The sequence below is a fragment of the Coregonus lavaretus genome (genome assembly GCF_964263955.1).
Source record: "Coregonus lavaretus genome assembly, chromosome: 26".
In the NCBI taxonomy this organism is placed as follows: Eukaryota; Metazoa; Chordata; class Actinopteri; order Salmoniformes; family Salmonidae; genus Coregonus; species Coregonus lavaretus.
The window spans coordinates 27,868,021-28,009,627 of NC_140013.1; the positions used below are offsets into that span (position 1 = coordinate 27,868,021).

Below are 141,607 nucleotides of genomic sequence, written 5' to 3' on the forward strand. Positions count from 1 at the left end.
CAAGGCTGAATGAACTGTTTCGCTGCCAGACATGGCTCCGCTAATAGCCAGATGTAGCAGTGGTAAGGTGTTGGGACTGCTGTTGGGACTCTGCTGTTGAGACAGATTTATGTAGGCCCTAACAGTTTGTGGGCACCGTTTGTCACCATTATAGTGCAATTAATGTATTGTTTAGTGTTGTGTTATGTTGTGTAGCGGCTTTGCTGGCATGCATAAAAAATAAGTTTTGGGAGTTTTTTGGGGGGGGGGGGGGATTACTTTATACTATTCCAGGTATTCCTTAAAGAGGTAGGGTTTCAAGTGTCTCCGGAAGGTGGTCAGTGACTCCGCTGTCCTGGCGTCGTGGGGGAGCTTGTTCCACCATTGGGGTGCCAGAGCAGCAAATAGCTTTGACTGGGCTAAGTGGGAACTGTGCTTTCGTAGAGGTAGGGGAGCTAGCAGGCCAGAGGTGGATGAACGTAGTGCCCTCGTTTGGGTGTAGGGTCTGATCAGAGCCTGAACGTAAGGAGGTGCCGTTCCCCTCACAGCTCCGTAGGCAAGCACCATGGTCTTGTAGTAGATGCGAGCCTCAACTGGAAGCCAGTGGAGTGTGCAGAGGAGCGGGGTGACATGAGAGAACTTGGGAAGGTCATACACCAGACGGGCTGCGGCGTTCTGGATAAGTTGTAGGGGTTTAATGGCACAGGCAGGGAGCCCAGCCAACAGCGAGTTGCAGTAATCCAGACGGGAGATGACAAGTGCCTGGATTAGGACCTGTGACGCTTTCTGTGTAAGGTAGGGTCGTACTCTGCGAATGTTGTAGAGCATGAACCTGCAGGATCGGGTCACCGCTTTGATGTTAGCGGAGAACAACAGGGTGTTGTCCAGGGTCACGCCAAGGTTCTTTGCACTCTGGGAGGAGGACACAATGGAGTTGTCAACCATGATGGCGAGATCATGGAGCGGGCAGTCCTTCCCCGGGAGGAAGAGCAGCTCCGTCTTGTCGAGGTTCAGCTTGAGGTGGTGATCCGACATCCACACTGATATGTCTGCCAGACATGCAGAGATGCTATTCGCCACCTGGTTATCAGAAGGGGGAAAGGAGAAAATTAATTGTGTGTCGTCTGCGTAGCAATGATAGGAGAGACCATGTGAGGATATGACAGAGCCAAGTGACTTGGTGTATAGAGAGAATAGGAGAGGGCCTAGAACTGAGCCCTGGGGGACACCAGTGGTGAGAGCATGTGGTGCGGAGACAGATTCTCGCCACGCCACCTGGGAGGAGCGACCTGTCAGGTAGGACGCAATCCAAGAGTGAGTAGCGCCGGAGATGCCCAACTCGGAGAGGGTGGAGAGGAGGATCTGATGGTTCACAGTAACAAAGGCAGCGGATAGGTCTAGAAGGATAAGAGCAGAGGAGAGAGAGCTAGCTTTAGCAGTGCGGAGAGCCTCCATGACACAGAGAAGAGCAGTCTCAGTTGAATGACCAGTCTTGAAACCTGACTGGTTTGGATCAAGAAGGTCATTCTGAGAGAGATAGCAGGAGAGTTGGCTAGAGATGGCACGCTCAAGAGTTTTGGAGAGAAAGGAAAGAAGGGATACTGGTCTGTAGTTGTTGACATCGGAGGGATCGAGTGTAGGTTTTTTGAGGAGGGGTGCAACTCTCGCTCTCTTGAAGATGGAAGGGACATGGCCAGCGGTCAAGGATGAGTTGATGAGCGAGGTGAGGTAAGGGAGAAGGTCTCCGGAAATGGTCTGGAGAAGAGAGGAGGGGATAGGGTCAAGCGGGCAGGTTGTTGGGCGGCTGGCCGTCACAAGTCGCAAGATTTCATCTGGAGAGAGAGGGGAGAAAGAAGTCAAAGCATAGGGTAGGGCAGTGTGAGCAGGACCAGCAGTGTCATTTGACTTAATAAATGAGGATCAGATGTCGTCAACCTTCTTTTCAAAATGGTTGACGAAGTCATCCACAGAGAGGGAGGAGGGAGGGTGAGGAGGAGGAGGATTCAGCAGGGAGGAGAAGGTGGCAAAGAGCTTCCTAGGGTTAGAGGCAGAGGCTTGACATTTAGAGTGGTAGAAAGTGGCTTTAGCAGCGGAAACAGAGGAAGAGAATGTAGAGAGGAGGGAGTGAAAAGATGACAGGTCCGCAGGGAGTCTAGTTTTCCTCCATTTCCGCTCGGCTGCCTGGAGCCCTCTTCTGTGAGCTCGCAATGAGTCGTCAAGCCACGGAGCAGGAGGGGAGGACCGAGCCGGCCGGGAGGATAGGGGACATAGAGAGTCAAAAGATGCAGAAAGGGAGGAGAGGAGGGTTGAGGAGGCAGAATCAGGAGATCGGAGGGAGAAGGACTCAGCAGAGGGAAGAGATGATAGGATGGAAGAGGAGAGAGTAGTGGGAGAGAGAGAGCGAAGGTTGCGACGGCACATTACCATCTGAGTAGGGGCAAAGTGAGTAGTGTTGGAGGAGAGCGAGAGAGAAAAGAATACAAAGTAGTGGTCGAAGACTTGGAGGGGAGTTGCAGTGAGATTAGTAGAAGAACAGCATCTAGTAAAGATGAGGTCAAGCGTATTGCCTGCCTTGTGAGTAGGGGGGGACGGTGAGAGGGTGAGGTCAAAAGAGGAAAGGAGTGGAAAGAAGGAGGCAGAGAGAAATTAGTCAAAGGCAGACGTAGGGAGGTTAAAGTCACCCAGAACTGTGAGGGGTGAGCCATCCTCAGGAAAGGAACTTATCAAGGCATCAAGCTCATTGATTAACTCTCCAAGGGAACCTGGAGGGCGATAAATGACAAGGATGTTAAACTTGAATGGGCTAGTAACTGTGACAGCATGGAATTCAAATGAGGAGATAGACAGATGGGTCAGGGGAAAAAGAGAGAATGTCCACTTGGGAGAGATGAGGATTCCTGTGCCACCGCCGCGCTGACCAGATGCTCTCGGGGTATGCGAGAACACATGGTTAGACGAGGAAAGAGCAGTAGGAGTAGCAGTGTGTATGGCCTGTGCAGAGAGGAGAGAACAGGGATAGACAGACACATAGTTGACAGGCTACAGAAAAAGGCTACAATAATGCAAAGGAGATCGGAATGAAATTAACTAAACATCTGGGAAAGCGAGAGAGCGGGGCCTCCCTCACTTACGTTTCACAGAAACACTCAAATATAACTCTCCCAACTTCCACTTTAGAGAAATTATAATTGTTGTAAACTACAGCGGTTCAATGTTTCTAGGAATAGACAAACTAGCTAGCAACTTGGTACAGTATTCTTCCGTAAAAAACGTCCAGGGCACCGAATCCTATGACGCCAAAGCCAACTAGCATGCCAGCCTCCAATAACATGGTTTAGCACCAATACTCGGTTACAACAAACCACCAGTGTGTTAACACGCCAAGCAGATCATTCGTGTCCGTGTCTAACGTTGTGTAAAGTTTTGGGTTAGTTTTGACAGTTTGAGTGAGTACGTCGTCAACTTATTCAGCCAGCTAGAATAGTTAGCATACTAGCTAGCCATTGCTCTCTACCAACGAGCTAACCCCTCCTCCCACGGCACGAACACACAGCGAGCCAAGCTAACGTTAACTAGTCACCCATGTCCCGAATTCCCATGAAACGACTCTGGTTACCAGTATGTAAAAACAAAACATAAATAAATGTAGGTTATAACTTACCCTTAGTAGCTACTGTTAGCCAGTTACGTGCAAAGCTTGCCACTGAATCGATTCAGCCAGTTCGCGTCTGTCCCAACGGAGAGAACGCGTCTCAAATATTAAAGCTAGGTCGTTCCAGCTATTGTTTAACATTTACATTTTAGTCATTTTGCAGACGCTCTTATCCAGAGTGACTTACAGTTAGTGAGTGCATACATCATTTTTTATACTGGCCGCCCATGGGAAACGAACCCACAACCCTGGCGTTGCAAACGCCATGCTCTACCAACTGAGCTACATCCCTGCCGGCCATTCCCTCCCCTAGGCCAATTGTGCGCCGCCCCATGGGTCTCCCGGTCGCGGCCGGCTACGACAGAGCCTGGATACGAACCAGGATCTCTAGTGGCACAGCTAGCACTGCGATGCAGTGCCTTAGACCACTGCACCACTTGGGAGACAATTAGATATCCAGGTAGCTACATTTCGAGTACAGTAGCTACTAACTACCTAACGTTAATGCTTCAGATAATGAGGTTAGAAAAACAGCTGAATGGTAGGTAGCTAGCTGGCATAATTACAGGTACTCTTAAGCGTGAAATAACATTGGAAACAACTATCCACAGTTGCTAATAGTTACCAGTAGCTACCCGCTAGCTAGATAGCTTTATTGGTCCAGGTAGTGAGTTAGCTAGCCTCGTGCTAGCCTCGTGCTTCACCGGGCTCAGCCGAATACAATACTTACCTACAATAATTACCTACAATAACCTACAATAACTACCTAGATAAACTACCTACAATACCTAACTACAATACCTACCTACAATCTAAATACATGGTTTAAGCTTTAGTCGATACCATCATGGCCATCACTGCTAATTTGATTTGTAAGGGTTACTGTTTTATCTATAAGCTCCTTTTTATGTTTTAGTCAGTTTTTTAGGCTGCTCCGATGAGGGACAATCAGCATGTCATTTTGGACATTGAATCAATATTTAGTTCTGCCTCTTGTAGGAGAATGACTGAATATCTGAGCGAGAGCGAAAGAGTGCTGGTGCTCCACTTGGAACAATGACAACCATAAGGAAATTGTCTGCCATGGCAACAGATTGTCATTGCAATTGTCACATGCAGGTCACTTTGCTTCTTTAGTGGAACCTAGTGATGTTGACAACAGTAAGACGGTCTGTCCAAGACAATATTACTGGTAGAAGTAGACAGCTAAAGTACAATCGATGATGATCGGCTATGAAAAGCCAACTGAGATTTATTCCTGATTATTATTTGACCATGCTTGTCACTTATGAACATTTTTGAACATCTTGGCATGGTTCTGTTATAATCTCCACCCGGCACAGCCAGAAGAGGACTGGCCACCCCTCATAGCCTGGTTCCTCTCTAGGTTTCTTCCTAGGTTTTGTCACGGTTCAGACAGACGACCAGAGGACCACAATTGCGTCACACCAGAAAGTTTATTAAACTTAAGGGAAAAGGGGAGTAGGGAGTGAATGAAGGCTCCAGGGGTAACAGGGGTCCCGTCCAATGCGCTGGGTCTGTGCCCCCCCCAGTGGCAGCGATGCGTCCTATGAAGCCGGTGGTGGGTGGTCCAGAAGTCCTGGGGGGGGGAGACACAGACACAACAGGGCGGAATGAAACCAGGCAGCAGTACAGTTCAAGGGAAATCCAGAACACGTAGTAGCAAGGCAGAAGGCTGGTCAGAGTTACCGGGATTGAAGAGTAGTCAGGAGTCGTAATGGCAGAAGCAGGTCTGGATCTCCTGAGGCAGAAGAGTATCCAAAAAACAGGCAGGTCCGGGGTCACAAAACCAGGGTGAGCCAGAAGCGCGAGCAAACAGGTTCCGGGTGTGAGCTTTGCAGACGATCTGACACCGGAGAGCTGAAAGACAGGGCCTTAAATACTGGGAGAGGTAGTGGGTAATGCAGCGCAGCTGGCAGAGTAATTAGAGCAGAGCAGAGCAGGGACAGGTGGAGCTAGTTAGGCTGAGTAGAGAGAGTGGTGAGCAGAGTGGAAGAAAACTAAGGTGGTAACCCGGTGGAGTGAGAGGCCCATGACAGAACCCCCCCCCCAAGGGACGGCCCCAGAAGTCCCAAGAGCAACACCACGCCGGGCGGGAGGAGGGGAGCCGGAGGAGGGCTAGAACTCCTCCGAACGGTCCGAGTGAACGTCCTCATCCTCGGAGGAAGCCGGAGGGCCGTGGTCGGGAGATGGGACAGGTCCCGAGACAGGATCAGGCCCAGGACAGGAAGCCGAGCGGGCCGGACGGTTAGGGACCCCTCTGGGGCGGCCCCTACGGATTGCAGGTTGATCAGGATGCCGTTGGTGGAAAGCGGTGATGAGAGTCCTATCCACAATCCGACTAGCTGGCACCCAGGTCCTCTCCTCAGGTCCATAGCCCTCCCAGTCAATGAGGTACTGGAGACCCCTACCCCTCCGTCTGGACCGAAGCAGGCGGCGGACGGTGTAAACCAGACCACCATCGACGAGCCGTGGAGGAGGAGGACCAGGCGCAGCAGGGACCAGCGGACTCTCATGGATGGGCTTAATCTTAGACACATGGAAAGTGGGGTGCACCCTCAGGGAATTAGGCAGTTGGAGCCGGACAGCAGTTGGGCTAATCACTCTTATGATAGGGAATGGGCCAATGAACCGAGGTGCCAGCTTCTGCGACTCCACCCTGAGTGGCAGGTTCTTCGATGACAACCACACCCTTTGACCAACATGGTAGGTGGGAGCAGGAATTCTCCGACGGTTGGCCCCGGTAGTGTAGCTGGCAACGGATCTGAGGAGTGTGGCTCGGGCTTGTGACCAGGTGCGGCGACATCGACGGGCAAAAGCAAGTGCAGATGGGCAAGTAACCTCCTCTTCCTGGCTGGCAAATAGAGGAGGCTGGTATCCATAAACACATTGGAAAGGGGACATACCGATGGCAGAGCAGGTCAGAGAATTGTGTGCGTACTCCACCCATGTCAATTGCTGCGACCAGGAGTGGGGGTTGCGTGAAGTCATGCATCGCAGTGCCTTCTCGAGCTCCTGATTAGCCCGCTCTGACTGCCCATTGGATTGGGGATGGAATCCGGAAGTCAGACTGACTGTGGCTCCCAGCAGGTGACAGAACTCCTTCCAAAAAGCGGAGGAGAATTGTGGACCACGGTCAGAAACTACATCCTTTGGCAGTCCGTGGATCCGGAAGACGTGTTCCAGGACCACCTGGGCGGTCTCCTTGGCGGTTGGGAGCTTGGGGAGGGGAATGAAGTGTGCCATCTTGCTGAAACGGTCAACGATGGTGAGAATGACGGTCATGCCACTTGAAGGGGGCAGCCCCGTGACAAAGTCAAGGGCGATGTGAGACCAGGGACGTCTGGGCACAGGCAGGGGCTGCAGCAATCCGGCTGGGGGCTGGCAGGACGACTTGTGTTGGTTGCAGATGGGGCAGGCTTGGACGAATTCCCGTACATCCTTCCTCAGAGAGGGCCACCAGAACCTCTGGGCGAGCAGGTTGTAAGTGCGGGTGGAGCCAGGGTGACAAGCTAGGCGGGAGTCATGTCCCCACTGAACGACCTGGGACCTCAGGTCTTCGGGGACAAAAAGGCGGTCAGCTGGGCAAGTGCTGGGACCTGGCTGGTTACGGAGAGCCTCCAGCACCTGTTCCTCAACAGCCCAGGTCAGAGCTGCAACGATGCAGGGACTTGGCAGAATCGACACAGGGTCCTTGGAGGGGGTGTCATCCTTCTGGAATTGACGGGAGAGGGCGTCTGGCTTGGTGTTGCGTGATCCAGGCCGGTATGACAGAGTGAAATTAAACCTGGTGAAGAACAGGGCCCAGCGGGACTGCCTGGAGTTCAACCGTTTGGCCGTGCGGATGTACTCCAAGTTCTTATGATCGGTCCAAACGAGAAATGGAATGGTGGACCCCTCCAGCCAGTGACGCCACTCCTCCAAGGCAAGCTTCACAGCCAGCAGCTCACGGTTCCCTATGTCGTAATTGCACTCAGAGGGGGACAACCGACGTGAGAAAAAGGCACAGGGATGGAGCTTCCTATCCTCCGCAGCCCACTGAGAAATCACAGCACCAACTCCCACATCCGAGGCGTCCACCTCCACAATGAATTGCCGGTCCACATCAGGCATCTGGAGGATGGGAGCGGAGGTGAACCTCACCTTGAGGGTACTGAAGGCTTTGTCGGCTGCTGGGGTCCAGGTGAAGGGTTGCTTGGTGCTGGTTAGAGCAGTGAGAGGGGCAGCAACGGTACTGTAGTTCCGGATAAACTTCCTATAGAAGTTAGCAAACCCCAGAAACTGTTGCAGCTTCTTTCTGTTCTCCGGAACTGGCCATGAAGTGACTGCTGATACTTTGGCAGGATCCATTTGGATACTTCCCTCTGCCACTATGTACCCCAGGAAGGCCACTGTCTTGACGTGAAACTCACATTTCTCTGCCTTGGCGTAGAGGGAATTCTCCAGAAGACGATGAAGGACTTGCTGGACATGGCGGGTGTGTTCAGACAGGTTTCTGGAGTAGATTAAGATGTCATCCAGGTAAACGAAGACAAACTTGTTTAACATGTCCCGCAGTACATCATTCACTAGAGCCTGGAACACAGCAGGAGCATTGGTGAGGCCAAAAGGCATAACCAGATACTCGTAGTGGCCTGTTGGTGTATTGAATGCGGTTTTCCATTCATCTCCCTCCCGGATCCGCACTAGGTGGTAAGCGTTTCTGAGATCCAACTTGGTAAAAACAGTGGCTCCCTGGAGCAACTCAAAAGCAGAGGTGAGCAGAGGCAGAGGGTAACGGTTTTTCACTGTGATGTCGTTGAGTCCCCTGTAGTCGATGCAGGGGCGAAGAGATCCGTCCTTCTTCCCCACAAAGAAGAAGCCAGCACCAGCAGGAGATGAAGATGAACGGATTAATCCTGCGGACAGAGAGCCATTGATGTAGTCCTCCATGGACTTTCTTTCAGGAGCAGACAACGAATAAAGACGACCCTTTGGAGGAGCTGTTCCAGGGAGGAGGTCGATGGCACAGTCGTACGGTCGGTGAGGGGGCAGAGATGTGGCTCTTGCTTTGTTAAACACCTCTCTGAGACCATGGTAGCATTCTGGGACATTGGAGAGGTCAGGAGCGGAGTTAGTAGGTACTGGCCGAGGGGGTAGTGCGGCAGCAAGCAGGCAGGTTCGGTGGCAGTCCTCTCCCCACTCCCTGATCACCCCGGTCACCCAGTCGAGCTGAGGGTTGTGCCGGCGGAGCCATGGGTAACCCAGGATGAGGGGTTGGCCTGGAGAGGGGAGCAGGTGAAACTGGATAGTTTCTTGATGGTTTCCGGACAGACCCATCGAGACCGGGGCCGTGACATGAGTGACCGATCCGAGTAAGTGTCCGTCCAGTGCCCGGGCAGGAATAGGAGGTGTCAAACGGAGGTTCTCCAGTCCCAGTTGGCGTGCCAGCTTGATGTCCATTATGTTGGCTTCGGCGCCAGAATCCACCAGAGCAGCCAGGGTGTGAGTTGAGTCAGAGAGGCGGAGGTGAACTTGCAGCAGGGGTTTGCGGTCGGAGGACTGGATGGTCATTGAACTCAACCGGACTCCCCCAATGCCCGGTGAGCTTCGGCCCTTTAAAGGGCAGGTTACCACACGATGTCCCTCACCTCCACAATAGAGGCAGAGGTTTGAGGTGAAGCGGCGCTGGCGCTCTGCAGGAGTGAGGGAGGCTCGCCCAATCTCCATAGGCTCAGACTGATCAAGCTGACCTGGGTGAGTGGCAGTAGATGACAGGAGCCCAGTCGGATCTCTCCGAATGCCGGTAGTAGGTGGACCTTGGCGCCCCCTCTCACGACGACGGGTCTGTATCCTTCTGTCGATCCTGACCGTCAGTGCGATGGCTTCATCAAGAGTGGAAGGCAGTTCATGGGAGACCAACTCGTCCTTGATATAGTCAGCCAAACTATGGAAGAACGCGTCCACCAACGATGGTGTGTTCCAAGAACTTCGTCTAGCCAGGGTTCGGAAGTCGATGGAATGGTCTGCGACTGTACGTCTGCCTTGTCGAATACTGAACAGTTCACGAGACGCCTCTGCGGTGGGTGAATCCAGGTCAAACACCTTCAGCATCTCCTCAGCAAACAGGTCGAAGGTTGCACATGCGGGGGTTTGACGTTCGAACTCTGCTGTTCCCCAGAGTCGAGCTCGGCCCGTCAGGTGAGTGATGGCATACCCAACTTTAGCCCCCTCCGTGGCGAAGGTCCTTGGCTGCAAGGAGAACTGAAGTCGGCAGCTAGTCAGGAATGGCCGGACCTGGGTTGAATCGCCGTTGAACCGCTCGGGGTTTCCAATCTTGGGTTCCGGAGCAGCGGCTGCAATGACCGGGGCAGGTAACTCGGGGGCTGGGCTGGTGGGCAGACTGGCTGGGGTAAGGTTGGTGAGGAGTTGAATGATCATGGCGAGTTGTTGTTGCTGCTGCTGGAACTGCTGCTCATGCTCATCGGTTTCCATGTCGGGGAAAGTGTGCGCTGAGTCCATAATGGTCAGATCGTACTGTCACGGTTCAGACAGACGACCAGAGGACCACAATTGCGTCACACCAGAAAGTTTATTAAACTTAAGGGAAAAGGGGAGTAGGGAGTGAATGAAGGCTCCAGGGGTAACAGGGGTCCCGTCCAATGCGCTGGGTCTGTGCCCCCCCCAGTGGCAGCGATGCGTCCTATGAAGCCGGTGGTGGGTGGTCCAGAAGTCCTGGGGGGGGGAGACACAGACACAACAGGGCGGAATGAAACCAGGCAGCAGTACAGTTCAAGGGAAATCCAGAACACGTAGTAGCAAGGCAGAAGGCTGGTCAGAGTTACCGGGATTGAAGAGTAGTCAGGAGTCGTAATGGCAGAAGCAGGTCTGGATCTCCTGAGGCAGAAGAGTATCCAAAAAACAGGCAGGTCCGGGGTCACAAAACCAGGGTGAGCCAGAAGCGCGAGCAAACAGGTTCCGGGTGTGAGCTTTGCAGACGATCTGACACCGGAGAGCTGAAAGACAGGGCCTTAAATACTGGGAGAGGTAGTGGGTAATGCAGCGCAGCTGGCAGAGTAATTAGAGCAGAGCAGAGCAGGGACAGGTGGAGCTAGTTAGGCTGAGTAGAGAGAGTGGTGAGCAGAGTGGAAGAAAACTAAGGTGGTAACCCGGTGGAGTGAGAGGCCCATGACAGGTTTTGCCTTTCTAGGGAGTTTTTCCTAGCCACCGTGCTTCTACACCTGCATTACTAGCTGTTTGGGGTTTTAGGCTGGGTTTCTGTACAGCACTTCGAGATATTAGCTGATGTAAGAAGGGCTATATAAAATAAAATTGATTGATTGAATCGATTCATTGTTTGTGAGCTGTGGAATTAATTCCTCAAACAAACAATACAATGACATTGGATTTAGCCAATGTATCAGCATCCAATCTACACAGGTCTGCATACACAAAATAACATAGTTAGCTAGATAAGTCAATATGGTCCATCCATATTGCAAGGCAATATGATTATGCATGTACGTAGCTACAGTAAATCTCCAAATGGGATTGGGAGGTAGGGGAGCCAGGTGTATTGATCATGTATGGATTTTTAAATAGAGATCTTTCACAGTCTCCATTAGCGAACCTGGATAATGTTTCACTTGACAGATATGAGCCGTAGTGGAAATGCCAGGCAGAGATGTCGTGTGGCCTCTGCGGTCTCACTGCTCCTCACAAGGGGCTGTCAAGGGGGTGGGAGGGGTGGTTTAAGGGTACCTCTCAATTCATTTCAGTCAGTCAGTCAGTCAGTCTCCTCTCTCTCTCTCTCACTGCCCCTCTTTGTTTTGGCTTAATGAGCTCCTTGTATCTACTCTTAAAAGGACAGCCCAGGTCCTTTGTGCCTGAGGGCAGCCATTAAGTCTAATAGTGTTGCTGACTAATATCTGGACCGGAGCTAGCAGAGTGGCCTTTTCAATGGGGGTGCGCTATGCCCCCTCTCGCTCCCTTATACATAACATCCATGTGTTAATGGTGAACATTTAAAGTGGGTATTCATCTATCTATGTACTTAATATCTTAGCTTGAAACTTATTACGTTCTGCAAATAGGCCAAGTTGAATATAAACTTTTGTTTAATGTTTTGAGAGCTCCACAGACACATGTAAGCGCAGGCAGACTAAAGTTTAGAGGGGATGTACCCATTTTCCATTTGGTTGATACACTCTGGTTTTCATTCAGTATCATCTTTCTGACCTGCTAACCTCATGTCCATGAGCGCTACAACAGAGGGAATAAGAGCTGGGTCTCCCTTTACTAAAACCAACGCTTCAAAGAGAGAATCTGAGAGGAAATCTTAAAATAAATAAAACATTATTATTACAAAAGCCAGGTACAGATGTAGGATCTTAATTTGCAGGAGTGCAATTCAGGAAATGTACAACTTGTAGTGTATTTGAGGTTTAAAAAGGCTTTTGAAGTTTGTAATTTGAAATTTACGGAAAATGTATCAACCCCTACAAAAATGTCCATTATTTGTAATCCACATACTAATTCACATTTCCTGTTGCTGCAGGATAGCAAACTGGCTCAAATTAAGATCCTACATCTGTAAGAACTAGGGCTATTGTTGTTTACCCAAACATACAGTTTCCTGGATACTACCATGTCAAATAAGTTAGTCACTGGTCACTGTACTGTAATGTATACATTGTACAGTTACAAGAAGAACGGTTATTTATGGGAATGAAAAAGCCTGTATATGTCATTGTAAGTGTAAGTGACAGCCCTCCCATGAGACCGAGTAGCACCACCATCATCTCCCACAGATCAGGCAACATGTGCACTTGGGTTTCAATGCTTGCTTCTTCACCTGGCATATGCTGTTGCCATGGTTTTGACAGTTAGGGGTTCATGCAATAGCATTGCAGTTTAGCAGCCATAGTTAAAGCAAAGCTGCTCCTCAGGCACATCTCTTATGGCTGGCTGCCTCTCCTTAATCCAGACATATAACTGGTGTACCTGCTGCTGCCAGGGTTTAACTGACAGCTAGCTAGCTGAAAGGACCTGCTGCTGCTACCAGGGGTTAACTGACAGCTAGCTATCTGAAAGGACCTGCTGCTGCTACCAGGGGTTAACTGGCAGCTAGCTAGCTGAAAGGACCTGATGCTGCTACCAGGGGTTAACTGACAGCTAGCTATCTGAAAGGACCTGCTCTGCTACCAGGGGTTAACTGACAGCTAGCTAGCTGAAAGGGCCTGCTGCTGCTACCAGGGGTTAACTGACACTAGCTATCTGAAAGGACCTGCTGTTGCTACCAGGGTTTAACTGACAGCTAGCTAACTGAAATGACCTGCTGCTGCTACCAGGGGTTAAATGACAGCTAGCTAGCTGAAAGGACATGCTGCTGCTACCAGGGGTTAACTGACAGCTAGCTAGTTGGAAGGACCTGCTGCTGCCATCTGGGGTTAACTGACAGCTAGCTAGCTAGCTGAAAGGACCTGCTGCTGCTACCAGGGTTTAACTGACAGCTAGCTAGCTGAAAGGACCTGCTGCTGCTACCAGGGTTTAACTGACAGCTAGCTAGCTGAAAGGACCTACTGCTGCTACCAGGGGTTAAATGACAGCTAGCTAACTGAAATGACCTGCTGCTGCTACCAGGGGTTAAATGACAGATAGCTATCTGAAAGGTTAACATATGACCTACAGTATATACTGGGGATTGAAGCTCACCTTCTTTTGACATGTTTGTCTTTTTGCTATAATATGAAACCCAGACACCAGGGTTTGGAGGTAGCAGAGAACCGTTTCGAAATGGACAATCTTACCACCAGCCAATTGGTATGGCATGACTGGATTGGCCTCCCTGTGCTTAGACACCACTTAGCGTGTAATTGATCAGTCACTCATTCACACACACACACACACACACACACACACCACACATACACTCACACACACTAACGAGACAGTGGGATCCTTGTGGGCCATTGTCTCTTAGCCGTCTGGGGATGCCACAGGCTGGATGCGGTCCTGCTGAGATCACAGGCCTCTAGTAGGGACAGGACCACAGGCTGTCTGTGTGTCTCTGTGTGTGTGTGTGTGTTTGAGTGAGTATGCAGGGGGTGGTTCTGGGCCTCCCTGAACAAAAGTTCAGCTCTTTCTGATCAATTAGCTTAGCTAAAAAAGACGTCTCTTCCTCCAACACGTGCCCCCCATCACTCCATTGTGCAAATAATTCAATCCCCCCCGGAGTCTCTGAGCCTCCCAGGCCTCCCTCCTTCTCTCCATCCCTCCCTCATTATTTTTCACAGAGCAAGAGAGCTCACTGATAAAGCTCCACCACCCCCCGCAGCTAAAGGAAAGCCCCTCGTCTCCCCAGCTAGACCACAGCCTGTTTATTATAATATGGTCTTCATTATAATATAGTGCTAACATCACTAGATGGATTCATTGGTTGACTATAAAAGCTCACACTATACCAAATGTGATATGATTATGATACCATTACCCGTTATCCACACTGACACATTGTTCAGTCCTGACACACTCATAAGGGTATAATGACAGTAGGTATTACTAAGCCACATAATAGCATTTTTACAATAGAGATATTTTCTTGGATCATAACCACATGTTCCACCTTTCCAATGAGCTGACATTAGTTGCATCACCGCTCCCAGTGATGTTACTGTATGTCCTTGAAGACTGAATGTTCTGTATATGTGGTCACTCGTTAGTCACCGTGGAGGAACTGACCCCACTTACCCTTCCCAGAGCTGGTCTATGCAGCTATGTACAGAGGCTCTCTAGAGAACAATTTTTACATATGCCTAATGGCTGTGCCATCCCCGGACCCAATGCCAGCTTTTCAGCTATCACTACAAACAAAGCCAACGTTACTACTACAACCATTCGCAAAAGCATAGCCTAGCGAAGTGGGGCTGCGCTGCGACCCTCTGCTTCAGAGTTGTCTCTCTTTTTTCTGTTCTCTCCTCATTTTGTTTTATTGTTGGGGGAAGTGTGCTCCGGCCTGATTAGCATCACTGTTTCCTCCTTTCCCATAACCTCCAGACCCCCGCAGGCTGCTTGTTTACTCTTAGAAAAAATAAATGGGCCTGCGCCCGTGAGGACGTGCCCCTCATCAGAGGCGACGCACCCCCCACCCCACCCCACCCCACCCTCCCTCCCTCCCTCCCACCTACCACCCCCAGCCCTGGCCCTGTGACTTCATCCCCCTTCATCACATAAAACAAAACCCAGGCCAATGGTCCCTGGGTCCATATAACAGCTGTGTGTTCTAAATGGGAGTGGATGTTTAAATGTACAGTGAGATCATGAGTGCCTGGGAGTGGATGTGTGTGGAAGTGGGCTTTTAACTGAATGGGAGGATACAGTAATACAATACATGCCAGAGAACTGGTGTGAATTTAATGAATGAATATGTGGGGTGTAAGCGACTACCGGAAGTAAAGTGTGTGTGTGTGTGTGTGTGTGTGTATTTCTGGGTTTCAGTGAGACTGTGCAGCACACACACCATGGATCTCTAAGTGGGTGTTTATGATCAGACCCAGCAGTGTGAGAGTGGCTACGTTTCTGTGAGAGGAGAGGAGAGGAGTGGAGAAGAGCGGAGCAGAGAGGAATGGAAAGGAGATGGGTGGAAAAGAGAGGAGAGTGGGCGGGGGGTTATTGTAAACAGTGCCACGGCATGGCGGATGTCAGGAAGCTGTGTGTGACAGTGGGCTCAGGGCCAAACATGTAAAGGCCCTTTAACATACAACATCCCTTCGCCACATCAGCTCTCAGCTCTCTGTCACAGTTACTGTAACAACAAGCTATAAATCCACAAAGTCCAACATAGTCATCTCATGTAAACTAAAAGGGTGTACCACCTAAGAAAAAGAAGGAAAAAAAACGTTCAAAAACTAAATAAATAAAAAACTAAAAGGGTGTTACAGTACTGTGTTAGGAACTCAGTCTTTCAAACTTTAAGTTGTGTTCCTCTATAAAAAGTAGAGAACATTTTCATTACTGGCCCCAGTACTCAGTGCACCTGTGCTGATATTATAGCTATAATTTCTGTGAAAGGGAACCAGGTCAGTTTGTATTGGCCATACACATAGTGAAACACAGTGCAGTGGTTTGCTTGATCACCATCATGAGCGAGAGGAGGTCAACTGGAGGTCGTTTTTTTCTCCATTTGATCATGTTTATGTCAATGGTTTAGCGCTAGAACCACTGGAGGCTCCAAAGGATTGTGTCTCCAGCAACAAACATCAGCAAATCTCATCAGACCCAGCCCCGACCTAATCCCCCCGAGGGGAACATTTACATTTACATTTACATCATTTAGCAGACGCTCTTATCCAGAGCGACTTACAAATTGGTGCATTCAACTTATGATAGCCATTGGGACAACCACTTTTTATTTTATTTTATTTTGTACGGGGGGTGGGGGAAGAAGGATTACTTTTATACTATTCCAGGTATTCCTTAAAGAGGTAAGGTTTCAAGTGTCTCCGGAAGGTGGTCAGTGACTCGAGAGGCTTGAGAAAAAGACGGCCGCCCTTTGGTCCTCCTTTCCCCTGTGCCCCTGCATCCAGCCTGGGAGGAGACGGAAGAAAGCTGGTGCCCGGCCTAAGCACCCACTCCCATCCCCCTCCCCCCATGGCGTGTGTCCCAGTCCCCTGAATAAATCACTTGTAAGAACGAGGGAGGCCAGAGTCAAACAGAGGCAATGCACTGGGAGGAATGTTCCAGTTTAAAATAAACTGCAGAAAAAAACAGAGTGCAGGCAGAAAAATGCGGGGCATGTGGAGGTCCCCAGAGGAGGAGAGGAGGAGGCATCTGGTAAAGGCATCGGCCCTGGGGTCAACGTCACCATGGTCCCCAGGGAGGAGGAGACCCACAGGGGGCCCCGGGGCCGCTCAGCCGGCCGCTCTGTATACAGCACTCTGGAGCAAGATGGACTGTCTTGACTGGTGTGTGTGTGTGTGTGTGTGTGTGTGTGTGTGTGTGTGTGTGTGTGTGTGTGTGTGTGTGTGTGTGTGTGTGTGTGTGTGTGTGTGTGTGTGTGTGTGTGTGTGTGTGTGTGTGTGTGTGTCCATGTACGATGTGGAGATGGGGGGTGTGTGTGCCTGTGTGTGAGTTACAGTTAATTTGCCAAACCCCTTCAGACAAAGTCATTTGTTTGCAGTGAAAACGTACACTACCAGTCAAAAGTTTGGACACACCTATTTTTTACATTGTAGAATAATAGTGAAGACATCAAAACTATGAAATAACACATGGAATCATGTAGTAACCAAAAAAGCGTTAAGTAAATCAAAGTATATTTTATATTTGAGATTCTTCAAATAACTCTTGGCATTCTCTCAACCAGCTTCATGAGGTAGTCACCTGGAATGCATTTCAATTAACAGGTGTACCTTCTTAAAAGTTAATTTGTGGAATTTCTTTCCTTCTTAATGAGTTTGAGCCAATCAGTTGTTTTGTGACAAGGCAGGGGGGGTATACAGATGATAGCCCTATTTGGTAAAAGACCAAGTCCATATTATGGAAAGAACAGCTCAAATAAGCAAAGAGAAATGACAGTCCATCATTACTTTAAGATATGAAGGTCAGTCAATACGGAACATTTCAAGAACGTTTCTTCAAGTGCAGTCGCAAAAACCATCAAGCGCTGTGATGAAACTGGCTCTCATGAGGACCACCACAGGAATGGAATACCCAGAGTTACCTCTGCTGCAGAGGATAAGTTCATTAGAGTTACCAGTCTCAGAAATTGCAGCCCAAATAAATGCTTCAATGAGTTGAAGTCACAGACACATCTCAACATCAACTGTTCAGAGGGAACTGTGTGAATCAGGCCTTCATGGTCGAATTGCTGCAAAGAAACCACTACTAAAGGACACCAATAAGAAGAAGAGACCTGCTTGGGCCAAGAAACATGAGCAATGGACATTAGACTGGTGGAAATGTGTCCTTTGGTCTGGAGTCCACATTTGAGATTTTTGGTTCCAACCGCCGTGTCTTTGTGAGACGCGGTGTTGGTGAACAGATGATCTCCGCATGTGTGGTTCCCACCGTAAAGCATGGAGGAGGAGGGGTTATGGTGTGGGGGTGCATTGCTGGTGACACATTCTGTGATTTATTTTGAATTCAAGGCACACTTAACCAGCATGTCTACCACAGCATTCTGCAGTGATACGCCATCCCATCTGGTTTAGTGGGACTATCATTTGTTTTTCAACAGGACAGTGACCCAACACACCTCCAGGCTGTGTAAGGGCAATTTGACCAAGAAGGAGAGTGATGGAGTGCTGCATCAGATGACCTTGCCTCCACAATCCCCCGACCTCAACCCAACTCAGATGGTTTGAGATGAGTCGGACCGCAGAGTGAAGGAAAAACAGCCAACAAGTGCTCAGCATATGTAGGAACTCCTTCAAGACTGTTTGAAAAGCATTCCAGGTGAAGCTGGTTGAGAGAATGCCAAGAGTGTGCAAAGCTGTCATCAAGGCAAAGGGTGGCTATTTGAAGAATCTCTAAAATAAAATATATTTTGATTTGTTTAATACTTTTTTGGTTAATACATGATTCCATATGTGTTATTTCATAGTTTTGATGTCTTCACTATTATTCTACAATGTAGAAAATAGTAAAAATAAAGAAAAACCCTTGAATGAGTAGCTATCTCCAAACTTTTGACTGGTACTGTAATTCACAATGAACAATCGCTTTCACCCCCAATCTCAGTTCCGTTTTACCCAAATCTAGATTCTGTTTATATGAGGCAATACATGTGTTCTTTTGAGAAATTTAAAAGGCATATTTTACTTCGCTTGGTTAATTCACTGTATTAAGTGCAGTGACATGAAAAAACAGGCAAAAAACAGTGTTCTGTAGGATTTGTTCTTAGTCAGAGGCTTACTTTGGCTCCTACCTGTGGGTATGAGGTCGTGTCCGTTGGGGACCTCCTGCAAGGTGATGTCCTGGGGGTAGAGGGGTCTGGATGGGGGGTAGTGCTGCTGCTGCTGGGGGTGAACCACCATGCCAGGGAGTTGGGTCAGTGGTCCCATAGCCACCCCTCCACTCTGCCTCTGTAAAGGCAACACACAGCAGGGGGTTAACTCACTGGGCCTGAACATGGTCTAAGGCTGGGTGATATGGCCCAAAATATCATATCACAATATGTTTCTTATTTTTGATGGTATGGTGATATTTGGTGGTATTTTATGTTTCTGAATAATATGTTTTAAATGTTTTATGAGTAGTGGATGGCAACAAATGAATTCTAAGTGGTTTTAATGGGCTTTCTCCATTCTAATTGTTTTATACTCAACCAAACTAGGACAAAACTGACAGTGAAGTAATCCAATTTGTAGAACTTTTCATTTATTTAACACTGTATTAAATTACCTTTATATATGGTATTGTAAAAATCCATACCGGCATGTGGATTCATACCTTAAAAGATTATCTATCGCCCAACCCTAACCTGGCTCCTACTGCACAGCTACAGCAAGGCACAGATGCAGTATAACTCAACCTCACGTCTTGTTTACTTTTAAACTGTGTTTGCTTACTGTACATGTGAGTAAACAGTTTACTGACTTACTGTAAGAATTTCAATTAGCTCAATTGTAAGGGGGGAAGAGACCACGCTAGTTTTAAAAATACTATTTTGGAGTGGAGCTGGTTTTGTTTTATTTACATTTACATTTTTTAATTTTTATGCTTTCAGTACAGATAAAACAAAGGCTAAATTTGACTCAATAGGTTTATCTATGTTTCATCCTGTTGATCACAGCAACGTTCACATGTGAGATTGGACTGAGTGGAAGTCCAAAGTGAATGAGTAGTTGGGAGGAGGACCATATATTAATACTGTACGTAAGTGGATATAATTGGATACAAGAAATAGCAGGAGTAGATAACCGGTCAGGAATATTCTGAGAACATTTTCCATTGACTCAAAATCGCACTTAGCAAGCACATGGAACATGATACAGTTCTGATGCAGTTTTGATGCACTACTTCAAGAAATGGGTGATCATACTCTGGTGATACTCTAGAAGTGACATTTTATGCATACCTAGCAGGGATGTGCAGACCCGTAGCAAGAAGCATAGGAGACTCTACAGTAGCAGTTTCCATCTATCAGCTCTAACAGCTCACCATAGGGACAATAGTGGTGGCTCCTGTAACCTCACCACTTAACTGACTACCGCCTTGTCGATCTTCACTACAGGCCTGGCTAGGAGCAGAGACCTCAGATCAGAGTACCTGACTGACTGCCCATCTGATAAGGAGTCTTGTTAAAGCGATGCCGGGTTCATCAGTAGGCTGTCAGCTTTACAGCCAGCTAATAGTGAGAGGGGACTGTGGAGTCTAATCTAGGGAAGTCTCTAGGGGGTACGTGGCCCGATGACGGCACTATCAGTCCAGTCTGGCAGGGAGAGGGGAGTGATAGCCAGGGGAAGCGGGGCAGTCGTATCGGCACTGTAAAGCACAGGAGGTTGGTGGCACCTTAATTGGGCAGGACGGGCTCGTGATAATGGCTGGAGCGGAATCAGTGGAATGGAGCGGAATAGTCCCCTGTAGCTCAGTTGGTAGAGCATGGCACTTACAACGCCAGGGTTGTTGGTTCGTTTCCCATGGGGGACCAGTATGAAAATGTATGCACTCACTAACTGTAAGTCGCTCTGGATAAGAGCGTCTGCTAAAATGTAAATGTAAAAATGTCTCAAATATGGTTTCTATTTGTTTGACGCCATTCCATTTGCTCTGTTGCAGCCATTTTTATGAGCCGTCCTCCCCTCAGCAGCCTCCACTGCTGTAAAGTGATATTGGAGGTCCAGCAAAAGTAGGTTGCCGGGAGTCCTCCATCCCTTGTGTGGATGAACCTTTGAGGCCACACATCTGATATGTGAAAGTAGGAGAGTCAGGGGCAATTCAACTACAGCCTCTTCCACAGTCTCACTTTACAGGACATGGTCACAAAACATGGAAACCTTGGACATTTCTTTCACATAAACAACCTCTTTACGTCCAGAATAACATGGAAAATCACCAAGGAAGAGGGTTGGGAAATCAGAGGACCTTTCTCTACCAATACATGTCAATTCATAGGAAAAGCAGTGGCAACCCGGGTTCACCTTTTGACCACGTCTGGCCTCGGGTACAGTAATCTCAATTTCAAAGGCAAGCAGAACCACCTGAGCCAATTAGGGGCGAGGGAGCTTTATCCCTCCATGTTTTGTACCAGAGCCAGGTTGGGTTGATATTTGCATGTGAACTCATCCTCTTTGTCTAACGGGGCTGCATTCTGCATACAAATGGGAACATTTCTGCCAGCGCTTCTCAGCCTTCACCTTTCAGAGCTCACCTGACAGGAATCCTAATGTCCCTGATTCCTGTGATCTGACAGGCTGTATTCATATGGTCCTTTCATTTGGATGGCGTTAAAAAGACTGTGTTTACAAATAGCCTAAATATCCTCCTCTATAGCACATCAAGATGGTATTACGTGGTAAAGTGTTGTGTTGTTTTGTAGGGGTGCTCTGCATGGCTCCAAATAGACTCAGTGATGGTTGGGCCCCACACTTCTAAGTATTTACTGCCGACATGGTTAAGGGGTAATAATTGTTTTGCAGAGAAGGTTGTGCAATCCAGAGGTGATTGAAACTATTGGTTTCAGACCTTGGTCTTTGTCAAGGTTTATGTTGTCCATCTCTTATTCCACCTCATCATCCCAAGACAATGTCTACCTTATATTCACCTCTGGTCCATAGTGGTCTAGAATGAAGAACTGATAGTAGCAATTTTTTACGACAAATGAAGTGCCGATTTTTTATAGTAACCCTAACAACGCCTCAGTTTTGCGGTAGGTTGATGGAATCCAGAGGTGCCTTGCTAACACACTCTTGCATACTCCTCCTACACCGTGGCGTGTGGTAGGTAGCTAGCCCGTCCACAGGCTGTAACAGCAGTGTGATTTATGGTGGTCGGGTCTTACCATCGTGCCCAGACGGTCACAGGGGTGAAGGGTCGAGTAGGAGGAAACTGGATCCATGTAGTAACTCATCCTGGGGTCTGGATGGAGCAGCAGGCCTGTGGAAGGGATCAGCATACAAACAGCCGAGGCGGGGCCCCTATCAATCACATACTGTTTACACTGTGTGTTTGTGTGACTACAATAACCTGCCACCACAGTTCCACATAGAATAGCACCACCCAACACTGCCCTGTGTAACATCTAATGCAGACATCCCAAACAACATTTTTAGAATTCTTCCATTTTGCAATGTTGCCTTTAAATTACATAATCACTTGATGGAAATGGGTTTAGAAATAGAGGATCTTTAATGAATAACAACTTAATAATTTCCTTGTCTTTGCCATGGGCAGAAAAACAACAATAAATTAGCATGGACAACAATGCAATAACAGATACTAAATTCTAGCCTACAACATTCCAGTCAAAATTATAATGAACTCACTTGCTATTTGTGTCTACATATTTGGACATTTACAGTGCCTTCGGAAAGTATTCAGACCACCTTGACTTTTTCCAACTTTTGTTAGGTTACAGCCTTATTCTAAAATTTACGGGACCGAGTGGCACAGCAGTCTAAGGCACTGCATCGCAGTGCTAGAGGTGTCAATACAGACCCGGGTTCGATCCCGGGCTGTATCACAACTGGCCATCATCGGGAGTCCCATAGGGCTGCGCACAATTGGCCTAGCGTCTTCCGGGTGAGGGGAGGGTTTGGCCAGGGTAGGCCATTATTGTAAATAAGAATTGGTTCTTAACTGACTTGCCTAGTTAAATAAAAAAATGATTAAATCGTTTTTTCCCCCTCATCAATCTACACACAATACCCCATAATGACAAAGCAAAAAACAGTTTTTTTGACATTTTTGCTAATTTATGAAAAATGAAAAACTTAAATATCACATTTACATAAGTATTCAGACCCTTTACTCAGTACTTTGTTGAAGCACCTTTGACAATGATTACAGCCTTGAGTCTTCTTGGGTATGACGCTACAAGCTTGGCACACCTGTATTTGGGGAGATTATCCCATTATTCTCTACAGATCCTCTCAAGCTCTGTCAAGTTGGATGGGGAGCGTTGCTGCACAGCTATTTTCAGGTCTCTCCAGAGATTTTTGATCGGGTTCAAGTCCGGGCTCTGGCTGGGCCACTCAAGAACATTCAGAGACTTGTCCTGAAGCCACTCCTGCGTTGTCTTGGCTGTGTGCTTAGGGTCGTTGTCCTGTTGGAAAGTGAACCTTCGCCTCAGTCTGAGGTCCTGAGCACTCTGGAGCAGGTTCTCATCTCTTTACTTTGCTCTGTTCATCTTTGCCTCAATCCTGACTAATCTCCCAGTCCCTGCCGCTGAAAAACATCCCCACAGCATGATGCTGCCACCACCATGCTTCACCGTAGGGATGGTGCCAGGTTTCCTCCAGACGTGACGCTTGGCATTCAGGCCGAAGAGTGTCCATCGGGTTCTTGGTCACCTCCCTGACCAAGACCCTTCTCCCCCGATTGTTCAGTTTGGCCAGGCGGCCAGCTCTAGGAAGGATCCTGGTTGTTCCAAACTTCTTCCATTTAAGAATGATGGAGGCCACTGTGTTTTTGGGGACCTTCAATGCTGCAGACATTTTTTGGTACCCTTCCCCAGATTTGTGCCTTGACATAATCCTGTCTCGGAGCTCTACGGACAATTCCTTCAACCTCATGGCTTGGTGTTTGCTCTGACATGCACTGTCAACTGTGGAACTTTACATAGAGAGGTGTGTACCTTTCCAAATCATGTCCAATCAATTGAATTTACCACAGGTTGGACTCCAATCAAGTTGTAGAAACATCTCAAGGATGATCAATGGAAACAGGATGCACCTGAGCTGAATTTCAAGTCTTATAGCAAAAGGTCTGAATACTTATGTAAATAAGGTATTTCTGTTTTTTCTTTTAATACATTTGCAAACATTTCTAAAAAACTGTTTTCACTTTGTCATTATGTGGTATTGTGTGTAGATTGCTGAGGATTTTTATTTATTGAATCCATTTTAGAATAAGGTTGTAACGTAATAAAATGTGGAAAAAGTCAAGGGGTCTGAATACTTTCCGAAGGCACTGTATATGAGGCAGCGTTTTTCAATAATCAGGGCTGAACATGTTTAGTCACAGTATCTCCAGTGTTGATAGGTAATCCTTTGCCTGATGTTCCACCCCCCCCCCCCCCCCCCCCCATCCCTTCTTATCTCCCTACCGCGTTCCTCCTCCTCCTCTGTCCCTCCCTCCCACTCTCCTTGCTTCCCTCCCACTCACTTTGGGCATCTCATTATCATGTGTTTACTAGCATAAACATCAACAGACAGGGGGAACAGGAACGCGTTTCCAGGGGAACTGACTGACTACGTGGGCAGGGACAAGTAGCCTAGCATGTATACCTTATTTAGCACACATCACAAACACTTTATCATTGTGAAGTGAAAACTAGTGTAATTGACTACAGAGAAAAATATGTAATCTGTCTATCATAAATGTATGCAGCCAAAGTCACAAAATTACATTACAACACCAATACTTTGCATTCAATTCACATAAGGTTAATTGTGAGGTAAAACATTTAAAAAATATATTTGTTTTATATTACAACAGTTTTTGGCTTTACAACTGTTTTTGAAAATATAAACACGTTTTCCAAATGACTGGGTCAGTGGCCAATGGCACAGCAGAGAATCCAAACAGAGACACACGTGATAATGCTATTGCATATAATTGCACATATACCACAAATATTATTAAGCTGTAATCAACATTTTTTCAAAACTATTTTGATGTATGTTTGATTAAAAAAAACGTGGTCTTCTCCATTATCCAAATGCACCAGATTGCACAGTCAATTCACTCTCCAACAGCATTCCTCACAGGAAGCGCTACTGCACTTCAAAGCGAGCTTTACAACCTGACACATCAAATTCCTATCGTTTATCCTATTTGTATGTAAACAGCATTATTTTCTACCAACATATATCTACTGGATTTGTAAAATTGGTAAGAGTATAAACTTACCGTGTGTTGTGAGTGAAACTTCCTGCAGGTTGGTTGAGTGGTGCGCTCTGTAGGCTACTTGGCTGTGACAGTTCAGCGGTAGACAGACTCAATGCACTGATGCTGTACCTGGGCTTGCAGTGAGTCCAAGGAGGAAGGAATATGCATTTGTCGGATTTAAGTCCCACCCTCGAATCATACCGAGACCCACTCAAAATCCCTTTGGGGTTTTCCATACATTCGCTGGGTAACCGAACTGTTGTTATCCAAATAGAAAAACGTGTAATTGTTTAGTGACGTATCTAGGGGTTCACCAACAATCCTATGCAGGTTTGTCTATCATGTGTACTTTTTTCAGCGTCAACTTGTATTCTTACTATCAAGCCAATGATATGATCATCTCGCTTGGTTTTGCAGGTGTAGTTGGAACTTGGTGACAATGGATAGGCTTCCTGAGTGGCCTGGAAAAAGTCCCCAGTTATGTGCACACAGGCCACACAGCATCACATCAGTGAAGAGTCAGGAAAGGGTGAGGCTTCTCAACAGCTTCTACCCCCAAGCCATAAGACTCCTGAACAACTAATCATGGCTACCCGGACTATTTGCACCCCATCTTTTTACGCTGCTGCTACTCTGTTAATTATTTATGCATAGTCACTTTAACCCCGCACATTGACTCTGCACCGGTACCCCCCTGTATATAGCCTCCCTACTGTTATTTTATTTTACTTCTGCTCTTTTTTTCTCAACACTTTTTTGTTGTTGTTGTTTTATTTTACTTTTTTATTAAGAAATAAATGCATTGTTGGTTAAGGGCTGTAAGTAAGCATTTCACGGTAATGTCTACACCTGTTGTATTCGGCACATGTGGCAAATACAATTTGATTTGATTTGATTTGAGTTTAGTTGTGGCTCTTAGCTGCCTCCGATTCTATAAAGGATACCCTTGAGAGGCATCTGGTTCCTGAATATTTGTCATCTATTTGCCCCTCCAGAGCTCTCCGGTGGCTGGTGCCTCAGCTCCATTCAGCCCCCTCCAAGGCCATGCATGTATGACGCTGATTAGAGCCCTGACAGAAACCTCAGCCACTCGTCTGCGAAATGAGAAGAGGTGATTCCATGCGCCGGGAAGTCTACAAGCCCTCTGTGTCTGATAGGATGCTGTGATACACAGGTAACAACATGAGATGTATCTATTAATTTGGTTATTAACTGCACTATAAGTATATAAAGTATATAAAAAAGCATTCTACTGGAAAACATAATTGTGAGATGGGAAAAGCAGGGTTTTATCAGCTCAACACTTGCGACTCATCTGAAACACCTTTTGACTCTGTGATGTTCTCCTGACCCTGGTACAACATTTGTTTCAATTAGAAAGTGCACGGTCCAAGCCCATGGCAGTGGCTGCCTCTTAACTGTAGACGCGGTGCCCAGAGGCAAGCTGGGCTGTGGCGCGCAGCCTGCGCTTTCTCAGCGCCCCGTTTGAAGCCCTGATGCGGGCCCCTCGCCCCCGGCCCCCCCCCCCCCCGTTCTCCCCTGGTCCCCTCAGGGCACACATGGGCAATATGTCGGGGGCAAAAGGGGAGGGGATGAGTTATTGCCATGCGAAGAGAGGAGATCGCGCTTGCACCTCTGATGAGCTAAATTGAATAAAGGGGGAGGAATGCGATCCAGATATCTTCTGAAGCCCCCTCAATGCTGTTTCAATTATCGGCATTGGGAGTTCAAAGGGGAGGCCCCGATACACTTCTGCTCCACATGAAGCAGCTCTCATCACTTGGCTTCATGCCTTTCACCTCCCCATTATTGTGCCACCTTTTTCCGCTCAGTCACTCTCTCTCACTCTTTCCTTCTCTCTCTGGCTCAACTGCAGTCATGCTTTACATTAAACAGATAGTTAACAACATGCCATCACCACCAGTAAACCCCATCATTCACAGAGTAGGAACTTTTTTATTGCCAACTGCACCTTTCACCAAAGTCATGGTGTTACTTGACATTCATGGTTTCCCTCCAGTTTTTTGTCTTAGTGAAACTACAGTTATATGTACTCTTGTTATTTATTTCACAATGTTTTACTTCGAGATGGCTGTTTGCTTTTTCGCTTTCCGTTTAGCTATGTCTTCTTCTGCATGAAGCCCAAGTCTACCCTTCTGGGGATTAAAGGAATAGTTCATCCAAAGTTTGCCAGACATTTTCATACCTCAAACGTGGTTTGAGGTCAATCTGAACCCATTTCCACACCATCTGTTGTCTATAGGCATCAGGAGAGTTCTGCAGGTCTCAGGCTTCAATGAACGGTCACAGCATGGTATAGTTGGAACACTATTGAAGTATAAAAACTGTACCAGTCAAAAGTTTGGGCACAACTATTCATTCAAGGGTTTTTATTTATTTTGACAATTTTCTACACTGTAGAATAATAGTGAAGACAACAAAACGATGAAATAACACATATGGAATCATGTAGTAACCAAAAAAAAGTGTTAAACAAAATCAAATCAAATCAAAATATATTTTATATTTGAGATTCTTCAAAATAGCCACCCTTTGCCTTGATGACAGCTTTGCACACTCTTGGCATTCTCTCAACCAGCTTCATGAGTTAGTCACCTGGAATGCATTTCAATTAACAGGTGTGCCTTCTTAAAAGTTAATTTGTGGAATTTCTTTCCTTCTTAATGCGCTTGAGCCAGTCAGTTGTGTTGTGACAAGGTAGGGGGGTATACAGAAGATAGCCCTATTTGGGAAAAAAACAAGTCAATATTATGGCAAGAACAGCTCAAATAAGCAAAGAGAAACGACAGTCCATCATTACTTTAAGACATGAAGGTCAGTCAGTTTGGAACATTTCAAGAACTTTGAAAGTTTCTTCAAGTGCAGTCGCAAAAACTATCAAGCACTATGATGAAACTGGATCTCATGAGGACTGCCACAGGAATGGAAGACCCACTGTATATGAGGCAGAGGATAAGTTCCTGCAGAGGATAAGTTCATTAGAGTTACCAGCCTCAGAAATTGCAGGCCAAATAAATGCTTCACAGAGTTCAAGTAACAGACACATCTCAAAATAAACTGTTCAGAGGAGACCTTCATGGTCAAATTACTGCATAGAAACCACTACTAAAGGACACCATTAAGAAGAAGAGACTTGCTTGGGCCAAGAAACATGAGCAATGGACATTAGACCGGTGGAAATTTGTCCTTTGGTCTGGAGTGCAAATGTGAGATTTTTGGTGATGATCTCTGCATGTGTTTTTCCCACCGTAAAGCGTGGAGGAGGAGGTGTTATGGTGTGGGGGTGCTTTACTGGTGACACTGTCTGTGATTTATTTAGAATTCAAGGCACACTTAACCAGCATTGCTACCACAGCATTCTGCAGCGATACACCACCCCATCTGGTTTGGGCTTAGTGGGACTATCATTTGTTTTCAACAGGACAATGACCCAACACACCTCCAGGCTGTATAAGTGTCACGCCCTGACCTTTAAATGCCTGTTGTTTCTCGTTGGTTTGGTCAGGGTGTGAATTTCTATGTGTACATACTATGATATTGTAGATCTATGTTGGCCGGGTGTGGTTCCCAATCAGAGGCAGCTGTCGATCGTTGTCTCTGATTGGGGATCATACTTAGGTAGCCATTTTGCCTACCTATGTTGTGGTCCTCTGTAGCTCAATTGGTAGAGCATGGCGCTTGTAACGCCAGGGTAGTGGGTTTGATCCCCGGGACCACCCATATGTAAAAATGTATGCACACATGACTGTCAGTCGCTTTGGATAAAAGCGTCTGCTAAATGGCATATTATTATTATTATTATCTTGACTCTTGTTTGGCTTGTTTGTGTGTAGCCATTGTGAGCTTCACGTTACGTTGCTTTTGTTGTTTTGTCGTGTGTTTACTTAGTTAATAAACATGTATGCATTCCACGCTGCACCTTGGTCCAATCCTGTACTCAACGAACGTGACAGTAAGGGCTATTTGACCAAAAGGAGAGTGATGGAGTGCTGCATCAGATGACCTGGCCTCCTCAATACCCTGACCTCAACCCAATTGCAATGGTTTGGGATGAGTCGGACCGCAGAGTGAAGGAAAAGCAGCCAACAAGTGCTCAGCATATGTGGGAACTCCTTCAAGACTGTTAATCATTCAAGGTGAAAACCCTTGAATGAGTAGGTGTGTCCAAACTTTTGACTGGTACTTTATTTATTTACAAAACAAATATATGGGGGATTGGAAATAATGCACACAATTACATTGCTGGAAACTACAATCTATCTGCAATATTAAATCTGATCTACCCTCTAAAAAATAAAATAAATAAATAAAAGAATATCATTAAGAAGATCTCTCAGTCCTGTGTGTTGTACTTGTCTCGGCTCATTGACAATATGCCTTTGTTATCCCAATTCCCAAAATTGTTTTAATCAACACCCTCCCCCTCTCCCCAACGGTGTGCTGTGGTGTGTTGAGTGGGTGCAGACCTTGAAGCCTTTGTCTCACTTTCTTATTTTTGGATCTTCTAAAGATAGCGCTGACAGGTGATATTAATGGTCTTTTATTAGCAGTGTTCTGATTGCTGTAGGTTCGCCTGCCTGAGCTGCGTTTGTCTCTTTCAGGGGAGAGAATGAGATTGGGGAGTTCTCCTCCCACTCCCCTCACACAGGAGATGGCCACTTTCTTTGATATGACGCCCGAATCCTTTCCCCCCCCCGAAGAAACTGCCCTGCAGATGTTGCTACGCCGACTACAAAGAAGGAGCTCTTTATGAGGAGAACGTCTATTTTGGTCCTTGTGTGTTTCTGTTTCCGAGATGTGGTGCTTCGAGAGGTTGAGGCCTAATCTTTCTGCTCAAGACTTGTTTTATTCCTTGCCGAGATATTTTTAGATTAAAGCCCCAATTCAAATGACAAAAGTGAGGATGTAATATTTTATGACAGTATCAATGTGCGATCACTATGGTATAGTTTTAGGTCGTTGAAAAAGCTGAGAAGCTATATTGGCATTGGGAAAAATAAAGAAACACTGGAGTACTAAACTCAATAAACACTCAAGTCATGGAAAGGCTCTCTGTATTGGTTTGAGTGGGTTTATACAGAAGTGGCAGTGGTTAGGTAGGTTAGGTCTCACTCTGACCCAAAGAACTGTGACTTTGTTGTAGTCTGACTATGAAACAGAGGTCTTGGGAGAGATATTATCTTTAATTAAGGCACCAATCCCTTTGGCAAGTTGTCTAAACAGGCCTAAATAGGCCTACTAAGTCAGACTAACATCCTCAGTATTTGATGGTTTGTGAGCATGCACTCGCTCCAGATGGTTCATGTTTCTGGAGTGTTTCATGAGGGATCGCCCAGGACAGGGATCTTCTGTTTAAGCGTTGCCTTGACAGACCCGGTTCCACAGAATCACAAGCTGAGTCTCTCTCTCTCTCTCCCCCCATTGTTCCCTGCATCTGACCTGGGATCAGAGGATTTTAGTGACTGTGGCTCAGCTCAGCTCACAAGTTGTTGTTTTGAAATATCTACAGGGTCATGACACTGTCACAGTACCATTAAAACAAATGCTTCCCACTTCACCTCTTGAGTAAAGGGCCAGAAAGTAAAAGTAAAACCTTTTAGAAGAGCAATGCAAATGTATGGACTTGACTTGCCATTTTTGGAGATGGTGTCACATGTACAGAGTTCGATTTTGACACAATAGAATGTTTGTTCTCAGAATTTGAATTCAAGATCATCAAATGTACCACGTGACCTCAAGTTGCAACACAGGGATTAAAATCATCCCCTCCATATGTCTCTTCTCAAATACTACAATGTGATGAAACATTTCAGTGAGTTAACTAACTGCAATAAATGTAGTTTTAGCTCAAGAAGCAGAAAAGAAAGATGAGAGAAGGGGGAGACAGAGGGTAGAAGGAGTAAAGAGGAGGGAGAACAAGATGCTCAGTCCAGTGTGCCCTTGATAAACTGCTGGCAGAGCTCCAAAACAAACACCCACTCAGCCCCCCCTTCCCCTCCTCTGTCCAGCCCCAGCCTGGGCCCCGGTCACAGCGCCAGCACTAACTATTCCTCTTCATTAGCCACCCAGAACTGCTTGTCATGTAATTAGAAAATGAGTTTTCTGAATGCTTGTGAAACACACTCTCATTAGAGACGTGTGAGAAAGCTGGTGAAGAGAGAAGAGGGCTAGAGAGGAGGATGAGAGAGAGAGGGGTCAGCTGGAGTGCCTTGCTTGCTTTGTAAAGACGGAGATGACAGTGTAAAACAGCCTCCCAGGTGACTCTCTCTTCGGTGTGTTTTGGACAATCAGTAACTCCATCCTAGTCCAGTTGTGTTAGCGCTGATAGCAACATAAGTGACATAAGCAGATCTGTCAGGCTCACTCAGCTCATCTACGCTGTGATCTGTGAAGGTGCAGCGAGGCTTATCAACGGCAGGGCGATGAGAGGGAAGACGTTGCTGCTTGTCAGTGAGTGATTTTCACCAGGGTCTGGGTAGTGTCCAATCCAGAGTCTGTGCTGTCTTCCTGTCTGCCCAGGGAAATACATCGCTCCTGCCACCCCTCACTCATATTCTCCCTTATTATTACCAGGCCTTGGTTTCATTAACATATCTGAATGGATGTGAACTTAGCTCTACAACCCCTCACAATACTGCATGTACTCCAGCTGCTACAGCAGAGTTCAAGACAAGACACACTTTCCCAACAATGGAGGCCTGCTAATGCTCACTCTAAGAACAGCAGAAGCCCCTAACCCCTGGTTCCCTCTTCCCTTCCCTTCCCTCCACTCCCTCCCCTCCGCTCCCTCCACTCCCTCCCTCCCCTCCGCTCCCTCCACTCCCTCCCTCCCCTCCACTCCCTCCCCTCCGCTCTCTCCACTCCCTCCCTCCTCTCCACTCCCTCCCCTCCACCAGGCCAGGCTGAGAGAAGTGTTTATAGAGCCAGAGCCTATAATTAATGACAGGATAGTTCATTTGAGTCCTGGTTCTGTTCTGTGGAGGTAGATAGATACAGCCAGGGGGTTAGATTACAACTACATAAATAATGCCCCCCCCCCCCCCCCCCCCCTCCCATCCCATCCCCTCTCCATCTCACCCCTTCTCACTCACACTCAGTCTTATCCCAACACAACCGTCCTCCGGAGTAGTATTTCTCACTAGATTTCCTCCTGACTATCCCACTTGGCTCCCCTTCCCCTGCCCATTCCCCCCTAACCCCCCACCCCATTTCCACCCCGTCCTCTTACTGTGCAGCGCCGGGGATATTTTTAGCCCAGATTTGATGTTTTAAGGATGTATAGTCCATCCTGTGCCGTGAAAGGGGCTGCTCTCTGTCTTCCCCCCTTCTTCTTTCCCTCCTTCCCTGCCTCCCCTCACATTCTCTCTCCCTACACCCCTCTCTTTGCTTAGCTCCACCCTCTCTCTCGCTCTGTGTCTCTCTCTCAATTTAATTCAAAGGGGCTTTTTTGGCATGGGAAACATATGTTTACATTGCCAAAGCAAGTGAAATAAACAATAAACAAAGTGAGAAGAAACACGAAACAACATCAACAAATTTTTTTTTTTTTTAATTTACAGTATTGCACTCATAAAGGTTTCAAAAGGATAAAGACATTTCAAATGTTATTTTATCATCTACAGAATGTACAGTGTTTTTAACAATATGCAAATACTTGTAGTATGAATAATAAGGGAAGATAAGTAAACAGATACATATTGGTTGTATTTACAATGTTGTTTCATGGCAACGAGTCACAAATCTTGCTGCTGTGATTGCACATTGCGGGATTTCGCCTAACAGGTATGGGAGTTTATCAATGTTAGATTTGTTTTCAAATTCTTTGTGGGTATGTGTGATCTGTGGGAAATATGTGTCTCTAATATGGTCATACCTTTGGCAGGAGGTAAGAAAGTGCAGCTCAGTTTCCACCTAATTTTGTGGGCAGTGTGCACATAGCCTTTCTTCTTTCGAGAGCCACGTCGGCCTACGGCGGCCTCGCTCAATAGCAAGGCTATGCTCATTGAGTCTGTACATAGTCAAGGATTTTCTTAAGTTTGGGTCAGTCACAGTGGTTAGGTATTCTGCTACTGTGTATTCTCTGTTTAGGGCCAGATAACATTCCAGTTTGTTCCGTTTTTTTGTTGATTCTTTCCAGTGTATCAAATAGTTATCTTTTTGTTTTCTCATAATTTGGTTGGGTTTAATTGTGTTGCTATCCTGAGGCTCTGTGAGGTTGGTTTGTGTTTGTGAACAGAGCCATAGAACCAGCTGGCTGAGGGGACTCTTCTCTAGGTTCATCTTTGTAGTAGAGGTCTTTGTGGTGGAATGTGTGGGCATCGCTTTTCTGGATTTTCTGGATTTTGATAATAAGTGGGTATAGACTTAATTTTGTTCTGCATGCATTGTTTGGGGTTTTACATTGTACATGAAGGATATTTTTTGCACAATTCTGCATGCAGTCTCAATTGGGTGTTTGTCCCATTTTGTGAATTCTTGGTTGGTGAGTGGACCCTAGACCTCACAACCATAGAGAGCAATGGGTTTTACCAGTCCCACGTAGCTCAGTTGGTAGAGCATGGCGTTTGCAATGCCAGGGTTGTGGGTTCGATTCCCACGGGGGGCCAGTATGAAAAATGTATGCACTCACTAACTGTAAGTCGCTCTGGATAAGAGCGTCTGCTAAATGACTAAAATGTAAAAAGTAAATGTTTTATAACTGATTGAAGTACTTTTAGCCAGATGCTAATTCGATGTCAAGTTTCATGTTCCTTTTGATGGCATAGAAAGCCCTACTTGCCTTGTCTCTTACATTGTTCACAGCCTTGTGGAAGTTAACTGTGGTGTTGATGTTTAGGCCAAGGTAGGTATAATTCTTTGTGTGCTTTAGAACAGCGGTCTAGATTTAAAAAATGTGTTTGTTGTCCTGGCAACTGGACCTTTTTTGGAACACCATTATTTTGTCATACTGAGATTTACCATCTGGGCCCAAGTCTGGTAGAATCTGTGCGCTGTTGTAGACCCTCCTTGGTTGGGGACAGAAAGGGAAACTGAATGCATTCAACCGAAATGTGTCTTCCGCATTTAACCCAACCCCTCTTAATCAGAGAGGTGAGGGGGACTGCCTTAATCTACAATCCATGTCATCGGCGCCCAGGGAGCAGTTGTTGTTGGAGGTTAACTGCCTTGCTCAAGGGCAGAATGGCAGATTTTTCCACCTTACCGGCTCAGGGATTTCGAACCAGCAACCTTTCGGTTACTGGTCCAATGCTCTTAACCACTAGGCTACCTGCTGTCCACAGAATTACCAGATCATCTGCAAACAATACATATTTGACTTCAGAGTCTAGTAGGGTGAGGCGTGGTGCTGCAGAATGTTCTAGTGCTCTTGTCAATTCATTGATATACTGTATATGTTGAAAAGGGTGGGGCTCAAGCTGCATCCCTGTCTCACCCCATCACTCTGAGGAAAGAAATCTGTGTGTTTATTGCCAATTTTAACTGCACATTTGTTGTTTGTGCACATTGATTTTATAATATTGTGTATTTTCCACCCAACACCACTATCCATCAATTTTTGTATAGCAGACCCTCATTCCAAATCGAGTCAAAGGACTTTGCTTTTGTTTTGTTTTGTGTGTTTGTCAATTAGGGTGTGCAAGGTGTATACCTGGTCTGTCATATGATATTTTGGTAAAAAAGCCAATTTGACATTTGCTCAGAACATTGTTTTCACTGAGGAAATGTTCCTGTAGTCCAAATGATTGTGGACTACAGGAAAAAGAAGAGGACCGAGCATGCCCCCATTCTCATCGATGGGGCTATAGTGGAGCATGTTGAGAGCTTCAAGTTCGTTGGTGTCCACATCAACAACAAACTAACATGGTCCAAGCACACCAAGACAGTCGTGAAGAGGGCACGACAAAACCTATTCCTCCTCAGGAGACTGAAAAGATGTGGCATGTGTCCTCAGATCCTCAAAAGGTTCTACAGCTGCACAATCGAGAGCACTGACTGGTTGCATCACTGCCTGGTATGGCAACTGCTCTGCCTCCGACCGCATGGCACTACAGAGGGTAGTGCATACGGCCCAGTACATCACTGGGGCCAAGCTTCCTGCCATCCGGGACCTCTGTACCAGGCGTGTCAGAGGAAAGCCCTAGAAATTGTCAAAGACTCCAGCCACCCTAGTCATAGACTGTTCTCTCTGCTACCGCACGGCAAGTGGTACCAGAGTGCCAAGTCTAGGTCCAAGAGGCTTCTAAACAGCTTCTATGCCCAAGCCATAAGACTCCTGAACATCTAATCAAATGGCTACCCAGACTATTTGCAATGCCCCCCCCCCCCCCCCCCCCCCCTTTAACGCTGCTGCTACTCTCTGTTTATTATCTATGCATTGTCACTTTAATAACTCTACCTACATGTACACATTACCTCAATTACCTAAACTAACCGGTGCCCCCGCACATTGACTCTGTGCCGGTACCCCCTGTATGTAGCCTCGCTATTGTTGTTTTACTATTGTTATTTTACTGCTGCTCTTTAATTATTTGTTACTTTTGTTTTTGTAAAAAAATATTAGGGTATGCTTTCTTAAAACTGTGTCACGGTTTCGGCCGAGGCTGCTCCTCCTCCTTGCTCGGGCAGGCTTCGGCGGTCGTCGTCCCCGGAGTACTAGCTGCCACCGTTGTATGTTATCGATGTTTGTTTGGTTTTGTCTTCCTTGTTCCGCCTGTCCGTAGGTGCTGGTATTTTGCTCTATTGTGTTTTAGAGTCCAGACGCACTTTTGCGTATTGCTTGTGCATTGGAGTGTTTTTGCGCATTGTTGCGTAATCGCTCGCCTCCTTGTTTTGTTGAGGCCCTTTTCTTTGTATTTCGTGTCCTCCAGTAAAGTCTGTTGGAAGTAGCTTCTGTGTCCTGCGCCTGACTCCTACACCACATCCACATCAGCCATTGACAAACTGCATAACTGCATTGTTGGTTAAGGGCTTGTAAGTAAGCATTTCAATGTAAGGTCTACACGTGTTGTATTCGGCGCATGTGACAAATAAAATGTGATTTGATTTGTGTCTGCTGTTGATGATACTGCAGATGATTTTTCAGAGGTTCCTGTTGATAGAGATTCCACTGTAATTATTGGGGTTACATTTGTCTCCACTTTGGTGGATTGGGATGATCAGACCTTGGTTACAAATATTGGGGAATATGCCAGAGCTGAGGATCATGTTGAAGAGTTTAAGAATAGCCAATTTGAATTTGTGGTCTGCATATTTTATCATTTTGTTTAGTAAACCATCAACACCACAGGCCTTTTTGGGTTGGAAGGTTTGTATCCAGTGGGTTCTGGTAGTCTTTAATAGCTGATTCTAAGTTTTGCAAATGATAATGTATATGTATTTGCTCTTCATTCTTTGTTATATGGCCGAAAAGGTTGGAGAAGTGGTTTATCCATACATCTTCATTTTGGATAGATAACTCTTCGTGTTGTTGTTTGTTTAGTGTGTTCCAATTTTCCCAGAAGTGACTTGATTCTATGGATTCTTCCGTCACATTGAGCTGTTTTCTGACATGCTGTTCCTTCTTTTTTCTTAGTGTATTTCTGTACTGTTTTAGTGTTTCCCCATAGTGAAGGCATAGGTTCTGTTTTTTTGGGTCTCTGTGTTTTTGGTTGGATAGGTTTCTGAATTTCTTTCTTAGATTTTTGCATTCTTCATCAAATCATTTCTCATTGTTAGTTTTCTTAGGTTTTCTGCTTGAAATTGTTTTATTTGATATGTTAGCTGATAGGTAAAATATACTGTTCAGGCTTTCTACTGCTAAGTTTACACCTTCACTATTGCAGGGAAATATTTTGTCCAGGAAGTTCCTGTTGGCCAATTGTTTTTTGGTAGGTTGTCTACACGACCCTCCTTCCATCTATAGCATTTTTTATAACATGCAGTTTGTTCGGCTTCAATACCTCATGGTATTGATCTGTTCAAGTAGATTGTGATTTTGCTGTGGTCTGATAGGGGTGTTAGTTGGCTGAATGTGAATGCTCTGATAGACTCTAGGTTGAGGTCAGTGATAAAGTAATCTACAGTATTACTGCCAAGGGATGAGCTGTAGGTGTACCTACCGTAAGATTCCACTCAAAGCCTACCATTGACTATGTACTGACCCAGCGTGCAACAGAGCTGCAAGAGTTGTGACCCATTTTTGTTGATTGTTTTGTCGTAGTTGTGTCTAGCGGGGCAAATTCGGGAGGGAATGTTGTCACCTCCAGGTAGGTGCTTGTCTGAAGGTGCTGAAGGTGTCAGGTTCTTGTCCAGTTCTGGTGTTTAGGTGACCACAGACTAGTACATGTCCCTGGGCCTGGAAAAGGTTGAGCTCCCCCTCTAGGATGGAGAAGCTATCTTCATTAAAGTAAGGGGATTATAGTGGGGGGATTTACAGTGGATTGCGAAAGTATTCACCCCCCCCTCCCTTGGCATTTTTCCTATTTTGTTGCCTTACAACCTGGAATTAAAATAGATTTTTGGGGGGTTCTTGTCATTTGAACTTCTCCACCTCCTTCAAGTTGGATGGGTTCCGCTGGTGTACAGCAATCTTTAAGTCATACCACAGAATCTCAATTGGATTGAGTTCTGGGCTTTGACTAGGCCATTCCAAGACATTTAAATGTTTCCCCTTAAACCACTCAAGTGTTGCTTTAGCAGTATGCTTAGGGTCATTGTCCTGCTGGAAGGTGAACTTCCATCCCAGTCTCAAATCTCTGGAAGACTGAAACAGGTTTCCCTCAAGGATTTCCCTGTATTTAGTGCCATCCATCATTCCTTCAATTCTGACCAGTCTCCCAGTCCCTGCCGATGAAAAACATCCCCACAGCATGATGCTGCCACCACCATGCTTCACTGTGGGGATGGTGTTCTCGGGGTGATGAGAGGTGTTGGGTTTGCGCCAGACATAGCGTTTTCCTTGATGGCCAAAAAGCTCAATTTTAGTCTCATCTGGGGAGTCTCCCACATGCCTTTTGGCGAACACCAAATGTGTTCGCTTATTTTTTTCTTCAAGCAATGGCTTTTTTCTGGCCATTCTTCCGTAAATCACAGCTCTGTGGAGTGTACGGCTTAAAGTGGTCATATGGACAGATACTCCAATCTCCACTGTGGAGCTTTGCAGCTCCTTCAGGGTTATCTTTGGTCTCTTTGTTGCCTCTCTGATTAATGCCCTCCTTGCCTGGTCCGTGAGTTTTGGTGGGCGGCCCTCTCTTGGCAGGTTTGTTGTGGTGCCATATTCGTTCCATTTTTTAATAATGGATGTTCAAAGTTTAGGATATTGTTTTATAACCCAACCCTGATCTGTACTTCTCCACAACTTCGTCCCTGACCTGTTTGAAGAGCTCCTTGGTCTTCATGGTGCCGCTTGCTTGGTGGTGCCCCTTGCTTAGTGGTGTTGCAGACTCTGGGGCCTTTCAGAACAGGTGTATATATACTGAGATCATGTGACACTTAGATTGCACACAGGTGGACTTTATTTAACTAATTATGTGACCTCTGAAGGTAATTGGTTGCACCAGATCTTATTTAGGGGCTTCATAGCAAAGGGGGTGAATACATATGCACGCACCACTTTTCCGTTATTTATTTTTTGCATTTTGTGAAACAAGTTATGTTTTTCATTTCACTTCACCAATTTGGACTATTTTGTGTATGTCCATTACATGAAATCCAAATAAAAATCCATTTAAATTACAGGTTGTAATGCAACAAAATGCCATGGGGGATGAATACTTTTGCAAGGCACTGTAGGTAATACACAGAAGGACATTTTTCTCTGTTGAGATTATTTCCTTTCTAATTTCTAGCCAAATGTAAAATGTTCCAGTTTTGATTAATTTAATGGAATGGGTTATGTCTGATCTATACCAAGTTAGCATACCCCCTGAGTCTCATCCCTGTGTAACACCTGGTAGTTTGGTGGATGGGACTACCAGCTCTCTGTAACCTAGTGGGCAACGAGTGGGTCCATCTCCTCTGGTTTCTTGCAGGATGACAATGTCTGTATTTCTGATTTCTTTGTTGAAGTCTGGGTTCCTGCTTTTTAGGCCAAAGGCAGATGACCTCAGACCTTATAGATTCCAGGATGAGATAATAAAATATTTGTGTTCCATAGTGTCCTGTGTAGTTTTTTTGTGGTTTAGCCATGGGCCATTACTTTCTCTCTCTCCTGCCCTGTTGCTGATTGTGAAGAGTGTTGTTATCAGTGTTGGTGTCATCGTGGTTTGTTCTCTGTCTATGTTTAATCTAGGTCTCTCATCATTCTGCCTGCTCACCCTCACCACCAGAACCGTATGTGGGGGCCAAGGGGGCCAAGCAGTTACTATCAACAAACCACTAGGTACATCATGTACCTTTATTCTAAACATGTTAATTGTTTTGTGTTTGTGAACATACAGGTAACTGCCAAAATAAAGGAAACACCAGCATAAAGTGTCTTAATAGGGCTTTGGGCCACCACGAGCCAGAACAGCTTTAATGCACCTTGGCATAGATTCTACACGTCTGAAACTCTATCGAAGGGATGCGACACCATTCTTTCAAGAGAAACTCCACCATTTGGTGTTTTGTTGATGGTGGTGTAAAAGCGCTGTCTCAGGCGCCACTCCAGAATCTCCCATAAGTGTTCAATTGGGTTACGATCTGGTGACTGAGACGGCAATTGCAAATGGTTTACATCATTTTCATGCTCATCAAACCATTCAGTGACCACTCTTGCCCTGTAGATGGGGGTATTGTCATCCTATGGGGGCATAGCCATTGTAGCCAAATTAATGGCCTGCCCAGCATTTTTTTACATGACCCTAAGCATGATGGGATGTGAATTGCTTAATTAACTCAGGAACCACACTTGTGTGGGAGCACCTGCTTTCAGTATACTTTGAATCCCTCATTTACTCAAGTGTTTCCAGTATTTTGGCAGTTACCTGTATATTGTAGGTAATTACCTTGTCGAGTCTTACTTAGTCTTCTAAATGCTATATTCGCAACTGCATGTATATTCAGGAGGTCTCCATTTCCCTACAGTATGTCATAACACTGACTATCAAGAACACCTGTGACCAAACTCTGAACTCTGATCTCTGGGCATGTTTGGTCCTCAACTCTAACCCAATGTCTCTGCTATTGGTATCTGAACAGACCCAGTAAAATTGGATTATTCTCTCCTGTCAATCATATCAGTTGTCACCCTGCAGAAATTATTCAAAGACTAAATGTTTGGAAGTTGCTGTGTATTGAACAAGTTTTATGTTTGTTCCAATTAATTGCAGTCAATTTCTGTATTACTTATAATGGTCCTCTGGTTACTAGCTTACATTAGGTTTTCAGTTTGTTCCAAAGCTCAACTGTGCCCTCTGTCAGTGGAACGCCACACTAAGGCCATTTCTCAGCTGGTCAGTAGCATGACAAAGTGAAGAAGTGCAGTACTGTTTCAAGTGGCAGATTACATTTGGATAAACATGTTTTTCAAAAGACCTGCTCAAGCTGAGATAATGACTTTGATTCAGGCATGTCTACGTTTGAGTCTATTTATCTTTCCCAAAAACAATTTAATATAGGCTTCTTTTTGTAATCTTTTTTTTTTTTTACACCAAATGACTAAAGTGGCTATATGATCAAGCACAGTCCTGAATACATTGTCTTTATGTACACAAAGCCCATTGTCAGAACTAGTATGGCCACCTACTGGCTTCAACTTGTCTTGTAGTCAGATGCAGAGAACAGCACCATATGTTAACACTTTATTTACCAGATACATATGATGACACTGACACTGTCTCTTTAAGAGACAGGCATGAACACAGTGGCACTGCCCTCACAATTGCACACAAACACAACCCCTCTCTCTCTCTATCTCTATCTCTATCTCTCTCGCTTTGTCTCAATTCAATTCAAAGGGCTTTATTGGCATGGGAAACATATGTTTACATTGCCAAAGCAAGTGAAATAGATCATAAACAAAAGTGAAATAAACAATCAGAAATGAACAGCAAACATTACACTCACAAGTGAGTGTAATGAGACTCTGGATGCAGAATTCTGCAAACATATCCTCCGTGTACAACGAAAAACACCAAATAATGCATGCAGAGCAGAATTAGGCCGATACCCGCTAATTATCAAAATCCAGAAAAGAGCTGTTAAATTCTATAACCACTTAAAAGGAAGCGATTCCCAAACCTTCCATAACAAAGCCATCACCTACAAAGAGATGAACTTGGAGAAGAGTCCCCTAAGTAAGCTGGTCCTGGGGCTCTGTTCACAAACAAAAACAGACCCCACAGAGCCCCAGGACAACAACAACAACACAATTAGACCCAACCAAATCATGAGAAAACAAAAAGAGAATTACTTGACACATTGGAAAGAATTAACAAAGAGAGAGAGAGAGAGAGAGAGAGAGAGAGAGAGAGAGAGAGAGAGAGAGAGAGAGAGGTGGGAGGCTCTGCTTTGTACCATTGCTACCAATCTTTTGGTTAATTAACAACTCAACCTTCTAAAGATGTAAAATAGGAAACAAACACACTTTGTTTTCATGTTTAAGTTGAGTCAGATACCTCATTTCAGCACTTGACTTGTTTTTGTTGAAGAATACTTCACTAAAGTATTGCAGATGTGTCTGTCTTTTTGGGTATAATAAATTAAAGGATAAAGGCCTAGTAGGATATACTAATTTCTTGTCAAGTCTCCTGCAGATCTGCCAATGAAACTAAACATATTGTTCACATCTATAAATGCACGTGTTAGGACTGCTTCTTCTCTTCAACATGCTTTGCAAGATGTTTACCACACAGAGCTAGGTGAGTTGCTCTAGCTTGGACCAGAGAGCCCTCTAGCGGTCTGAGGTTGTAATGACTCCAAAGAGAGGGGGATCAATCGTGGGTTCCTTTATTAGATCCAGATTTGACCGTCTGAAGGCACAGATTAATGATTTTTGTAGTCTGGTGAACAGCCCACATCGAGAGAGTTCAGGCTGTCAGACATGTCGGGGGGGGGGGGGGGGGGGGGGGGGGGGGGGGGTTAAATGCCTGAGAATGCATGGCACGGTAAACCTGAGAGCCCTACTGCCTTCAGCCACCTTCCAGGGAACAACACACTTCTTATGGAGCACTTCTTATGGAGCAAAGCAGTTAGACCAAAATGAGAGGTGGCAGCATATTAATTTCAGCCTGTGTTTTTCTTTAAGGGCTTTTTAAAATGCTGTTCAATGATGAGCGGTCAGTAGATTTATAGTCCACGGAGGATGTAGGATTTCTAAATGGCAGTACTCTCTACTACTTTTCTTCATGTAGTATAGGCCTTTTTGGAGGCTTTATTTCATCCACATGTAGTTTATATAGGGATGAATCCCCTTGTGTTTTAATATTTTGAGTAAGTGTGTGAAGTGAGCTGCACCTTGGTTCCCATATGCAGTAAAGGAAGAATGGAAGAATGGCAGCCTTCTTCGCACTTTTATACTAACACAGAGAAACATAAACACACAGGATGAGTACTATTTGATTACAAGGGGGATATACGTTGAAGGTGTGGTGAAACAATGGTAAGGCATGTAATCACCACACACAGACATCCTTTCAGTGATTTTGATTAAACACATACCAGAACATATTGTGTGTAATGAGAGCACGTATTTTGTCTCGACACCACATGTTGATCTAAAGCATCATAGGTCCTCTCCCAAAGTGCTGTCTGAAAGATAACCCTTGTGCAGAAGCCAGTGAGGCCTTCATATAAGGGACTGCTTATGTCTCCATGAGGTCAAAGAGGGTGTATTATTGATATTCTCAGAGCGTGATGAGTGGCAACACATCAGGTGGCTCGCCGGCCTCCCGTTAATTTATAGGGATGCCATTACCTTCATAAATGGTTGCCTCATGAAATGACTGCAGCGCTTTAATTTAATACTTCCCCCAGCAAATTATTACGACACTTTATGAGCGTGCCTCTGTTTACACAGGGTGGGATTGATGTGGCCATTTTCCTCTTGTCGTCTATGAATTTATATTACATGCCATGAATCTGGAGCATTCTTCTTCTAGACATTTAACTGTAACAGTCTTTTATGAAAAGAGGAATGATGAGACTTATATATGCCTTATAGTCTTCTCTACTCATAGTCCATTTGCCCCCCTCCACCCCCACCCACTCCCTCCTTACCCCCTCCTAGGACCAGAACTCTCTGCCCCAGAAGTGATGGCTTTAAAGTTTGGGTCTTTGGGTTTAACTGCGCTGCATCTGGGCTTGACGGGGGCTAGCGTAAAAATATGTCATATTCCGCCCTGCCTTCCTTGCCTGGTGCCACGCTCCCATTTTCTCGGCCCCTGAGGAGTTAGAAACAGGGCTGCAATGGGAGCTATCTCCATCTCCAGATCATCTCTCCTGGTAGCTCCTCTAACTACATAAATAATGAATTACAGTTCAGTCAGTAAGGGGCTTCATTTACTCCAGTCGATGTAATCTGAGATGTCTGTACGACGTTGCTGCCACAAAGTCCTAAACACAACTGTTTTGGTGAAATCCCAGGAGAGGGTGTAGAACTTTGGGACAACCCATGATGTTAACACCAGTCAGGGGGCCAGGGCCTGCCAGTGGAATGGAGCTGTGGCACAGACCTGATTGAATACATTTTTCGTACTGAGCAAGACAGAGTGAATGGCTGAAGCCAAGAGATACAAAGAGAAAGCTAAAGCCTAGCTACTGTAACAATTGAAAATATGCAGATCATGTAACAGTAACACTACAATGACCATCCTCAGGTGCACAACTAGCTTACAAGTGAATCCAAATCTAATCAATGGTAACTGTGAGGTTGTTTTTCTTGGAAACTTTCTGAAGTTAGATTGGAAGGCAGATTCAATGGCATCTCTCTGATTTAGCATCAGATTAGCATACCTATGGTTCTTCTTTTTTGTGAACAATTGTTTTTATTGTGTCACAAAGGCAATGCAATCAATAAAAAACAATAAAGTGTCCCCCCTTTTTTAACAGCCCCACCTCCCATCCCAAACATACCCCTGGTGGTCCCACCCCATACCCAACCTGGGTCAACACATAATATAAAAAACACACACACAAACAACAAAAAATACTAAAATAACACTACAATGAAATAAAAAGTACACACAGTAAGATTTATGACCAATATAACAACATCAGGAAAGCAATTTTATCCCACACCTGCACCTTCTCCAGCAAATCAGAGATTTCTGAAGCAGCTACTTTCCACGTTTCCAGAGTAGTATGTTTGGCTTTATTCACTCGTGCAGGGAATAACTCCAACACAACCACATCCTGAAAGAATACCAACCATTTCCTTATATGAAGGTCATGTGGTGGCAACCAGCGTTGAAAAACAAGTATTTTGGCAGCAATCAACCCAGCCAACCAAACCTTACATTTTTTCTCATTCAGCTACATACCTGAATAGACATTAAAGGGATTTTTTTTTAAATGTCAACATTATCTCCAGCACCACCCCAACGTCAACATACACTGAGTATACCAAACACTAGGAACACCTTCCTAATATTGAGTTGCAACCCCCCCCCCCCCCCCCCCCCCCTTTTGTTTGCCCTCAGAACGGCCTCAATTTGTCGGGGCATGGACTCTACAAGGTGTCGAAAGCGTTCCACAGGGATGCTGGACCATGTTGATTCCAATGCTTCCCACAGTTGTGTCAAGTTGGCTGGATGTCCTTTGGGTGGTGGACCATTCTTGATACCAGTGGCGGTCAGTGCCATTTAAGATGAGGAAGGATAATTCTTTTTTCATGAGCATGGCCTTATTTATATTACAGCATATTGGATAACTCTCATTCATATTCCATTCACCCAGTGCAATGTAACAGCGATAGGTTTAGGCTACTACATGATACTCACATTTTCCCTAGACGCATCATGAGGTTGCTACAACCTAGCCTATGAATGAAATCGTTGTCACCATATTTGCTAAAGTAACGTCATAGTCAGCATAGCTATTAGAACTAACTCATTAGTAAACTCGCTACAATCATGCAGTAACATTAGTGTACAGTCAGTAAGCAGTTACACTGGCTGGCCCCGGAGGCAATAAATTAGTAATACCAAAAGCTTACCTTGACTTGGAAGAGTTCCAGTGTTGTGTTGGAAAGTCATAGCCAGCTAGCTAACATAACATCCCTCTGTTTGAGCAGGGTATTTCAGTAGGCTAAACTAGCTAGCTGCATTTTCTAGCTAAGTAAGTGAAACCGAAAGTGAAAAATAAATGACAAAATCTCTCTCTCTCTATTTATCTCTTTTTTTTGGGGGGGGGGGGGTAGATATATATAAAATAACTGATTAAAACACACTATTTTGCAAAGAAGGTCGACAGTAGCCTCAACAGCACAAGTTATATATATATATTTATCTCTTTCTTTGCCTTCATTTAGGAATAAATTAATTTGTTCAAAACTGTTCAACTATTGTCTTTCTCTCTCTTTGAGTCAACTACACACCACATTTTATACACTGCAGTGCTAGCTAGCTATCGCTTATGCTTTCAGTACTAGATTAATTCTCTGATCCTTTGATTGGGTGGATAACATGTCAGTTCATGCTGCAAGAGCTCTGATAGGCTGGAGGACGTCCTCCGGAAGTTGTCATAATTACTGTGTAAGTCTATGGAAGGGGGTGAGACCATGAGCCTCCTAGGTTTTGTATTGAAGTCAATGTACCCAGAGGAGGACGGAAGCTAGCTGTCCTCTGGCTACACCATCGTGCTACCCTACAGAGTGCTGTTGAGGCTACTGTTGACCTTCTTTGCAAAATAGTGTGTTTTAATCAGTTATTTTGTGACGTGATTATATTTAGTATACTTTTATCTAAAAAGGATACATTTTAAAATGTTTTACAATTTACATTTGCATGAAATTCACTGAGGAGGATGGTCCTCCCCCTTCCTCCTCTGAGGAGCCTCCACTGCTTGATACACACGGGAAACTGTTGAGTGTGAAAAACCCAGCAGTGTTGCAGTTCTTGACACAAACCGGTGTACCTGGCACCTACTACCATACCCTGTTCAAAAGCACTTCAATCTTTTGTCTTGCCCATTCACAATCTGAATGGCACACATACACAATCCATGACTCAATTGTCTCAAGGCTCAAAACTCCTTATTTAACCTGTATCCTCCCCTTCATCTACACTGATTGAAGTGGATTTAACAAGTGACATTAATACGGGATCATAGCTTTTACCTGGATTCAGCTGGTCAGCAATGTTCCCTCTAATTGTTTTCGGCACTGAGCAAATTTCAGGTCTGCTAAGCGCAAACTTGAACATTGTAAAGATTCTGTGCAACTTCCTGCGCAGCGAGGCTGTACCCACTTTAAGTTACAGTTTTAACAGTGGCCAAGTAGGCAGCTGTGGCTATTTGATCATAATGTAGGCCTACCAGAGTGGCCTACCATCAAAAACGATGGAGAAAAATGCATCCCATAACATTTTAACATGGAAATAGCTGTTCTGTCATTCAGTCTACAGCAGCATCAAATATGTGGTGTTCAATGTAGGCCTACATTCTATGAGCCTTTTGAGAAAAAATTTGCAGGGCTTGACATTACCTGTTTATCCACTTGTCCTTCAGACAAGGAGGTGACTGAAAATATTGTGTTGTTTGATGCAAGAAACCACTTTACAAAATAAAATACATTAATTCCCTTACCATTATTCGAGAGAATCAGACAAATTATGCTACCCTCTGCCTATTGGCTACTTAGATTATTCAAGATCGTCTTTGCAAAGGGCGATGGGCGATGCGCACAAGTTGGTGGCAGAACAAGGGGGAGTTCTTACAGAACGCCAGCAAAAAAAGCCTCTATTTACATGTTGCTTATGAGTGCATTTCACACTACTTTTGGATTATAATTGGATTTTAAGGCTCGTATGAATGTCCAGTTTAATAAAATGTTTGTGTCATCATTGCAAATCAACTGCATTATACTTATAAAACATTTCAACTTCAACCAGTAAAATGGCTCTTTGGCTATCTTTTGCTAAAGCCTATATCAATGAGCGTTAGCATTCTAGCTAACAACTGCTGCATCCAAAATAGTTATTTTGTAAAGATAAATAATATGCCATTTAGCAGATGCTTTTATCCAAAGTGACTCACAGTCATGCGTGCATACATTTTTGTGTATGGGTGGTCCCGGGGATCGAACCCACTGCCTTAGCGTTACAAGCGCCGTGCTCTACCAGTTGAGCTACCAAAGATCACAACCAAATATAATCTTAGCGACTGTTCAAGCAAGAATCAAAACATCATTGTAAGCGTATGAGAACCCATAACGTTTTTTTGGGTTGATGTAATACAAATTGTAATCTACGCTATATTGAATGGGTGCAGATGGCGATGGCTTTCTTACTGCCGCCAAGACGTCAGTGTGTCGTGTACTGGAAAAAGGTCTATAAACACAGCAGTTTAAAGTGAATGGCACAGATCCATTTATGGCAATGGCTATTTGCATGTAGGCCTACTGTAGCTCTGATTGGTTATGGCGCACCGGTCTGTGTAGAGTACTGGACTGAGTTGTGCCTGTCAGAGCAATAGAATCCTACTCCAATGCACTCTGCCTACAAGAAAATCTCTCCCACAATTAGTTTTGCATACTAAGTCTTGCATAGTTCGTTTTGTTTTCGGTATGTTACGTTGAAAGTGGCTAATAATGCATTGATTCGAGCACAATTCCCACAGTAGAGCGACACGTTGATAGTGTTAACTAAAGGGGAAAACTCTAGAAAGTTGAGTGAAGTTCAATCTAGTGCTTCTCTGCGCACGCACGCGCGCAGCTTAGAGGGAACATTGCTGGTCAGTCTATGTTATGGAAAGAGCAAGTGTTCTTAATGTTTTGTATACTCAGTATGTGAAAATGGCACGTTTCTATGTTTTGCAGTAAAAAAGATAGAGGAAGTTAAGCGTTTCCAGTGACATCATCAACTAATTAGTAGGCAATTAGTAGGCAATGCCTACTCATAATTGGTTAAAATCACATGATGCACACCGATGATGTCATTGCAAACACTTATCTTCCTCACAAAACATAGAAACATGCCATTTTCACATATGTTGATGTTGGGGTGGTGCTGGAGATGATGAATATTAAGTTGTACAATTTTGAAATGTCCCTTTAAGTAACAGAGGAATTGGTCCAAGGATTACAGCACAGAGTTTCTAAATCCAGAGGTGCAACATCAGGAGACATCCGAGAACACTTGAGAAACAAACTGTAAGTCGCTCTGGATAAGAGCGTCTGCTAAATGACTAAAATGTAAATGTAAATGTAAACAGACCAAACAGACCAGGCCTGGGTTTGGGGTTTGAGAAGTCAATGAGAGAAGTGACAAATTCTTCCTTAGCTGTTAATTATCTCTACATCTAAAGGCACACACTAGATTGGAGCCAGTGTCTTAAGTAGTTGAACATAGTACTCCAATCTCATGAAAATGACAAATTGACACGTTTTCATTTTCGTCAAAAACAACTTAATATTGAAGGAGTGCCTTTGATTTGATGGCCTGCCCATGCGCAGTTTGGCGCGCGACGACGTCACCATGACATCGCCTAGAAGTGTGATCGGGGATTTCTATTGGTGAAGCAGTTGTATTTTCATACTGTACTGTACAGAAAGAATAGATGACGCTTTCCTCCAAAATTCATAAACCTCGGGACAATCCCAAATCATATGTTCCAAGTGTACATTTTCGTCATTTAGCAGAAGCACTTATCCAGAGCAATTTACAGTTAGTGAATGCATACATGTTTGTTTTTTTGTAGTTTTTTTATACTGGCCCCCCGTGGGAAACGAACCCACATCCCTGCCGGCCAAACCCTCCCCTACCTTGGACGACGCTGGACCACTGCGCCACTCGGGAGTACTGGCACAACCTGCCGTACTGAGGGAACCTAGGTCACCGTTTGGGTTTGGAGCCTGTTTAGGATTAAATCTTAACGGTGGTGTCCAGTAGGCTACGACCTATGACAGAGCTTAACATTTATTAATTAACTGATGATTTGGGTTCTTTGATGAGTTAAATATATTCTCCCAGACATTATCTCAGTCAATAGCCTCTTTATTAATAGCCAAATCATTTACCCATGCTTTAACCATTGAAATATTTTTCTGCTTTAGTAATTGAAGATGTGAGTAAATATTTGACACAAAACCTCTTGACGGGAATGTAAAAACCAGGGGACCTATGGGTCACAGGGACCTATGGGTCTTCTAAAAGGGAAAATAAAGTTACCATATTGGCTGAAATTAACAGTAGCATCTGTCATGAATGTCATTACCCATTTCTGTGATTAGATTGATATATATTACAGACTTCAAACTTCCTGACCATTTTAACTGGAACTCCTATAGGTAGGCTAGTCTACAATTATCCCCACGCCTAGGTCTGTATGGTTCCACACTTTAGTTATCTGTTACAAAATCAACAGGTGCTCAACAGTTTGTATTAAAAGAAGGCTACTGGAATATGACTGTAGCCTATGTCATGGAACAGAAGGAAACAGTATTTAGAAGTTGAGAACATTGTCAGATAACGGATGTTAGAATTTCCGGCCATTGTTCTCTAGAAGCTCAATCATGTAGCCACTGATGTTATTTTATATAGGAACACCTTGACCACATCAGTGCGCACCAGCCATGGTACTAGAATACTATGCCAGCTTTGGCCCATAGGCCTAGGTTACAATATTTATCAATTACATAATATTGATCGCATGGGTTAGGGATTGTGCAAAGTGCCTATACTTAAGGCTTATGTAGATAACTATTGAAAGCTTCTCAATTTAACTTTGGTTGTCCTGCGTGAAATGACGACCTTGATGAGGCTGTAAAATCCTATGTTTGGGCAACTTTTTTCACTGTGAATTGCCCAACATCCTTTTAGGGACTCTTGGGTGGAGGATAAGGGCACTGTGTAGGAAATGAAGTTGGTGAACTGAGTGGGGTCAACTGAACAGGAAAGACAAACTCACTGGAGACGCGTGTCTCTGTCACGAGGCCACGAAGCGCGGATCCTGCTATGGCTGCAGTTATTCCTGCGGGGCAGGAACTATCACAGGAGGGGGTGATGGAGCATGAAAAAAGATATGCCCCCAAGAATATCTACATTGTTGGAGATACATTCCAAAGTAAAATCTGAGAAATTCTGATTTTTTTTTTTCTAAAGGCTTGACATTTAATTCAATGGGCCTGCACTGTTGTAAATGCGTAAAGTGGAGAAAAACGTATTCCATTAGACATTATGTTATCACTTGTTGTGTGTGAAATAATACATGATGTTAAACAACAGAAACTGTTTCATATGGATGATATCAATAAGATATATTGTGTGGTTTCAAAGTTGGCATGATATTTACTTTGATAAAGCATTTTATTTAACTTTTGTAAAAAGTTCATTCGATTTCCTGTTCTATCCATAACATAAACATAGCCTGCATGGACAGGTGCGTAGAAATGTCTATATTTATTTTGTCCTAAAAACACTTGGCAATAGTCAATAGCCTACGAAAGGACAGAGGAAGGACATTAAGCCCTAGTCTTTTTCCAATTTGAAAAGGACCTCACACTATTTGTTTTTTTTTATGGTGCTGTTCCTATTTCTTCTAGATTTCCCTTATTTCATGGTTCAATTGACTTGCAACTCCCGGTCCCTCTCACACTAAATGCAAGGAGAGGTTTTTCACTCGCTTCCCATTGGTTGCCGGCTGGCGGCTCTCTTATCACAGTAACATTCTCATTCATACACCCTGCGCTCCATACGCCTTCTCAAAATAACTTACTGTGATCCATGGTAACGACTTTGAGTAGACGGGTCAAATAATTTCAATTGGGGAATAATTAAACTGAAAGAATAGAGGACTGACAGCATAACGACAGGTGAGTGAGGAAATTACATTTGTAAGATTGCCACTCGTAGTCTTCTAACCAGCCACAAACCTCTGTGCATGCTGCCTCTTTGGTGACCATAAATCAATTCCACTGTTTTGTTACTAATTCTAGATTCATGTAGCCTGCCTTTTCATAAAACGATCTAACTTATCAAGATGCCATGCCAGTCGTCGGAGCTGGTTTCCATTTAGCTTAAACAAATGCTTTGCAGGCTATCATTCGATAAAATTACATTTGGTTTATTTTTCGTTTATAAGTTTGTTTTCGAAATGTGTTTTGGTTTGCCCTAATATAACTCGCTTTCAAGGTTGCTAGATGAGTGAGAACTGTGGTTAGAGAAAGTGCAGAGATTAGGGAAAATCAGTTCGTTCTCATTTATGATGGATAACAGCTCGTGCTTGTGCAAGGTAAAATGCTTAAAATGTGACACTAGAGGCTTCCAGCCCACGGGCTGTCTCGGAGGAAAGTCACTGCAGTTATTCATTCAACAGTCCTCATGAGCCGCTAGTCGACTAATTGGCTACAGATGCGAAATTCTATGCTCTTTTACCGTTTAGAAATTGGATGCATTTGGGAAACTTTATGAGGCGAGCCTGACGTTTGCCTGTAGGAGCTGAAAATACGAAAATAGTGGTCCCCTACAATTATAAATAGTGCGATGATCATAAGCTCCTTGGATAATATATCAGTAGCGGAGGTGGTGAGGCAGAAATTCAATAACCAAACATTTCAGCCAAACGTGAAAGTATTCCATAAAATATGTGAATGTGGGCCTATAAAATATCTGATCAGACACTAGTCAGTCCGTGTGTTTTATATTGAATTATTTAGAGATTGCTATAACATGAATTCTGGATGTGTAGTGGTCCATCTGTTTTCGTCGTATTTCTGCAATGTGGTTATTTTTAACATAATGCCGCTGTTGTTTTGGGGGCCCTGCACCATGTATTGTAGGCCTAGAGAGACAAGTGCTACCTACCTCTCGTTATTCCCAGTTTTCACAATGACAGTGAGTGTCTCCTGTCAACGGATGAGTTCTGTTTTTGGAGACCAGTGTTTGTCTCAGTGTAATTTGCTTGATGTTAGGAATGTTAAATGTTGCATGTGCCAGCCATCTTAATAATTGCACTCTGAGGGAACGGCCAAAGACACCGTCTTCGAGCTGCCCTTTCACCCTAGACTTTGTAAGCTGCACTTATTAAAGCGAAAAGTGTTTCAATATGTGGTCAGCTTTAGGGAGAAACGTGATGAAGGTTGGGGTTGGGGATCTGCTACCCTTCTCTCCACATGAGTAGTCTATCGAGCAAGTTAAAGTCATTCAACCATGGTAGTGGTTCTGGTCATCATGAACATTGGTATTGTGGATGGGAATATGTGATTGGTTATTAGATTATCATTGTGCCACAAAATATGTGACGGAGGAAACAACAGTGCAAGGACGGTCATATGGCTGAATGAATCAAGTCTGTGTCGAATAACTTACAGTGGGCCTATGAACCAAATTTGACCTTACTACATATTTTGGTGGAAGTGGTTGCACGGAATGGAACGCAATTCACAAAACCGCAAGGCGCTGGTGGCGCGCTCTAGAGATCTCTAGCTGTGGTGGTTATTGATAACTTTGTCAATAATTTACTCCGATATCACAACAGCATGAACAATAGCAAAAGGCTTCCGAAGGTAAAAAGGTTTTCAAATTGTTTATTTTATTTAATGTGTGGCCTCATGCTTGGAGACTAGGCCTATATATAAATACATTATTTAACTTGAGGGCAAATAGAAAAAAAGATCCCCAAAAACTAATTTGATAATAACCAGAGTACAGAAAACGGGACTATTAGCCTGAGGGGAATATTTTCAGGAGATATCACTGCCATTGAAATGCACAAAAGTTTGCATGAGGCCCTGAAAATAAACGTTATTTAATTTAACATAAAAAAATGAGCTAGCAAAAGAGTCAATGAACTATGAGTTAATGGATGAATGAAGCTTGAACGCTGGCTGTGTGGATACTAATGCATTATGAAGAAAGGTTGTTGATGGTCAAATGCATTACTGAAGGAGTGGGCGGGAGAGTTTGTGATTCCAGTGTTATGTCTAGCCTATACTGTAGCTCTTTACCATTAGGAAGCAGAGTCATTCTTCCACCAATCAGACTGGCATAGCTATCATAGCTATTTAGACATAACATATTGGCATGACATAATATAATTTATTCACCACACTATAGGGTGATTTTTGTCATTACATTGTTATTACATTATTGATTATTTTCATACGCATTGAACCACAATTGATGAGCAATATGCCCAAAATTATTAGAAATTATATTATTGGGCACATTAGCCAACTAATATAATTATTGGGCACATTATTAGCATATTATTCATATGTTTTACTATTCTATTTATTTGTGTTGTTATAATTATTTTATTGCATTATTATTTTAGAATCCCCTTTTTTGTGCTAATATTCCTCTCCTGTCCCCAGGGCCCGTTGAACACTGTTGAACATATCTAGGCCCTCTCGGTTCTATGAACATGTTTCAGACCGTGCCTGACACTTCGTCTTACGTCAAGGTAAGACAACATCGTCTCTTCGAGCAGGTAATTTTGGTGGACGGTCTGGGTCCTCCCTAATTTTATATTCATGATGATACTTTGTGAATAATTAGCATCTGCTTGTCATTCCTTAAATGGCTATCGGTAGGTCTACCCTAGGCCTAATATGATAGGTATATTGAATAGGTATCCTATCAATTAAATCTTGCCACAATTGTCTCTCTTATTCCGTTGTTGTTACCATGTTATAACCGTTCTGCAAGAATAGGCCTGTATTCAAACATTTTAAGGTAGCCTACTGTATAATGTGATTATGTTTATCTGTCTAGAGATCATTATTCATTTAATGTCTTTGCCTTCAGTGCGGGACCGTTATAGCACATTCTTATATTTGACATCATGCAGTTTTTTCCTCTCTCCGCCCCAGTCTCAAAGAATGTAAACAAAGCAAATAGTGGACATCTGGTTTTCACGTTTAAAACTCCGTGCATTGAATCACATGGTACAGCGTGGGATTCCTGCAACCGGACAATTTATAGGCCTTGGGATGATTTGTTAGAAACGAAATATGCATTCCCATTGTTAATCTTATAGCCTATATTAAACTGCACAATCCAGGACATGCCATAACCTGAGTTTAGGAAACTATCAGTGTAAGTGCAGTCGTTATGTATTATGGGAATGTATCGTTTGAGTTTAAAACCTATTTGCCTACTTGTCATTGTGCTGCCTGTTGATTGCTCATCATAACACATCAACATTTCAGTAGACTATTATGGAATCAGGCTGTTTTAAAATAATATTGGAAATGTGATGCCATATCTTTCTTTCATAGATCATTGGTCGAAGACCAATTGCAAATAGGCGGAGCCTGAAAATGAACAATTGTGCTTAGTCAATTCATTCATAAAATCTTTATACTCAAAATATTCCAAGAGTGACTTGTTATGTTTTGGCGACTTATTGCCCTTTGCATATAAGGGCTCTTTTCATTCACCCATAACGTTTGTAGCGCTCTGCAGAAAGACTTGAGTTTCACTGGACACATTGCTTGAGTTCTCTGAACAATTCCCGATTTTTTTATGGGAGACTTGAACAGCAAGGAATGTTTGAGGAGGAAATATGCTTTGAAATGAGCCATTCTGCTCCCTAAATAAGACAACAAGTCAATGACGAGGAAACAAATCCAGGAACCTGTGCAAAGTGCTCTTTGGGTAACCATTGAACGCGTAAGATTCCTTAAGCAACCCAAATTTAACACAAAGTTGGTCAGGTCAATGAATATCGCATTGCCCAGGTTTTAATCTAAACCTTCACTGAATCATTTTGCATTTGGGTGCAAGATATTGATTGTTCAGAATTTGAACCAGGCACGCCTCAAGACACATTTTAAAGAAATATTCTGCTTCATGGTCTAGCATTGGTTTTGTTTGATTAAGGCCAGGCGAGACTCGAGCTCTCCAATAAAAATAAATCTCAAATTAATTATGGCCCCGAGCAAGGGACCAGACTGTTCGGTCTTGTGTTCTGCAGTCTTTGCTTTTTGCCCTGAGTATTTTTACTTGGGCTTTCTTTTTGCCCGAGAGAGAGAAGGTGCTTACCAGAACTCTCAAGTCTAATGAACAATCTTAAATGGCCGATCCATATCCATGTCTATGTAGTGGTTAGAATAATAGGCCTAAAACTTTTGGCACATAAATTAATTTATAGAAGTCACAACAGACCGGGGCGGCAGGTAGCTTAGTGGTTAAGAGCGTTGTGCCAGTAACCGAAAGGTCGCTGGTTCTAATCCCCGAGCCGACTAGGTGAAAGATCTGTCGATGTGCCCTTGAGCAAGGCACTTAACCCTAATTGCTCATGTAAGTCGCTCTGGATAAGAGCGTCTGCTAAATGACTAAAAATAAAAAAATAGACCACAACCTGTAGGCCTAGGCCTAATGTTAGTTTGTTTTGTATTTTATTAATGAATATTTGTTCACGAATAATATAAACATAGGCCTCTTTCAGTAGGCTAATAATCTTGCCTAATAATTATGATGAAAACCTATAATAATATCGACATAATTATCACCGTCATAATTTAGCCTTAGATCATTTGGTAACATTATGGAGATGTTTAGGCCTATATAGGCTATTATTGCACACTTGTAAGCATGTGAAGTTATGAAGTGCTGTAAGTCCACGATGAGCAAAAGGGCAAACATTTAAAAACTGAAACAAACCTAAGTGCTGTCCACCCACTTCTTGTATTGTCCAATGGAGGAGCTATGGCTTCCCACAGCTCGTGGTAGGAAATGTCTGGCTGTCAGATTTCAGCGTCAAGGCAGATGTTCTGTGGTTCGCTGTATAAACCAACTTGCATCTGTTTATTGGCCTCCGAAAATATTTGTTACCACTCTCTTTGCATAAACCTGCATGTTCCGTGCGTAATGGCGTGAATAATTTGATTAGCTATAGCCTGCTCTTACTTAGTCTTTAGTTTGTTAGTGTTTGCCTCGGTTACTGTGGCTCTGTGACTAACTCAATCAATAGTGCTAGATGATTTCAGAGTTTGGTCACATTATACCTGAAGTAACCTCAGGTGTCAACGAATCACACAATATTTTGTTTGCGTTTTACGGGGTATTAGGCATATTTGAAATTGGCCTACGTATATGGCCCACAAAATGACAGTAATTCACTATTAGGCCTACCAGTCAATAGGCTATTTAAAATAATAAACATGTATTATTTTCAAAACGTTAAGCCATACCAATGCACTCTGCTATTGCAAACGGGTCTACAATGGATGGAATCTATAATGAATAGTATACTATGACATTCATTCGGCCTACTTTCCTTTTGAATGAAAATGAACGAAATCCAATACAAAACCGTGGAATGTTGAATAAGAAAAAGTAACGGCCACTAAATAGTTAAACAAGGTGTCTCCCTTAATTACACGAGGCTGAACTGGCCTCAGGCAGAAGAAGCCTTGACCTCAAGCAGGATCCAGATGTGGTGGTATAGAGGGGGCCTCTCCCCCAACAGACCCCCAAGTCGAGAGCAGACAGGCCGACCCGTCTGTCAGTCCCAGCGTCGTAGGCTCCGTTTGGCCGCTCTGTGGCATGGCCGCTCCCCCAGGCAGAGCCCTATTGGTCTGGTCACGTTCAGACCTGGCTCCATGTCTAGCATCTGCGCTGAAATTGTGTCTAAATTGATGAGGGCAATTTCCAAAGGTAGAGGGAAAATGGTTGGGGGTGGGGACTGGAGATTTTTGTCCATGGGTCCAGTAGCCTAAGGAAGAAAGTAGTTCAACTATAGCCTAGGTCTAATAATAATAATAATAATAATAATAATAACAATAATAATAATAATAATAATAATAATAATAATAATAATAGAAGCCTATAATAATGTAATAACATGTAATAACAATGTCATAACATCACATGGGAGTAGGTTTACTTCATCATTACATTAATGAAAACCATACAAATGTACTCATGAACTAAACTCCAAACATATTAAGAGAGGGATTCCCCTTAGCAATATTTGGAAATATACAATCCATCATCATGGAAACAGACGCACACGTGTAGAGCAGACCTTGATAGAATGCCTCTGGGGCGCTGCGTGCTTGGATTTTCTTAATGGTGTTTCAGGAAAACTTCACAGAGACTTGGAAGGCTATAACAAAGAGTAGCCTAGATCGCAACAACCCTTGCCACAGGTAGTTCAAGTTCGTATTCCTCTTGGTTTGATTTACAGTTCATTTCATCAGCACTCTCGCGGAAAACATCTGTCTGCTTTGAAAGTGAAACTTTATTTTATATCTCTATCTCGCAGTGGAAACGCGAATATAAGAAGTTAAAAGAGTGTGTGATGATTTAGGCTACAGTAAAATCAGAATTGTGGACAAAAATGTTTAACGCATTGCATTAAAGAAATAAGGAGATTATAAAACATGATGGAATCACATAACAGTCTATACCGGTTTAAATTATAACTTTTTCATTGGCAAATGAATTTAACATAATACATGTATATTGATGAAATTGTTGAAACAATCTCATTCGCCACTGTCTGTGACCTTTGGATAAAAAATTACACAAATGTAGCCTACAACAACATATGCATAACGCTGGCAACCATTCTGTAAATATTTCCAAGTAAAAACATTAACAGCGGAGGGAACACGCAATTGTTTCCCCTGCTTATCTCTTTGGGACAAGTATCCTGCTTTTTAGAGCTGCAATGGAGGCAGGGCTTGCAGTGACATACATAGCTTCCTTCTCAAAAGCGGTGACTTCCCTTCCCAAATGTTGAGAAAAAAAACCATCCGGTTAACTGTCTCTTTCTCTCTGAGACATATCGGGGGCTGGAATTATTTCAGGAGCGTGTCATGTTTGGAATATTTTTGGGGTCCGCGCAAAATGGACGGAACTATTAAGGTAAGGGTGGAGGACGGGGTGTACGAATTACTGAGAGGTTTGCTTTTCGGAGTTGCGCCTTCTTTTAGCATGAGTTGCTATGTCTGTGAGCAGTAGCTTACAATGTTGGGCAATGAACGGCTTTTTATTTTTCTCCGAAAGCAGTAACCAGATTTCCTTCTATTTTCCTCTTCTTCCCGAAGTTTCCATTTCCTTTAGGAAACTCTGAAAGTGAAAATAAGCTTTCGTTGGATAAGACGTTTAGACTCGATATATGCTTTCAATGTTGGAAGGAGCGCGTAGACGCACGTCTGGAATTAAACAAAATAGTTATTTTATTCAGTGAAAAGTATGTAAATATATAACAAAATGGAAGGCAATTATATTTCTCCAGATGAAATAGTGGTGGGGAGGGATTAAGCAATATGTAGGCGATATATGGCTGTACTGTTAGATTAACGTGCGTTTCTTTGTAAAGTATAATGTGTCAAAGAAGTGGCTGCGCAATACTGGTGGCACTGTGCCCGGGGATCCTCTCACAGTTTATGGTTCAAAACGTTAATGATGGTGTTTTGGTGGTTCATGGCGTTTATTATGCAGGATATACAAGGAAGTACAATCCGTGCGTAAAACCATAGATGTTTTACTTGCCATTTTTAGGAGCCTTGTCAATGGCCAAAATGTCATTTGTAAATATCACGGGGTGATTGAGAAGCGAAAACTGCGCATCTCCTTCTTCTAATTCACTAATAACAAAAGGCTCACATGCTTACATGGGTATTTATACTTATATTGAACACAAAAAGTTATTCATAATAGGGAGAGTGCATTTTTTAGTCTTGAGGGACGGGTATTCAAGCGCGGTCTTCGGTTAGCCATGCAGCCTCCGGTATTGAAATTCCAGATGCATGGCTATGCAGATGTTTGATGGTTAGGTCCCTGCATTTCACACCACGGTATTGTGTCTTGAGTTTGAGTAGACATGGCTGATTGTCAAATATGTTATTCTGCTCCTATTTCTAACTAACTGGACTATTATAATACCCATGGAAATGTAATGTCCTGCCAGTGTGTTTTCTTTGGATGTTGAAAGAAGCAGGTTTGTGTGGTTGAAGTGGTGGCTGGGTGTGATGTAAGTTTTGGAACAGGATAAGCGTTGACTGCACAGAAAAGTTGAATTTATATTAAATCATTCTCACCCGACTGGTTTGTGATTGTTTAGTACACAAACATGCAAAATAGAAAAATGTAGGCCTTGTGAAATGATTGTTTATATTCTCCTAAATTATTATATAATGATGACGATAATATTACAACAATAATGACTAATTATTATAAATGTATCAGGACTGTGTATGTCTCTGTGTGTATATTTGATTGACTACTAACTGTATTGGGAGGGGGGGGGGGGGGGGGGGGGCTTCCTGTTCTACACAATCTGGTTTCCTGACAGGTTTCCCTTTCCTCCTCAAACAAAGAACAGGAATGCACCCTGAATTGCAACGAAGCTGATGGGTGTGTGTGGACAACAAAATAGACGCGTGCAGTCTGGAAGTGGCACACTGGGCACTGGCACACAGACCCTTCCAAAAAAACACGTCGTGACGCATTTGCAGGCAGGCTGTTTGGCTGTAAAGCATCTGTGGTGGCCCAGGCACGTGGCAGCTTCCACTGTCAGTTTCCCAAGAAGAGTTTATGAAGACCTGTTAGTTTATGAATGAGGGTGGTGAACAACATGACCCTATTCTGAGATGATAATATTTAATTATTGATAATACAGTGAATAATTTAGAGAAAGCAAGACTTGGAGTGCCATTCTTTTTGTTCCCTGAGAAAAACAATTGTAGACTACTTGAATAGCCTATATGGGAAGGGATGTTGGCACAAGATGTTCAGAAGAGACAAATGTAGATCAATTAACTGTATCTCTGTCCCACCCGTACCATTTGCAGTGTGTGTGTTCCACACTGATACAGAACACACATATCAAATAGACTCAGAGTGGTGTGTTAGACTGTTTGGAAGTGCATACACTCACACTATTTTTAAAACCTGTAATCTTGATAGGCACATGCCACTTGCCAATCATGGATTACATGGCAGGGCCTGATATGTCAGTGTAAATGTAACGTGCAACAGCCATAATAGGAGAGCTGCACATTCCCTCTCTGCTCTCAACATATAATCCACAGCCCTGGCCAGCTGCTGTATAAACCACTCTGATAGGGTATATGGTTGCCAGACTGCCAGTGTCCAGCTATGATGGTTTGACATGAGATCACAGGCATGTCTGTCCAACTCTGAGGGCATTATCAGATGCTGTCTCACAGTATCATCCATCCACCCTTCCCAATGAATGGCCTCAAAATCTGTCACTTTGGGCAGTTTGGAACCTTTGGCACATCACAGACACATACAGTCAGTGTTAGTGTCTGTTGTTTGCATTAGTTTGTTGAAACGTACTGTACGTGCATGTACTATGTGTATTCTTCTGATTAGCGGTGATGATAGAAATCTCCATCCCAAGATAAGACATCTCAGGAAATTAGTACACAGGCTGTAAACAGGAGACTGGCCGTTGCAGGTATCACTGTAACTTCAGTCCACAGGGCAAACTTCTTCACCTTTTCACTTGTTAGGACTCATTGAAATGTAGCCCTAATAACCTTTTTTATCCATGTTTGCTATTTCATGAACAAAGTCAGATGTGTTTTGATGCCTACATACTTTGTTGTTCGACAGGGGAAGAACTGTGCGCTAATGGCACATCTTTGTCTTGATCTAGGATGTTATCTTTGAACATATCTTTAATCCCTCAGGATTACAGATATCTCTGTCTAACCTGTGTCTTCAGATGCTATTAGATCAGATGTGTGTCAGACGTGAGCCAAATCCTTGAAATGGCTTAACTGTAATGACTCTAGATCAGTTTGTCTCTATTGCTGCTGCTTTGTTTCACTAAAATATGTAATTGACAGAGCTGAGGCAAGGCAGGCCTCACCAGCTCCGTAGTTCATAGTAAACAGAGGGTTTAAAACTGATTTAGCTAAGAGGCTGCCACAGTCTATATAGGCAGAGCCGTTTACCTGTATATCTCAAACATACTCTACATCTCTTTGGCTCTGTGTATAGGTTACTGTATGTCAAATCATTGGAATAGCAAGTATTATATTCCCATTAGCCCATATACATCTCTGACAATGATAGATCTGATATGTATTTCATACATCAATTACCAGACATGAGACGGAACACGTGGACACAGACAGAGGAGTGTTCCAGTGGAGCCGTTTGTTTTCTTTAATAAATGTACATTGTTCCAACAGAGCCATTGCACTGTGGTCAATGTAGAACTGACCCCCTCGCTGTTTCTGTTGAGTCTTCAGCTGCCATTCCTTCTCTGTGGAAGGAAAACTCAGACTAGATCTTGTTGTGTGTAGTAGTCATCAGAATTGTAGTCATGTTTGAAGTCATGGTAACATCAACAGGAAGCTTTAGTTGCTAGATAGACCCAATCGCTGTATACACAAACCACTTAGGATGCCAGATTGCGATATGACACATAACTGCACATAATTACTGTAAACAAAATGTGTCTACAACAAGTGAGAGATTAAAGTTGTGAGATCACAGGTTCTCTCTGTTATTCTAGAGGTGCCCCACTATAACCTGTTCCTCCTCTGGCCTGCAGGAGGCACTGTCAGTGGTGAGTGAAGACCAGTCCCTGTTCGAGCCTCCTTACGCTGCTGCTGCCCCTCTACCCAAGACAGACATGACTGCATCTGGCACACAGGACTACGTCCAGCCCCACAAAATTAACCCGTTACCCCCTCAGCAAGAGTGGATTAACCAGCCAGTCCGAGTCAACGTCAAGAGAGAGTATGACCACATCAATGTATCCAGGTACGTTCAGCAGTAGACACAGTCCATCGCTCTAGACTCCAGGTCTTATGCCTTGTCCCTGTATGTCTTAGTCTCTGCTGATTAGAGTTGATGTTCCCTAGATTAGTCTAGATTCAAAAGGACAGTGGATCATAACAATTGCTTGTGCACGGTTAGATAAGATTTTTGGCCACCTTCTGCAGTAAGTGAGCTGCTCATCTACCACTCACTCACCTGACACTTAAATTCCATTGGACTATCTCTAGCTCTGCTCCATTGTCCCTGTGGTTGGTCTATATTTCAAACCATTTTCATCTCACTTTATTACATGCTTAGAGCCAATATAAAAATGTCTTGTCTCTCCCTGACACACACTGTGTGTCTGTGCAGTAGGGAGTCCCCAGTGGACTGCAGTGTGGGGGGTAAATGCAATAAGCTGGTGGGGGGCAACGACACATCTCAGATGAGTTACGGAAGCTACATGGACGAGAAGAACGTTCCGCCCCCCAACATGACTACCAATGAGAGGAGAGTCATCGTCCCCGCAGGTAACAATGACTTCTATGATACAAACCACGTGGTATATCTTTATAATTAACAAAAATTCCATTTTGTTTTTATTTGTTTTCTCATGTTATTAATTGCTCATAAACTAGACCTAGAAGTAATATGACTCTCCATTCCAGGCTGTGAGAAAGGTTTATTTCTCAGTCGTTTTTCTTCACAGTCAGATAGAGGGCCTATAAACATGCTCTCAATTGGCATACATTGTCTGATGTCGTAGAAATATTTTTATTAGCCCCGGATCTATTTAGCTGGGTCACGGGTGAAGGCTCTTTGATGCTTTTGTTAGTAATGTTTTAGCATGACTAAACACATGTCACGCCCTGACTCAGGGGACTCTTATATGTTGAGTCAGGGTGTGAATGTTCTATGTTGTGTTTTCTATGTTTTCATTCTAGGATTGTATGTCTATGTTTGACCGGGTTTGATTCCCAATCAGAGACAGCTGTCGCTCGTTGTCTCTGATTGGGGTTCATACTTAGGCAGCCTGTTGGCATGCATTAGTTGTGGGATCTTGTTCCGTGTGTAGGCTTGTTTTGTGTTCAGCCTTAGGACTTCACATGTGGTTTGGTTTGGTTTGGTTTGGATTGTTGTTTTGTTGTATGTTTATCGGTGAAATAAACATGTACGCATTTCACGCTGCGCCTTGGTCTGACCTGTCCTTAAACGAACGTGACAGAAGATCCCACCAAACACGGACCAAGCAGCGTGCCCAGGAGGACCGAACACCCTGGACACAGGTGGGGAAGATGTGGTCGTGGGAGGAGATATTTGTGGGGAAAGGACCCTGGGCGAAGAAGGAAGCCCAGGCAGGAGAGGAGCAAAGGCAACACAGAAGCCGGCCGAGGAGGAAGCCCGAGAAGCAGCCCCAAGAAAAAAAATTTGGGGGCTAAAGGGGTGGTCGGGGAGCGAGAGAGAAGAGCCCCGACCACTGCACCCGGTGGGTTTCCAGATTGAGTCCCTACGACCATGGGAAGAAGAGTGGGAACAGTAACATACTGAGGAGTCGGAGGATGACGACGACGATGAGTTTCTGTTCCCTAACTCGTGGGGGCTCCCGGAGGAGTCCTCACTGGAGGAGGAGTGCCGAGAGAGAGAGAAAGATCGGATCTGCAGGGTAAGAGAGGAGGCCACCATATTACGGGGGCTGATAGATAGAATAGAGCGGGAAAGATCAATTCAAGAGGAGGCACTGCAGGAGGCTCGTAGGGAAAAGGAGGAAGTAGAGGCACGGAGAGAGGAGCTGGTTAGGCAACTTAAGGAGCGGGGGTTAATAAAGGAACCCAGGTATGCGGAGATACGCACTGTGTCACCAGTGAACCTTCCCAGTCCTGCTCCTCGCACCAGACCTGTGGTGCGTGTCTCCAGTCCGGCCCGGCCCGTTCCTGCTCCTCGCACCAGACCAGTGGTGCGTGTTCCCAGTCCGGCCCGGCCCGTGCCTGCTCCCCGCACCAAGCCAGTGGTGCGTGTCTCCAGTCCGGCCCGGTCCGTTCCTGCTCCTCGCACCAGACCTTTGGTGCGTGTCTCCAGTCCGGCCTGGCCCGTTCCTGCTCCTCGCACCAGACCAGTGGTGCGTGTTCCCAGTCCGGCCCGGCCTGTGCCTGCTCCCCGCACCAAGCCAGTGGTGCGTGTCTCCAGTCCGGCCCGGCCCGTTCCTGCTCCTCGCACCAGACCAGTGGTGCGTGTTCCCAGTCCAGACCGGCCCGTGCCTGCTCCCCGCACCAAGCCAGTGGTGCGTGTCGCCAGCCCGGTACGACCCGTACCTGCTCCCCGCACCAAGCCAGTGGTGCGTGTTCCGAGTCCGGCCCGGCCTGTTCCTGCTCCTCGCACCAAGCCAGTGGTGCGTGTTCCCAGTCCGGCCCGACCTGTTCCTGCTACTCGCACCAAGCCAGTGGTGCGTGTCTCCAGTCCGGCCCGGCCCGTTCCTGCTCCTTGCACCAGACCAGTGGTGCGTGTTTCCAGTCCGGCCCGGCCTGTTCCTGCTCCTCGCACCAAGCCAGTGGTGCGTGTTGCCAGTCCGGCCCGGCCTGTTCCTGCTCCCCGCACCAAGCCAGTGGTGCGTGTCGCCAGCCCGGTGGGATCTTGTTCCGTGTGTAGGCTTGTTTTGTGTTCAGCCTTAGGACTTCACGTTTGGTTTGGTTTGTTGTTTTGTTGTATGTTTATCGGTGAAATAAACATGTACGCATTTCACACTGTGCCTTGGTCTGACCCGTCCTTAAACGAACGTGACAACACATAATGGCAACAGAGGTCTGTTCAGTCAAAGAGCTCTTTACATTAGCTAATTCACATATTACAGAGTATTATTTATGAGGGATAAATGCTTTGGGAAACATTCTCTCTCTGTCAGTCTTGGAAGAGATGTACAGTGAGGGAAGGAAGTATTTGATCCCCTGCTGATTTTGTACGTTTGCCCACTGACAAAGAAATGATCAGTCTATAATTTTTATGGTAGGTTTATTTGATCAGTGAGAGACAGAATAACAACAACAAAATCCAGAAAAACGCATGTCAAAAATGTTATAAATTGATTTGCATTTTAATGAGGGAAATAAGTATTTGACCCCTCTGCAAAACATTACTTACTACTTGGTGGCAAAACCCTTGTTGACAAATCAAATCAAATCAAATCAAATTTTATTGGTCACATGCGCCGAATACAACAGGTGCAGACATTACAGTGAAATGCTTACTTACAGCCCTTAACCAACAGTGCATTTATTTTAAACAAAAAAGTAAGAATAAAACAACAACAAAAAAGTGTTGAGAAAAAAAGAGCAGAAGTAAAAATAAAGTGACAGTAGGGAGGCTATATATACAATAGAATAAAGTGACAGTAGGGAGGCTATATATACAGGGGGGTACCGTTGCATAGTCAATGTGCGGGGGCACCGGCTAGTTGAGGTAGTTGAGGTAATATGTACATGTGGGTAGAGTTAAAGTGACTATGCATAAATACTTAACAGAGTAGCAGCAGCGTAAAAAGTATGGGGTGGGGGGGCAGTGCAAATAGTCCGGGTAGCCATGATTAGCTGTTCAGGAGTCTTATGGCTTGGGGGTAGAAGCTGTCAGACGTTTCTTGTAGTTGGCCACCAGGTTTGCACACATGTCAGGAGGGATTTTGTCCCACTCCTCTTTGCAGATTTTCTCCAAGTCATTAAGGTTTCGAGGCTGACGTTTGGCAACTCGAACCTTCAGCTCCCTCCACAGATTTTCTATGGGATTAAGGTCTGGAGACTGGCTAGGCCACTCCAGGACCTTAATGTGCTTCTTCTTGAGCCACTCCTTTGTTGCCTTGGCCGTGTGTTTTGGGTCATTGTCATGCTGGAATACCCATCCACGACCCATTTTCAATGCCCTGGCTGAGGGAAGGAGGTTCTCACCCAAGATTTGACGGTACATGGCCCTGTCCATCGTCCCTTTGATGCGGTGAAGTTGTCCTGTCCCCTTAGCAGAAAAACACCCCCAAAGCATAATGTTTCCACCTCCATGTTCGACGGTGGGGATGGTGTTCTTGGGGTCATAGGCAGCATTCCTCCTCCTCCAAACACGGCGAGTTGAGTTGATGCCAAAGAGCTCCAATTTGGTCTCATCTTACAACAACACTTTCACCCAGTTCTCCTCTGAATCATTCAGATGTTCATTGGCAAACTTCAGACGGCCCTGTATATGTGCTTTCTTGAGCAGGGGGACCTTGCGGGCGCTGCAGGATTTCAGTCCTTCACGGCGTAGTGTGTTACCAATTGTTTTCTTGGTGACTTTGGTCCCAGCTGCCTTGAGATCATTGACAAGATCCTCCCGTGTAGTTCTGTGCTGATTACTCACCGTTCTTATGATCATTGCAACTCCACGAGGTGAGATCTTGCATGGAGCCCCAGGCCAAGGGAGATGACAGTTATTTTGTGTTTCTTCCATTTGCGAATAATCGCACCAACTGTTGTCACCTTCTCACCAAGCTGCTTGGCGACGGTCTTGTAGCCCAGTCCAGCCTTGTGTAGGTCTACAATCTTGTCCCTGACATCCTTGGAGAGCTCTTTGGTCTTGGACATGGTGGAGAGTTTGGAATCTGATTGATTGATTGCTTCTGTGGACAGGTGTCTTTTATACAGGTAACAAACTGAGATTAGGAGCACTCCCTTTAAGAGTGTGCTCCTAATCTCAGCTCGTTACCTGTATAAAAGACACCTGGGAGCCAGAAATCAAATAGTCAAATACTTATTTCCCTCATTAAAATGCAAATCAATTTATAACATTTTTGACATGCGTTTTTCTGGATTTTTTTGTTGTTAATCTGTCTCTCACTGTTCCAATAAACCTACAATAAAAATTACAGACTGATCAATTCTTTGTCAGTTGGAAAACGTACAAAATCAGCAGGGGATCAAATACTTTTTTCCCTCACTGTATGGTACATCAGATATACTGTAGAATAGATGTAGGCATATGATTTGACTCCATCATATTATTACATAGGCTACACAATCTGGGAAAGGATGGATCACATAAATGAATTGAAAGATGGATGAATGAATAGCTAGATAAATAAACAAGTGAAAATAATGGATAAATAAATGAGCCATACTCTGGAAATAATTATGAGACCAAAACTTGAATTGCATTCTCAATCACTGTGAAAAGAGTAGATTGTCCAGTGCTGTTTACGCTACCTCTGTCCCCTTGCCTTCCTCCAGATCCATCGCTGTGGTCTCACGATCATGTCCGCCAGTGGCTAGAGTGGGCCATCAAGGAGTACGGCCTACTGGAGATGGACACGGCCATGTTCCAGAACACAGAGGGCAAGGAGCTGTGTAAGATGAGCAAGGACGACTTCCTCCGACTCACCACAATGTACAACGCTGAAGTCCTGCTCTCTCATCTCAATTACCTCAGGGAAAGTAAGTTCTGGCAGCCATTTGAATTGATCTATACTGAACAAAAATATAAATGCAACATGTAAAGTGTTGGTCCCATGTTTCATGAGCTAAAATAAAAGATCCCAGAAATGTTCCATAAGCACAAAAAACGTATTTCTCTCAAATGTTGTGCACAAATTTGTTTACATCCCAGTTAGTGAGCACTTTACCTTTGCCAAGATAATCCATTCACCTGACAGGTGTGGCATATTAAGAAGATGATTAAATAGCATGATCATTACACAGGTGCACCTTGTGCTGGGGACAATAAAAGGCCACTCTAAAATGTGAAGTTTTGTCACACAACACAATGCCATGGATTGTCTCAAGTTTTGAGGGAGCATGCAATTGGCATGCTGACTGCAGGCATGTCCACCAGAGCTGTTGCCAGAGAATTGAATGTTAATTTCTCTACCATATGCCGCCTCCAATGTCATTTTAGAGAATTTGGCAGTACGTCCAACCAGCTTCACAACCGCAGACCACATGTAAGGTGTCGTGTGGGCGAGCGGTTTGCTGATGTCAACGTTGTGAACAGACTGCCCCATGGTGGTGGTGGGATTATGGTATGGGCAGGCATAAACTACGGACAATGAACACAATTGCATTTTATCGATGGCAATTTAAATGCACAGAGATACCGTGACGAGATCCTGAGGCCCATTGTTGTGCCATTCATCCGCTGCCATCACCTCATGTTTCACCATGATAATGCACAGCCCCATGTCGCAAGGATCTGTATACAATTCCTGAAAGCTGAAAATGTCACAGTTCTTCCATGGCCTGCATACTCACCAGACATGTCACCCAGTGAGCATATTTGGGATGCTCTGGATTGACGTGTATGACAGCGTGTTCCAGGTCCCGCCAATATCCAGCAACTTCACACAGCCATTGAATAGGAGTCGGAAAACATTCCACAGGCCACAATCAACAGCCTGATCAACTCTATGCGAAGGAGATGTGTCGCGTTGCATGAGGCAAATGGTGGTCACACCAGATACTGACTGGTTTTCTGATCCACGCCCCCTACCTTTTTTTAAAGGTATCTATCTGTGACCAACAGATGCATACCTTTATTCCCAGTCATATAAAATCCATAGATTAAATGAACTGATTTCCTTATATGAACTCTAACTCAGTAAACTTTGAAATTGTTGCATGTTGCGTTTATATTTTTGTTCAGTGTATGTCTGATGGATCACAGAGGTGTAGGACTCTAGTTTCTCAGTGATCTTTATTCTCAATGTGGTAACAAACAGTGACAAGGTGACAAAACAGAAATTCTCTGTCTCTTCCATTAGCCAGTTTGTACTGCAGTCTCACATTGACCTACTGTACATCCAGTCTCGTTCACCCGGCTATGTGAGAATGCCAGAAAACGCGGTATACCCGTTTGTAATGTTTTACATAGGTATTTTTACTGGATTGGTTTTTCATAAAGAGTAGAGGAGGCTTAAATAGCACAGATATTTCAGTCTCTGTTTCTCAGTGCATCGCCCCTGTTTTTGGATGTGAACTGAGGGTAAGAATGCCAAACCAAGGGAAATAACATGACTCACTGTGTTTTGTCACCATAGTCTTCATTTTACAGTCACCAGACAATGATACAGCCTTACTGGAAACCTGGACCCCATTTCTCCAAAATGGCCGCCCTGCAGGCCATGGCACATACAGCTATTGCAGCCACGAGGACTTAAGAGTTTTTCCCCTGTAGATAACCATCATCTCTGGACTGTAACCCACTCTGCCTCCACTTAGGAGTGCCTTATTCCACATAGGCCACAGTAAGATGAAGCCCATGTGCATTGCCTCAGGAATCACATGAGCGAGTGAGATCTATGTGTTCAGCAGAGCACAGGAAGTTTATCTGTAATATACAATGGAGGCAGCTTTGCTGATTCATTGGAAGGCCTTTTGTACATTACGGGCTCGCATGTTTTGGCAGCGAGACACGGCTGTAAAGAAACAAGGTTTCTCTACACCAATATGCAAATGCCATCTATAAGCAACATATCAGGAGGACAGGCAGCATCTGGCATCGCGTACAGATCACCTGGACTGTGTACCATTCTGTGCTCTGCTGTATAGTTCAGATTTTATAGTCATCCACTGTATTGTATGGAGTTGGTGGATGGCCATCACAAAACATACTAAGCCATAATGTTGGAGGCCATCCATAAAATCAGTTATTTCAGTAAACCAGTAAATATTTCCATGGATATCTCACCCTCTATGTATGACGGTTATCCTCTGCTGTTTGTACTGTACTGCAAGAATAGCAGCTGCGGCTACAAAACGTCATGACATGGAGCTGGATGGAGCCCCTAATGGTTTACTAATTTTAACGTTTCTCTTAAAAATTGTGATGTAATGGGATCTTTATTCCGTGAGTGTCAACAGTTTTCTCTGTGCTGTGTGTGGCGTCTGGGCCCAGAGAATGGGGATGACTGCCGTGAGTATAACAGCCACATTGTGTTACAATGCAGGATGGACTGGAGTCTCTGTGTGTCTGATTGACCACGGCCGGGCCCTCTCTGCAGAGCAGTTTTCATTAGAAACGGTTGCCGCGGGACTTAGCCTGGCTTAGGCGTGCTGCACTGCGGCTCTCCCCCCGCCACAATTCTTTTGATTTAGTTGTTGTGTGTTTTGGAAACAGAAGAGATGTTTTGGAATCCTCCGTTCGGCCATTGAAATTGCTTTGGACCCCTTCCCAAGCGAGGAGACAAATGCTCTCTCCTCGTCCCGTGCCTGGCTGATCAGTAGCAGGCCTTTTGTGAAATGAGCAATGCTAGGGCGTATATTGACACGGGGCGGTGAGCTCGGGTTGAGGTGGGAGGAACTGTGTTAGTAAAGGCACGACGTCGGAAGAGGGTGGGGAGATTCCAGGGTTTATCCTGACCTCAGGGCAGCAGATTTGAAACTGAAGCCGATCTCTTCCCCCCTGCAGCACAAACAAATACAATCACAGACAAGTAGCTAGCCCGTCCAGAACGCAGACCTCTGGCTTCACTCATGAGGAGAGCTGGAGCGGGGCCGAGCTCTCGGTTTAGACTCAGACACACATATACAAGGAGAGGGAGAGGCAGGCCCTGGAAGTATTTAGTGATTACAGGCCATCTGATGCCTCACCCTCTCCCATCCTCCCCCATCCACTCTCCTCCCAACCCGACGACGGTCCGTCCTCGACGAGCTGGAATCATTTCATACACATATGTGTACACCATGTGTGTTACTTTGGGGTCTGTTTATTGAAACTATGATTAACATTCTTCAGTGTCATTAAGCTTGTTCATTGTAGACCAGAGCAGGGCAGGGACATTTCCCCTCCCTGCGGCTATACGCTAACATGCTGACCACACCGCGTGCGTCCGCGTGTGCCATCGCGCACATGTTGATTTTGTCTGTGATCAGGACACGCAGGTTGAAATATCAAACAAACTCTGAACCAACTATATTAATTTGGGGACAGGTCGAAAAGCATTAAACATTTATGGCAATTTAGCTAGTTAGCTTACTGTTGCTAGCTAATTTGTCCTGGGATATAAACATTGTGTTGTTATTCTACCTGAAATGCACAAGGTCCTCTACTCTGACAATTAATTCACAGATAAAAGGGTAAACCGAGTTCATTTCTAGTAATCTATCCTCCTTCAGGCTTCTTCTTCTTCTTTGGACTTTAGATGGTGGTTGGCAACCAACTTTAAGGTGCATTACCACACCAACTGGACTGGAGTGTGGACCTCAGTTCATCTTTCAATCACCCACGTGGGTATATGTTCCTAAAAACCAATGAGGAGATGGGAGAGGCGGGACTTGCAGCGGGTCAAGCGTCACAAATAGAACCAAGTTCTATTTTAGCGCCTGGCTACGCAGACACTCGTTGACACGCGCGAGCAGTGTGGGTGCAATGATTAAACAACATGTGGTCAGCATGTAACAGTAACAGCACACGCCTGTCTGATTACTCTTAGTCATACACAGAGAGGAATATCATAAATGCAGATGCCAGCAAGACATTCTGCACATACCTGAATCTCTGTCTCCTGCTGCGAACAGTAATAAGGGTGGTTGCCTGTGCATTATTTTGGCCCCATTTTTGGTCACTTATCCAGATTTTTATATGTGATGGCCGCCCTTTCTGCAATGTGCTTTCAATTTGGGGCGCAATTTGAGAATTTGTTCAAATTAGTCTGTCAGGGAGGGACTGTGGACTGTTTGCTTTATTTCACCCATGTAGGTCGGTTTGATACCACATGTGCTGGAACGAACCAAGCACAGCACAGTGAAACCTCCAACAAGGAGAGACTGTATCCTCAGACACAGAGACAGGAGAAAGAGAAAAAAAAAGAGTGGGAGTTTTTATTGAAGTGCGTGGAAGTGGCCTGAAGTGGCTTTGATTGAATGCCATAGGAGAATAGCTGCATTGCTTTCTTTCCCAGCTGTCCCTGCTCTGGTCTGCTCTGTGTGGCTGACTGTGGCTGGATGGATTTACAGGAGGGAGTGGAGAAAGTGATAAGTCTGGGCTCCCAGCCTCCCAGGCTGCCTCTGCTCCTTAACCTACTGCTGCTGGTGCAGCCCGCTCCAGAGTGGGGAAACTCTCAAGCCCTCAATAGTTTATGCAGACCATAAACATCTGGGCTGAAGGCTGCAGAGGAAAAGGCGGTCTGGAGTTCTTTCCTTCGCCGCCAGTCTCTCTCTCTCTCTGTCTCTCTCTCTCTTTAGGTTTTTATGGAGGTCTCCCTGCATTAGTTATTTCTATTAGCAGATTAGCACTGCAGTGTAGGGGCTCAGAGGCCTGGCTGCCTGCCTCTGTTGTTAGCTGTTAGGTACCATTACACAGCACCTCTGGTTGGTTTGGATTGGTCATGGAACTGGGCTAATGTAGTCTAGTGACTGGGGTCTCCTAGGTCTCCTTTTAAGGGGCTCTGGTCTCACCGCCCGTGTGGGTGCCCCTCAGTTTGTTGATGGAGAGAAGGGTATGTACATGTTTGAGGGGGTAGTATAGATTTTAGCTTGGTAGGATCAACAACAGGCCAGGGCTCAGCAAAGGTCAATGACGTCTAACCATCTCACAGGGATGTCTGTCAATATTATGGTGTGTCAAGATGGAGGATGGAGGGGCAGGGGGCATTTTAAAGAGTCATCATTCATAGAAAAGAAAGAAAAGAAAACAGTGCTTTGGAGGTATTATGTAATAGAAGAACAGACTCTGGGCAGATGTAGCTCGGTTGGAGGAGGCTGAACATTAGCCAGTCATCCCACTGTGCAGTCAGATTACTGGGAAGTGTTTGTTTTTCGAGGGGGAAGAGCGCGTCCAAATAAATAGGCGGTGTGACCAAGCCTCCCTCGCTCAAAGTGTTGGCGTTCCCCATTTCTCTCTCTCTCTCTCTCTCTCTCTCTCTCTCTCTCTCTCTCTCTCTCTCTCTCTCTCTCTCTCTCTCTCTCTCTCTCTCTCTCTCTCTCTCTCTCTCTCTCTCTCTCTCTCTCTCTCTCTCTCTCTCTCTCTCTCTCAGAATAGAGGTCCCAGCATTCTCTTTTTAATCTGTTTTCTCAGCAGCTCTGCCTGTCTGGGGCGGCCCCCATGTGGAACGCAGTAGGGTAGGGGTTAACCCTACCCCCTTCTATCTCTCCCTCTCCCTCTCCCTCTCCCTCTCCCTCTCCCTCTCCCTCTCCCTCTCTTTCTACTTATTTTACTCCCCCTGAGGATGGGTCGGTATAGTGCCTGCCCCGTGCACTTACACTGAGAGTGTGGAATAATGTTTGTATGGGGAGCTGCGTTTGATTGCTGTGCAGGGACCCTACCTCAAACAATGCTTCCCCTGTTCACTAGCCCCAGGTCCAAACCAGGACCAGAGCCTTGGGGGTGGCGTGGGCTGGGGTGGAGCGGGAATGGGGTGGGGGTTAGAATATGTGTGTAGAGCCCCCCCGCCTCGCTCCACCAGCCCCCCAAAAAACAGCCCCCAGGTCTGACTTGCTGTGGGCCCTCTCATTCCCCTCCACCCTCCAAAATGAGCAAAGGCATCCTGCATTCCCAAGCTGTAGCCTATAGTGTTATTCATCTCTCCATCTCCTCCTGCCCATTCAGAAAAGCTCCTAGAGTTCCTTCCTAACCAGCAACTCCCCATAGTAGTAGTCTTGTATTACATCTTACACTCCCCATAGCAGTTGTAGCACTGGTGTTTTCCCAGTGCATTTTTGGTCTGTTTTTCCACTCTGATTTATGCCTCGGGGTAGCTAAAATTAAGAGAGCGTTTTGGTGCCGCCTGTGTCAGCAGAGGAATGCAGAGCACAGTTCTGCTCCATAAGGTGAAATGAAAAGCTAGCCATCATGCTATTATACATAGTCTTGGTTTCTTGGACTTTAATAGTCAGGAGGTTTGTGGTGGAAATGTTGACTCAACACAGCATTCCAAGTTTAAAGGATTACATATTAAAATATTGCTAGGTCGATTTTTTATTGGGTAGAATGGATTGATTGTTTACCATGTACCATGGGCAGTTAAGTATAATTTTAAGAGGCATCTCAAATGAAAGGAAATTGAGATCTACCTACAGTAATCAAGGACCTTCTTACCGCCACCTGCTGGGTGTTGGCCAGTTTTACTACTCACAGCTAACCATACTGGCTAAAAGGTTAAATAGCATAGTATAGTAATTCAAGTTATTACATTTAATGTTTCGTTATTCATTATACACTGAGTGTACAAAACATTAGGAACACATTCCTAATATTGAGTTGACTCCAATGCTTCCCACAGTTGTGTAAGGTTGGCTGGATATCCTTTGGGTGATGGACCATTCTTTATACACCATTCTTGGAAACTGTTGAGAGTGAAAAACCCAGCAGCGTTGCCGTTCTTGACACACTCAAATCGGTGCGCCTGTAACCTACTACCATACCCTGTTCAAAGGCACTTCAATATTTTGTCTTGCCCATTCACCCTCTGAATGGCATACATACACAATCCATGTCTCAAATGTCTTAAGGCTTAAAAATCATTATTTAACATTGATTGAAGTGGATTTAACAGGTGACATCAATAAGGGATCATAGCTTTCACCTGGATTCACCTCATCAGTCTATTTACATTTACATTTACATTTACATCATTTAGCAGACGCTTTTATCCAGAGCGACTTACAAATTGGTGCATTCAACTTACGATAGCCAGTGGGACAACCACCTTTTAAAAAATTATTTAAAAAAAAATAGGGGGTGGGGGAAGAAGGATTACTTTATACTATTCCAGGTATTCCTTAAAGAGGTAGGGTTTCAAGTGTCTCCGGAAGGTGGTGAGTGACTCCGCTGTCCTGGCGTCGTGGGGGAGCTTGTTCCACCATTGGGGTGCCAGAGCAGTGAATAGCTTTGATTGGGTTGAGCGGGAACTGTGCTTTCGTAGAGGTAGGGGAGCTAGCAGGCCAGAGGTGGATGAATGTAGTGCCCTCGTTTGGGTGTAGGGTCTGATCAGAGCCTGAAGGTAAGGAGGTGCCTATGTCATGGAAAGAGCAGGTGTTCCTAATGTTTTGTACACTCAGTGTATAATGAATAATGAAACATTCAAATTAATAACTTGAATTACTATACTATACTATATAACCTATTAGCCAGTATTTGTTATTAATCTTGCCCTATGCACAGATAACTGTAAACTTTGAGATCATACAGCTCTGACCTTGTGCCCATCTGGCGTGTTGCAGGTAGCTCGTCATTATCCTACAACACTCCATCTCACATGGATCAGTCTCCACGCCCGGCTGCCAAAGAAGGTAGGACAGCATTATCTTCCAAAACCTTACTGCTAATGTTAAATATGGGCAACTGTTTTCTATTTCAGAGGTGTTTTTATAGGGGACCAGGTTTCCTGTATCGAAGAGAGCCAGGTATATGCTGGGAGAGAGAGAGAGAGCGAGAGAGAGAGAGAGAGAGAGAATGAGAGAGAGAGAGAGAGAGCAAGAGAGAATGAGAGCGAGGTCAAGAAAGAATGTTCTCATTTAGCATGATCATTTAGCCAAAACAATAGAGCTGCGGCACGCTCCTCTCTGTCTGCCAGCCCCTCAGCGCACGACTGTCTCAGTGTGAGTGCCAGTTCCCTCTCTGCTGCAACAGCGGAGAACAGGCCCAGGTCCTGGGAACACCAGGAAGAGACGCAGCTATTGACTGGTACATCTTTTGTACAGGGGAATAATACCAGGCAGCACTACCCCAGTCTGTGCTATTCATGGCCTACCTGCACATGGGGGAAAGCGAGGGCCACCTCAGAATGGAAGGGAATTAGCAAGACAAAAGGCAACCATTTAGCTATTTAATTTTGAATTGGAAGACCCCTTGAAGTATAAAAAAGCCCATACAAACACATTGAATAACAGATTCACTACATGAAACAACAGACAGTCCCCCCAAAAAATCTGAAGGAGGTTCTGTTCTGAAGTGTCTGTCCTATATCTGAGAGATATAAGAAAGACCAGTAAATATACAGTTGAAGTCGGAAGTTTACATACACTCAGGTTGGAGTCATTAAAACTCGTTTTTCAACACCACAAACTATAATTTTGGCAAGTCGGTTAGAACATCTACTTTGTGAATGACACAAGTAATTTTTCCAACAATTGTTTACAGACAGATTATTTCACTTATAATTCACTGTATCACAATTTCAGTGGGTCAGAAGTTTACATACACTAAGTTGACTGTGCCTTTAAACAGCTTGGAAAATTCCAGAAAATGATGTCATGGCTTTAGAAGCTTCTGATAGGCTAATTGACATAATTTGAGTCAATTGGAGGCGTACCAGTGGATGTATTTCAAGGCCTAGCTTCAAACTCAGAGCCTCTTTGCTTGACATCATGGGAAAATGAAAAGAAATCAGCCAAGACCTCAGAAAAAAAATTGTAGACCTCCACAAGTCTGGTTCATCCCTGGGAGCAATTTCCAAACGCCTGAAAGTACCACGTTCATCTGTACAAACAAAAGTACGCAAGTATAAACACCATGGGACCACGCAGCCGTCATACCGCTCAGGAAGGAGACGCGTTGTCTCCTAGAGATGAAAGTACTTTGGTGTGAAAAGTGCAAATCAATCCCATAACAACAGCAAAAGGACCTTGTGAAGATGCTGGAGGAAACCGGTACAAAAGTATCTATATCCACAGTAAAACGAGTCCTATATCGACATAACCTGAAAGGCCGCTCAGCAAGGAAAAAGCCACTGCTCCAAAACCGCCATAAAAAAGCCAGACTACGGTTTGCAACTGCACATGGGGACAAAGATCATACTTTTTGGAGAAATGTCCTCTGTTCTGATGAAACAAAAATATAACTGTTTGGCCATAATGACCATTGTTATGTTTGGAGGAAAAAGGGGGGGCTTGCAAGCCGAAGAACACCATCCCAACCGTGAAGCACGGGGGTGGCAACATCATGCTGTGAGGTTGCTTTGCTGCAGGAGGGACTGGTGCACTTCACAAAATAGATGGCATCATGAGGAAGGAAAATTATGTGGATATATTGAAGCAACATCCTAAGACATCAGTCAGGAAGTCAAAGCTTGGTCGCAAATAGGTCTTCCAAATGGATAATGACCCCAAGCATACTTCCAAAGTTGTGGCAAATGGCTTAAGGACAACAAAGTCAAGGTATTGGAGTGACCATCACAAAGCCCTGACCTCAATCCTATAGAAAATTTGTGGGCAGAACTGAAAAAGAGTGTGCGAGCAAGGAGTCCTACAAACCTGACTCAGTTACACCAGCTCTGTCAGGAGGAATGGGCCAAAATTCACCCAACTTATTGTGGGAAGCTTGTGGGAGGCTACTCAAAATGTTTGACCCAATTTAAACAATTTAAAGGCAATGCTACCAAATACAAATTGAGTGTATGTAAACTTCTGACCCACTGGGAATGTTAGGAAAGAAATAAAAGCTGATATAAATCATTCTCTCTGCTGTTATTCTGACATTTCACATTCTTAAAATAAAGTGGTAATCCTAACTGACCTAAAACAGGGAATTTTTACTAGGATTAAATGTCAGGAATTGTGAAAAACTGAGTTTAAATGTATTTGGCTAAGGTGTATGTAAACTTCCGACTTCAACTCTATATATATATTTTTTTTACATGTATTTAACCCCTTATTTTTGGAACTAAACAGTATAAACTTCCATTCATTTTTTCAATTGGCACCGGGGAACCTACAGCAGAGTCTTGTGAGGCCTGTGGACGTACTAGAGCAAAACAACCGACATGTACACTACCAGTCAAAAGTTTGCAAAGCTGTCATTAAGGCAAAGGGTGGCTATTTGAAGAATCTAAAATCTAAAATATATTTGATTTGTTTAACACTTGTTTGGTTACTACATGATTCCATATGTGTTATTTCATAGTCTTGATGTCTTCACTATTATTCTACAATGTAATAAATAGTAAAAATAAAGAAAAACCCTTGAATGAGTAGGTGTGGCCAAACTTTTGACTGGTACTGTATGTGTTCGTGAGAGTCATATTAGTGTGTAGCCCAAACTGTTCGGACGCTACAGACAGAAGTTGGCAGGTCGGCTGTACCGACTTCAGACGAGTCCCAAGACGCTACAGGCGATTTTGTGAGAATTTCAGGATGTCTCATGGTCTGAGAAACACTGCTTGATACACATCCAATGCATTGATACACATCCAATTAAAAAAACAAACAGATATCTCTAGCTTAAACTGACAGATCTTTCTGATTTTTGTTATTAAGCTAATTCGATTTCCGCAGGAGCGCGGACATCGACTCTAGGGGGTTTTAAGGTCTTCTGAGGTGACACCTTGGCTAATGAGCATTTGCACTGGTATATGCCAAATCACATCACATTTAATTTGTCACATGCTTCGTAAACTAACAGTGAAATGCTTAGTTACGGGCCCTTCCCGACAATGCAGAGAGAAAGAAAATAGAGAAATAATAGAAAGTAAAACACGTAATAAAAAAAGTAATAATAGATACATAATGAGTAACGATGACTTGGCTATATACACATGGTACCAGTACCGAGTCGATGTGCAGGGGTGTGAGGTAATTGAGTTAGATATGTACATACTGTCAGGTTTTGGCCATGACTGTTCGGGTTTTGGTCACTAGATGTCCCCATTGCACCTTTTTGTACCTTTTGTTTTTTCTTGATCTAATTATTGTTTGCACCTGTAGGTCATTCCCCTGTTAGTATTTAAATCCTGTGTGTTCCTCAGTTCCTTGCTCAGTGTTTGTAAGTTAGCACCCAGCCCCAGCCCAAGCCTTGTGTTATATGGATATTTCTCTGGTGGGATTTTTTACCACTTTGTGGAGTTTCTTTGTTTTTTGGAGGTTTTCCTCTTTGTGCCTCTTGGCTTTATTTTTGGACATTGTGGATTTAGTTTCTTTGCCTGAGGATTTTTGTTCTTTATTAAACCACCATCTCTAGTACTGCTGTGTCTGCCTCATCTTCTGGGTTCTGACAATTATTAGTGACTGTTTCTCGCACCGGGTCCTGACAGAAACACTGAGCCATTATTATGAACCCAGAGGCAGCCAGTACCCAGGATTTTTTTTCCATGCTGTCCCACCATGAGGGGACTGTCCAACACCACGAAGCTGCTCTGGTTCAGCAAGAGGCCTTAATGGCTAGACATTCTCAACTTCTGTCAGAGATGCTGACTTCCATAAAGCAGATTTCGGATCGACTTTCCCCGGCAACCGCTTCTGCTCCAGTTCATCCGATTCAAGGGCTCCTGGCAGTTAATCCCCTGGCGGAACCTCGTCTGCCGCCTCCTCAACGGTTCTCAGGGGACCCAAGTGTTTGTAAGGGGTTTTTCACCCAATGTTCTCTCTCCTTTGAGCTGCAACCATCGTCGTTTCCCACCGACCGGTCCAAGATAGCATATATCATCACCCTGCTGTCGGAAAAGGCTCTAGCCTGGGCTACTGCTGTGTGGGATGCCCAAAGTCCCTGCTGTGCCAGCTACTCTACCTTTGCTGAAGAATTCAAGCGAGTGTTTCAAGGTCCTACCAACGGCCCTGACTCAGCCAAACAGCTCCTGACTCTCCGCCAAGGTCGGCGCAGCGTGACGGACTATGCCATCCAGTTCCGCACTGTGGCAGCAGCAAGTGGCTGGAACGACGAGGCGCTCACAGTGTGTTTTTTGAAGGGTCTTTCTGACACCATCCAAGATGAACTGGCCACTCGGGAACCACCGGACAACCTCGAGTCCCTTATCAAGTTGGCTTCACGCATAGACCAGCGTCTGAGAGAGAGAGAACAAAACCATAGACCGCTCACCCTAGTTCCTATCGGTTCCAACTCCGAGTCTCCACCTTTATCCTCGCTGGCTCCACCAGAACCCATGCAGGTTGGACGCATCTCCCAGGCTGAGAGAGACCGCCGAATGAGGGAGCGATGCTGTCTATATTGCGGCAAACCGGGCCATTTCCGCTCCACGTGTCCCGGGCTCCAGGGAAACGCACTCTCCCGTGCAGGCCTGGGAGGACTGTAACGGGAAACATAACCTCCTCCCATCTATCCAACTCCCGCCTGCTCATTCCTGTTACCCTTTCCTGGGACGACCACGAGGTTTCTCTTCAAGCCTTGGTAGACTCTGGAGCCGCAGGTAACTTCATGGATGGGATCTGGGCGAAGGAGAATGGCGTTCCTTCTGAACCTCTAAGTGACCCCATAAGGGTTGCTACGTTGGATGGAAGTCCTTTGGGATCTGGACTTGTCACTCGTGCCACTACCCCCTTACGACTTTCAGTTTCCCAACACAAGGAAGTGATGAACTTTCATCTGATCGCCTGTTCCGAATTTCCTCTCGTCCTTGGCTATCCCTGGCTTCACAGCCATAACCCTCACATCGACTGGTCTGTGGGCACTATCAAGCAGTGGGGTCCCACGTGCCAAGCCACTTGTATCTTCCCGAGTTCCCAGAGTTCTCCTTCCGAGTCTCTAGAATCCATCGACTTGTCCCGAGTTCCCGAGTGTTACCATGACCTCAAACTGGTATTTAGCAAACAGAGGGCCACCAAACTACCACCCCATAGACCTTACGATTGCACCATCGACCTGTTGCCGGGGACCTGCCCTCCCAGGGGTCGGATCTTTTCCCTTTCTCCTCCCGAACGAGCTGCTATGGATACCTACATCAAGGACGCTCTGACAGCAGGCCTCATGCGTCCATCTACCTCGCCGGCGGGAGCAGGGTTTTTCTTTGTGGCCAAGAAAGACGGCGGATTACGACCTTGCATCGACTACCGGGGACTCAATGCCATAACCGTCCGTAACCGCTACCCGCTACCTCTTATGGCCACAGCCTTTGAGCTGCTCCAGGAAGCAGTTGTCTTCACTAAGCTTGACCTGCGGAACGCATACCATCTTGTGCGGATCAAACCCGGGGACGAGTGGAAGACCGCTTTCAACACGCCTACTGGTCACTACGAATACTCGGTGATGCCCTTCGGCCTGACCAACGCTCCGGCTGTGTTCCAAGCGCTCATAAACGATGTGCTTAGGGATATGCTTAACATCTTCGTGTTTGTGTACTTGGATGACATCCTCATCTTTTCGAGCTCCCTTCAAGAACACACTAAGCATGTCAGACAAGTGCTCAAACGCCTCCTAGACAGCCATTTGTACGTTAAGCCGGAGAAGTGTGAATTCCATTCCTCTCGAGTACAATTCCTGGGATTTATAGTGGAACCCGGACGAGTCCAGATGGACCCCAAGAAGGTAGAGGCGGTAGCGGATTGGCCCACCCCCAAGTCCGTTAAGGAAGTTCAACGTTTCCTGGGCTTCACCAACTTTTACCGCAAGTACATCAAGAACTTCAGCTCGGTGGCAGCCCCTCTCTCGGCGGTAACCAAGGGTGGCAACACAAGGTTTCTGTGGGGAAGAGAAGCTGAGACGGCCTTCCAAGGACTCAAGCAGCGCATCCTCTCTGCTCCCATCCTGACACTACCAACGGCGGAGGAACCTTTTGTGGTGGAGGTAGACGCATCAGAGGTTGGGGTTGGAGCTGTCCTGTCTCAGAGGGGTGAAGACAAGAAGCTTCATCCTTGCGCCTTCTTCTCTCACCGGCTTACCCCGGCCGAGAGGAATTACGATGTGGGGGACCGTGAACTCCTAGCGGTTAAGATGGCATTGAAGGAATGGAGACACTGGCTCGAGGGGGCTTCTCAACCGTTTCAAGTGCTTACGGACCACAAGAATCTGGAGTATATCCAGCAGGCGAAGCGGTTGAACGCCAGACAAGCTCGATGGTCTCTTTTCTTCAGCCGATTTCAGTTTATCCTCACCTATAGACCCGGGTCGAAGAATCTCAAACCGGACGCCTTGTCACGAATCTACTCTCCTGCCATTCGAGAAGATACTGACATGACTGTCCTTCCGGCCGCTAAGATCGTGGCTCCGATCTCGTGGCAAGTGGAGGATACCGTGAAACAAGCTCAAGCCATCGAACCGGGCCCTGGTGGAGGTCCTGCTAATCGGTTGTTTGTTCCCAAGGCAGCAAGGTCCCAAGTCCTTCGGTGGGGGCACTCCTCTCGCCTCACCTGTCACCCGGGCATAGGCCGCGCCTTGGAGTTCATCCAGCGTAAGTTCTGGTGGCCCACCATGAAGGAAGACGTTGCCACTTTCATCAAGGCCTGTTCCGTGTGCTGCCAGGGCAAATCTTCTCACCTTCGCCCTCAAGGACTCCTTCACCCTCTATCTATTCCCCACCGACCCTGGTCCCATATCTCATTGGACTTTATTACTGGCCTTCCTCCGTCCCATGGTAATACTACGATCCTAGTCATCATCGACAGGTTTTCTAAGGCGGCCAGGTTTGTTCCTTTGACCAAATTACCTTCTGCCAAGGAAACAGCTGAGTTGGTGATTAACCATGTGTTCCGAGTCTTTGGGATCCCGCAAGATATGGTTTCCGACAGAGGTCCCCAGTTCGCCTCAAGGTTTTGGAAGGCCTTCTGCCAACTCATAGGGGCCACGGCCAGTTTATCTTCCGGGTACCATCCGGAGTCCAATGGCCAAACTGAGAGGATGAATCAGGAGCTGGAAACCACCCTCAGATGCATGGTTTCCAACAACCCGTCCACTTGGTCATCCTTCATTGTTTGGGCCGAGTACGCGCACAACACCTTGTGCTCCTCCTCCACTGGTATGTCCCCGCATGAGTGTCAGTTTGGCTATGCACCTCTATTGTTCCCGGACCAGGAGGCAGAAGTCAGAGTGCCTTCAGCCTCGAGGTTCATCAGACGCTGTCGGCTTACGTGGAAGAAGGCACGTCTTAATCTTCTGCGTTCCTCTCAGCAGTACCAACGACAAGCCAACAGAGGTCGCCGTCCCGGTCCTACCCTGTACCCCGGCCAGAGAGTATGGCTCTCAACTAAGAACCTACCACTACGGGTGGAGTCTCGCAAGCTGTCCCAGAGGTTCATCGGTCCCTTTAAGATTGCCAGGAGAGTCAATCCCGTTACTTTTCGCCTGCACTTACCCAGATCCCTTAAGATCAATCCAACATTTCACATTTCTTTATTAAAACCTGTTGTTTTTTCTCCCCTTATTCCGGCAGGCAGACCTCCCCCTCCGCCCCGTGTCATCGGTGGCCAGTCGGCTTATACCGTCCACCGGATACTGGATTCCCGCCGGGTGCAGCGGTCCTGGCAGTATCTGGTGGACTGGGAAGGCTACGGTCCCGAGGAGCGCTCCTGGGTTCCTGCCAAGGACATACTGGACCCTGACCTCATTCGTCAGTTCAGGGCCCTCCACCCTGAGAAGGCTGGTAGGAACGTCAGGAGCCGTTCCTAGGAGGGGGATTCTGTCAGGTTTTGGCCATGACTGTTCGGGTTTTGGTCACTAGATGTCCCCATTGCACCTTTTTGTACCTTTTGTTTTTTCTTGATCTAATTATTGTTTGCACCTGTAGGTCATTCCCCTGTTAGTATTTAAATCCTGTGTGTTCCTCAGTTCCTTGCTCAGTGTTTGTAAGTTAGCACCCAGCCCCAGCCCAAGCCTTGTGTTATATGGATATTTCTCTGGTGGGATTTTTTACCACTTTGTGGAGTTTCTTTGTTTTTTGGAGGTTTTCCTCTTTGTGCCTCTTGGCTTTATTTTTGGACATTGTGGATTTAGTTTCTTTGCCTGAGGATTTTTGTTCTTTATTAAACCACCATCTCTAGTACTGCTGTGTCTGCCTCATCTTCTGGGTTCTGACAATTATTAGTGACTGTTTCTCGCACCGGGTCCTGACACATACTGTATAACTAGGAATAAAGTGACATATAGTAAACAGTAGCAGCAGCATATGATGAGTCAAAAAAAGTTAGTGCAAAAAGGGTCAATGCAGGTAGTCTGGGTAGCTATTTGATTAACTATTTTAACTAACTATTTAGCTGTCTTATGGCTTGGGGGTAGAAGCTTGTCAGGGTCCTGTTGGTTCCAGACTTGGTGTGTCAGACACGCCTAAGCCTGTATTAGTGTCTGTGAAATTAGGTACATATCCTCCACATACAGGTATATGAGAACAGGCTGCAATAACAGTGATAGCCTGGCTCACAGGAAAATGGTGTATCTAGGTGGGGAGAGAGGAAGAGTCTGATAAATGTTCTATTCCACTGCCGAGCTACACTGTTCTCACCCTGGTTCATACCATCAGGCCAATGGGCATAAGATATTATTTTTTTGTATGATTTTATTTTGGGGGTTTTAGACAATAGACATAGACAAAAGACAATATACATGCTCAATAAGATTCTGCAGTGTCACCTCAGACCTTCTTCCTGGTTCTCAGTGGCAGGTATTTGGAATGGCAGACCCAGCAGGTCAACTCCCCTCAACACCATTTCCCCAACACACAGAAGTGATTTCTATTATAGGCTACCATAATAACAGTGCTCCTTTTGCTTCAAGAAATGCCAGCATTGAGACTTTTATCAACTTTCTAACGCCAGATGTTCACAGTCATATTGCCTGTAGAAAAGGGTCACATACCATCTCAGCTCTCTCAGGGTATAGTAAGCACCATTATTCAGCAGGAGACCTCCAAATCTTTTCCAGACTGTCTGATATAAAAAGCAATGTTATGAATAAAAGTGAGCAAATAAAACATGGAATGCAGCAGCCATGAAAAGTGTGTGTGTGTGTGTGTGTGTGTGTTAGTGTGTGTGTGTGTGTGTGTGTGTGTGTGTGTGTGTGTGTTCATGTGCTTGCTTGCATGTGTGTTGAGCTAAAGGGTACAGGGAGATAGTTTGGTGATTCAGTGATTTGCCACATGGTTCCTCAGTGGTCACAGAGACGGAAGCTTTAGAGATTGATGGGCTATTCTTTGTCTTTTATCTTTCCCTCTATGGCCTCCCAAGTGGAGGACTGTTGATTTACATTGGTTGTATAGCCAGACATACGTACAGTACTCTATCCATTGTATGTCCATTGTGTATGCTAAAGCTTGGCAACTGCCTCTTCCTAATATAGCTATTTTCTTTTCTCACACAGATGGCTTTTAAAGCACCTGTATACAGTATAAAAAGCCATGCTCTGTCTGAGTCTGTGTCTTTGGCTGAGACTTTGGGTTAAAAGCGGTCCATGACTAGACTTCTCTCTCGCTGGTGCTCAGCCCTTGTTTTGAATAGCTGGTCTGCAGTCAAGTCTCCCAGGAGGAGCGAGCGTTGCACCACACCCCAGCCCAGAGTGGAAACTGGCTCCACTCAGAGAGGGCCTGGAAAAAGAGGGAGAGGAACTCCGACTTGCCATACTTTGGGGTGTCTGTTGAGTTTGCATGGCTGACCTGATGTGCTCATCTGGACACTGGTCATCCTTCCCAGTCTGTCTGCCTGGCTGCCCCCTCTCCTCTCCTCTCCTCACCTCTCCTCTCCTCTCGGCTCCTCACCTCTCCTCTCCTCTGCTGAATGGTGCCCCACTTACGTCTCATGTCCACCCCTGACCTTCTGGTCTGACTCAGACCCTAATCGAATCAGGAAAAGGAACTTCCCCACTGTCTATAGTGGTGAACCCTTAATATGAGGACATTTCAGGGATGTGACCCTCTCTCATGTCAAAAGGCTACATAGTGGAGCTGAGCGTAGTCTATCCAACCACCTCCTCCGCTCTATATCAGACAGACAGTAGCGGGATACAACGGCATTGTTTTCTTTTCAAATTCCATCATTGTGTTTCGTCTGCCTGGGTCTCTTGGTTTTCTCTCTCTCTCTCTCTCTCTCTCTCTCTCTCTCTCTTCTGTGTGTGACCCTTCTTTTTTAGCAGAGAAGGGGGGACGGGAGAGGGGGAAAAAGGGCCAGTAAAACAAAGAGAGGTTGTCTGCAGGCGAGGCAGGCAGGAAACGCAACTCTCCTAGGACTCTCCCCCAGTCGTTGCTCCTAGACTATCCCACCAGCCCACTGCAGATTGGACCTGACAGCCTCTACTGAGCCCCGGCCGCCCGACTGTTATTTCTCTCTCTCTCTCTCTCTCTCTACCCCAGCCCCATCCGACAGAGAGAGAAAAGAGAGGTCCACTCTTTGTTTAGTTCTTCCAGGTTCGGGCCCATTGAGGCAACTCTGAGGTTAATAGTTTAAAAAGCAGAAAGAGTGAGAAGATCAAGAGATCTCTTCTTAGGGAAATGTTTCTGCTGAAGGACGGTTTTATAAAGCCCAAACACACATGAGGAAATAAGTTGAAATAACATCCTGTGAAAGTGTTCCGAGATGTGATTGAATACGAAATGTTTTCCTATTTTAATTGTAGATTTATAATTTATGTGAGATAATAAAACACTTTCTAGTGATATTGCCTTCTAGAAAGCCAGTGTGTTTTTTTCTATTACAACTTTGAATCAAAGTTTGTGGTTGAGAAGTACTCAACACTAAAGTGGATGTGCATTTTGATTTATTCAATGTTGGTTGAAGTAAATAAGTGGAAGGTCTGCATTTCCAAATGTTTGTTATATAAGATTAGCATGTTTCTGACCACAAGAGGGCAGTGTTGGATATTTATTAGAGAATGGATCTCAACCAGTTGTATATTCTGAGGTCACTGATGAATCAGAGGGAGCCACATGATGTGGTGTTGGAAGGTTAGTTGTGTCAAGATCTCCTGTAATAGACGGGTGTCTGCATCACCACAGGTTAAGTTCTAGCTGTCCCATTGACTGTATATGTAGCGTGACACACACACACACACACACACACACACACACACACACATATACACACACTACGATTTAGAGCCTTACGTCTTCATGCTAGACACCTGCTGTGTCTCTTAATTGCATGTTAAGCTCAGCAGGGGCTTATATGAGCATCACTTATGTGACCAAGCATAAAAACACTGGTGACATCATGAGAATTGAAACATTAAAAATATGAATATAGTCCTTTTAACACAATGGAAGACTAGTAGAACAAGATCAGGTATATGTAATATTAGTAGAACGTTACTTCGGCAACATGTAATATTAGTAGGACATTACATCAGCTATATGTAATATTAGTAGGAAATTACATTGGCTATATGTAATATTAGTAGGACATTACATGGGCTATATTTAATATTAGTAGGACATTACATCGGCTATATGTAATATTAGCAGGAAATTACATTGACTATATGTCATATTAGTAGGACATTACATCGGCAACATGTAATATTAGTAGGACATTACATCAGCTATATGTAATATTAGTAGGAAATTACATTGGCTATATGTAATATTAGTAGGAAATTACATCTGATATATGTAATATTAGTAGGAAATTACATTGGCTATATGTAATATTAGTAGGACATTACATCGGCTATATGTAATATTAGTAGGACATTACATCGGCTATATGGAAGACTAGTAGGACATTACATCGGCTATATGTAATATTAGTAGAACATTATATCGGTTAGATGTGTGTCTTGCGTCGCTGGCTGATATATCTCCTCCTGTCTGGTGACTCTCTGCATGTGGTACAGTCTTAGCCGGTAACAAAGCTAACTGTCAGGGGTGCTATAGTCGTTGCCAGCCAAATTAAGGTGAAATTGCATCTACTTTCAATTTAGAATGTGCAGGACTGCTTTTGATGCCTTGATGGAGGAAATATACATCCTCTGTTATATTTGCACATGTCAAGGAGATTGATTACAACTGGTAGAAATCCAGGTTCCCAGACCGCATTCAATCAGTTGTGACCCTCGCAAAAGTGAGGCAATTCTTTCCAACTCCGTTACATTTGCAGCATTTTACAATCATCCATTTCTAGGATGTCTATCTGTCTGTTTGTGTGTCTGTATGTGTGTATTTTCCCCTCCTGTTTGTGGTCACCATGTTGCAACCTGCTCATGAAACTGTCATTTTATCGAAGACATCTTGTTGGTTCCTCTAGTTTTGCCTCATAGATGTATGCCAGATAAACCCACATCACCTGGGCCAGATATCCTGCTGCACAGGTTTTCTTGGACAGGGCTTGAATAGGCAGGCAAACCTTTTTATACCGGCTCTTGGCATCACTTCCCTGCCTTATTTCTGTGACAATCTCGTTGCTCGTATAAAGCCAAGTTGTGTTCCTGAGATGGATTTGCTGGCAGGTGAGGAGTTAGAGAGCACAGTCAAGAACATACACAGCCACATATCAAAATGAGCCACTACCCCTTTTTAATTCAGGACTAGTGTATATTATGAGATGAAGTGGAGGGTTCATGTTTTCGAGTGTATATTATGAGATAAAGTGGAGGGTTCATGTTCTCGAGCTAGAATCAGTTTATTTCCCACTCGTGTAAAGGCTGCTTGGTTGTTTAGCAACAAAACCGACGTTGGTGCAGCTATTGGGCATAATTTATGGGGTTGGCTTAGATTGTTGACAACATGTAAACAATATTTTGTCTCCAAAGTTTATTGAAAACATAAATACATTTGTACAATGAGCACTTGTTTTCTCTCAAAAAACATTGTTACAGTTAGTTAGCTAGCTAGCAAATTTTAGCCATATTAGCATAGACATGACATGTCAAAACACCTCAAAGCAAGACATGGTATCAATAACAAGATAAATGATTTGAAACGAGCCACCTACGATTCCCCACATGGCAGCTTCTTGTAATTGTTGCTAGCTATCTGACTGTTCAGAATCATAACACCACACGGCCTTCTGCCTCATCGATGAGGGTGCATAATTTTCGTGACGATGTAAGCCAACCCGTCTATAGGAGAAATAAATGAAATATTCCAATATTAAATGTTAGGAAGTGCAGTAGAGTGTTTAATGTTGAAAAATCTCTCTCTCTCGCTCTACTTGTCAGACCCCTCATATGATGCTGTACGGCGGACTGGATGGTCGAACAACATGCACAGTGGAAAAGGTAAGCATACGCTGTGGTCCTCTGTAGCTCAGCTGGTAGAGCACGGCGCTTGTAACGCCAAGGTAGTGGGTTTGATCCCCGGGACCACCCATACACAAAAAAAAAAAATGTATGCACACATGACTGTAAGTCGCTTTGGATAAAAGCGTCTGCTAAATGGCATATTATTATTACTTTACTGAGTCGCAGAAAGACTTGTAGCCTAACCACATAAGGAATTACGATATGCATCGCATACATTCTTCCCTAGCTCAGAGAGATGTGTGAGAGCCCACTCTCAACCCAAGCATGCAAGGCAGACCACCAATGATTAAATCCTCAGTCGTCAACCCTGAAATCTGGGAACTTGAAGCACTTACCCTAGCCACCAGTTTTCTTTGGAACGGGGCTGATGTGCCATTAAGATGTGTACTGTGGTTTATCCATGACTGCCCAACTGGCTTTCTTCGCTCCTGTTTCTTTCCCCTCCTAACCACTCCCTCTTCAGGCTCGCCGGTGGTCACACAGAACGTGTCCAAGTCCACTGAACAGCCCAGACCCCAGCCAGGTAATGTATTTCACCTGTTCCATCGTGTGTGCACTCCATCTAAAACAGCCACATTGGGTTACACCCATCTCACTGGGATGAGTAACAACCTAATGTAAAGTGATAGATACAGAATAATAAACCTCTCTCTCTCTCCACAGATCCTTACCAGATCCTGGGGCCCACCAGCAGTCGACTGGCCAACCCAGGTAGGTACAGGAGGATGTTTGAGACCATTCATATTTAAAATGTAAACTACATTTCCCAATATACAGTACCAGTCAAAAGTTTGGACACACCTACTCATTCCAGGGTTTTTCTTTATTTTTTACTATTTTCTACATTGTAGAATAATAGTGAAGACATCAAAACTATGAAATAACACATGTAGTAACCAAAACAGTTTTAAACAAATGAAAATATATTTTATATTTGAGATTCTTCAAATAGCCACCCTTTGCCTTGATGACAGCTTTACACACTCTTGGCATTCTCTCAACCAGCTTCACCTGGAATGCTTTTCCAACAGTCTTGAAGGAATTCCCACATATGCTGAGCACTTGTTGGCTGCTTATCCTTCACTCTGCGGTCCGACTCTTCCCAAACCATCTCAATTGGGTTGAGGTCGGGGGATTGTGGAGGCCAGGTCATCTGATGCAGCATTCCATCACACTCCTTCTTGGTAAAATAGCCCTTACACAGCATGGAGGTGTGTTGGGTCATTGTCCTGTTGAAAAACAAATGATAGTCACACTAAGCCCAAACCAGATGGGATGGTGTATCGCTGCAGAATGCTGTGGTAGCCATGCTGGTTGACTGACCTTCATGTCTTAAAGTAATAATGGACTGTTGTTTCTCTTTGCTTATTTGAGCTGTTCTTGCCATAATATGGACTTGGTCTTTTACCAAATTGGGCTATCTTCTGTATAGACCCCCTACCTTGTCACAACACAGCTGATTGGCTCAAACGCATTAAGAAGGAAATAAATTCCACACATTAACTTTTAAGAATGTACACGTGTTAATTGAAATGCATTCCAGGTGACTACCTCATGAAGCTGGTTGAGAGAATGCCAAAAGTGTGCAAAGCTGTCATCAAGGCAAAGGGTGTCTATTTGAAGAATCTCAAATATAAAATATATTTTGATTTGTTTAACACTTGTTTGGTTACTACATGATTCCATATGTGTTATTTCATAGTTTTGATGTCTTCACTATTATTGTTCAGGGATAGAACAGCTGTTGATTTGACCTGTGTGTGTGTGTGTCCTGGTCAGGTTCAGGACAGATCCAGCTGTGGCAGTTCCTGCTGGAGCTCCTGTCAGACAGCGCCAATGCCGGCTGCATCACCTGGGAGGGCACCAACGGAGAGTTCAAGATGACCGACCCGGACGAGGTGGCGCGGCGTTGGGGCGAGAGGAAGAGCAAGCCCAACATGAACTACGACAAGCTGAGCCGCGCCCTGCGCTACTACTATGACAAGAACATTATGACCAAGGTGCACGGCAAGCGTTACGCCTACAAGTTTGACTTCCACGGCATCGCCCAGGCCCTGCAGCCCCACCCCACCGAGTCCTCCATGTACAAGTACCCCTCGGACCTGGCATACGTGCCCTCCTACCATGCCCACCAGCAGAAGGTCAACTTCGTGTCCCCACACCCTCCCTCCATGCCCGTCACCTCTTCTAACTTCTTTGGCCCCACCGCTCCGTACTGGAGCTCCCCTACAGGGGGCATCTACCCCAACCACAGCGTCCCCCGCCACCCCAACTCCCACGTGCCCTCCCACCTGGGCAGTTACTACTAAACCCCACTGCACCGTGATGTCTTCCCCCAACCTCCCCTCCTCTCCCCCCAACCAAACCCACCAGCGCTGACCTGCACTCTCACAATGAAATCAAATCAACTAAGACAGAGAGAAAGGGGGATTCTCCGCCTCCACCCAAAGTCTGCTCTTAACTGGCAAAATGAAGGAAGCTAACTGAAGGAATGTTTGAAGGATTAAAAAAACTGGATGCTATGATCCAAATGGAGTACTACTTATTTACAAGACAAGAGACTGTTTCCATGTTTGTTTTGTTTAATGTTTTTGATGTGCGTAAAAGTGCGTCTGTGTTTTTTCTGCAATTCTGTCCCCTGAAAGCTGCATCCATGGGCCAGTTCAGAGTGCCCCCAAAATCTGGACACAGTTACCCACACAGACGCAGCCTTATCAAGAGACCATAGAGGCTCTCATACCTACTGTGTGCCTGATCACGGACATGGACCCATTCTCTATGGGTCTCAATCTACATTTTCCTCATACAGTGAAGCTGCCTTGTTCCTCGTTCCAGTCCTGTCTGGGGTCTCAGATCCACATCATGTCCGTCTGTCTGATGTTCTGTTATCAGTTTGTCAGTCCTTCTGCATCCCTTTATGTGTGTGGAGCGTCATCTGGAACTGTGGAGGTAGGGGTCCAAAGAAAATGACTTCTCAGCACTGAATTAAAATTAAATGTTGGCAACTGGAATATGCCATTGATTCACACTTAACTTATCCTCCAAACTGGAAGTAAACGAGTTGGAGACCGGTTGGCTGTTGTTACAGTAACTATGCTGTTTGTCCTCTTCAGCCGTTGGTTCATTCCATTCCCGGATGTTTTGTTGGACCAAGTCATTATTAATGTGAATGCCCTCTGATCCATGGAACACATCCTCAATTTGACAATCACAGTTGTTTCTAGAAGAGCTACGTGTCTCAAGTGCCAGTCAAGTGTCGACACAGAGTGACTTACCATAGCACTATGTCATGTCATGTCAACCCTCACCTAACTGTCTATGTGCATTCATACAGCACTGCCATTTCAAAACATGTGCATTTTCAGATGTTTAAAGTTTGTTGTATGAAAGAAACAAGTGTATTTAAACAGCTGAATCTGGACTTTTGTCTCAGTACTTCTTGAAAATAAATGGTTTACTAAATAAAGAACAAAACCAGTAAAGTAAGAAAGGATGAAAACAGAGAAATCCTCAGATTCGCGAACGCTGTGCGTTCGTCAGACCTATTTTCTATTATTTTGTAAACATCGGTCAACTAGGCATTAAAGCAACTTACTGTATAAATTATGCAGAGTTATTTTCATATGTGACACAGTTTTAAAAAGTCAAGAGAATTAATACGAGTTGACCTCGGTCAAAAATGCAAACATTTTTAAGTCCGTTACTGATATGTAGTATGTTAAAAAAAAAATAGCTTTTTATATCTGTACATTTGGGCAGTACATTTTTACGTGTTTTTTTTATAATCATTTTTTATTCAATTTGTAATGTCCTCAGTGCCTTGCAGTGAACACAAGATTTGTTCTAGTTATTACCAAAAACCACAAATGCCTGCTTGAATCAATCCTATACTTATAGTCAATCTGTTATTCTGTATATACCATGGTTATGGTTGCTTTTAATTCTAAAATAGGCCAACAACACTATCCATGTCTCATATCATTAAGCCAACCACCCAGAAATTGGCAGCTTTTGTCTGTGCCTTTAAATTGGCCAGGTATATTATGCAAATGACGCAGACATCCCTAATATTCACAGCAAGCATCTGTTGAAGCTCCATTGCTTTAGAGGTTTGAACTACAGGGAATTTGTTAAATTTAGCATGAAGGTAATGATCTAAAATGTACCCTTTACATCCACCTCTCATAAACAGTCATGTTCAATGAAAGGGAACTGTGCTACTTCGTATATGCAATGTATTTTGGATATTAAATATATAAATATTATGTAATTTTGCAATTAACCATTTTATTATTATTGTAATTCCTGCCATGTTTTAAGTAATACATTTTGAAATAGTATTTTGTTTTTTACAAAATAAAAGTTTTTACTTCTGAACATATTTACTTCTGTTGGTCCATTGTCTGCCAGAAAGTAGGATAGTGATCTTTAGCTACTAGGCAAAGTTGTCCATCTAGTGTGGAGGTTGACAGGATAACAATAACAAAACCAGCTGATATTGCCAATCATTTTGCTGATGTTTTACAAAGAAAATGTATTTACTGAGCAATAATGCTAACACCCATTCTTCCAAACAAGCTATTGCCCAATCGATTTAGTCTACAAATGGTGTCAGTAGAGGAGGTGTTAAACCTATTGAAGTCATTACCCAATGGTAAATCTACAGGTTATGATGTTATGGACCATTTTTTACTTTGCCATGCTGCTCCCCAGATTGCAGCTCCACTAAAATACATATGTAATTGGTCACTGGAAAAGCGGACATTTCCAAATGTATGGAAGCATGAACTGTGTCCAATCCCGAAAGACAACAAAGAACCCATTACTCCTGCCAATAGTTGACCAATTAGTCTACTCCCTTCACTCAGTAAGATATTGGAGGGTATTGTGAGTAGACAAATATGGGATTATATGGAAAATAATGATCTGATCACAGCCAATCAGCATGTTTTTCGCAAGAACCATTCCTCTACCACTGCATTGGTTGACATGACTGACCAGTGGCTCAATGCTATGGATAATGGCAGGTTTGTGGGTGTACTATTAAAAAAATGTTGTGCAGCATTTCATTTAGTGGATCATTAAATAATTTTGACAAAATGATTGCATTATGGGTTTAAGGAGGCAGCATTGGATTGGGTACAGTCATATCTATATCAATGGGTCGTTTTCTTCCACTCATGCTTTAAACTGTGGAATACCGCAGGGCAGCTGCCTTGGGCCACTTCTTTTCTTAATATACAGTGGGGGGAAAAAGTATTTAGTCAGCCACCAATTGTGCAAGTTCTCCCACTTAAAAAGATGAGAGAGGCCTGTAATTTTCATCATAGGTACACGTCAACTATGACAGACAAAATTATAAATTTTTTCCCAGAACATCACATTGTAGGATTTTTAATGAATTTATTTGCAAATGATGGTGGAAAATAAGTATTTGGTCAATAACAAAAGTTTCTCAATACTTTGTTATATACCCTTTGTTGGCAATGACACAGGTCAAACGTTTTCTGTAAGTCTTCACAAGGTTTTCACACACTGTTGCTGGTATTTTGGCCCATTCCTCCATGCAGATCTCCTCTAGAGCAGTGATGTTTTGGGGCTGTCGCTGGGCAACACGGACTTTCAACTCCCTCCAAAGATTTTCTATGGGGTTGAGATCTGGAGACTGGCTAGGCCACTACAGGACCTTGAAATGCTTCTTACGAAGCAACTCCTTTGTTGCCCGGGCGGTGTGTTTGGGATCATTGTCATGCTGAAAGACCCAGCCACGTTTCATCTTCAATGCCCTTGCTGATGGAAGGAGCTTTTCAATCTCACGATACATGGCCCCATTCATTCTTTCCTTTACACGGATCAGTCATCCTGGTCCCTTTGCAGAAAAACAGCCCCAAAGCATGATGTTTCCACCCCCATGCTTCACAGTAGGTATGGTGTTCTTTGGATGCAACTCAGCGTTCTTTGTCCTCCAAACACGACGAGTTGAGTTTTTACCAAAAAGTTATATTTTGGTTTCATCTGACCATATGACATTCTCCCAATCCTCTTCTGGATCATCCAAATGCACTCTAGCAAACTTCAGACGGGCCTGGACATGTACTGGCTTAAGCAGGGGGACACGTCTGGCACTTCAGGATTTGAGTCCCTGGCGGCGTAGTTACTTTGGTCCCAGCTCTCTGCAGGTCATTCACTAGGTCCCCCCGTGTGGTTCTGGGATTTTTGCTCACCGTTCTTGTGATCATTTTGACCCCACAGGGTGAGATCTTGCGTGGAGCCCCAGATCGAGGGAGATTATCAGTGGTCTTGTATGTCTTCTATTTCCTAATAATTGCTCCCACAGTTGATTTCTTCAAACCAAGCTGCTTACCTATTGCAGATTCAGTCTTCCCAGCCTGGTGCAGGTCTACAATTTTGTTTCTGGTGTCCTTTGACAGCTCTTTGGTCTTGGCCATAGTGGAGTTTGGAGTGTGACTTTTTGAGGTTGTGGACAGGTGTCTTTTATACTGATAACAAGTTCAAACAGGTGCCATTAATACAGGTAACGAGTGGAGGACAGAGGAGCCTCTTAAAGAAGAAGTTACAGGTCTGTGAGAGCCAGAAATGTTGCTTGTTTGTAGGTGACCAAATACTTATTTTCCACCATAATTTGCAAATCAATTCATTAAAAATCCTACAATGTGATTTTCTGGAGAAAAAAAATGCTCAATTTGTCTGTCATCGTTGACGTGTACCTATGATGAAAATTACAGGCCTCTCTCATCTTTTTATGTGGGAGAACTTGCACAATTGGTGGCTGACTAAATACTTTTTTCCCCACTGTATACCAACGACCTTCCTTATGCCTTTTCTGAAACTCAAGCTACTATATTTGCAGATGATACTACAATTTATACAGCAAGACAATCGGTTCAACAGGTACAACAAGCTCTACAAGTAGATCTGGGAAATATCAGGGAGTGGGTTTGCCAGAACAAACTTGTTTTGAACACCAAGAAAACCAAGGTTATGTTGGTCTGCTCCACCAGGAAAAGGCCAACACAGCATGGGATACAATTAAGTATGGGGGAGTACAAATTGAGGAAGTGGCAGAAACCAAACTAATAGGGGTGCAGCTAGACAACTGCTTATCATGGTAGTCTCAAATAAAATCTATGTAAAACATTTTTAAAAAATTGATTATTATTTTTTTTAATAAAGCTGCATGCATGATCAGAACGATAGCTAAATATTTACCGGGAAAGATTCTTAAGCAAACAACCCAAGCATTAATTGGGAGTCAGGTGAACTACTGTTCAGTGGTCTAGGGAAATGCATCAGCAAGTGAAATTAGGAGGCTGCAGATTGCACAGAACAAAGCAGCAAGGATTGTTTTAAGGTGGAGATATGGTTCTTCTGTTGTAGTCATGTACAATGCACTTGGTTGGTCATCAATCAACAAGATACAGTGGGTTGCGAAAGTATTCACCCCCCTTGGCATTTTTCCCATTTTGTTGCCTTACAATCTGGAATTAAAATGGATTTTTTTGGGATTTACACTACCACTTTGAAGATGCAAATTATTTTGGGGGGTGAAACAAACAAGAAACAAGACAAAAAAACAGAAAACTTCAGCGTGCATAACTATTGACCCCCCCAAAGTCAATACTTTGTAGAGACACCTTTTGCAGCAATTACAGCTCCACGTCTCGTGGGGTATATCTCAGGCTTGGCACATCTAGCCACTGGGATTTCTGCCCATTCTTCAAGGCAAAACTGCTCCAGCTCCTTCAAGTTGGATGGGTTCCGCTTGTGTACAGCAATCTTTAAGTCATACCACAGATTCTCAAATGGATTGAGGTCTGGGCTTTGACTAGGCCATTCCAAGACATTTAAATGTTTCACCTTAAACCACTCGAGTGTTGCTTTAGCAGTATACTTAGGATAATTGTCCTGCTGGAAGGTGGACCTCCGTCCCAGTCTCAAATCTCTGGAAGACTGAAACAGGTTTCTCTCAAGAATTTCCCTTTATTTAGCGCCATCCATCATTCCTTCAATTCTGACCAGTTTCCCAGTCCCTGCCGAGGAAAAAAGTATTTGATCCCCTGCTGATTTTGTACGTTTGCCCACTGACAAAGACATGATCAGTCTATCATTTTAAATGGTAGGTTTATTTGAACAGTGAGAGACAGAATAACAAAAAAATCCAGAAAAACGCATGTCAAAAATGTTATAAATTGATTTTCATTTTAATAAGGGAAATAAGTATTTGACCCCCTCTCAATCAGAAAGATTTCTGGCTCCCAGGTGTATTTTATGTAATGAGCTGAGATTAGGAGCACACTCTTAAAGGGAGTGTTCCTAATCTCAGCTTGTTACCTTTATAAAAGACACCTGTCCACAGAAGCATTCAATCAATCAGATTCCAAACTCTCCACCATGGCCAAGACCAAAGAAGAACAGTTGGTGCGATTATTCGCAAATGGAAGAAACACAAAATAACTGTCAATCTCCCTCGGCCTGGGGCTCCATGCAAGATCTCACCTCGTGGAGTTGCAATGATCATGAGAACGGTGAGGAATCAGCCTAGAACTACACGGGAGGATCTTGTCAATGATCTCAAGGCAGCTGGGACCATAGTCACCAAGAAAACAATTGGTAACACACTATGCCGTGAAGGACTGAAATCCTGCAGCACCTGCAAGGTCCCCCTGCTCAAGAAAGCACGTATAAAATCAGCAGGGGATCAAATACTTTTTTCCCTCACTGTACAGTAGGATAATGTGCATGCATAGGCCTACACTCACTACCCTGCTAGCAAATAACGTTCTGAGAACCATATGTTTCTTAGAGTTTGGTGAGAGTGTGGTTTTGCATACAACCTTCCTATAATATTTCCTACACGTTTCCTCGTGGTTCTATTTCAAGTAATGTTCTCAAATTGCTCAGAAAATGTTAAGAAACAACGTTCCTCTGTGGGAATTTCAGTACTTCAGCATAAAGTTTCCTACAGGTGTCCTTATGGTTCTATTTAAAGTCATGTTCTGAGAATGTTCTGCGAACGGTAAGAAACAACGTTCTTCTATGGGAATTTCAGTACTTCAGCATAATATTTTCTACAGGTATCCTCATGGATCTATTTTAAAGTCATGTTGTCAAAACATTAATCATGCACTATGCAGAAATCGCTCTATTTCCTGGTTGCAAAAATTATAATAGTTCAATTTATGTGACAAAACAAGCAAGTATAGTGTAGAGAATCATTGTACAATCAAAACTGCTGTGAAATATATTTTCCATAACCAAAATATAGTGTTTTCAGCTGTTTGAAGCTGGTGTACAAAACCTAAAGTAAAGGTAGCAAAAAATTAACTCTACCGCTTCTTACACTTGCTTTCAATTAAGAATGACAGTTCTGTAACTCACATTTCTATGGGAATTTGGTCGGGTTGCCCAAAAAGTTACATATTGCAGCTTTAAGAAAACTTTCCATAAAAAATACAAGAAAACATTAGTAATGTTCAAATAACGTTGTAAGTATTTTATTTAAAAACATACATTCCGTTCTCAGCATCAACAAAACTCTCTCTATCCGCTGTCTTGTTAAGTGTGTTCACCAAGCTGGTTGAGAGAATGCCAATAGTGTGCAAAGCTGTCATCAAGGCAAAGGGTGGCTACTTTTTTGGTTACTACATGATTCCATGTGTGTTATTTCATCGTTTTGATGTCTTCACTATTATTCCACAATGTAGAAAATAGTAAAAATAAAGAAAAACTCTTGAATGAGTAGGTGTGTCCAAACTTTTGACTGGTACTGTATATCAATTTTGTATATACCTACAGGGGTCCAAAATTTCAAAATCAAATGGCTAAATGATACATTTTATGACCATCTAACAATTCCATATGTTAGCTTAGTAGATATTGCGATCTAAGCGCTTTCCGTACTTCAGCATAACGTTTCCTACAGGTTTCCTCATGGTTATACTTAAAGTCATGTTCTCACAATCATTGTTGTTCCCACAACCAATGTGAAACCAAAAACATACATTCCCACAACTTCCAAGGAACCAAATGTGCTAGCTGGGCTGTTTGCTGTCACAACGCTTAATTGTTTGTGGATGAAGGACTGGTGATGGGGGTGACGACACCTGTGTTGTGTTGAGCTGACCTTTTTAATTGCATTTATTTATTATTACAGAGAGACATTGCAGGTTTGATGAAACTGAGAAGAATCGGACATAGGCATTAAAGATAGACCACATAACCTCCTCCCTCCCCGACAAACTCGACCCTCTCCAATTCGTCTACAGCCCTGACAGATTCACGGACGATGCAATCGCCATTGCATTGCACACTGCCCTCACCCACCCGGACAAAAGGATTGCATATGTGAGGATGCTGTTCATCGACTACAGCTCGGCTTTCAATACCACAGTGCCCTCTAAGCTCATCACAAAGCTTACGGCCCTGGGACTGAACTCCTCCCTATGCAACTGGGTCCTGGACTTCCAGACGGGCCACCCCCAGGTGGTGAAGGTATATAGGCAATATTACATCCACTACACTGATCCTCAACACAGGTGCACCACAAGGGTGCGTCCTAAGTCCCCTCCTGTTCTCCCTGTATACCCAAGACAGTGTGGCCTCACACAATTCCAACTCCATCATCAAGTTCGCTGACGACATTACAGTAGTAGGCCTGATTACTAATAACGACGAGACGACCTACAGAGAGGAGGTAGGCACTCTGACTGTGTGGTTCCAGGTAAACAACCTCTCCCTCAACATCAGCAAAACAAAGGAGCTGATTGTGGACTTCAGGGGGAACCACTGATGAGCACGCCCCCATCCTCATCAACGGGGCCACCATGGAGATGGTCAAAAACTTCAAGTTCCTCAGCGTACAGATCTCCGATGAGCTGAAATGGTCAAACCACACGAACACCGTAGCGAAGAAGTTATTCAGGAGCACCATCGAGAGCATACTGCTGGCCGCTGTATCACGGCCTGGTACGGCAACTCCACCGCCGCTAACCACAAGGCTCAACAAAGGCTGGTACGCTCAGCCGAACTCATCATTGTGTGCTCACCGCCTGCACTCCAGGACACCTACAACACCATGTGTCGCAGGAAGGCGAAGAAGATCATCATGGACCTCAGCAACCCAAGCCACGGCCCGTTCTCCCCGCTTACATCACTCAAAACAGGCAGTATAGGAGTATCATGGCAGAATCTGTCAGACTGGTCAATAGCTTCTAACCACAGGCCATCAGGCTGATGAATAGCCACTAGGCAGCTACCTACTCCCCATGTCCCCCTCCTGCCCCCTGTCTCCCCCCCCCCCCCTTGCTGCTCCCCCTATGGATATCCCCCCCCCCCCCCAATAAACATTTACCCTGCCCCACCCCCCAATGTACATTTATCATTCTTACAGCTGTAAATATGCATATATTATTCTTTTTTTAATTATTATTTAATTCACTTCTCATTTCCCCCCCTGCTTCTCCCCCTATGGACATTAAAATGTGCTAGTGATGGCTGTTTAACAGTCTGATGGCCTCTCGGTCCCAGCTTTGATGCACCTGTACTGACCTCGCCTTCTGGATGATAACGGGGTGAACAAGCAGTGGCTCGGGTGGTTGATGTCCTTGATGATCTTTTTGGCCTTCCTGTGACATCGGGTGCTGTAGGTGTCCTGGAGGGCAGGTAGTTTGCCCCCGGTAATGCGTTGGGCAGAGCACACCACCCTCTGGAGAGCCTTGTGGTTGCGGGCGGTGCAGTTGCCGTACCAGGCGGTGATACAGCCTGACAGGATGCTCTCAATTGTGCATTTGTAAAAGTTTGTGAGGGTTGTAGGTGCCAAGCCAAATTTCTTTAGCCTCCTGAGGTTGAAGAGGCTCTGTTGCGCCTTCTTCACCACACTGTCTGTGTGGGTGGTCCATTTCAGTTTGTCAGTGATGTGTACGCCAAGGAACAAGCTTTTCACCTTCTCCACTGTGGTCCCGTCGATGTGGATAGGGGGGGGGCACCCTCTGCTGTTTCCTGAAGTCCACGATCATCTCTTTTGTTTTATTGACATTGAGTGAAAGGTTATTTTCCTGGCACCACACTCCCAGAGCCCTCACTTCCTCCCTGTAGGCTGTCTCGTCATTGTTGGTAATCAAGTCACCTACTGTTGTGTCGTCTGCAAACTTGATGATTGAGTTGGAGGCGTGCTTGGCCATGCAGTCATGGGTGAACAGGGAGTACAGGAGTGTGCTGAGCACGCACCCTTGTGGGGCCCCAGTGTTTATCATTGCTACAGTTAAAAATGTGTATATACACTATATTGTATATACAAAAGTACAGTTGAAGTCAGAAGTTTACATATCCTTTAGCCAAATACATTTAAACTCAGTTTTTCACAATTCCTGACATTTAATCCTAGTAAAAATTCCCTGTTTTAGGTCAGTTAGGATCACCACTTTATTTTAAGAATGTGAAATGTCAGAACAATAGTAGAGGGAATGATTTATTTCAGCTTTTATTTCTTTCATCACATTCCCAGTGGGTCAGAAGTTTATATACACTCAATTAGTATTTGGTAGCATTGTCTTTAAATTGTTTAACTTGGGTCAAACATTTCGGGTAGCCTTCCACAAGCTTCCCACAATAAGTTGGGTGAATTTTGGCCCATTCCTCCTGACAGAGCTGGTGTAACTGAGTCAGGTTTGTAGGCCTCCTTGCTCGCAAACGCTTTTTCAGTTTTGCCCACAAATGTTCTGTAGGATTGAGGTCAGGGCTTTGTGATGGCCACTCCAATACCTTGACTTTGTTGTCCTTAAGCCATTTTCCACAACTTTGGAAGTATGCTTGGGGTCATTGTCCATTTGGAAGACCCATTTGCGACCAAGCTTTAACTTCCTGACTGATGTCTTAGGATGTTGCTTCAATATATCCACATAATTTTCCTTCCTCATGATGGCATCTATTTTGTGAAGTGCATCAGTCCCTCCTGCAGCAAAGCACCACCACAGCATGAACAGAACAGCGGCCGGAGAAGATGGCTGCCGTTTTACAGCCCTCTAACCATTTGTACTATTATGTGTGTTTTTCCGCGTTATTTGTAATTTATTTTGTACATAATGTTTCTGCCATCGTCTCTTATAACCAAAAAGAGCTTCTGGATATCAGGACAGCGATTACTCACCTCGTATTGGACGAAGATTTTTTCTTCAACGAGGCGGCCGCGAAGGATATCATACAGACACCCGACAAGGCCCAAATCACCGTCATTCGCGTGAGGAAGAGACGGAGATATCGTGGACGTGCCTTGTAAGGATCCGACGGCGAGCGAGTAAACTGCCTCTTCCATCAATCCTATTAGCCAATCTTCAATCATTGGATAACAAATTGGATGACCTAAGATTACGGTTATCCTAACAACGGGACATTAAAAACTGTAATATCTTATGTTTCACCGAGTTGTGGCTGAACGACGACATGGATAACATACAGCTAGCGGGCTATACGCTACATCGGCAGGATAGAACGGCTGACTCCGGTAAGACAAGGAGTGGCGGTCTGTGTATATTTGTAAACAACAGCTGGTGCACAAAATCAAATACTTAGGAAGTCTCGAGGTTTTGCTCGCCTGAGGTAGAGTATCTTATGATAAGCTGTAGACCACACTATTTACCAAGAGAGTTTTCATCTATATTTTTCATAGCTGTCTATTTACCACCACAAACCAATGCTGGCATTAAGATTGCACTGAATGAGTTGTACAAGGCCATAAATCAACAGGAAAACGCTCATCCAGATGCAGCACTCCTAGTGGCCGGGGACTTTAATGCAGGGAAACTTCAATCCGTTCTACCTAATTTCTACCAGCATGTTAAATGTGCAACCAGAGGAAAAAAAACTCTAGACCACCTTTACTCCACACACAGAGATGCATACAAAGCTCTCCCTCGCCCTCCATTTGGCAAATCTGACCATAACTCTATCCTCCTGATTCCTGCTTATAAGCAAAAACTAAAGCAGGAAGCACCAGTGACTCGGTTAATAAAAAAGTGGTCAGATGATGCAGATGCTAAGCTACAGGACTGTTTTGCTAGCACAGACTGGAACATGTTCCGGGATTCTTCAGACAGCATTGAGGATTACACCACATCAGTCACTGGCTTCATCAATAAGTGCATCGATGATGTCGTCCCCACAGTGACCGTACGTACATACCCCAAACAGAAGCCATGGATTACAGGAAACATCCGCACTGAGCTAAAGGGTAGAGCTGCCGCTTTCAAGGAACGTGACTCTAACCCGGACGCTTATAAGAAATCCCGCTATGCCCTCCGACGAACCATCAAACAGGCAAAGAGTCAATACAGGACTAAGATTGAATCGTACTACACTGGCTCTGACACTCGTCAGATGTGGCAGGGCTTGAAAACTATTACAGACTACAAAGGGAAGCACAGCCGTGAGCTGCCCAGTGACACAAGCCTACCAGACGAGCTAAACCACTTCTATGCTCGCTTCGAGGTAAGCAACACTGAAGCATGCATGAGAGCACCAGCTGTTCCGGATGACTATGTGATCACGCTCTCCGTAGCCGATGTGAGTAAGACTTTTAAGCAGGTCAACATTCACAAGGCCGCAGGGCCAGACGGATTACCAGGACGTGTACTCCGAGCATGTGCTGACCAACTGGCAAGTGTCTTCACTGACATTTTCAACATGTCCCTGACTGAGTCTGTAATACCAACATGTTTCAAGCAGACCACCATTGTCCCCGTGCCCAAGGACTCTAAGATAACCAGCCTAAATGACTACCGACCCGTAGCACTGACGTCTGTAGCCATGAAGTGCTTTGAAAGGCTGGTCATGGCTCACATCAACAGCATTATCCCAGAAACCCTAGACCCACTCCAATTTGCATACCGCCCCAACAGATCCACAGATGATGCAATCTCTATTGCACTCCACACTGCCCTTTCCCACCTGGACAAGAGGAACACCTACGTGAGAATGCTATTCATTGACTACAGCTCAGCATTCAACACCATAGTGCCCTCTAAGCTCATCACTAAGCTAAGGATCCTGGGACTAAACACCTCCCTCTGCAACTGGATCCTGGACTTCCTGACGGGCCGCCCCCAGGTGGTAAGGGTAGGTAACAACACGTCTGCCACACTGATCCTCAACACGGGGGCCCCTCAGGGGTGCGTGCTCAGTCCCCTCCTGTACTCTCTGTTCACCCATGACTGTATGGCCAGGCACGACTCCAACACCATCATTAAGTTTGCCGACGACAGTGGTAGGCCTGATCACCGACAACGATAAGACAGCCTATAGGGAGGAGGTCAGAGACCTGGCCGTGTGGTGCCAGGACAACAACCTATCCCTCAACGTGACCAAGACAAAGGAGATGATTGTGGACTACAGGAAAAAAAAGAGGACTGAGCACGCCCCCATTCTCATCGACGGGGCTGTAGTGGAACAGGTTGAGAGATTCAAGTTCCTTGGTGTCCAGATCACCAACGAACTATCATGGTCCAAACACACCAAGACAGTCGTGAAGAGGGCACGACAAAGCCTATTCCCCCTCAGGAGACTGAAAAGATTTGGCATGGGTCCTCAGATCCTCAAAAAATTATACAGCTGCACCATCGAGAGCATCCTGACTGGTTGCATCACCGCCTGGTATGGCAACTGCTTGGCCTCCGACCGCAAGGCTCTACAGAGGGTAGTGCGTACGGCCCAGTACATCACTGGGGCCAAGCTTCCTGCCATCCAGGACCTCTATACCAGGCGGTGTCAGAGGAAGGCCCTCAAAATTGTCAAAGACTCCAGCCACCCTAGTCATAGACTGTTCTCTCTGTTACCGCACGGCAAGCGGTACCGGAGTGCCAAGTCTAGGTCCAAAAGACTTCTCAACAGCTTCTACCCCCAAGCCATAAGACTCCTGAACAGCTAATCATGGCTACCCGGACTATTTGCACTGCCCCCCCACCCCATCCTTTTTACGCTGCTGCTACTCTGTTAATTATTTATGCATAGTCACTTTAACTCTACCCACATGTACATATTACTTCAACTACCTCAACTAGCCGGTGCCCCCTCACATTGACTCTGCACCGGTACCCCCCTGTGCACCGGCCTCCCTACTGTTATTTTATTTTACTTCTGCTCTTTTTTTCTCAACACTTTTTTTGTTGTTGTTTTATTTTTACTTTCTTTGTTAAAAATAAATGCACTGTTGGTTAAGGGCTGTAAGTAAGCATTTCACTGTAATGTCTGCACCTGTTGTATTCGGCGCATGTGACCAATAAAATTTGATTTGATTTGATTTGATGCTGCAACCCCCGTGCTTCACGGTTGGGATGGTGTTCTTCGACTTGCAAGCATCCCCCTTTTTCCTCCAAACATAACGATGGTCATTATGGCCAAACAGTTCTATTTTTGTTTCATCAGACAAGAGGACATTTCTCCAAAAAGTAAGATCTTTGTCCCCATGTGCAGTTGCAAACCGTAGTCTGGCTTTTTTATGGTGGTTTTGGAGCAGTGGCTTCTTCCTTGCTGAGTGGCCTTTCATGTTATGTCGATATAGGACTTGTTTTACTGTGGATATAGATACTTTTGTACCTGTTTCCTCCAGCATCTTCAAAAGGTCCTTTGCTGTTGTTCTGGGATTGATTTGAACTTTTCACGTCTCCTTCCTGAGCGGTATGACTTGTGGTGTTTATACTTGCGTACTATTGTTTGTACAGATGAACGTGGTACTTTCTGGCGTTTGGAATTTGCTCCCAGGGATGAACCAGACTTGTGGAGGTCTACAATTTTTTTTGAGGTCTTTGCTGATTTCTTTTCATTTTCCCATGATGTCAAGCAAAGAGGCTCTGAGTTTGAAGGTAGGCCTTGAAATACATCCATAGGTACACCTCCAATTGAATCAAATTATGTCAATTAGCCTATCAGAAGCTTCTAAAGCCATGACATCATTTTCTGGAATTTTCCAAGCTGTTTAAAGGCACAGTCAACTTAGTGTATGTAAACTTCTGACCCACTGGAATTGTGATACAGTGAATTATAAGTGAAATAATCTGTCTGTAAACAATTGTTGGAAAAATTACTTGTGTCATGCACAAAGTAGATGTCCTAACCGACTTGCCAAAACTATAGTTTGTTAACAAGACATTTGTGGAGTGGTTGAAAAACGAGTTTTAATGACTCCAAACGAAGTGTATGTAAACTTCCGACTTCAACTGTATGTGGACACCCCTTCAAATTAGTGGATTCGGCTATTTCAGCCACACCCGTTGCAGCAGGTGTCTAAAAGTTTGCGCGCAACCATGCAATCTCCATAGACAAACATTGGCAGTAGAATGGCATTACCTAAGAGCTCAGTGACTTCAACGTGGCACAGTCATAGGATGCCACCTTTCCAACAAGTCAGTTCGTCAAATTTCTGCCCTGCTAGAGCTGCCCCGGTCGACTGTAAGTGCTGTTATTGTGAAGTTGAAACGTCTAGGAGCAGCAATGACTCAACAGTGAAGTGATAGGCCATACAAGCTCACAGAAAGGGACCGCCGAGTGCTGAGGCGTGTATCGCGTAAAAATCGTCTGTCCTTGGTTGCAACACTCACTACCAAGTTCCAAACTGCCTCTGTTGCAACGTCAGCACAAGAACTGTTAGTCAGGAGCCTCATGATGGGTTTCCATGGCCGAGCAGCCGCACACAAGCCTAAGATCACCATGCGCAATGCCAAGCTTCGGCTGGAGTGGTGTAAAGCTTGCCGCCATTGGACTCTGGAGCAGCGGAAACGCGTTCTCTGGAGTGATGAATCACGCTTCACCATCTGGCAGTCCGACGGCTAATCTGGTTATGGCGGATGCCAGGAGAACGCTACCTACCCGTAGTTGCATTGTGCCAACTGTAAAGTTAGTTGGAGGAGGAATAATGGTCTGGGGCTGTTTTTCATGGTTCGGGCTAGGCCCCTTAGTTCCAGTGAAGGGAAATCTTAACGCTACAGCATACAATGACATTCTAGATGATTCTGTGCATCCAACTTTGTGGCAACAGTTTGGGGAAGTCCCTTTCCGGTTTCAGCATGACAATGCCCCCGTGCACAAAGCGAGGTCCGCGTACAGAAATGGTTTGTCGAGATCAGTATGGAAGAACTTGACTGGCCTGCACAGAGCCCTGAACTCAACCCCATCAAACACCTTTGGGATGAATTGGAACGCCGACTGCGAGCCAGGCCTAATCAGCCAACATCAGTGCCTGACCTCACTAATGCTCTTGTGACTGAATGGAAGCAAGTCCCCACAGCAATGTTCCAACAGCTAGGGGAAAGCCTTTCCAGAATAGTGGAGGCTGTTATAGCAGCAAAGAGGGGACCAACTCCATATTAATGCCCGTGATTTTGGAATTAGATATTCAACTAGCAGGTGTCCACATACCTTTGGTAATGTAGTATATATTATTAATATTATTATTATTGTCTCATTCACTTCTCTTTTTTGACCTGCACTGTACCCTGCGATTACATCTGCCACCCAGTGCATGTAACTAATAAACTCATCTAATCTAATTTTAATCTAATCTAGACTCAGAGATATGACATAGATGCAGAAAGTAAACAGCACAGAGGATCAATTTCCGCAACTACTAAGTGCGTTGAAGTATGAGGCTCAACTTCTCCGCTGTTTTGGTTCTGTGGCTACCACACTGTGAGCAGCGATAAGCAAACCCATGCAGATGCGCTGATACTGTGTGTGACTGTGTGAGAGAGAAGTCTTGCATCTTGCTCATCTCAATATCTAAGGTGCTGCTCGTGGCAATATCTTTTCGTCAAGTCTACCTTCAATTTCAATACAAAAATAATATTATTTGATTCATATATTTCCCCTTAGAGATATATACAAAACTATCAATCAATCAATCAAATGTAATTATAAAGCCTTTTCTACACTGAACAAAAATATAAATGCAACATGCAACAATTTCAAAGATTTTACTGAGTTACAGTTCATATAAAGAAATCAGTCAATTGAAATTGTCACGGATTCTGCCGAGGCTGCCCCTCCTCCTTGCTCGGGCAGGCTGCGGCGTTCGTCGTCACCGGAATACTAGCTACTGCCGATCTATGTTTTATGTGTCTATGTTGCACCTGTTATCTATGTCACACACCTGTTTCCCATTTGTGTAATCACGCCTACCCTATTTAACCCAGGCGCTCCCAATGTGTCTTGTGCGTGGTTGTTTTTCGTTTCGTGTGTCGTTTGGTGAGCGGGTTAGTTCCTTCCTGCGTGAAGGTATTGCTGTGTTGTTTTCTTTACTCAAGTTCAGTAAAGTACGTTTCCTTGAGTTCTGTGTCCTGCGCCTGACTTCGATCCACCGCATTACACTGCCACTCGTTACAGAACCACGCACCCTCTATGGAGTCAGCAGGTACAGCTCGTCAGTCCGAATCTATGGAGGAACGTTTTCAACGACAGGAGAGTGTCATCCAGGCGCTCGGCACTGCCATGGAGAGGGTGATGAACACAATGGACCGTTGGGAGATAGGTGGCCTTCCCACACCTCCTCCAACCACTCTACCACCCATACCAAAGTCCACCTCTTCTCCACCTGGGCCCAGTGGGATTCGGCTCTCGCTCCCGAGTGCATATGACAGTACACCAGCCGGGTGTCAGGGTTTCCTGCTCCAGGTAGAGCTCTACCTGGCAACCATCCACCCGGCGCCCTCGAGATACGAGAGCGTGTCCGCCCTCATCTCCTGTCTGTCGGGGAAGGCGCTCAAGTGGGCCAACGCCGAGTGGGGAGGAATTGACGCTGCATCGGTCCGCTACGAGGAGTTCACCCGCCGCTTCCGGGCGGTATTCGATCATCCACCAGAGGGGAGAGCGGCGGGCGAGCGTCTGTTCCACCTACGACAGGAGAGGAGGAGCGCCCAGGATTTTGCGCTGGAGTTCAGGACATTGGCAGCCAGCGCCGGATGGAATGAGAGGGCCCTGATCGACCATTATCGGTGCAGCCTAAGGGAGGACGTTCGGCGGTAACTGGCCTGCAGGGATACCAATCTCAATCTGGACCAACTGGTGGAGATGTCCATCAGGTTGGAGACCCGCGGACGTACTGATCAGGGCACATTCATTCCATCCCCCAGCACCTCCGACTCAACCCCCATGGAGCTCAGAGGTGCTGCACTTAGGGAGACCAGGAGAGGGGCCGTCCCCTGCACCAACTGTGGCCGCAGAGGACACACTGCGGTTCGGTGCTGGGGAGGGTCCCCAGGGAGTCGAGGCAGTAAGCAGAGCACTGGTCGACCATCTCAGGTGAGTAGGCACCCGACTCACCCAGAGCTCCCTGTTGGTCAGTTGTTTATAGAGGTTGTGTTTCCGGAGTTTTCTCCTCATTCCCAGCATAAGGCGCTAGTAGATTCAGGCGCAGCTGGGAATTTTATTGATCGTCAATATTCTCTTAGGTTAGGGATTCCTACTGATCATGTTGATGTGCCTTTTCCTGTCCACGCATTAGATAGTCGCCCGCTAGGGTCAGGTCTAATCAGGGAGGTTACCGCACCACTCTCTATGAGGACACAGGGGGGTCATGAGGAGAGGATTAGTCTCTATCTGATTGATTCTCCTGCGTATCCTGTCGTGTTGGGACTTCCCTGGTTAACCACTCATGATCCCACTATTTCCTGGCAACAGAGGGCTCTCAAGGGATGGTCCAGTCATTGCTCGGGGAGGTGTGTAGGGGTTTCCTTGGGGGCTACTACGGTGGAGAGTCCAAACCAGGTCTCCACAGTGCACATTCCTTCTGAGTATGCCGATTTGGCTCTCGCCTTCAGTAAGAAGAGGGCGACTAAATTACCACCCCATCGTCCAGGGGATTGTGCGATAAATCTCCAGGTAGGCGCTGCACTTCCCCGGAGTCACGTGTATCCTCTGTCACAGGCAGAGAAGGCGGCTATGGAAACATATGTCTCCGAATCGCTGAGACAGGGATACATTCGGCTTTCCACTTCACCTGTTCCCTCTAGTTTCTTTTTCGTGAAGAAGAAGGATGGTGGGTTACGCCCGTGCATTGATTACCGTGGGCTTAATCAGATCACTGTCAAGTACAGCTATCCTTTACCTCTGATAGCATGTATGACGGAATCACTGCACGGAGCGTGCTTCTTCACGAAATTGGATCTCAGGAGCGCGTACAATCTGGTGCGTATTCGGGAGGGAGATGAGTGGAAGACGGCTTTCAGCACTACCTCAGGACACTATGAGTACCTCGTCATGCCATACGAGTTGATGAATGCTCCATCAGTCTTCCAAGCCTTCGTCGATGAGATTTTCAGGGATCTGCACGGACAGGGTGTAGTGGTGTATATTGATGACATCCTCATATACTCCGCTACACGGGCCGAGCATGTTTCCCTGGTGCGTAAGGTACTTGGACGACTGTTGAAGCATGACCTGTATGCCAAGGCGGAGAAATGCTTGTTCTTCCAGGAGTCCATCTCCTTCCTAGGGTACCACATGTCCGCGTCTGGGGTGAAAATGGAGAGTGACCGCATTTCGGACGTGTGTAATTGGCCGACTCCAACCACGGTGAAGGAGGTGCAGCAATTTTTGGGATTTGCCAATTACTACCGGAGGTTTATCCGGGGCTTTGGTCAGGTAGCGGCTCCCATTGCCTCATTGCTGAAGGGGGGACTGGTGCATTTGCGGTGGTCAGCTGAGGCGGACAGGGCTTTCAATCGTCTGTTTACCTCGGCTCCAGTGCTGGCTCATCCGGATCACTCCATGGCCTTCACGGTTGAGGTGGACGTGTCGGAGGCTGGGATAGGTGCTGTACTTTTCCAGAGCTCGGGCACACCACCCAAGCTCCGCCCCTGTGCGTTCTTTTCTAAGAAGCTCAGTCCGGCGGAGCGCAACTATGATGTGGGGGACCGAGAGCTGTTTTCCATGGTCCAAGCCCTGAAAACGTGGAGACATTGGCTTGAGGGGGCTAACCACCCTTTTCTCATTTTGACTGACCACCTCAATCTGGAGTACATCTGGGCGGCGAAGAGATTAAACCCTCGCCAGGCAAGGTGGTCAATGTTTCTCACCCGTTTTTGTTTCACCCTTTCGTACAGGCCAGGCTCCCAGAATGCTCTGTCCCGACTGTATGACACGGAGGAGAGTTCCGTGGAGCCCACTCCCATACTTCCGGCATCGTGTCTGGTGGCACCAGTGGTGTGGGAAGTGGACGTGGACATCGAGCGGGTGTTGCGTAACGAACCCACTCCTCCCCAGTGTCCAGAGGGTCGTGTGTACGTTCCGCTGGAGGTCCGCGATCGGTTGATCTATTGGGCTCACACGTCACCCTCCTCTGGTCATCCTGGTATCGGTCGGACAGTGCATTGTCTTAGTGGGAAGTACTGGTGGCCCACCTTAGCTAAGGACGTGAGGGTTTATGTTTCTTCCTGCTTGGTGTGCGCCCAGTGTAAGGCTCCTAGACACCTGCCCGGAGGGAAATTGCAACCCCTACCCGTTCCACAACGACCGTGGTCTCACCTGTCGGTGGATTTCGTGACGGGTCTTCCTCCCTCAAAAGGGAATACCACGATCCTGGTCGTTGTGGATCGGTTTTCTAAGTCCTGCTGCCTCATTCCTCTGCCCGGTCTCCCTACGGCCCTACAGACTGCTGAGGCCCTATTTACACACGTCTTCCGGCACTATGGGATACCTGAGGATATAGTGTCTGATCAGGGTTCCCAGTTCACCTCAAGGGTTTGGAGGGCGTTCATGGAACGTCTGGGAGTCTCGGTCAGCCTTACCTCAGGGTTTCACCCCGAAAGTAACGGGCAGGTGGAGAGAGTCAACCAGGAGGTGGGTATGTTTCTGAGGTCATATTGCCAAGACCGGCGGGGGGAGTGGTCGGCGTTCCTCCCCTGGGCAGAGATAGCCCAAAACTCACTCCGCCACTCCTCCACTAACCTTACTCCTTTCCAGTGTGTATTAGGTTATCAGCCGGTTCTGGCACCTTGGCATCAGAGCCAGATCGAGGCACTTGCGGTGGATGAATGGTTTCGGTGCTCGCAGGAGACCTGGAACGCTGCCCATGTGCGCCTGCAGTGGGCCATCGGGCGGCAGAAGGCGAGGGCCGACTGCCACCACAGTGAGGCTCCGGTGTATGCACCGGGGGACCGGGTCTGGCTCTCAACCCGAAACCTGCCCCTTCGCCTGCCCTGCCGGAAGCTGGGTCGGCGGTTTGTGAGACCTTTCAAAGTCCCGAGGAGATTGAACAAGGTATGTTATAGGTTACAGCTTCCTCCTGAGTTCTTTACTCAAGTTCAGTAAAGTACGTTTCCTCGAGTTTGTGTCCTGCGCCTGACTTCGATCCACCGCATTACACTGACACTCGTTACAGAAATACATTTATTAGGCCCTAATCTATGGATTTCACATAACAGCGAATACAGATATGCATCTGTTGGTCACAGATACCTTTAAAAAAAGGCAGGGGCATGGATCAGAAAACCAGTCAGTATCTGGTGTGACCACCATTTGCCTCATACAGCATGACAGATCTCCTTCGGATAGAGTTGATCAGGCTTTTGATTGTGGCCTGTGGAATGTTGTCCCACTCCTCTTCAATGGCTGTGCAAAGTTGCTGGATATTGGTGGGAACTGGAACACGGTGTCAAACATGTCGATCCAGAGCATCCCAAACATGCTCAATGGGTGACATGTCTAGTGAGTTTGCAAGCCATGGATGAACTGGGACATTTTCAGCTTCCAGGTGAAGAAGCTGGATGTGGAGGTCCTGGGCTGGCGTGGTTACACGTGGTCTACTGTTGTGAGGCTGGTCGGACGTAATGCCAAATTCTCTAAAACGACATTATGGTAGAGAAATTAACATAAAATTATCTGGCAACAGCTCTGGTGGACATTCCTGCAGTCAGCATGCCAATTGCATGCTCCCTCAAAACTTGAAACATCTGTGACGTGTTGTGTGACAAAACTGCACATTTTAGAGTGGCCTTTTATTGTCCCCAGCACAAGTTGCACCTGTGTAATAATGATGTTGTTTAATCAGCTTCTTGATATGCCACACCTGTCAGTTGGATGAATTATCTTGGCAAAGGAGAAATGCTCACCAACAGGGATGTAAACAAATTTGTGCCAAACATTTAAGAGAAATACGCTTTTTGTGAGTATGGAACATTTCTGGGATCTTTTTTTTTTAGCTCATGAAACATGGGACCAACACTTTACATGTTGCATTCATATTTTTGTTCAGTGTACATCAGCAGTTGTCACAAAGAGCTTATACAGAAACCGAGCCTAAAACCCCAAAGAGTAAGCAATTCAGATATAGAATCACGGTGGCTAGGAAAAACTAGAAAGGCAGGAACTTATGAAGAAACCTTGAGAGGAACCAGGCTCTGAGGGGTGGCCAGTCCTCTTCTGGCTGTGACGGGTGGAGATTATAAGAGTACATGGCCATGAAGGCCAGATCATTCTTCAGGATGTTAACACATTCATAGATGTCCAGCAGGGACAAGTAATAGTCAGAGTTATAGAGGGTGCAACAGGTTTGCACCTCTGGAGTAAATGTCAGTTGGCTATTCATAGTCGAGCATTCAGATGGGAGATGGGAAGAGAGAATTAGAGAGAGCATACCTAAGATCATACAGGACACCAGATAAGACAGGATAATTACACCAGATAGGATAGACTGACCCTAGCCCCCCGGCACATAGACTATTGCAGCATAGATACTGGAGACTGAGACGTCAGGGGACAGGGCCAACTAGGCAGGATATAACCCCACCCACTTTGTCAAAGCACAGCCTCCACACCACCAAAGGGATATCAACAGTCCACTAACTTACTACCCTGAGACAAGGCTGAGTATAGCCCACAAAGATCTCCCCCACCACACTAGCCCGAGGGGGACACAAAACCAGACAGGAAGATCAGGTCAGTGACTCAACCCACCCAAGTCCAGTATAGCCAGGCATGGGAGAGCGTGAGCAAGCCAGTGACTCAGCCCCCGTAATAGGGTTCAGAGGCAGAGAATCCCAGTGGAGAGAGGGGAGCCGGCCAGGCAGATACAACTAGGGTGGTTCGTCATTCGATTGCCTTGCCGTTCACCTTCGCACCCCTGGGCCAGACTGCACTCAATCATAGGACCTACTGAAGAGATGAGTCTTCAGTAAAAACGTAAAGGTTGAGACCGAGTCGGTGTTTCTCACATGGACTAGCAGACCATTCCATAAAAATTGAGCTCTATAGGAGAAAGCCCTGCCTCCAGCTGTTTGCTTAGAAATTCTAGGGACAATAAGGAGGACTGCATCTTGTGACCATAGCGTACGTGTAGGTATGTACGGCAGGACCCAATCGGTGAGATAGGTAGGAGCAAGTCCATGTAATGCTTTGTAGGTTAACAGTAAAACCTTGAAATCAGCCCTAGCCTTAACAGGAAGCTGATGTAGAGAGGCTAACACGAGTATTAGGAGCACATTTGTTGGTTCTAGTCAATATACTAGCAGACGTATTTAGCACTAAGTGAACTACTGACAAAGAGTACCGATTTATGATATTATTATAGTTTAAGTCATTGCTGCATCCAGCCATAGTTTTTTCCTGAGTGTTTTGCTCTTGTCCATGTGTAGCCTGGCGAAAGTAAACCCAGCACAGGACACAAACTAATTTGGGGTTGTTTATTCTGTTGAAGCTTAAATTTAAAATAGGATAATGTAGAAGGGTGTCACGCCCTGGCCTTGAGAGGCCGGTTGTCTTTAGTTGGCTTGGTAAGGGAGTGAGGATCTATGTTAGAATTTCTATGTTTAGGATCTAGATGTGTATTTCTAGGTTTGGCCGGGTGTGATTCCCAATCAGAGGCAGCTGTCGCTCGTTGTCTCTGATTGGGGATCATACTTAAGTAGCCTGTTTGCCTACCTTAGTTGTGGGATCTTGTTCCGTGGTTAGGCTTGTATCTGTATAGCCTGAGGACTTCACATTACGTTGTTTCTTGTTTTGTTTATGTTTATTGAGTTTAATAAACATGTTCGCATACCACGCTGCACCTTGGTCTGACCCGTCTCTCAACGTTCATGACAGAAGATCCCACCAAAAACGGACCAAGCAGCGTGCCCAGGAGAAGCAGGCACCCTGGACACAGGTGGGGAAGTCATTTTGGACTTGGGAGGAGATATTGGCAGGTAAAGGACACTGGCCGAAGGAGGAAGCCCAGGCAGGAGAGGATCAACGGCGACATCAACGGTGCCGGCCGAAGAGGAAGCCAGAGAAGCAGCCCCAAGAACTTTTTTGGGGGGCTCATCGGGTGGACGACGAGGCAGCAGGAGGCCGGGAAAGGGCTGACTAGAGAGGAGGAGGCCGCTATTCTAGAGGTCCTCCAAGACCTGCGGATCGAGAGTCTGAGAGAGGAGGCCACCACGTTACGGGGGCTGTTAGATAAGAGGGAGCAGGATGTATCCGTTCAGAGGGAGGCGCTACAGGAAGCTCAAAGGGAGAAGGAAGTAGTGGAGGCAAGGAGAGAGGAGCTGGTCAGGCAACAGAAGGAGCGTGTGTTCATAGAGGAACCTAAGTATGCGGAGATACGCACTGTGTCGCCAGTACGCATGCACAGCCCAGTGCTTCCTGTGCCAGTGCCCCGCACGTGTTGTGCCAAAGTGGGCATCCAGCCAGGACGGGTTGTGCCAGCTGTACACTCCAGACCTCCAGTATGCCTCCACGGTCCAGTATATCCTGCTCCGGTTCTCCGCCTCACCAGCCCGGTAAGCCCCGTACCTTCTACCCGCACCAAACCAGTGGTGCGTGTATCCAGTCCAGTACGGCCCGTACCTGCTCCTCGCACCAGATCAGTGGTGCGTGTCTCCAGTCCGGCCCGGCCCGTGCCTGCACCAGGAACCAGTGGTGCGTGTCTCCAAATCCGGCCCGGTCCGTTCCTGCTCCTCGCACCAGACCGGTGGTGCATGTCCCTTGTCCGGCCCGGCCCGTGCCAGCTCCGCGCACCAAACCAGTGGTGCCTGTCGCCAGCCCGGTACGCCCCGTACCTTCTCCACGCACCAAACCAGTGGTGCGTGTATCCAGTCCAGTACAGCCCGTCCCTGCTCCTCGCACCAAACCAGTGGTGCTTGTCGCCAGCCCGTTACGCCCTGTACCTTCTCCACGCACCAAACCAGTGGTGCGTGTATCCAGTCCAGCACAGCCCGTGCCTGCTCCTTGCACCAGACCAGTGGTGCGTGTCCCCAGTGCGGCCCAGCCCGTTCCTGCTCCTCGCACCAGACCTGTGGTGCGTGTCTTCAGTCCGGCCCGGCCCGTTCCTGCTCCTCGCACCAAGCCAGTGGTGCGTGTTCCCAGTCCGGCACGGCCCGTGCCCGTTCCACCGGTGCCTGGTCCAGCACCGGTCAGCTGCTCCACTCTGGAGTCAGAGCAGTTCGCTCCACCGGTGCCCAGTCCAGCTCTGGTCAGAGGATCCACTCCGGAGCCAGAGCAGTCCGCTCCACCAGTGCCTAGTCCAGCTCCGGTCAGCGGTTCCACTCCAGAGCCAGAGCAGTCCACTCCACCGGGGTCCAGTTCAGCTCCGGTCAGCGGCTCCAGTCCAGACCCAGAAGTCAGCCCCTCTCCAGGGTCGGGGTTTCCCACACCAGGGTCCAGACAGGGCTTGGTGCATCGTGGGGGGATTGCCGATCCAGGCCCAGACGTCTGCCCCTCTCCAGGTTCGGGGTCTCCCACACCAGGGTCCAGACAGGACTTGGTGCATCGTGGGAGGAAGGAGAGGGGAAGCATCGCGCCGAGGTCCAGACCAGACCAGGGGCGAAACGGGGAGGAAGAGGTCATCACGCCCGGAGCCGGATCCGCCTCTGAGGCTGAAAGCCCACCTGGACCCTCCCCTAATGAGTCAGGTTGGTGCGGCCGGAGTACGCACCTTTGGGGGGGTACTGTCACGCCCTGGCCTTGAGAGGCCGGTTGTCATTAGTTGGTTTGGTCAGGGCGTGAGAATCTATGTTAGAATTTCTATGTTTAGGATCTAGATGTGTATTTCTAGGTTTGGCCGGGTGTGATTCCCAATCAGAGGCAGCTGTCGCTCGTTGTCTCTGATTGGGGATCATACTTAAGTAGCCTGTTTGCCTACCTTAGTTGTGGGATCTTGTTCTGTGTTTAGGCTTGTATGTGTATAGCCTGAGGACTTCACGTTACGTTGTTTCTTGTTTTGTTTATGTTTATTGAGTTTAATAAATGTTATGTTCGCATACCACGCTGCACTTTGGTCTGACCCGTCTCTCAACGTTCGTGACAAAGGGAAATCACCACAATATGAAGTCACCATAAAGTAAAGTTCAGTCTAAATCACAATCAAGTGAAGTAAGTCTGTTATTAAAGTGCATAAAACAATCAGAGTACAATAAGTACAAAGTGAAATGCATAACAGGTAGTGGTTCTGATTTCTATAGAAAAACACAAGAAAATACAGAGACCAAAATGTTCACAGTTAGAATGGACTTTCTAACATTTTCAAATATCTGGGTACAAGATGGCCATAAATAAAATGACATTGTGCATGAAAACAAAAATACATTTTGTCATAAAACAATATGAATACATACAAACACACTGTCCACGTGCTACCCTAACCCCACATGGAACAGTAGATCCTCATCTTCCCCATACAGCACTGGGGGAAATGTCATATCAACAGATAAGTTACAATACAAAAATGAAACCAAATACAACACCCTGAAGCTTTACACGAAATAGAATGTAATTCTGATAATTACTCAAGCTTCAAATAATGTTATCAACTCCTCGTTCTGAGAGCACTGGTATTCAGCTAGCAAGAAGCTAACATCCTCAGGTCAATCTGAAAGTATCAACAGGCTAACATGACCATCTGGCATAAATATTACAAAACAAACTCTTATACACTGCAGATGATGCAAAATATGATATATTCCGGTACAAGAGTAAGATAAAAAATATATATTATTTACCCATCTAAAGTAACATTGGACCCACAATGGATTTCAACAGCTCTCCAGTGTAATTGCTTGCTCTCGCTCTTAACCACTGCGCATGCACAATCCTATAACCGCTTGCACACCTTATTTATGAATCTCTTAAAGGGACAGTGCCATCTAGTGGATATAAATTAATACCGCTATGCGCTTTTACCACCTGGCTACACATGTCAATAACATTTCACACCGTTCCTTTGAGTGATTGTGAGGTAAACCAACAAGAATATCAGTGTTGTGTTTTCTCCCTGCTCTGTGGTACACTTGATGTGATTGGCCCAGCGTCTTCCAGGGTAGGGGAGGGAATGGCCGGCAGGGATGTAGCTCAGTTGATAGAGCATGGCGTTTGCAACGCCAGGGTTGTGGGTTCGATTCCCACAGGGGGTATGAACAAATAAATAATGTATGCATTAACTGTAAGTCGCTCTGGATAAGAGCGTCTGCTAAATGACTAAAATGTAAATGTAAATGTAAATGTAGGCTACAAGGCTGGAGGTCAGGTCAAAACACCCTATTGCTCTTCTCAGCCAGAGACAGAATACATTTGGATCTCCCTCGGACCAGCAATTGTGAATACTCTTTCTGTTGTGGAATTGTAAAGAGGAGCCATCACCTTACTTTATCTTACTTAGAGCGAAATGGGTCGCCAGACAGTTTTTTAGGTGACCGGTGTGGTTTACAAACAATTATTTGTGTTACCATAACTGATCTCATCTGTTAACCATAGACTGCACTTCCTTTCTGCTCTAATCACAATAATGTGATGGCTGAATTTCTTACTTAATCTTATTTCATGACATGGCACTGTCTACTATTGTGTTTTCACCCTCTCCTACACCTCAGAATCAGAGGTATTTGAGTCTGTCAAGGAGTTTCCCAGAGAGATCTCTGTGAGAGATGGGTGTCACGCCCTGGCTCTGGGGACTCTTGTATGTTGAGCCAGGGTGTTAGTTTCTTTGTGTAGTGTCTATGTTTCGTTTATTATGTTCTGTTCTAGGTTATGTGTTTCTATGTTGGCCGGGGTGGTTCTCAATCAGAGGCAACGAGAATCAGCTGTTGCTTGTTGTCTCTGATTGGGAACCATACTTAGGCAGCCTTTTGTGCACTTGTGATTCGTGGGATCTTGTTCCGTGTAGGTTGTGTTTTGTTAACCGAGGACTTCACATATCATTTGTTGTTTAGTTGTGTTATTGTGTTGCTAAGTACTCTATTAAAGAAGATGTACGCATATCACGCTGCGCCTTGGTCTACTCATTATGACGATCGTGACAATGGGCCTCTACAGGATAGTCTGAACATTCTGTTGACCACTACAACTTGAAACTGTTTTATATTCCCAAGGACACATCAGATTCAGATTCAGAAAGCTTTATTAGCGTGAATGACAGAGCCACTGTTGCTAAAGTGAAGTGAGATAATTACATCAACAATAACAGTAAAAAAAATAAAAAATAAACAATAATAATAATAATAATAATAATAATAATAATAATCAGAGTCGTCATGCCCATAGGGGCACAGGTGCACGTGTCACCTCAGATTTGTCAGGTTAAAATAAGTGTATTTGTTTGTTGTTGTTTCTCTGTAACACTACTAGCCACCAAGCAATTTTATTATTGTTTCCAATCCCCCAACCTTATAACTAGCTACCAAGAAGCCATTTCAGTCTATCAATCAAGTTAGAGTAAATCAAATCAAATTGTATTTGTCACATGCACCGAATACAACGGCTGTAGACTTAACCGTGAAATGCTTGCTTACAAGCCCTTCCCAATGATGCAGAGTTAAAAAAATAATAATATTAAAAGAAAAATAGTGACACAAGAGGAGTAAAATACACAATAATGGAGTTACAGTATATACAGGGAGTACCAGTACCAGATCAATGTGCAGGGTTATGAGGTATTTGAGGTAGAGGCAGGGTAAAGTGACTAACCGTCTCGATAGATAATAATAATAAGAGTAAAATAAAGAACAGAGTAGCAGCAGCACATGATGAGTGTAAAAGTGTGTGAAAAAACCCCATATAACTTTGTGTAATTACAGAAAGCTTTGGACAAAAATAAATGCAGAGGTGTGTCTGTATGAGTGTTTGTGTTGTGTCAGTATGCGTGTACGTGTGTTTGTGTGAGTGTGTATGTAGTGTATGTGAATGTGTGTGGGTTTTGTGTGAGAGTGTCAATGTAGTGTGCGTGTGAGTGAGTGTGTATATAATGTGTATACACTGAATGTACAAAACATTAGGACTATCTGCTCCTTCCATGACATAGACTGACCAGGTGAATCCAGGTGAAAGCTATGACCCATTTTTGATGTCACTTGTTAATTCCACTTCAATCAGGGTAGATGAAGAGGAGGAGACTGGTTAAAGATAGTCCGGTGTGGCTCAGTTGGTAGAGCATGGTTCGATTCCCACAGGGGAACACTATGAATGTATGCACTCAGTACTGTAAATCACTCTGGATAAGAGCGTCCGCTAAATGACAAAAAAATGATTTTTAAGCCTTGAGACAATTTAGACATGGATTTTGTATGTGTGCCATTCAAACGGTGAATGGGCAAGAAAAATGTATAAGTGCCTTTGAATGGGGTATGGTATTAGGTGTCAGGCACACCGGTTTGAGTGTGTCAAGTACTGCAACGCTGCTGGGTTTCTCACGCTCAACAGATTCCCATGTGTATCACAACTTGACACAACTGAATTGAGGCTGCTCTGGCTGTTCTGAGGGCAAAGGGGCCCTCAACTCAATATTAGGAATGCAGCCAGGCAAGATGCTCTCGATGGTGCAGCTGTATAACTTTTTGAGGATCTGAGGGCCCATGCCAAATCTTTTCAGCCTCCTGAGGGGGAAGAGGCGCTGTCGTGCCCTCTTCACGACTATGCGGGTGTGTGTGGACCATGTTAAGCCCTTAGTGATGTGGACGCCAAGGAACTTGAAGCTCTCAACCCGCTCCACTATAGCCCTGTCGATGTGGATGTGCTTTCCCCTAGTTCTCCTGTAGTCCATAATCAGCTCCTTAGTCTTACTGACATTTAGGGAGAGGTTGTTGTCGTGGCACCACACTGCCAAGTTTCTGACCTCCTCCCTGTAAATCCTGTTTCATCGCCATCAGGTCTACCAACGTCGTGTCGCCAGCAAACTTAATGATGGTGTTGGAGTCGTGGGTGAACAGGGAGTACAGGAGGGACCTAAGCACACACCCTTGAGGGGCCCCTGTGTTGAGGGTCAGCGTAGCTGAGGTGTTGTTGCCTACCCTCACCACCTGGGGCCGTCCTGTCAGGAAGTCCATGATCCAGAAACAGAGGGAGGTGTGCATCTATTAGTTAGTGAGCAGTTTCTTGTTTGTTTATGGTCTCATACAATTCGTTGAGTGCCAGTGTGATATTGGCTTGTGGAGGGATGTATACGGCCATAATGAACCGCTGTAGTTTACAACAATTATAATTTCTAAAGTGGAAGTTGGAAGAGTTATATTTGAGTGTTTCAGTGAAACGTAAATGAGGGAGGCCCCGCTCTCTCGCTTTCCCAGATGTTTAGTTAATTTCATTCCGATCACCTTTGCATTATTGTAGCCTTTTCTGTAGCCTGGCAACTATGTGTCTGTCTATCCCTGTTCTCTCCTCTCTGCACAGGCCATACAAACGCTTCACACCGCATGGCTGCTGCCACTCTAATCTGGTGGTCCCTGCGCGCACGACCCACGTGGAGTTCCAGGTCTCCGGCAGCCTCTGGAACTGCCGTTCTGCGGCCAACAAGGCAGAGTTCATCTCATCCTATGCTACCCTCCAGTCCCTCGACTTCTTGGCGCTGACGGAACATGGATTACCACAGAAAACACTGCTACTCCTACTGCTCTTTCCTCGTCTGATCATGTATTCTCGCATACCTGAGAGTATCTGGTCAGCGCGGCAGTGGCACAGGAATCCTCATCTCTCCCAAGTGGACATCTCTTTTCCCCCTGACCCATCTGTCTATCTCCTCATTTGAATTCCATGCTGTCACAGTCACAAGCTTAACATCCTTATCATTTATCACCCTCCAGGTTCCTTTGGAGAGTTCATCAATGAGCTTGACGCCTTGATAAGTTCCTTTCCTGAGGATGGCTCACCCCTCACAGTTCTGGGTGACTTTAACCTCCCTACGTCTGCCTTTGACTCATTTCTCTCTGCCTCCTTCTTTCCACTCCTTTCCTCTCACCGTCCCCCCCTACTCACAAGGAAGGCAATACGCTTGACCTCATCTTTACTAGATGCTGTTCTTCTACTAATCTCACTGCAACTCCCCTCCAAGTCTCCGACCACTACTTTGTATCCTTTTCTCTCTCGCTCTCCTCCAACACTACTCACTCTGCCCCTACTCAGAGGGTTATGTGCCGTCGCAACCTTCGCTCTCTCTCTCCCGCTACTCTCTCCTCTTCCATCCTATCATCTCTTCCCTCTGCTAAATCTTTCTCCCTCCGATCTCCTGATTCTGCCTCCTCAACCCTCCTCTCCTCCCTTTCTGCATCTTTTGACTCTCTATGTCCCCTATCCTCCCGGCCAGCTCGGTCCTCCCCTCCGTGGCTTGACAACTCATTGCGAGCTCACAGAACAGGGCTCCGGGCAGCCGAGCGGAAATGGAGGAAAACTAGACTCCATGCGGACCTGTCATCTTTTCACTCCCTCCTCTCTACATTATTTTCCTCTGTTTCTGCTACTAAAGCCACTTTCTACCACTCTAAATGTCAAGCCTCTGCCTCTAACCCTAGGAAGCTCTTTGCCACCTTCTCCTCCCTGCTGAAACCTCCTCCTCCTCCCCCTCCCTCCTCCCTCTCTGTGGATGACTTCATCAACCATTTTGAAAAGAAGGTTGACGACATCCAATCCTCATTTATTAAGTCAAATGACACCGCTGGTCCTGCTCACACTGCCCTACCCTATGCTTCGACTTCTTTCTCCCCTCTCTCTCCAGATGAAATCTTGCGACTTGTGACGGCCGGCCGCCCAACAACCTGCCCGCTTGACTCTATCCCCTCCTCTCTTCTCCAGACCATTTCCGGAGACCTTCTCCCTTACCTCACCTCGCTCATCAACTCATCAACTGTCCCTTCTGTCTTCAAGAGAGCGAGAGTTGCACCCCTCCTCAAAAAACCTACACTCGATCCCTCCGATGTCAACAACTATAAACCAGTATCCCTTCTTTCTTTTCTCTCCAAAACTCTTGAGCGTGCCGTCTCTTGCCAACTCTCCTGATATCTCTCTCAGAATGACCTTCTTGATCCAAACCAGTCAGGTTTCAAGACTGGTCATTCAACTGAGATTGCTCTTCTCTGTGTCACGGAGGCTCTCTCGCACTGCTAAAGCTAACTCTCTCTCCTCTGCTCTTATCCTAGACCTATCTGCTGCCTTTGATACTGTGAACCATCAGATCCTCCTCTCCACCCTCTCCGAGTTGGGCATCTCCGGCGCTACTCACTCTTGGATTGCGTCCTACCTGACAGGTCGCTCCTACCAGGTGGCGTGGCGAGAATCTGTCTCCGCACCACGTGCTCTCACCACTGGTGTCCCCAGGGCTCAGTTCTAGGCCCTCTCCTATTCTCTCTATACACCAAGTCACTTGGCTCTGTCATATCATCACATGGTCTCTCCTATCATTGCTACGCAGATGACACACAATTAATTTTCTCCTTTCCCCCTTCTGATAACCAGTTGGCGAATCGCATCTCTGCATGTCTGGCAGACATAACAGTGTGGATGTCGGATCACCACCTCAAGCTGAACCTCGGCAAGACGGAGCTGCTCTTCCTCCCGGGGAAGGACTGCCCGCTCCATGATCTCGCCATCACGGTTGACAACTCCATTGTGTCCTCCTCCCAGAGTGCAAAGAACCTTGGCGTGACCCTGGACAACACCCTGTCGTTCTCCGCTAACATCAAAGCGGTGACCCGATCCTGCAGGTTCATGCTCTACAACATTCGCAGAGTACAACCCTACCTTACACAGAAAGTGGCACAGGTCCTAATCCAGGCACTTGTCATCTCCCGTCTGGATTACTGCAACTCGCTGTTGGCTGGGCTCCCTGCCTGTGCCATTAAACCCCTACAACTTACCCAGAACGCTGTAGCCCGTCTGGTGTTCAACTTTCCCAAGTTCTCTCATGTCACCCCGCTCCTCCGCACACTCCACTGGCTTCCAGTTGAGGCCCGCATCTACTACAAGACCATGTTGCTTGCCTACGGAGCTGTGAGGGGAACGGCACCTCCTTAGCTTCAGACTCTGATCAGACCCTACACCCAAACGAGGGCACCTCTGGCCTGCAAGCCCCCCTATCTCTACGGAAGCACAGTTCCCGCTCAGCCCAGTCAAAGCTATTCGCTGCTCTGGCACCCCAATGGTGGAACAAGCTCCCCCACGACGCCAGGACAGCGGAGTCACTGACCACCTTCCGGAGACACTTGAAAACCTACCTCTTTAAGGAATACCTGGAATAGTATAAAAATAATCATTCTACCCCCCCTCCCCCACCCCCTCCCCTACACCCTCCCCTACCCCCTCCCATAAAAAAAAGTGGTTGTCCCACTGGCTATCATAAGTTGAATGCTCCAATTTGTAAGTTGCTCTGGATAAGAGCGTTTGCTAAATGACGTAAATGTAAATGTAATGATTACAGATGAGAACTCTCTTGGTAGAGAAAAGGGTCTGCAGCTTACTATGAGGTATTCTAAATCAGGTGAGCAACAATTCAAGATTTCCTTCACACTGGAAGCAGCGCACCATTTTTTTTTTAAAGAGACACACCCCTCCCCCTTTGGACTTGCCCGAGGCTGCCTTCATCCGATTGTGCCGCTGGATGGAGAATCAACTGAGTCCTATGTACATAGTCATCCAACCACGTCTCTGCAAGGCATATAATATTGCAGCGTTTTAAGTCTCTCGAACGAAAGAGAAGGTCAGAGGGTCAAAGATGGTAATGGTGAGAGGTTAGCATGTCTAGGGGGTTTGATCTTAGACCCTCTGTAACTTTCTCACTCATCGTTATTCACGATATATTCAGGATTATGTCTAATCATGGTAGCATCCACAATAATGTAGAAGTGTTTAGAAACATATTCTATTCTTATTTACAATAAAACTCACTCCAAAATTAAACAATACATTATTTACCATTCATTTCTATTGGGCTCAAAATAATCTGAAACACAACCAAAACAAACTGCAAATACATCCAGAGTCACAAGCTTGATGTAATCATTGCGTGCTAGGAATATGGAACCAAATACTAAACTTTTGACTACTTAATTTATAAGAATCTTAGGGGTGTCAATAAGTTTAACCCCTACCTTAATGAGAAAAATATATACTACTTGTTAAACAAAATCTCTTTCTCTGAGCAATTTTCTTTGTATAAAAGAATAGAATTCCCCCCCCAAAAAATTGCTAACATTATAGCTCAGTATTTGAATAAATTATTTTATACAGTCATTATTGCTCATCTTTATCAAGGGTGTCAATAATTCCAGACCCTACTATATATATAAATATTACAAGATACTTTTTTTCCTTCACAAATTGCCTCCAAAAATTAGGTTAGGTTATTCTAGGATATCAATAATTTCAAATCCACTGTTGTCGATTGCGTTTATGGAGGGGAGGTGGTGTCCCATCATGTTGTGGAAGCAGTAAGCACAGTGTGCAGTGGCCACGGCCACCACCTTGGAGAAGTTGGAGAAGTCCACTCTGTACTTGCCCTCTTTGCTGCGGGAGATGATGGGTAGGAAGTTGTAACCCCACATGATCTCCTGAGGGATGAAGGAGGTCCTGACCTGACAGGCTGAGCTGGTGGTCTCGGCTGTACCCTCCAGGAAGACCACCAGCTCAAACTCCTGCTTATGGAGCGTGTCCACTGCCATCTCAAAGAAAGGGCTAGCCTTGTCAATCACATGGTAGAGTGTGAGAGGGCACACAAAGAAGAGGTTGTCCTTCCCAGCGTCCATCATGAACTCAATGTTCACCTGGTCCATGATGATTGTCTCCCCGTCGGGTTTAACGGTTGTCCTCAACAGCTTGCCGTAGATCTGGCTCCCGATCATCAGGGTCTTGCGTAAGTTGGCCACTCTTATCATGAGGCAAAGGAAGTCCTTCTTAGGACAGATGACAGCCATCTCACTGAATGTGATGGTCTTGGCCCTTTTCTTAGGGAGGGATATCTTGGACACGATGATTCCACACATGAAGCAGTGTATGAGGGCCCCTATGAGAGTCTGGATAATGATGAGGGCTACAGCACCAGGACAGTGAGGGGTGACGGCACGTACACCATACCCGATGGTGGTCTGGGTCTCCAGGGAGAAGAGGAAGGCCGTAGTGAGACCGTAGACGTTCCACATACATGGGGTGTGGTCACTTGAGGGGTTCTGCCACGTCAGATCGCCGTTGTTCCGGGCGATCCAGAACCACAGCAGGCTGAAGATGAACCAGCTTAGGGTGAAGGAGGTGATGAAGAAGAAGAGGACAAAGCGCCAGCGGAACTCCACAAAGGTCGTCCAGAAGTCCATGAGGAAGGCAAAGTGGTTGCCGTACTTCACGTTGCCAAATTCAATGTTGCAGCGGCCTTCTTTGGTCACCAGACGGGTTTTGCGGATTTTTCGCTCCACCAGGTGGTCCTGGATGCGCTTCCGGATGCCAAACACCATTTTCTAGGTCCTGTCGTCTGTTAGAGAGGACAATTTGTTATTTACATTTTGTACACACCAGACAAATAAATCAAATATCCTTGTCATCCAAGAACTGTTAGATATATAGTATACAGACTGAATACTATTAATACAGAATTCTGTGGGTTTTCATTAATGTGTTTACTCTTCCAAGATAAACCATCATCCGACCCTGTAACTTATGCCTCCCTGTATGCCAGTCATGAAATTCAAGGTGTCTTAAAACAGCAGATTAAATATTCATATTTTGTTCAAGGCTCTTGGATGCTTTGAATTGAACAAATATTATGAATTAGAATTCAATTATGAATAATGTCCTTATCCTTCAAAATCATTGTTCTTCAGATGTAATTGCTGCCCTTCACAACTTTCTAAAAGCAATAATGACAAATCAAGCGTTGGTCTATAAGAGGCTGTAAGAGAGAATGGAGTTGTGTAACATTCACTCTTGGATCCAGACTTGTGAAATAGTTAATGTTTTACCTCCTTTAATTCTTAATTTCACACATCGTTATTGAACTAATTAGGTAAAACACAAGGTAAAAGTCACACTGACCTTAATTCCTCATCAAAATATAATTATATGAAACAACTTATTAGCACAAATGCCCCAGTCAGTCCATAATCAATGAAATGATTTCACCTGCCCCAACCATCAGTCTTATTACTTAACTGTAAAGTGTTACTCTAGTCACTAGCAGTTGCTATGCATCACTTGCACATTTTAATCTACACTTAAATCCTGTAATCCTGGGCACATGCCATAGTTAAGACCCCAAGTCATTACAGATAGAAAGTTATTGTTGAAATCACTCCACTGGCCCAAATCAGTCAGATAACCATAACCTCCCTAAAAGCATCCTCATCTAGCCTACTACAACCATATAGCTGCATATAAACTGGCCCTCTCATAGTAATCCCTGGTAGGTTATAGCACAGAAGTATTTGATGGATGGTCACTGGCAAAATTAAGTCTTCTGAATAATTCTGTCCTGTGTTGCTGCCAAACTATACTGAGTTGGATGATGGTGCGCTTGTTAGGGAGTGTTATGTACAAAATGACCAGTGCCGTAAACTGGTGCGTTTGTTTCTACGCTCAAAGCTTTGAAACGTCTTGTATTTCACAAACAGAAATCTGATAATCACACACTATGCTTTGTTGTGACGTTTTTCTCTTTGAACCTGTCACGTCTCCTCCCGTTGCTCCCCTCCAGCGCTCTGATTTGCCGGGCCTACTGAGCCACCGGTCTGAGAGCACCACCTCAGCAACACCGGAATGAAAACCCAACGCACCCTAATCACCTCCACCGCACCTGCACCTCATCATCTCATCACGACCCCTATATAACCCTGGACTGTTCAGTGTTGTGTTGTGTGTGATTGTTAGTGTCTTGTCGTGTACTCGCTCTTTGTTGTTCTCTTGCTCAGTGTGAAGTAAACCTTTACATTGTTGATTCCTGCATCCTGCCTCTTCGTATCCTCAGTACTCATCACACACACCAATTACGAAGATGGATGCAACAGGTAATCCTCCTGGAGTTTCCAAGTGCCTCGACCAGCACCAGCAGCAGATTGCCCAGCTGAAAGTCGACACGCAGGAAGTGCTCCAAACGCTGCATAAACTGACCATCGCTCCGGTTCCACCTCAGGGAGCGGTGAGTGCATCCAGTCAACCTCCTCCCGGGCTATCACCAACATCTGAGGGACCCCTCGCCCTGCCGGAGTGCTATGACGGGAAAATGAAGAAATGTAGAGGCTTCCTGCTACAGCTTTCACTGTATCTGGCGCTTCAGCGTGGGGCATCTCCATCAGACCAAGCCAGGATACCGCTGGTGATTTCGCTACTGAAGAGAAAGGCGCTGGATTGGGCCACGGCAGTCTGGGAAGGAGGTGAGGCCGCGTCGCTTCCCTACTCCACCTTCCTCGCTCGGATCAGGGCGGTGTTCGATCATCCCACGGAGGGAAAGGACGGGGTGAGCGTCTCCTGCGGCTACAACAGGGAGAGGGGGCCGCGTGCGAGTACGCCCTGAGCTTTCGCACGGTGGCGGCGTCTTCCGGCTGGAATGAGCGTGCTTTGCCACTGCCTTCTCCGCTACACGTCACCTCGCCGGACAATAAACCATTTGGATTAGGCACCATTACGCGCGTCACTCTCCCGATCACCATCACCATTTCCACACTACCGGAGCACCACGAGGAGCTGTCCTTCCACATCGTCACATCACCCCTTCACCGGATAGTCTTGGGATTGCCATGTCTCAGACTACACAACCCCACCATCAATTGGATCACAGCCTGAGACCGTGCACTGACTACCGGGGGCTGAACGCAGTCACCACCAAGTACCAGTACCCCCTCCCTCTGGTTCCATCGGCCATCGAGCAGCTGCGAGGGGCCCGGTACTTTACCAAGTTGGACCTGAGGAGTGCCTACAACCTAATCCGGGAAGGAGACGAGTGGAAGACGGCATTCAGCATTACCTCAGGCCACTATGAATACTGCATCATGCCCTACGGCCTCGCCAACGCACCTTCCGTGTTCCAGTCTTTCGTCAATGACGTGTTCCGAGACATGCTGAGTAGACAGGTGGTGGTGTACATCAAAGATACGTCAGAGCGGTCCAACTCCGCCTCCGGGATCACAACCTGTTGGTGAAGGGGGAGAAATGTGAATTCCACCAACAAGCCATCTCCTTCCTGGGATACAGGATCAGACCTCAGGGGGTGTTCATGGAAAAAGCGAAGATGGACGCCGTCAGGTCATGGCCAGTTCCCACCACCATCAAGGGCCTATAGAGCTTCCTGGGCTTCACAAATTTCTTCTGCGTTTCATCAGGACCTTCAGCTCCATAGCCGCCCCGCTCACCTCTCTCCTTAAGGGGGGGCCTCAGAAGCTGGCCTGGAACCCTGAGGCTGACGCTGCCTTCAAGAGGCTGAAGGAGAAGTTCACCACAGCGCCCCTCTTAAAACACCCAGATCCAGCTCGTCCTTTAATACTGGAGATGGACGCATCTGAGGAGGGCGTGGGTGGGGTCCTCTCCCAGCGGCAAGGTAAGCCAGAGAAAATGTATCCCTGTGCCTTTTTCTTGAAAAAGCTTACCCCCGCAGAGAGGAACTATGGAGTTGGAGACAGGGAGCTGTTGGCGGTGGTCCTCGCTTTGGAGGAATGGAGACGGTGGCTGGAGGGTGCAGTTGATCCATTCCGGATTCTCACTGACCACCGGAATTTGGAGCACATATGGGCAGCGAAACGGATGAACTCTCGTCAAGCCAGGTGGGCCCAATTTTTTTACTCGCTTTCAGTCTATTCTGTCCTACCGCCCAGGTTCCCAGAATGTGAAAGCCGACGCACTCTCCAGGATGCACCATACCAGAGAAAGGAAGGATCTGGGGGGTCCTATCTTGCCACCGTCTCTCATCGTGGCACCTGTCTTTTGGGATGTGGATGAAGACATCCGCCTGGCGGCTCAGGAGGACCCAGGGTCTGCCAATACCCCTCCGGGGTGCGTGTATGTACCCACCAGGGTCCGTGACCGGCTGCTGATCAGGGCGCACACCACCCTTACGGCAGGGCTCTCCGGTATGACGAAGACACCTCGGAACGCCCCGACAGGCAAACTAGTTCCTCTCCCATGCCTCAGCGACCTTGGTAACACCTGTCCATAGACTTTGTCACCGACCTCCCACATTCTGACAGCTTCACCACAGTCCTGGTGGTCGTAGATTGGTTCCCCAAATCATGCCGTTTTTTGCCCCTAACTGGTCTTCCTTCTGCTCTCCAGGTCGCTGAGGTCCTGTTCCAACAGGTTTTCCGGCATTATGGACTTTCGGTAGACATTATCTCGGACCGTGGCCCCCAATTCACCTCCCGAGTGTGGAAGGCTTTCCTGGAGAAGATAGGGGCCATGGCCAGCCTCACTTCCGGGTATAGGCCTCAGTCGAATGGGCAGGGGGAGCGCATGAACCAGGAGCTGGGGAGGTTTCTTCGTTGCCACTGTCAGGACCGGCAGGGTGAGTGGGAAGGGTTTCTACCCTGGGCAAAATATGCCCAGAACTCCCTCATTCAATCCTCCACGGGGCTCATGCCCTTCCAGTGCGTCCTGGGGTACCAGCGGCTCTGGCCCCTTGGACACCCAGCCAGACCGATGCACCCGCTGTCGACGAGTGGTTCCGCAGGGCCGGACAGGTCTGGGATGCCGCCCATGTCCATCTTCAGAGGGCCATTCATTGGCAGAAGGACCAAGCCGACCTCCACCGCAGTGAGGCCCCCATATTCCAGTCTGGTGATTGTCCACAAAAAACCTCCCTCTTCGCCTGCCCTGCAAGAAACTTAGCCCCCGGTTTGTGGGGACGTTTAAGGTCCTCCGGCGGATAAATGAGGTATCGTACCGGCTGCTCCTTCCCCCTCACTACCGTGTCTCACCCACCTTTCAGGTGTCTCTCCTCAGGCCGGTGGTTCCTGGTCTTCTGGCGGATGCCGTCCCCCGGTATACGCCCCCTCCGCCCCTGGATATTGACGGGAGTCCAGCGTATGCGGTGAGGGACCTGCTGGACTCCAGGTTCCGTGGGGGACGGCTCCGTTACCTGGTGGACTGGGAGTTGTATGGTCCTGAGGTGAGGAGCTGGGTTACGGCTGGACATTCTGGACCCCAACCTAATTTGGGACTTCCACCGTCGCCGCCCTGACCGGCCCGCTCTTCGTCCTCGGGGTTGTCCTCCAGACCGGCGACGTCCTGCGGCGGGAGCCGTGCATCCAGAGCGGGGGGGGGGGTACTGTCACGTCTCCTCCCGTTGCTCCCCTCCGGTGCTCTGAATTGCCGGTCTACTGAGCCACCGGTCTGAGTGCACCACCTCGGCAACACCGGAATGGAAACCCAACGCACCCTAATCACCTCCACGCACCTGCACCTCATCATTTCATCACCACCCCTATACATCCCTGGACTGTTCTGTGTTGTGTTGTGTGTGATTGTTAGTGTCTTGTCGTGTAGTCGCTCTTTGTTGTTCTCTTGCTCAGTGTTAAGTAAACCTTTACATTGTTGATTCCTGCATCTGCGTCCTGCCTCTTTGTATCCTCAGTACTCGTACAGAACCTCATAACCCTTTCACACCTAATCATTATTTCTTCCCCAGTGTTACTGTAATGTGATGTAACGAATGCTGAGATAATTTGAGGTTTACTTTGATACAATGCTTGGCTGATGCTTTTCTATAATATCCTTTTGAAATAGTGATAATTTTATTAGTCATTTTCAGTAATAACTATTCAGCAATTAATGATTTCCTCTGGGAAATCGGATAATCATTTTTTTAGGTGTATTACACACTGTTCTGCAACCAATGCCAAGGTAATAGCGGCCATTTCCGCCCTTGTACTCATCAGTTTGTGATTAATTGCAATGTTATGACTACGCTTATTCACATTTTAATGTTTGAGCCAATTAAATACTTCACTCAATATTTACACTGATAAATGTAAGCATATGTTGTATAATTTGCTTCTACAGTGAGAGGTCAGAAAGTTTGCAAATTATTTCCCCCCTTTCTGAGAGAGACTGTGGTTACTGTAAATATCTCAAATAACATTAACAAAAAATCTCCCAAGACCATATCCTTTTAATGTTAAGATCCTCAACAATATACAAGACCACAAACTAGCCTATACATGCACCTGCAAACAAAGTTTGGAGTGGAGTAAGATCAATCATATTACAGTGGCTTGCGAAAGTATTCACCCCCCTTGGCATTTTTCCTATTTTGTTGCCTTGCAATATGGAATTAAAATGGATTTTTGGGGGGTTTGTATCATTTCATTTACACAACATGCCTACCACTTTGAAGATGCAAAATATTTTGGGGGGTGAAACAAGAAATAAGACAAAAAAACAGAACTTGAGCGTGCATAACTACCACATATTCTCAACTGGATTGAGGTCTGGGTTTTGACTAGGCCATTCCAAGACATTTAAATGTTTCCCCTTAAACCACTCGAGTGTTGCTTTAGCAGTATGCTTAGGGTCATTGTCCTGCTGGAAGGTGAACCTCCATCCCAGTCTCAAATCTCTGGAAGGCTGAAACAGGTTTCCCCTCAAGAATGTCCCTGTATTTAGCACCATCCATCATTCCTTCAATTCTGACCAGTTTCCCAGTCCCTGCTGATGGAAAAACATCCCCACAGCATGATGCTGCCACCACCATGCTTCACTGTGGGGATTGGGTTCTCTGAGTGATGAGAGGTGTTGGGTTTGCGCCAGACATAGCGTTTTCCTTGATGACCAAAAAGCTCAATTTTAGTCTCATCTGACCAGAGTACCTTCTTCCATATGTTTGGGGAGTCTCCCACATGCCTTTTGGCAAACACCAAACGTGTTAGCTTATTTTTTTTCTTTAAGCAATGGCTTTTTTCTGGCCACTCTTCCGTAAAGCCCAGCTCTGTGGAGTGTACGGCTGAAAGTTGTCATATGGACAGATACTCCTTCAGGGTTTTCTTTGATCTCTTTGTTGCCTCTGATTAATGCCCTCCTTGCCTGGTCCGTGAGTTTTGGTGGGTGGCCCTCTCTTGGCAGGTTTGTTGTGGTGCCATAATCTTTCCATTTTTTTAATAATGGATTTAATGGTGCTCTGTGGGATGTTCAAAGTTTCAGATATTTTTTTATAACCCAACCCTGATCTGTACTTCTCCACAAATTTGTCCCTGACCTGTTTGGAGAGCTCCTTGGTCTTTATGGTGCCGCTTGCTTGATGGTGCCCCTTGCTTAGTGGTGTTGCAGACTCTGGGGCCTTTCAGAACAGGTGTATATATACTGAGATCATGTGACACTGAGATTGCACACAGGTGGACTTTATTTAACTAATTATGTGACTTCTGAAGGTAATTGGTTGCACCAGATCTTATATAGGGGCTTCATAACAAAGGGGATGAATACATAAGCACGCACCACTTTTCCGTTATTATTGTTTTTGAATTTTTCGAAACAAGTTAATTTTTTTATTTTACTTCACCAATTTGGACTATTTTGTGTATGTCCATTACATGAAATCCAAATAAAAATCCATTTAAATTACAGGTTGTAATGCAACAAAATAGGAAAAATGCCAAGGGGGATGTCTGCTTACTGGCAGACATGCCACTTTTCACTCATAGTGTTTTGGGAAGCAGTGCTACTTGGAAGCAAGATGAACATTAGCGGAATGCCAATAAAAAATATATGCATCACATATTTTTAGGAGAGAGTATTTGTAACACGACAAGCTCACCCTAGGCTCAAAGTGGGTGCATTTAAACATGATAGATATCATCATTACACTGTTGTTATAACAGGAGAATACCAAGTGACTCACTGGATGATAATGGCCCAACTACAGAAGTTGAGATCCTCACTCAAACTGAGCTTACCTGTCAGTGCAGAAACTGTGGAAATCCAAAGTTGTGTTGCACACTGGATCCCCTCTGTCTCTGTCGCTCTCTCAGCCAGTCTCTGATGGTGTGCCCTCTGAACTGTAGTTTGTGTTCTGACACCTCTCTCAGTACTACAGCTGTGTGTGCTTTTATAAAGCCTTGCACTGATGGGATTGGAATCACTTCAGGTGATGTTTACACACACACAAACATAAAGTAGGCTACCCATACAGCCCTCCAGCAGGACTATTGCGTGGGCATGTGTTTACCCCACACAGCGCCAGTACCCAGGTCCAGCCTGACTGCCTCCTGCCACACCACCAGTGTCTTGGGCAGGGCTCTCAATGTCTAGATCAAGAGGAAGCTGTGTGCCACTGTTTACAGTACACATACATGCACAATCACACACACACGCTTGTGTGTGCTGTTAATGGGGGAAATAAAGATCTTGAATCGTAGCCAGATTTTGTGATGATACGTGTGACATAGGATATGAGCTGTATCTGCTATTGAATTGTCAACCTGAGTCAAACAGTGATGCTGCATTTATGATGCACAGTCCCATTCCCCTGGCCTACCCATAGCTCACAGTTCCTGAAGTGTTAAGACATCCACTTTCCCATTTCCTTATTTACATTTTTACATTTTAGTCACTTAGCAGACGTTCTTATCCAGAGCGACTTACAGTAGAGAGTGCATCCATTTTCGTACTTGTCCCCCGTGGGAATCCAACCCACAACTCTGGCATTGCAAGCGCCATGCTGTACCAACTGAGCCACATGGGACCACCTTATTCACAGATGACTGTAATATTTCTGAGGCCTGGTGAGCTCAACCCCATTGTGAATGAAAAGTAGACCTAGCAACATAAATAGGTTAGACTATGAAAGATCAACAGAGGAAGAAGATGAAAGAAAGAGACCATGTCCTCGATCAAAACAGATAGCTCTCTTGGGTAAAACTAGTATTATGTTCATTCATTGGGCGTGGAGGAGATGTGTGAATGTGAGGGGTGGGGGGTAGACTTTGTGTGAAATTGTGTTTGTGTCGTCTTTCAAAAAAGGTGGCATTATTATCTTTCAGTGAGTTCCAATAAATATGACCCTTTATATAGGTATGTTGACACACAAGAAGGGATCATGGCTGACTGAAATTATTACTTAATCTTCCTAGGTATAATGGTTCCCACTAGTTACCACATCCACAAAGTCAAAATTGACTATATCGTATAATTTTTTTTTTATTAAAACTAAAATGAGCTTTTTGGTCTTCATTTAAAGTTAGGGTTAGGCATAAGGTTAGCAGTGTAGTCAAGGTTAGGGTTAAGGTTAGGTGTAGGTTTAAAATAACATTTTAAGAAGCTACATTTAAGAAATAGGCAGGGTTTATGACTTTGTGGTAACTAGTGACGACCAGGTATAACACTTTATTACCTGTTATAAGCATGTATGAGCCAGTATGATCTTAATGTAAGGTCAATAACACTAATGTCTTTCTAAGCTGCAATATCACTCAATCAATGATATTTCCAGCAGTTTTTTTTGGAATGATTAGAAGTTTTGGTCAGAAAAGCAGGTCATAGCAAATACTAAGACAACGTTCAGCAGAGCAGAATCCATTTGAAGTAGCCTACAATCAAAACTAACTGCAGAATTTGGCCTCAAGCGCTCAGCAAAGACTTGCAATTAATTGAAGTTACAGGAGAATTTAGGCTTTTCCTTTTTCCTTTATTATTTAAACACCAAATGTTTGGTTTCAGCAATGAGTGTAAGTGTGCATGCTATGCTTGGTTTGCTCTGAATAGTGAAGGTTTTTCTACAGGGAAGCGTTCTGCTGAGTCATCATATTGAGGGACATTCATATTCCTCAAACATCAGTCTGCCCCACAGAGTCTCCGGCAGAACTGGTAGGCTGCTACGCTCTCAAATACAAAGCATTGTCTGACATGGAAATTTGGCTCACACTCAGAAATTTTTGGCTGCTTTTGATCATACAATAGTCCTTCACTTTTAAAATGATTTGTTTGGCATGTAGCTGCCTCATTATCTGAATGCATCGGTGCGCATCTTTCACTGACAGATGAGAAATGTAAATATTCAGAGAAGCAAGCTTTTGTCATTATGATTCTAGGACAGGGGCATACAGTTGTGATGTTTTTGTGTGGTTGAGGAGAGTGAGGCTGTAAATATCAATGGTACTGTTCCAGTTAGACCTTGACGTGGCTTGCAGGCTTTCCTCAGACACTCTGTGGTTGCAGGTTACCATGATAATATAATAATAATAATAATATGCCATTTAGCAGACGCTTTTATCCAAAGCAACTTACAGTTATGCGTGCATACATTTATTTTAATTTTTTTGGTGTATGGGTGGTCCCGGGGATCGAACCCACTGCCTTGGCATTACAAGCACCGTGCTCTAGCAGCTGAGCTACAGAGGACCACGATGGCGTCTTACAAGTGCAGGTATAGACTCTCAGGGTCACATAGAGTGTGTGTGAGTCCCTTCCTCCCCTGCCTTGTGAGAACAGGTTGCATTAAATAGCCTCCCATGGCACGTCCTCCCCTCTGAAGACTTCATGATGATTAAGCAGCCTTCTAGCTTGAAGAAAGTAATTACACCGAAATGAAAGAAAAGGACTAAATGAAATCTGAGCCTTTGAAAAGCTGAAAATCAATTCCTTTCTCCAGTGGCCTTTCTCACCCTGTTCTGTTCTGTGAGGGTACAGTGTCGTGTGCTATGGTATGAGTGCCAATGTAATTTCTTACAGATGTAGGATCTTAATTTGATCACCTTGTTGCAGGAGAACCTTCCTGCAATGCAGGACATTTAAAAATTGTATTGATTTTGAGGTTTAAAAAGTATTCTAAAGTTTGTAATTCCCACTTTCAGACTTAATTTTCCCTTACAAAGTATGTATCAACCCATACAAAAATGTCCATTAATTATAATCCACATTATACTTGTGATGAGTACTGAGGATACGAAGAGGCAGGACGCAGACGCAGGAATCAACAATGTAAAGGTTTACTTAATACTGAGCAAGAGAACAACACAGAGCGAGTACACGACAAGACACTAACAATCACACACAACACAACACTGAACAGTCCAGGGCTACATATGGGTGGTGATGAGATAATGAGGTGCAGGTGCGCTGAAGGTGATTAGGGTGCGTTGGGTTTCCATTCCGGTGTTGCCGAGGTGGTGCACTCAGACCGGTGGCTCAGTAGACCGGCAAATCAGAGCGCCAGAGGGGAGCAACGGGAGGAGACGTGACAATAATTCACATTTCCTGTTGCCGCAGGATTCTTTTCCTGCTGTAGCAAACAGGCTCAAATGAAGATCCTACATCTGTAGAATGTTATGTGCCACTAAGAGGTGGAAAAAGCACCATTTGTAAGAGAGAATATGAAGTTAAAGTCCAACAAGCTTTTTTTATTGTTCCCCCTGACTGGTTTAGTTTCTCCATGTCTGCTGTTGTAGATACCACCGCACCATAATTAGATCCCCTTTAATTTATAATTACAGGTACAGTCCTTCACATTTAGCTGTTGTTTGTTTGGGTGGTATAAAAGCTTCCATTTATGGTTGTTGTGGAAATAATATAAACATTATTTTACCACTTTATCCCACTGCTGAATATTTCCCTTCAGCCTGTAATCTTTTCCTCTGTCTGCACTTCACTCCACTTCAACAACATGAGGCTGATTGGGATCAGAATGAGCCTATAAAGTCGACGTACTGATCCTTCTAACCCCGCCAGGCCTCCCTGAGAACCACAGAGCTGTGCAGCTTGATGAGGTATTACTATCAGACATTGGTGCTGATCAAACACTGTTCCACTTACAGAGACAAAACCCTGGCTGGAGTGGTTCTTCCTCTGATCCTGACAGCGCCTCCCGGCAGACAACATTTTATAGACAACACTGTTACAAGAGATGGCTTACAACAAGCCTCTCTCTCCATCCCAGCCAGCAGCCACAGCCTGTACTAGTTATTCACCTCTGCAACAAACCTGCAGCGATACTTACAACGGTAGATGCACACAGAGCACAGCAGCTGTCAGTGCAATTCTTCAATTATTTACTGTTATACTTATTCTCTCCCCAGTGTCAGTGTCAGGGCTATCCTTCTCGCAACACACACCATTGTGTGTAAGTGGTCTAGTCTTCCAGTCGAGTGCATCCTTGCTTTCCTGTTTTTAAGTTGAAATCCCAACCCTCTTCTCGAGAAATTGTTGCAGTTCTCACTTTAAATAGTGTGCCTGATAGGAGGAAGAAAGCAGGAGAACCTAACCAATACTTCAAAAACATTGACAATGTTTTTAACTGAGGTGTCTCAGATAAATTGTTCAGTGGTTCTGGAATGTTAACTTTTACCTCCCCATTTGATTTATTTTAAGAGCCCCATAGAGGAAATGAAAGTGTCCTGAACAATAGGATAAAAACCCATTATATGAGCTTGAGTAGATCTAGCTGAATAATGTATCCACATAAAATAAGTAGGTCCACACACTATTAGATAATTCATAATTTAAACACTAATAGATGTTCTCTTTCCCATAAGTTAGCTCTTGCATCAAACATGTGTACGTATATTGATGTTTGGCTGGTAAATGGATGGTCTAATCTGGGGTTATTCTTGAAATATCCTTTCAGTCTTTGACCAGCAGCTCAATTGAAGACAATGATCTACACGATCTGTATGTACAAAATGTTTGCTTTGCTCACAAGGTGATTTATTGAAGTCGGTCCCAGCACAGATGATAAATTAAAAATTGAATCATTTTCTGGTGCCAATCAATATGCTTCATTATGAATTTATCATTGCCATGCTATTAATGGTGGCCCTCTGCTTAATACCAAATGCAAAATGATAATTTTGTGAAGAGGATAAATATTGTAGACATTAACGCAGGGACTGCACCTTAAAAGCAGTTAAAATCTAGAACTTTCTGCTGCACTGTTTAGTCAGCCAACAGAGCAGATTGATTATGGAATACTATTTTCATTTTTGAAGCAATTTTTATTTATTTATTTATTTATTTCACCTTAATTTAACCAGGTAAGCCAGTTGAGAACAAGTTCTCATTTACAACTGCGACCTGGCCAAGATAAAGCAAAGCAGTGCGATAAAAACAACAACACAGAGTTACATATGGGGTAAAAAAAAACATAAAGTCAAAAAATACAACAGAAAATGTATATACAGTGTGTGCAAATGTAGCAAGTTATGGAGGTTAGGCAATAAATAGGCTACATTGCAAAATAATTTCAATAAGTATTAACACTGGAATGATAGATGATTATGTGCAAATAGAGATACTGGGGTGCAAATGAGCAAAATAAATAACAATATAGGGATGAGGTACTTGGGTGGACTAATTTCAGATGGGCTGTGTACAGGTGCATTGATCGGTAAGGTGCTCTGACAACTGATGCTTAAAGTTAGTGAGGGAGATAAGAGTCTCCAGCTTCAGAGATTTTTGCAATTCGTTCCAGTCATTGGCAGCAGAGAACTGGAAGGAATGGCTGTCACGATCGTCGACTGAAGACACGGACCAAGGCGCAGCGTGATAAGCGTACATTTTATTTCAGTACACAACACGAACAAAACAACAAAACGAACGATACGTGAAGTCCTGAGGTTACAACACCAAAACAAACCTTACGGAACAAGATCCCACAAAGACTAGTGCAAAACAGGCTGCCTAAGTATGGTCCCCAATCAGAGACAACGAGCTACAGCTGTCTCTTGTCTCCTGAGTGGCGCAGTGGTCTAAGGCACTGCATAGCAGTGCTAGCTGTGCCACTAGAGATCCTGGTTCGATTCCAGGCTCTGTCGTAGCCGGCCGTGACCGGGAGACCCATGGGGCGGCGTGCAATTGGCCCAGCGTCGTCCAGGGTAGGGGAGGGAATGGCCGGCAGGGATGTAGCTCAGTTGATAGAGCATGGTGTTTGCAACGCCAGGGTTGTGGGTTCGATTCCCACAGGGGGTATGAAAAAAATATAATGTAAGTCGCTCTGGATAAGAGCGTCTGCTAAATGACGTAAATGTAAATGTAAATGTAAATGTCTCTGATTGGGAACCACCCTGGCCAACATAGATATAAACGATCTAGAACAAAAAACATAGAAAACTAAACAATGAAAATCCACACCCTGGCTCAACATTTAAGAGTCCCCAGAGCCAGGGCGTGACAGTACCCCCCCCCCCCCCAAAGGCGCGGACTGCGACCGCGCCACACAAACACAAGAGGGTAGGGGCCGGGTGGGACCACCACCTTTTCTCCACCTCCCCGTTGCGTCCCTGGTCTGGTCCCGCTGACTGGAGCTGGACCCGACGACGGTGGACCAGACCTTACCGGCTCCGGACTGGAGCCACTGGCCGGAGCTGGACTGGACACCGGTGGAGCGGATTGCTCTGGCTCCGGAGTGGATCCGCTGACTGGAGTTGGACCGGACCCTGGTGGAGCGGATTGCTCTGACTCCGGAGTGGAGCAGCTGACCGGTGCCGGACCAGGCACCGGTGGAACAGGCACGGGCTGTGCCGGACTGGACACACGCACCACTGGCTTGGTGCGGGGAGCAGGAACGGGCCGGACCGGGCTGACGACGCGCACCACTGCCTTGGTGCGGGGAGCAGGAACAGGCCGGACCGGGCTGGCAACGCGCACCACTGGCTTGGTGCGAGGGGCAGGAACAGGCCGGACCGGGCTGGCGATGCGCACCACCGGCTTGGTGCGAGGGGCAGGAACAGGCCGGACTGGGCTGGCGACGCGCACCACTGGCTTGGTGCGAGGGACAGGAACAGGCCGGGCTGGACTGGGAACACGCACCACTGGCTTGATGCGGGGAGAAGGAACAGGCCGGGCTGGACTGGGAACACGCACCACTGGCTTGGTGCGGGGAGCCGGAACGGGCCGGGCTGGACTGTGGAGGCGGACTGGAGGTCTGGAGCGGAGAGCTGACACAACCCGTCCTGGCTGAATGCCTATTTCCACACAATATGTGTGAGGCATCAGCACAGGACGTACAGGGCTGTGCACTCGTACTGGCGCTACAGCACGTGGCACTGGCGCAGGATATACGGGACCGAGGAGGCGTACTGGAGGCCACAAGCGTTGAGCCGGCACACCCCGTCCTGGCTGCATGCCCACCTTAGCACGACACGTGCGTGGTGCTAGCACCGGACGTACAGGACTGTGCCGGAACACTCGCGGCACAGTACGTGGCTCCGCATAACACAGAGCCTGCCCAGTCTCACGCTTCCTAGCCTGAGTACGGGGAGTTGGCTCTGCTCTAATTCTAGGCTCCGCCAACCACCCTTTTAGCCCCCCCAAAAAATTGTCTTGGGGCTGTTTCTCGGGCTTCCTCCTCGGCCGGTACCCTCTGCGATGCCGCTGCTCCTCTCTGTAGCGCGCCTCCACAGTCTCCTCCCAAGGACGGCGATCCATTCCGGACTGAATCTCTTCCCAAGTCCAGGATCCCTTCCCGTCCAGGATCTCCTCCCAAGTCCAGGCTGTCTGTTCCTGGACACGCTGCTTGGTCCTTTTTTGGTGGGATCTTCTGTCACGATCGTCGACTGAAGACACGGACCAAGGCGCAGCGTGATAAGTGTACATTTTATTTCAGTACACAACACGAACAAAACAACAAAACGAACGATACGTGAAGTCCTGAGGTTACAACACCAAAACAAACCTTACGGAACAAGATCCCACAAAGACTAGTGCAAAACAGGCTGCCTAAGTATGGTCCCCAATCAGAGACAACGAGCTACAGCTGTCTCTGATTGGGAACCACCCTGGCCAACATAGATATAAACGATCTAGAACAAAAAACATAGAAAACTAAACAATGAATATCCACACCCTGGCTCAACATTTAAGAGTCCCCAGAGCCAGGGCGTGACAATGGCGGCCAAAGGAGGTGTTGGCTTTGGGGATGACCAGTGAGATATACCTGCTGGAGCACATACTACGGGTGGGTGTTGCTATGGTGACCAATGAGCTAAGATAAGGCGGGGATTTGCCTAGCAGTGATTTATAGATGGCCTGGAGCCAGTGCGTTTGACGACGAACATGTAGTGAGGACCAGCCAACAAGAGCGTAGAGGTCACAGTGGTGGGTAGTGTATGGGGCTTTGGAGACAAAATGGATGGCACTGTGATAGACTACA

General features: G+C 45.5%; 2 protein-coding genes across 3 annotated transcripts; one reads left to right on the plus strand and one right to left on the minus strand.

Moving 5' to 3' along the window:
- The first annotated feature begins 50,550 nt into the window (after positions 1-50,550).
- Positions 50,551-92,716, plus strand: LOC311101749 (Friend leukemia integration 1 transcription factor-like). 2 transcript variants are annotated; one of them, XM_084142931.1, is made up of 10 exons: positions 50,551-50,630; positions 53,133-53,221; positions 61,307-61,518; positions 61,888-62,045; positions 66,753-66,956; positions 74,676-74,744; positions 88,252-88,311; positions 88,799-88,858; positions 88,999-89,046; positions 90,115-92,716. In XM_084142931.1, the coding sequence occupies exons 2-10, from the start codon at positions 53,177-53,179 to the stop codon at positions 90,642-90,644; spliced, it is 1,386 nt and encodes a 461-aa protein (XP_083999057.1). In that variant the 5' UTR covers positions 50,551-50,630; positions 53,133-53,176; the 3' UTR covers positions 90,645-92,716. The 2 variants fall into 2 exon arrangements, with proteins under 2 accessions (XP_083999057.1, XP_083999058.1); XM_084142932.1 differs by lacking the exons at positions 50,551-50,630; positions 53,133-53,221 and adding an exon at positions 57,572-57,636.
- A 32,188-nt stretch (positions 92,717-124,904) lies between these two features.
- Positions 124,905-126,005, minus strand: LOC311102074 (ATP-sensitive inward rectifier potassium channel 1-like; the record flags this gene model as incomplete). The annotated part of the gene is made up of 1 exon (XM_084143295.1): positions 124,905-126,005. The coding sequence occupies one exon, from the start codon at positions 126,003-126,005 to the stop codon at positions 124,905-124,907; it is 1,101 nt and encodes a 366-aa protein (XP_083999421.1).
- Between the last annotated feature and the right edge of the window lie 15,602 nt (positions 126,006-141,607).

Bases quoted from the DNA above. Each gene is read 5' to 3' on its own strand.
- LOC311101749 (XM_084142931.1), top strand. From the start codon at position 53,177: ATGAACATGTTTCAGACCGTGCCTGACACTTCGTCTTACGTCAAG. The intron at 74,745-88,251 runs GTAGGACAGCAT...TCTACTTGTCAG, and splicing joins ACGCCCGGCTGCCAAAGAAG to ACCCCTCATATGATGCTGTA. The intron at 89,047-90,114 runs GTAGGTACAGGA...TGTCCTGGTCAG, and splicing joins CAGTCGACTGGCCAACCCAG to GTTCAGGACAGATCCAGCTG.